The following is a 144,179-nucleotide window of genomic DNA, read 5'->3' as shown; positions in this document are numbered from 1 at the left end:
ATTAAATGAACAAATGCAATAAAATAAATACAGAGTAACAGAATACAGCAGCACAGTTTAAACAAGACATGTGCTCACCTATGTTTATAACCACAGCATTAATAGTAGCAAAGTTCAGTAACCACCAGAAGATGAGGAGAGGGATATTATTCAGCCATATGAGGAAAACAAATCCTACGAATTACAACAACATGGATGTAGATAGCAGAGAATTATGATCAGGGAAATAAGAGATGGAGTGTCAGAAACATGGTAAATGATTTCACTCACTAGCAGAGTAATAACAAATAGAGAAAAAGTGAAATAACCAAACTGAACAAGCCACGCTGAAGAGAAGAATTTACTAGTGGTTACCAAAGGAAAGAGACTGGGCCGGTTGTGCTATAGTGGAGGGATAAGTAGGACAGGGTGTTAAAAACGGTGCAATTGAATGAGAGTACATAGTGTTGGGTTGGGTTACGTGGAGGACTGTACGTCACAGAGAAGACTAGTGATTCTACGTTATTTTACTGGACTGGAGGATAGTGAATTCAATGGGATATCTGGGGATATATTGGTGATGGAAGTTCTAGTAAACAGTGTTACTCATGTAATTGTGAAATTATGAGAAATAAGAAATACTCATAGATGGGTTCAGAGATTTCAGTTGAAGATAGATGAGAGATGATAGAGATAGATAATGACTATGATAGATGTGAGATAGCAAGAAGATAGATTGTCAGATGATAGATACGTAGAGGAAAGCAAAGTTGTACAGATAAGTAGATAGAAGGCAGTAGCCAAATTTTAAAAAAGGTATGTGCACCCCCTACTTTATCGCAGCACAATTCACAGTAGCCGATCCATCTCCATCAGAAGATGAATGGATAAAGAAGAAGTGGTATATATAAACAATTAATTGCATTTCACCCATAAGAAGAAAAAAAATCCTCCCCTTTGCGACAACATGAATAAAAAATGGGGTTTTATTTTCAAAGAGTTAAGACAGGAGGACAAGTATCAAATGATATGACCAATCTGTGCAATTAGAGAAGCAGGAAAGAACTGAAGGAGCAAAATTGTGGCAGACAAACAGAGCCCAAGAATGAACTACCAGTTACCAAACGGAAAACGACTAATGTGGACATGGGAGAATGGAGGGATAACAGTGGGGAGAGAAAGGATGCATTATGATTAGCACATATAATGTTTTTGTGGGTGCACGGTGAGTGCTGAACCAAACAGCGAACACAGGCAGTGAATCGACAGTACATTGCTCTGTTGATGGAAGTGACTGCAGTGGGGCATTGGGAAGAATTTCGAGACAGTTGGAGTCTAGAAAATCTCATGTTATACTTTTACGTATAGATTAATAACAAGTAAATAAAGAATAAATTAATTAAAGAATCCAATAAAACCAATGAATCTGCCCAGCTAATAAAGATATATATATCCCTATGTTAATCAGAGTACTATTCAAAGAAACCGAGCTTAATGGACATCAATAGATTAATGGGTATAGAAGATGTGGTACATATACAGAAAGGAATATTACTCAGCCATCACAAGAAAACAAATCCTAGCATGTGCTGCAACATGGATGGCGCTAGAGCATATTATGCTCAGTGAAATAAGTGAGGAAGAGAAAATAAGTATCAAATGATTTAACACATGCGTGGAGACGAAGCGCCAAGATAAAACAGAAGGAGCAAATCATCAGCAGATTCACAGAATACAAGTTTGGAGGAACAGTTACCAAGGGGAAGATAGTGTCGTAGTTAGATATGAAAGCAAGGAGAAGGTAGGCATAACGATTAGCATTATTAATGTGGATTGGGGGAAATGGTATATACAGTATCTTACTATGCTCATGGACAGTGACTTCAGGGAAGTAACTGGGTTGATCTTGGTTATAGTGTGGGTGTTGTAAAATTAATGTTTCTCATGTAATTTTAGATTAATAATTAATGAATCAATAAAGGCATATATGAATAAACATAAAACAACAAATCTATAAATATATAAGCAGAATGCAGCAGCCCATTTTAAAAACGAGAATTGCACCCCTATGTTTCTCACTGAAGTGTTGACAAAAGCCAAGCTTAACGTCCATCAGTATATGAGATGTAGAATATTATTCAGCCATATGAAGAAAACAAATCTTACCATTTACAGCAACATGCATGGAACTTGTGGGTATTGTTCTGAGTGAAATAAGCCACGAAGAGAAAGTCAAGTGGCAATTGAAGTCACTCAACTGTGGAGAATTTTAAAAAATGAAAAATAGTGAAGGAACAAGACAGTAGCATCTTCCATGAACTGAAGAGAGGACTAACGGTAACCAAAGGGAAAGTGACACAGGGGAATGGCTTGGAAGGGAGGAAAGAGAGGTAAAATGGGGCATTACGTGTAGCACACATGTGTTGGCAGGGTTTGGGCACTTGGAAGGTGGTAGAACAGCAAAGAAGAGCCGTGTTTCTACAGTGCAATACGGGGCTCATGGACAGTGACCCTTATGCTGTATATGGTGTGGATTTCATAACGTGGGTCGTCTAATAGAAATAATGTTGCTTAGGTAACTGGCATTGATGCCAAAATAAAAAGAAACACGCAGTATCATGGAACTCATTTCCATTTCCTCAGATGCTGTCAAGGTGCTCAGCAGAAACCTTACCATAAGTACACCCCGTGTAGGATAGCAGGCACTGAAGTGGGAAACAAATTTTCTGAGCAAACAGAATCTGTCTACATGAAAGAAGCCCACAGTGACATCATGGAATCTCCAGGCAACAGTGCTGTTCCTGCAAACGCCACTAGCAGATGGTGGGCAGAGCTCAGCCTTGCACAGCTGCACCATCATAGCAAACATAACTATTTCTGGCCTACCTGTACAGGTAAAATGACGTCACTCATCATGGGAGTATAAGAACAAAGAAAAAACTGAAGGAGAAAAACAGCAGTGTCACAGAAGACAAGAACAGATTCACAGTTACCAAAGGGAAAGAGACAGAGATGGATGGTTGGGAATGGAGGGGAAAGGAGGTGGGGAAGAAAGTGTGCATTTCCGTTAGCATGTATAAGGTGGGAATGGGTGCACGTGGTGTGCTGACCAGCAGAGAAGACAATTAGCGATTCTACGGTACATTGCTCTGGTGATGGAATTGACTGCAGGGGTGGATTGCGTGGAACGTAGTAAAGGGCGTCTAGTAAATACGTTACACATGTAAATGTAGATTAATGGTAAATCAACAAATCAATAATAAACTCATCAAAAATCCATTTCAGGAGCCGACTTTAAAAAGGCATATACATCCACGGGTTTATCAGCACCATGCATTGTAGCCCAGGTAAGTGTCCATAAGTAGATTAATGTGTAAACATGTTGTGTTACATTTCGACAGTTGCATAATAATCAGTCATAAGAAGAAAAAAAAGTCCTAACATTTGCAACAAGTCGGAAGGATCTGGATTGCATTATACTCATGAAATAAGAGGTGAAGAAAGAGAAGTGTCAAATGATTTGACCCATCTGTAGAGATGTAGAACCAAGAAAAACTGAAGAAGCATAACATCAGCATATTCACAGAACTGAATATTGGACTAGGAGTTTACATAGGGGAAGGGTATGCTCTGGATAGGAGGGAATGGAGGCGGAGGACGGAGTAAACAAAGTGTGCTATATGATTTCCAAGAATAGCGTGGGTGGGCATTACGGGAATTGCTGTAGAAAACAGGGAACACAGGTAGTGATTCTACAGTATCCAACTGTGCTCACGGTGTGTGACTGTAATTGCGAATCCTGGGGTTCTTTGTGATGGGCGTGTTCTAGCACACTTAATTTTATTAATGTAACTGTACATTAATGAGATATTATTAAATGAACAAATGCAATAAAATAAATACAGAGTAACAGAATACAGCAGCACAGTTTAAACAAGACATGTGCTCACCTATGTTTATAACCACAGCATTAATAGTAGCAAAGTTCAGTAACCACCAGAAGATGAGGAGAGGGATATTATTCAGCCATATGAGGAAAACAAATCCTACGAATTACAACAACATGGATGTAGATAGCAGAGAATTATGATCAGGGAAATAAGAGATGGAGTGTCAGAAACATGGTAAATGATTTCACTCACTAGCAGAGTAATAACAAATAGAGAAAAAGTGAAATAACCAAACTGAACAAGCCACGCTGAAGAGAAGAATTTACTAGTGGTTACCAAAGGAAAGAGACTGGGCCGGTTGTGCTATAGTGGAGGGATAAGTAGGACAGGGTGTTAAAAACGGTGCAATTGAATGAGAGTACATAGTGTTGGGTTGGGTTACGTGGAGGACTGTACGTCACAGAGAAGACTAGTGATTCTACGTTATTTTACTGGACTGGAGGATAGTGAATTCAATGGGATATCTGGGGATATATTGGTGATGGAAGTTCTAGTAAACAGTGTTACTCATGTAATTGTGAAATTATGAGAAATAAGAAATACTCATAGATGGGTTCAGAGATTTCAGTTGAAGATAGATGAGAGATGATAGAGATAGATAATGACTATGATAGATGTGAGATAGCAAGAAGATAGATTGTCAGATGATAGATACGTAGAGGAAAGCAAAGTTGTACAGATAAGTAGATAGAAGGCAGTAGCCAAATTTTAAAAAAGGTATGTGCACCCCCTACTTTATCGCAGCACAATTCACAGTAGCCGATCCATCTCCATCAGAAGATGAATGGATAAAGAAGAAGTGGTATATATAAACAATTAATTGCATTTCACCCATAAGAAGAAAAAAAATCCTCCCCTTTGCGACAACATGGATAAAAAATGGGGTTTTATTTTCAAAGAGTTAAGACAGGAGGACAAGTATCAAATGATATGACCAATCTGTGCAATTAGAGAAGCAGGAAAGAACTGAAGGAGCAAAATTGTGGCAGACAAACAGAGCCCAAGAATGAACTACCAGTTACCAAACGGAAAACGACTAATGTGGACATGGGAGAATGGAGGGATAACAGTGGGGAGAGAAAGGATGCATTATGATTAGCACATATAATGTTTTTGTGGGTGCACGGTGAGTGCTGAACCAAACAGCGAACACAGGCAGTGAATCGACAGTACATTGCTCTGTTGATGGAAGTGACTGCAGTGGGGCATTGGGAAGAATTTCGAGACAGTTGGAGTCTAGAAAATCTCATGTTATACTTTTACGTATAGATTAATAACAAGTAAATAAAGAATAAATTAATTAAAGAATCCAATAAAACCAATGAATCTGCCCAGCTAATAAAGATATATATATCCCTATGTTAATCAGAGTACTATTCAAAGAAACCGAGCTTAATGGACATCAATAGATTAATGGGTATAGAAGATGTGGTACATATACAGAAAGGAATATTACTCAGCCATCACAAGAAAACAAATCCTAGCATGTGCTGCAACATGGATGGCGCTAGAGCATATTATGCTCAGTGAAATAAGTGAGGAAGAGAAAATAAGTATCAAATGATTTAACACATGCGTGGAGACGAAGCGCCAAGATAAAACAGAAGGAGCAAATCATCAGCAGATTCACAGAATACAAGTTTGGAGGAACAGTTACCAAGGGGAAGATAGTGTCGTAGTTAGATATGAAAGCAAGGAGAAGGTAGGCATAACGATTAGCATTATTAATGTGGATTGGGGGAAATGGTATATACAGTATCTTACTATGCTCATGGACAGTGACTTCAGGGAAGTAACTGGGTTGATCTTGGTTATAGTGTGGGTCTTGTAAAATTAATGTTTCTCATGTAATTTTAGATTAATAATTAATGAATCAATAAAGGCATATATGAATAAACATAAAAAAACAAATCTATAAATATATAAGCAGAATGCAGCAGCCCTTTTTTAAAACGAGAATTGCACCCCTATGTTTCTCACTGAAGTGTTGACAAAAGCCAAGCTTAACGTCCATCAGTATATGAGATGTAGAATATTATTCAGCCATATGAAGAAAACAAATCTTACCATTTACAGCAACATGCATGGAACTTGTGGGTATTGTTCTGAGTGAAATAAGCCACGAAGAGAAAGTCAAGTGGCAATTGAAGTCACTCAACTGTGGAGAATTAAAAAAAATGAAAAATAGTGAAGGAACAAGACAGTAGCATCTTCCATGAACTGAAGAGAGGACTAACGGTTACCAAAGGGAAAGTGACACAGGAGAATGGCTTGGAAGGGAGGAAAGAGAGGTAAAATGGGGCATTACGTGTAGCACACATGTGTTGGCAGGGTTTGGGCACTTGGAAGGTGGTAGAACAGCAAAGAAGAGCCGTGTTTCTACAGTGCAATACGGGGCTCATGGACAGTGACCCTTTTGCTGTATATGGTGTGGATTTCATAACGTGGGTCGTCTAATAGAAATAATGTTGCTTAGGTAACTGGCATTGATGCCAAAATAAAAAGAAACACGCAGTATCATGGAACTCATTTCCATTTCCTCAGATGCTGTCAAGGTGCTCAGCAGAAACCTTACCATAAGTACACACCGTGTAGGATAGCAGGCACTGAAGTGGGAAACAAATTTTCTGAGCAAACAGAATCTGTCTACATGAAAGAAGCCCACAGTGACATCATGGAATCTCCAGGCAACAGTGCTGTTCCTGCAAACGCCACTAGCAGATGGTGGGCAGAGCTCAGCCTTGCACAGCTGCACCATCATAGCAAACATAACTATTTCTGGCCTACCTGTACAGGTAAAATGACGTCACTCATCATGGGAGTATAAGAACAAAGAAAAAACTGAAGGAGAAAAACAGCAGTGTCACAGAAGACAAGAACAGATTCACAGTTACCAAAGGGAAAGAGACAGAGATGGATGGTTGGGAATGGAGGGGAAAGGAGGTGGGGAAGAAAGTGTGCATTTCCGTTAGCATGTATAAGGTGGGAATGGGTGCACGTGGTGTGCTGACCAGCAGAGAAGACAATTAGCGATTCTACGGTACATTGCTCTGGTGATGGAATTGACTGCAGGGGTGGATTGCGTGGAACGTAGTAAAGGGCGTCTAGTAAATACGTTACACATGTAAATGTAGATTAATGGTAAATCAACAAATCAATAATAAACTCATCAAAAATCCATTTCAGGAGCCGACTTTAAAAAGGCATATACATCCACGGGTTTATCAGCACCATGCATCGTAGCCCAGGTAAGTGTCCATAAGTAGATTAATGTGTAAACATGTTGTGTTACATTTCGACAGTTGCATAATAATCAGTCATAAGAAGGAAAAAAAGTCCTAACATTTGCAACAAGTCGGAAGGATCTGGATTGCATTATACTCATGAAATAAGAGGTGAAGAAAGAGAAGTGTCAAATGATTTGACCCATCTGTAGAGATGTAGAACCAAGAAAAACTGAAGAAGCATAACATCAGCATATTCACAGAACTGAATATTGGACTAGGAGTTTACATAGGGGAAGGGTATGCTCTGGATAGGAGGGAATGGAGGCGGAGGACGGAGTAAACAAAGTGTGCTATATGATTTCCAAGAATAGCGTGGGTGGGCATTACGGGAATTGCTGTAGAAAACAGGGAACACAGGTAGTGATTCTACAGTATCCAACTGTGCTCACGGTGTGTGACTGTAATTGCGAATCCTGGGGTTCTTTGTGATGGGCGTGTTCTAGCACACTTAATTTTATTAATGTAACTGTACATTAATGAGATATTATTAAATGAACAAATGCAATAAAATAAATACAGAGTAACAGAATACAGCAGCACAGTTTAAACAAGACATGTGCTCACCTATGTTTATAACCACAGCATTAATAGTAGCAAAGTTCAGTAACCACCAGAAGATGAGGAGAGGGATATTATTCAGCCATATGAGGAAAACAAATCCTACGAATTACAACAACATGGATGTAGATAGCAGAGAATTATGATCAGGGAAATAAGAGATGGAGTGTCAGAAACATGGTAAATGATTTCACTCACTAGCAGAGTAATAACAAATAGAGAAAAAGTGAAATAACCAAACTGAACAAGCCACGCTGAAGAGAAGAATTTACTAGTGGTTACCAAAGGAAAGAGACTGGGCCGGTTGTGCTATAGTGGAGGGATAAGTAGGACAGGGTGTTAAAAACGGTGCAATTGAATGAGAGTACATAGTGTTGGGTTGGGTTACGTGGAGGACTGTACGTCACAGAGAAGACTAGTGATTCTACGTTATTTTACTGGACTGGAGGATAGTGAATTCAATGGGATATCTGGGGATATATTGGTGATGGAAGTTCTAGTAAACAGTGTTACTCATGTAATTGTGAAATTATGAGAAATAAGAAATACTCATAGATGGGTTCAGAGATTTCAGTTGAAGATAGATGAGAGATGATAGAGATAGATAATGACTATGATAGATGTGAGATAGCAAGAAGATAGATTGTCAGATGATAGATACGTAGAGGAAAGCAAAGTTGTACAGATAAGTAGATAGAAGGCAGTAGCCAAATTTTAAAAAAGGTATGTGCACCCCCTACTTTATCGCAGCACAATTCACAGTAGCCGATCCATCTCCATCAGAAGATGAATGGATAAAGAAGAAGTGGTATATATAAACAATTAATTGCATTTCACCCATAAGAAGAAAAAAAATCCTCCCCTTTGCGACAACATGGATAAAAAATGGGGTTTTATTTTCAAAGAGTTAAGACAGGAGGACAAGTATCAAATGATATGACCAATCTGTGCAATTAGAGAAGCAGGAAAGAACTGAAGGAGCAAAATTGTGGCAGACAAACAGAGCCCAAGAATGAACTACCAGTTACCAAACGGAAAACGACTAATGTGGACATGGGAGAATGGAGGGATAACAGTGGGGAGAGAAAGGATGCATTATGATTAGCACATATAATGTTTTTGTGGGTGCACGGTGAGTGCTGAACCAAACAGCGAACACAGGCAGTGAATCGACAGTACATTGCTCTGTTGATGGAAGTGACTGCAGTGGGGCATTGGGAAGAATTTCGAGACAGTTGGAGTCTAGAAAATCTCATGTTATACTTTTACGTATAGATTAATAACAAGTAAATAAAGAATAAATTAATTAAAGAATCCAATAAAACCAATGAATCTGCCCAGCTAATAAAGATATATATATCCCTATGTTAATCAGAGTACTATTCAAAGAAACCGAGCTTAATGGACATCAATAGATTAATGGGTATAGAAGATGTGGTACATATACAGAAAGGAATATTACTCAGCCATCACAAGAAAACAAATCCTAGCATGTGCTGCAACATGGATGGCGCTAGAGCATATTATGCTCAGTGAAATAAGTGAGGAAGAGAAAATAAGTATCAAATGATTTAACACATGCGTGGAGACGAAGCGCCAAGATAAAACAGAAGGAGCAAATCATCAGCAGATTCACAGAATACAAGTTTGGAGGAACAGTTACCAAGGGGAAGATAGTGTCGTAGTTAGATATGAAAGCAAGGAGAAGGTAGGCATAACGATTAGCATTATTAATGTGGATTGGGGGAAATGGTATATACAGTATCTTACTATGCTCATGGACAGTGACTTCAGGGAAGTAACTGGGTTGATCTTGGTTATAGTGTGGGTCTTGTAAAATTAATGTTTCTCATGTAATTTTAGATTAATAATTAATGAATCAATAAAGGCATATATGAATAAACATAAAAAAACAAATCTATAAATATATAAGCAGAATGCAGCAGCCCTTTTTTAAAACGAGAATTGCACCCCTATGTTTCTCACTGAAGTGTTGACAAAAGCCAAGCTTAACGTCCATCAGTATATGAGATGTAGAATATTATTCAGCCATATGAAGAAAACAAATCTTACCATTTACAGCAACATGCATGGAACTTGTGGGTATTGTTCTGAGTGAAATAAGCCACGAAGAGAAAGTCAAGTGGCAATTGAAGTCACTCAACTGTGGAGAATTAAAAAAAATGAAAAATAGTGAAGGAACAAGACAGTAGCATCTTCCATGAACTGAAGAGAGGACTAACGGTTACCAAAGGGAAAGTGACACAGGAGAATGGCTTGGAAGGGAGGAAAGAGAGGTAAAATGGGGCATTACGTGTAGCACACATGTGTTGGCAGGGTTTGGGCACTTGGAAGGTGGTAGAACAGCAAAGAAGAGCCGTGTTTCTACAGTGCAATACGGGGCTCATGGACAGTGACCCTTTTGCTGTATATGGTGTGGATTTCATAACGTGGGTCGTCTAATAGAAATAATGTTGCTTAGGTAACTGGCATTGATGCCAAAATAAAAAGAAACACGCAGTATCATGGAACTCATTTCCATTTCCTCAGATGCTGTCAAGGTGCTCAGCAGAAACCTTACCATAAGTACACACCGTGTAGGATAGCAGGCACTGAAGTGGGAAACAAATTTTCTGAGCAAACAGAATCTGTCTACATGAAAGAAGCCCACAGTGACATCATGGAATCTCCAGGCAACAGTGCTGTTCCTGCAAACGCCACTAGCAGATGGTGGGCAGAGCTCAGCCTTGCACAGCTGCACCATCATAGCAAACATAACTATTTCTGGCCTACCTGTACAGGTAAAATGACGTCACTCATCATGGGAGTATAAGAACAAAGAAAAAACTGAAGGAGAAAAACAGCAGTGTCACAGAAGACAAGAACAGATTCACAGTTACCAAAGGGAAAGAGACAGAGATGGATGGTTGGGAATGGAGGGGAAAGGAGGTGGGGAAGAAAGTGTGCATTTCCGTTAGCATGTATAAGGTGGGAATGGGTGCACGTGGTGTGCTGACCAGCAGAGAAGACAATTAGCGATTCTACGGTACATTGCTCTGGTGATGGAATTGACTGCAGGGGTGGATTGCGTGGAACGTAGTAAAGGGCGTCTAGTAAATACGTTACACATGTAAATGTAGATTAATGGTAAATCAACAAATCAATAATAAACTCATCAAAAATCCATTTCAGGAGCCGACTTTAAAAAGGCATATACATCCACGGGTTTATCAGCACCATGCATCGTAGCCCAGGTAAGTGTCCATAAGTAGATTAATGTGTAAACATGTTGTGTTACATTTCGACAGTTGCATAATAATCAGTCATAAGAAGGAAAAAAAGTCCTAACATTTGCAACAAGTCGGAAGGATCTGGATTGCATTATACTCATGAAATAAGAGGTGAAGAAAGAGAAGTGTCAAATGATTTGACCCATCTGTAGAGATGTAGAACCAAGAAAAACTGAAGAAGCATAACATCAGCATATTCACAGAACTGAATATTGGACTAGGAGTTTACATAGGGGAAGGGTATGCTCTGGATAGGAGGGAATGGAGGCGGAGGACGGAGTAAACAAAGTGTGCTATATGATTTCCAAGAATAGCGTGGGTGGGCATTACGGGAATTGCTGTAGAAAACAGGGAACACAGGTAGTGATTCTACAGTATCCTACTGTGCTCACGGTGTGTGACTGTAATTGCGAATCCTGGGGTTCTTTGTGATGGGCGTGTTCTAGCACACTTAATTTTATTAATGTAACTGTACATTAATGAGATATTATTAAATGAACAAATGCAATAAAATAAATACAGAGTAACAGAATACAGCAGCACAGTTTAAACAAGACATGTGCTCACCTATGTTTATAACCACAGCATTAATAGTAGCAAAGTTCAGTAACCACCAGAAGATGAGGAGAGGGATATTATTCAGCCATATGAGGAAAACAAATCCTACGAATTACAACAACATGGATGTAGATAGCAGAGAATTATGATCAGGGAAATAAGAGATGGAGTGTCAGAAACATGGTTAATGATTTCACTCACTAGCAGAGTAATAACAAATAGAGAAAAAGTGAAATAACCAAACTGAACAAGCCACGCAGAAGAGAAGAATTTACTAGTGGTTACCAAAGGAAAGAGACTGGGCCGGTTGTGCTATAGTGGAGGGATAAGTAGGACAGGGTGTTAAAAACGGTGCAATTGAATGAGAGTACATAGTGTTGGGTTGGGTTACGTGGAGGACTGTACGTCACAGAGAAGACTAGTGATTCTACGTTATTTTACTGCACTGGAGGATAGTGAATGCAATGGGATATCTGGGGATATATTGGTGATGGAAGTTCTAGTAAACAGTGTTACTCATGTAATTGTGAAATTATGAGAAATAAGAAATACTCATAGATGGGTTCAGAGATTTCAGTTGAAGATAGATGAGAGATGATAGAGATAGATAATGACTATGATAGATGTGAGATAGCAAGAAGATAGATTGTCAGATGATAGATACGTAGAGGAAAGCAAAGTTGTACAGATAAGTAGATAGAAGGCAGTAGCCAAATTTTAAAAAAGGTATGTGCACCCCCTACTTTATCGCAGCACAATTCACAGTAGCCGATCCATCTCCATCAGAAGATGAATGGATAAAGAAGAAGTGGTATATATAAACAATTAATTGCATTTCACCCATAAGAAGAAAAAAAATCCTCCCCTTTGCGACAACATGGATAAAAAATGGGGTTTTATTTTCAAAGAGTTAAGACAGGAGGACAAGTATCAAATGATATGACCAATCTGTGCAATTAGAGAAGCAGGAAAGAACTGAAGGAGCAAAATTGTGGCAGACAAACAGAGCCCAAGAATGAACTACCAGTTACCAAACGGAAAACGACTAATGTGGACATGGGAGAATGGAGGGATAACAGTGGGGAGAGAAAGGATGCATTATGATTAGCACATATAATGTTTTTGTGGGTGCACGGTGAGTGCTGAACCAAACAGTGAACACAGGCAGTGAATCGACAGTACATTGCTCTGTTGATGGAAGTGACTGCAGTGGGGCATTGGGAAGAATTTCGAGACAGTTGGAGTCTAGAAAATCTCATGTTATACTTTTACGTATAGATTAATAATAAGTAAATAAAGAATAAATTAATTAAAGAATCCAATAAAACCAATGAATCTGCCCAGCTAATAAAGATATATATATATCCCTATGTTAATCAGAGTACTATTCAAAGAAACCGAGCTTAATGGACATCAATAGATTAATGGGTATAGAAGATGTGGTACATATACAGAAAGGAATATTACTCAGCCATCACAAGAAAACAAATCCTAGCATGTGCTGCAACATGGATGGCGCTAGAGCATATTATGCTCAGTGAAATAAGTGAGGAAGAGAAAATAAGTATCAAATGATTTAACACATGCGTGGAGACGAAGCGCCAAGATAAAACAGAAGGAGCAAATCATCAGCAGATTCACAGAATACAAGTTTGGAGGAACAGTTACCAAGGGGAAGATAGTGTCGTAGTTAGATATGAAAGCAAGGAGAAGGTAGGCATAACGATTAGCATTATTAATGTGGATTGGGGGAAATGGTATATACAGTATCTTACTATGCTCATGGACAGTGACTTCAGGGAAGTAACTGGGTTGATCTTGGTTATAGTGTGGGTGTTGTAAAATTAATGTTTCTCATGTAATTTTAGATTAATAATTAATGAATCAATAAAGGCATATATGAATAAACATAAAACAACAAATCTATAAATATATAAGCAGAATGCAGCAGCCCATTTTAAAAACGAGAATTGCACCCCTATGTTTCTCACTGAAGTGTTGACAAAAGCCAAGCTTAACGTCCATCAGTATATGAGATGTAGAATATTATTCAGCCATATGAAGAAAACAAATCTTACCATTTACAGCAACATGCATGGAACTTGTGGGTATTGTTCTGAGTGAAATAAGCCACGAAGAGAAAGTCAAGTGGCAATTGAAGTCACTCAACTGTGGAGAATTTTAAAAAATGAAAAATAGTGAAGGAACAAGACAGTAGCATCTTCCATGAACTGAAGAGAGGACTAACGGTAACCAAAGGGAAAGTGACACAGGGGAATGGCTTGGAAGGGAGGAAAGAGAGGTAAAATGGGGCATTACGTGTAGCACACATGTGTTGGCAGGGTTTGGGCACTTGGAAGGTGGTAGAACAGCAAAGAAGAGCCGTGTTTCTACAGTGCAATACGGGGCTCATGGACAGTGACCCTTATGCTGTATATGGTGTGGATTTCATAACGTGGGTCGTCTAATAGAAATAATGTTGCTTAGGTAACTGGCATTGATGCCAAAATAAAAAGAAACACGCAGTATCATGGAACTCATTTCCATTTCCTCAGATGCTGTCAAGGTGCTCAGCAGAAACCTTACCATAAGTACACCCCGTGTAGGATAGCAGGCACTGAAGTGGGAAACAAATTTTCTGAGCAAACAGAATCTGTCTACATGAAAGAAGCCCACAGTGACATCATGGAATCTCCAGGCAACAGTGCTGTTCCTGCAAACGTCACTAGCAGATGGTGGGCAGAGCTCAGCCTTGCACAGCTGCACCATCATAGCAAACATAACTATTTCTGGCCTACCTGTACAGGTAAAATGACGTCACTCATCATGGGAGTATAAGAACAAAGAAAAAACTGAAGGAGAAAAACAGCAGTGTCACAGAAGACAAGAACAGATTCACAGTTACCAAAGGGAAAGAGACAGAGATGGATGGTTGGGAATGGAGGGGAAAGGAGGTGGGGAAGAAAGTGTGCATTTCCGTTAGCATGTATAAGGTGGGAATGGGTGCACGTGGTGTGCTGACCAGCAGAGAAGACAATTAGCGATTCTACGGTACATTGCTCTGGTGATGGAATTGACTGCAGGGGTGGATTGCGTGGAACGTAGTAAAGGGCGTCTAGTAAATACGTTACACATGTAAATGTAGATTAATGGTAAATCAACAAATCAATAATAAACTCATCAAAAATCCATTTCAGGAGCCGACTTTAAAAAGGCATATACATCCACGGGTTTATCAGCACCATGCATCGTAGCCCAGGTAAGTGTCCATAAGTAGATTAATGTGTAAACATGTTGTGTTACATTTCGACAGTTGCATAATAATCAGTCATAAGAAGAAAAAAAAGTCCTAACATTTGCAACAAGTCGGAAGGATCTGGATTGCATTATACTCATGAAATAAGAGGTGAAGAAAGAGAAGTGTCAAATGATTTGACCCATCTGTAGAGATGTAGAACCAAGAAAAACTGAAGAAGCATAACATCAGCATATTCACAGAACTGAATATTGGACTAGGAGTTTACATAGGGGAAGGGTATGCTCTGGATAGGAGGGAATGGAGGCGGAGGACGGAGTAAACAAAGTGTGCTATATGATTTCCAAGAATAGCGTGGGTGGGCATTTCGGGAATTGCTGTAGAAAACAGGGAACACAGGTAGTGATTCTACAGTATCTTACTGTGCTCACGGTGTGTGACTGTAATTGCGAATCCTGGGGTTCTTTGTGATGGGCGTGTTCTAGCACACTTAATTTTATTAATGTAACTGTACATTAATGAGATATTATTAAATGAACAAATGCAATAAAATAAATACAGAGTAACAGAATACAGCAGCACAGTTTAAACAAGACATGTGCTCACCTATGTTTATAACCACAGCATTAATAGTAGCAAAGTTCAGTAACCACCAGAAGATGAGGAGAGGGATATTATTCAGCCATATGAGGAAAACAAATCCTACGAATTACAACAACATGGATGTAGATAGCAGAGAATTATGATCAGGGAAATAAGAGATGGAGTGTCAGAAACATGGTAAATGATTTCACTCACTAGCAGAGTAATAACAAATAGAAAAAAAGTGAAATAACCAAACTGAACAAGCCACGCTGAAGAGAAGAATTTACTAGTGGTTACCAAAGGAAAGAGACTGGGCCGGTTGTGCTATAGTGGAGGGATAAGTAGGACAGGGTGTTAAAAACGGTGCAATTGAATGAGAGTACATAGTGTTGGGTTGGGTTACGTGGAGGACTGTACGTCACAGAGAAGACTAGTGATTCTACGTTATTTTACTGGACTGGAGGATAGTGAATTCAATGGGATATCTGGGGATATATTGGTGATGGAAGTTCTAGTAAACAGTGTTACTCATGTAATTGTGAAATTATGAGAAATAAGAAATACTCATAGGTGGGTTCAGAGATTTCAGTTGAAGATAGATGAGAGATGATAGAGATAGATAATGACTATGATAGATGTGAGATAGCAAGAAGATAGATTGTCAGATGATAGATACGTAGAGGAAAGTAAAGTTGTACAGATAAGTAGATAGAAGGCAGTAGCCAAATTTTAAAAAAGGTATGTGAACCCCCTACTTTATCGCAGCACAATTCACAGTAGCCGATCCATCTCCATCAGAAGATGAATGGATAAAGAAGAAGTGGTATATATAAACAATTAATTGCATTTCACCCATAAGAAGAAAAAAAATCCTCCCCTTTGCGACAACATGGATAAAAAATGGGGTTTTATTTTCAAAGAGTTAAGACAGGAGGACAAGTATCAAATGATATGACCAATCTGTGCAATTAGAGAAGCAGGAAAGAACTGAAGGAGCAAAATTGTGGCAGACAAACAGAGCCCAAGAATGAACTACCAGTTACCAAACGGAAAACGACTAATGTGGACATGGGAGAATGGAGGGATAACAGTGGGGAGAGAAAGGATGCATTATGATTAGCACATATAATGTTTTTGTGGGTGCACGGTGAGTGCTGAACCAAACAGTGAACACAGGCAGTGAATCGACAGTACATTGCTCTGTTGATGGAAGTGACTGCAGTGGGGCATTGGGAAGAATTTCGAGACAGTTGGAGTCTAGAAAATCTCATGTTATACTTTTACGTATAGATTAATAATAAGTAAATAAAGAATAAATTAATTAAAGAATCCAATAAAACCAATGAATCTGCCCAGCTAATAAAGATATATATATCCCTATGTTAATCAGAGTACTATTCAAAGAAACCGAGCTTAATGGACATCAATAGATTAATGGGTATAGAAGATGTGGTACATATACAGAAAGGAATATTACTCAGCCATCACAAGAAAACAAATCCTAGCATGTGCTGCAACATGGATGGCGCTAGAGCATATTATGCTCAGTGAAATAAGTGAGGAAGAGAAAATAAGTATCAAATGATTTAACACATGCGTGGAGACGAAGCGCCAAGATAAAACAGAAGGAGCAAATCATCAGCAGATTCACAGAATACAAGTTTGGAGGAACAGTTACCAAGGGGAAGATAGTGTCGTAGTTTGATATGAAAGCAAGGAGAAGGTAGGCATAACGATTAGCATTATTAATGTGGATTGGGGGAAATGGTATATACAGTATCTTACTATGCTCATGGACAGTGACTTCAGGGAAGTAACTGGGTTGATCTTGGTTATAGTGTGGGTCTTGTAAAATTAATGTTTCTCATGTAATTTTAGATTAATAATTAATGAATCAATAAAGGCATATATGAATAAACATAAAACAACAAATCTATAAATATATAAGCAGAATGCAGCAGCCCATTTTAAAAACGAGAATTGCACCCCTATGTTTCTCACTGAAGTGTTGACAAAAGCCAAGCTTAACGTCCATCAGTATATGAGATGTAGAATATTATTCAGCCATATGAAGAAAACAAATCTTACCATTTACAGCAACATGCATGGAACTTGTGGGTATTGTTCTGAGTGAAATAAGCCACGAAGAGAAAGTCAAGTGGCAATTGAAGTCACTCAACTGTGGAGAATTAAATAAAATGAAAAATAGTGAAGGAACAAGACAGTAGCATCTTCCATGAACTGAAGAGAGGACTAACGGTTACCAAAGGGAAAGTGACACAGGGGAATGGCTTGGAAGGGAGGAAAGAGAGGTAAAATGGGGCATTACGTGTAGCACACATGTGTTGGCAGGGTTTGGGCACTTGGAAGGTGGTAGAACAGCAAAGAAGAGCCGTGTTTCTACAGTGCAATACGGGGCTCATGGACAGTGACCCTTATGCTGTATATGGTGTGGATTTCATAACGTGGGTCGTCTAATAGAAATAATGTTGCTTAGGTAACTGGCATTGATGCCAAAATAAAAAGAAACACGCAGTATCATGGAACTCATTTCCATTTCCTCAGATGCTGTCAAGGTGCTCAGCAGAAACCTTACCATAATTACACACCGTGTAGGATAGCAGGCACTGAAGTGGGAAACAAATTTTCTGAGCAAACAGAATCTGTCTACATGAAAGAAGCCCACAGTGACATCATGGAATCTCCAGGCAACAGTGCTGTTCCTGCAAACGCCACTAGCAGATGGTGGGCAGAGCTCAGCCTTGCACAGCTGCACCATCATAGCAAACATAACTATTTCTGGCCTACCTGTACAGGTAAAATGACGTCACTCATCATGGGAGTATAAGAACAAAGAAAAAACTGAAGGAGAAAAACAGCAGTGTCACAGAAGACAAGAACAGATTCACAGTTACCAAAGGGAAAGAGACAGAGATGGATGGTTGGGAATGGAGGGGAAAGGAGGTGGGGAAGAAAGTGTGCATTTCCGTTAGCATGTATAAGGTGGGAATGGGTGCACGTGGTGTGCTGACCAGCAGAGAAGACAATTAGCGATTCTACGGTACATTGCTCTGGTGATGGAATTGACTGCAGGGGTGGATTGGGTGGAACGTAGTAAAGGGCGTCTAGTAAATACGTTACACATGTAAATGTAGATTAATGGTAAATCAACAAATCAATAATAAACTCATCAAAAATCCATTTCAGGAGCCGACTTTAAAAAGGCATATACATCCACGGGTTTATCAGCACCATGCATCGTAGCCCAGGTAAGTGTCCATAAGTAGATTAATGTGTAAACATGTTGTGTTACATTTCGACAGTTGCATAATAATCAGTCATAAGAAGGAAAAAAATTCCTAACATTTGCAACAAGTCGGAAGGATCTGGATTGCATTATACTCATGAAATAAGAGGTGAAGAAAGAGAAGTGTCAAATGATTTGACCCATCTGTAGAGATGTAGAACCAAGAAAAACTGAAGAAGCATAACATCAGCATATTCACAGAACTGAATATTGGACTAGGAGTTTACATAGGGGAAGGGTATGCTCTGGATAGGAGGGAATGGAGGCGGAGGACGGAGTAAACAAAGTGTGCTATATGATTTCCAAGAATAGCGTGGGTGGGCATTACGGGAATTGCTGTAGAAAACAGGGAACACAGGTAGTGATTCTACAGTATCCTACTGTGCTCACGGTGTGTGACTGTAATTGCGAATCCTGGGGTTCTTTGTGATGGGCGTGTTCTAGCACACTTAATTTTATTAATGTAACTGTACATTAATGAGATATTATTAAATGAACAAATGCAATAAAATAAATACAGAGTAACAGAATACAGCAGCACAGTTTAAACAAGACATGTGCTCACCTATGTTTATAACCACAGCATTAATAGTAGCAAAGTTCAGTAACCACCAGAAGATGAGGAGAGGGATATTATTCAGCCATATGAGGAAAACAAATCCTACGAATTACAACAACATGGATGTAGATAGCAGAGAATTATGATCAGGGAAATAAGAGATGGAGTGTCAGAAACATGGTAAATGATTTCACTCACTAGCAGAGTAATAACAAATAGAGAAAAAGTGAAATAACCAAACTGAACAAGCCACGCTGAAGAGAAGAATTTACTAGTGGTTACCAAAGGAAAGAGACTGGGCCGGTTGTGCTATAGTGGAGGGATAAGTAGGACAGGGTGTTAAAAACGGTGCAATTGAATGAGAGTACATAGTGTTGGGTTGGGTTACGTGGAGGACTGTACGTCACAGAGAAGACTAGTGATTCTACGTTATTTTACTGCACTGGAGGATAGTGAATGCAATGGGATATCTGGGGATATATTGGTGATGGAAGTTCTAGTAAACAGTGTTACTCATGTAATTGTGAAATTATGAGAAATAAGAAATACTCATAGATGGGTTCAGAGATTTCAGTTGAAGATAGATGAGAGATGATAGAGATAGATAATGACTATGATAGATGTGAGATAGCAAGAAGATAGATTGTCAGATGATAGATACGTAGAGGAAAGCAAAGTTGTACAGATAAGTAGATAGAAGGCAGTAGCCAAATTTTAAAAAAGGTATGTGCACCCCCTAGTTTATCGCAGCACAATTCACAGTAGCCGATCCATCTCCATCAGAAGATGAATGGATAAAGAAGAAGTGGTATATATAAACAATTAATTGCATTTCACCCATAAGAAGAAAAAAAATCCTCCCCTTTGCGACAACATGGATAAAAAATGGGGTTTTATTTTCAAAGAGTTAAGACAGGAGGACAAGTATCAAATGATATGACCAATCTGTGCAATTAGAGAAGCAGGAAAGAACTGAAGGAGCAAAATTGTGGCAGACAAACAGAGCCCAAGAATGAACTACCAGTTACCAAACGGAAAACGACTAATGTGGACATGGGAGAATGGAGGGATAACAGTGGGGAGAGAAAGGATGCATTATGATTAGCACATATAATGTTTTTGTGGGTGCACGGTGAGTGCTGAACCAAACAGTGAACACAGGCAGTGAATCGACAGTACATTGCTCTGTTGATGGAAGTGACTGCAGTGGGGCATTGGGAAGAATTTCGAGACAGTTGGAGTCTAGAAAATCTCATGTTATACTTTTACGTATAGATTAATAATAAGTAAATAAAGAATAAATTAATTAAAGAATCCAACAAAACCAATGAATCTGCCCAGCTAATAAAGATATATATATCCCTATGTTAATCAGAGTACTATTCAAAGAAACCGAGCTTAATGGACATCAATAGATTAATGGGTATAGAAGATGTGGTACATATACAGAAAGGAATATTACTCAGCCATCACAAGAAAACAAATCCTAGCATGTGCTGCAACATGGATGGCGCTAGAGCATATTATGCTCAGTGAAATAAGTGAGGAAGAGAAAATAAGTATCAAATGATTTAACACATGCGTGGAGACGAAGCGCCAAGATAAAACAGAAGGAGCAAATCATCAGCAGATTCACAGAATACAAGTTTGGAGGAACAGTTACCAAGGGGAAGATAGTGTCGTAGTTAGATATGAAAGCAAGGAGAAGGTAGGCATAACGATTAGCATTATTAATGTGGATTGGGGGAAATGGTATATACAGTATCTTACTATGCTCATGGACAGTGACTTCAGGGAAGTAACTGGGTTGATCTTGGTTATAGTGTGGGTCTTGTAAAATTAATGTTTCTCATGTAATTTTAGATTAATAATTAATGAATTAATAAAGGCATATATGAATAAACATAAAACAACAAATCTATAAATATATAAGCAGAATGCAGCAGCCCATTTTAAAAACGAGAATTGCACCCCTATGTTTCTCACTGAAGTGTTGACAAAAGCCAAGCTTAACGTCCATCAGTATATGAGATGTAGAATATTATTCAGCCATATGAAGAAAACAAATCTTACCATTTACAGCAACATGCATGGAACTTGTGGGTATTGTTCTGAGTGAAATAAGCCACGAAGAGAAAGTCAAGTGGCAATTGAAGTCACTCAACTGTGGAGAATTTAAAAAAATGAAAAATAGTGAAGGAACAAGACAGTAGCATCTTCCATGAACTGAAGAGAGGACTAACGGTAACCAAAGGGAAAGTGACACAGGGGAATGGCTTGGAAGGGAGGAAAGAGAGGTAAAATAGGGGCATTACGTGTAACACACATGTGTTGGCAGGGTTTGGGCACTTGGAAGGTGGTAGAACAGCAAAGAAGAGCCGTGTTTCTACAGTGCAATATGGGGCTCATGGACAGTGACCCTTATGCTGTATATGGTTTGGATTTCATAACGTGGGTCGTCTAATTAAAATAATGTTGCTTAGGTAACTGGCATTGATGCCAAAATAAAAAGAAACACGCAGTATCATTGAACTCATTTCCATTTCCTCAGATGCTGTCAAGGTGCTCAGCAGAAACCTTACCATAATTACACACCGTGTAGGATAGCAGGCACTGAAGTGGGAAACAAATTTTCTGAGCAAACAGAATCTGTCTACATGAAAGAAGCCCACAGTGACATCATGGAATCTCCAGGCAACAGTGCTGTTCCTGCAAACGCCACTAGCAGATGGTGGGCAGAGCTCAGCCTTGCACAGCTGCACCATCATAGCAAACATAACTATTTCTGGCCTACCTGTACAGGTAAAATGACGTCACTCATCATGGGAGTATAAGAACAAAGAAAAAACTGAAGGAGAAAAACAGCAGTGTCACAGAAGACAAGAACAGATTCACAGTTACCAAAGGGAAAGAGACAGAGATGGATGGTTGGGAATGGAGGGGAAAGGAGGTGGGGAAGAAAGTGTGCATTTCCGTTAGCATGTATAAGGTGGGAATGGGTGCACGTGGTGTGCTGACCAGCAGAGAAGACAATTAGCGATTCTACGGTACATTGCTCTGGTGATGGAATTGACTGCAGGGGTGGATTGGGTGGAACGTAGTAAAGGGCGTCTAGTAAATACGTTACACATGTAAATGTAGATTAATGGTAAATCAACAAATCAATAATAAACTCATCAAAAATCCATTTCAGGAGCCGACTTTAAAAAGGCATATACATCCACGGGTTTATCAGCACCATGCATCGTAGCCCAGGTAAGTGTCCATAAGTAGATTAATGTGTAAACATGTTGTGTTACATTTCGACAGTTGCATAATAATCAGTCATAAGAAGGAAAAAAAGTCCTAACATTTGCAACAAGTCGGAAGGATCTGGATTGCATTATACTCATGAAATAAGAGGTGAAGAAAGAGAAGTGTCAAATGATTTGACCCATCTGTAGAGATGTAGAACCAAGAAAAACTGAAGAAGCATAACATCAGCATATTCACAGAACTGAATATTGGACTAGGAGTTTACATAGGGGAAGGGTATGCTCTGGATAGGAGGGAATGGAGGCGGAGGACGGAGTAAACAAAGTGTGCTATATGATTTCCAAGAATAGCGTGGGTGGGCATTACGGGAATTGCTGTAGAAAACAGGGAACACAGGTAGTGATTCTACAGTATCCTACTGTGCTCACGGTGTGTGACTGTAATTGCGAATCCTGGGGTTCTTTGTGATGGGCGTGTTCTAGCACACTTAATTTTATTAATGTAACTGTACATTAATGAGATATTATTAAATGAACAAATGCAATAAAATAAATACAGAGTAACAGAATACAGCAGCACAGTTTAAACAAGACATGTGCTCACCTATGTTTATAACCACAGCATTAATAGTAGCAAAGTTCAGTAACCACCAGAAGATGAGGAGAGGGATATTATTCAGCCATATGAGGAAAACAAATCCTACGAATTACAACAACATGGATGTAGATAGCAGAGAATTATGATCAGGGAAATAAGAGATGGAGTGTCAGAAACATGGTAAATGATTTCACTCACTAGCAGAGTAATAACAAATAGAGAAAAAGTGAAATAACCAAACTGAACAAGCCACGCTGAAGAGAAGAATTTACTAGTGGTTACCAAAGGAAAGAGACTGGGCCGGTTGTGCTATAGTGGAGGGATAAGTAGGACAGGGTGTTAAAAACGGTGCAATTGAATGAGAGTACATAGTGTTGGGTTGGGTTACGTGGAGGACTGTACGTCACAGAGAAGACTAGTGATTCTACGTTATTTTACTGCACTGGAGGATAGTGAATGCAATGGGATATCTGGGGATATATTGGTGATTTAAGTTCTAGTAAACAGTGTTACTCATGTAATTGTGAAATTATGAGAAATAAGAAATACTCATAGATGGGTTCAGAGATTTCAGTTGAAGATAGATGAGAGATGATAGAGATAGATAATGACTATGATAGATGTGAGATAGCAAGAAGATAGATTGTCAGATGATATATACGTAGAGGAAAGCAAAGTTGTACAGATAAGTAGATAGAAGGCAGTAGCCAAATTTTAAAAAAGGTATGTGCACCCCCTACTTTATCGCAGCACAATTCACAGTAGCCGATCCATCTCCATCAGAAGATGAATGGATAAAGAAGAAGTGGTATATATAAACAATTAATTGCATTTCACCCATAAGAAGAAAAAAAATCCTCCCCTTTGCGACAACATGGATAAAAAATGGGGTTTTATTTTCAAAGAGTTAAGACAGGAGGACAAGTATCAAATGATATGACCAATCTGTGCAATTAGAGAAGCAGGAAAGAACTGAAGGAGCAAAATTGTGGCAGACAAACAGTGCCCAAGAATGAACTACCAGTTACCAAACGGAAAACGACTAATGTGGACATGGGAGAATGGAGGGATAACAGTGGGGAGAGAAAGGATGCATTATGATTAGCACATATAATGTTTTTGTGGGTGCACGGTGAGTGCTGAACCAAACAGTGAACACAGGCAGTGAATCGACAGTACATTGCTCTGTTGATGGAAGTGACTGCAGTGGGGCATTGGGAAGAATTTCGAGACAGTTGGAGTCTAGAAAATCTCATGTTATACTTTTACGTATAGATTAATAATAAGTAAATAAAGAATAAATTAATTAAAGAATCCAATAAAACCAATGAATCTGCCCAGCTAATAAAGATATATATATCCCTATGTTAATCAGAGTACTATTCAAAGAAACCGAGCTTAATGGACATCAATAGATTAATGGGTATTGAAGATGTGGTACATATACAGAAAGGAATATTACTCAGCCATCACAAGAAAACAAATCCTAGCATGTGCTGCAACATGGATGGCGCTAGAGCATATTATGCTCAGTGAAATAAGTGAGGAAGAGAAAATAAGTATCAAATGATTTAACACATGCGTGGAGACGAAGCGCCAAGATAAAACAGAAGGAGCAAATCATCAGCAGATTCACAGAATACAAGTTTGGAGGAACAGTTACCAAGGGGAAGATAGTGTCGTAGTTAGATATGAAAGCAAGGAGAAGGTAGGCATAACGATTAGCATTATTAATGTGGATTGGGGGAAATGGTATATACAGTATCTTACTATGCTCATGGACAGTGACTTCAGGGAAGTAACTGGGTTGATCTTGGTTATAGTGTGGGTCTTGTAAAATTAATGTTTCTCATGTAATTTTAGATTAATAATTAATGAATCAATAAAGGCATATATGAATAAACATAAAACAACAAATCTATAAATATATAAGCAGAATGCAGCAGCCCATTTTAAAAACGAGAATTGCACCCCTATGTTTCTCACTGAAGTGTTGACAAAAGCCAAGCTTAACGTCCATCAGTATATGAGATGTAGAATATTATTCAGCCATATGAAGAAAACAAATCTTACCATTTACAGCAACATGCATGGAACTTGTGGGTATTGTTCTGAGTGAAATAAGCCACGAAGAGAAAGTCAAGTGGCAATTGAAGTCACTCAACTGTGGAGAATTTAAAAAAATGAAAAATAGTGAAGGAACAAGACAGTAGCATCTTCCATGAACTGAAGAGAGGACTAACGGTTACCAAAAGGAAAGTGACACAGGGGAATGGCTTGGAAGGGAGGAAAGAGAGGTAAAATAGGGGCATTACGTGTAACACACATGTGTTGGCAGGGTTTGGGCACTTGGAAGGTGGTAGAACAGCAAAGAAGAGCCGTGTTTCTACAGTGCAATATGGGGCTCATGGACAGTGACCCTTATGCTGTATATGGTTTGGATTTCATAACGTGGGTCGTCTAATAGAAATAATGTTGCTTAGGTAACTGGCATTGATGCCAAAATAAAAAGAAACACGCAGTATCATTGAACTCATTTCCATTTCCTCAGATGCTGTCAAGGTGCTCAGCAGAAACCTTACCATAATTACACACCGTGTAGGATAGCAGGCACTGAAGTGGGAAACAAATTTTCTGAGCAAACAGAATCTGTCTACATGAAAGAAGCCCACAGTGACATCATGGAATCTCCAGGCAACAGTGCTGTTCCTGCAAACGCCACTAGCAGATGGTGGGCAGAGCTCAGCCTTGCACAGCTGCACCATCATAGCAAACATAACTATTTCTGGCCTACCTGTACAGGTAAAATGACGTCACTCATCATGGGAGTATAAGAACAAAGAAAAAACTGAAGGAGAAAAACAGCAGTGTCACAGAAGACAAGAACAGATTCACAGTTACCAAAGGGAAAGAGACAGAGATGGTTGGTTGGGAATGGAGGGGAAAGGAGGTGGGGAAGAAAGTGTGCATTTCCGTTAGCATGTATAAGGTGGGAATGGGTGCACGTGGTGTGCTGACCAGCAGAGAAGACAATTAGCGATTCTACGGTACATTGCTCTGGTGATGGAATTGACTGCAGGGGTGGATTGCGTGGAACGTAGTAAAGGGCGTCTAGTAAATACGTTACACATGTAAATGTAGATTAATGGTAAATCAACAAATCAATAATAAACTCATCAAAAATCCATTTCAGGAGCCGACTTTAAAAAGGCATATACATCCACGGGTTTATCAGCACCATGCATCGTAGCCCAGGTAAGTGTCCATAAGTAGATTAATGTGTAAACATGTTGTGTTACATTTCGACAGTTGCATAATAATCAGTCATAAGAAGGAAAAAAAGTCCTAACATTTGCAACAAGTCGGAAGGATCTGGATTGCATTATACTCATGAAATAAGAGGTGAAGAAAGAGAAGTGTCAAATGATTTGACCCATCTGTAGAGATGTAGAACCAAGAAAAACTGAAGAAGCATAACATCAGCATATTCACAGAACTGAATATTGGACTAGGAGTTTACATAGGGGAAGGGTATGCTCTGGATAGGAGGGAATGGAGGCGGAGGACGGAGTAAACAAAGTGTGCTATATGATTTCCAAGAATAGCGTGGGTGGGCATTACGGGAATTGCTGTAGAAAACAGGGAACACAGGTAGTGATTCTACAGTATCCTACTGTGCTCACGGTGTGTGACTGTAATTGCGAATCCTGGGGTTCTTTGTGATGGGCGTGTTCTAGCACACTTAATTTTATTAATGTAACTGTACATTAATGAGATATTATTAAATGAACAAATGCAATAAAATAAATACAGAGTAACAGAATACAGCAGCACAGTTTAAACAAGACATGTGCTCACCTATGTTTATAACCACAGCATTAATAGTAGCAAAGTTCAGTAACCACCAGAAGATGAGGAGAGGGATATTATTCAGCCATATGAGGAAAACAAATCCTACGAATTACAACAACATGGATGTAGATAGCAGAGAATTATGATCAGTTAAATAAGAGATGGAGTGTCAGAAACATGGTAAATGATTTCACTCACTAGCAGAGTAATAACAAATAGAGAAAAAGTGAAATAACCAAACTGAACAAGCCACGCTGAAGAGAAGAATTTACTAGTGGTTACCAAAGGAAAGAGACTGGGCCGGTTGTGCTATAGTGGAGGGATAAGTAGGACAGGGTGTTAAAAACGGTGCAATTGAATGAGAGTACATAGTGTTGGGTTGGGTTACGTGGAGGACTGTACGTCACAGAGAAGACTAGTGATTCTACGTTATTTTACTGCACTGGAGGATAGTGAATGCAATGGGATATCTGGGGATATATTGGTGATGGAAGTTCTAGTAAACAGTGTTACTCATGTAATTGTGAAATTATGAGAAATAAGAAATACTCATAGATGGGTTCAGAGATTTCAGTTGAAGATAGATGAGAGATGATAGAGATAGATAATGACTATGATAGATGTGAGATAGCAAGAAGATAGATTGTCAGATGATAGATACGTAGAGGAAAGCAAAGTTGTACAGATAAGTAGATAGAAGGCAGTAGCCAAATTTTAAAAAAGGTATGTGCACCCCCTACTTTATCGCAGCACAATTCACAGTAGCCGATCCATCTCCATCAGAAGATGAATGGATAAAGAAGAAGTGGTATATATAAACAATTAATTGCATTTCACCCATAAGAAGAAAAAAAATCCTCCCCTTTGCGACAACATGGATAAAAAATGGGGTTTTATTTTCAAAGAGTTAAGACAGGAGGACAAGTATCAAATGATATGACCAATCTGTGCAATTAGAGAAGCAGGAAAGAACTGAAGGAGCAAAATTGTGGCAGACAAACAGTGCCCAAGAATGAACTACCAGTTACCAAACGGAAAACGACTAATGTGGACATGGGAGAATGGAGGGATAACAGTGGGGAGAGAAAGGATGCATTATGATTAGCACATATAATGTTTTTGTGGGTGCACGGTGAGTGCTGAACCAAACAGTGAACACAGGCAGTGAATCGACAGTACATTGCTCTGTTGATGGAAGTGACTGCAGTGGGGCATTGGGAAGAATTTCGAGACAGTTGGAGTCTAGAAAATCTCATGTTATACTTTTACGTATAGATTAATAATAAGTAAATAAAGAATAAATTAATTAAAGAATCCAATAAAACCAATGAATCTGCCCAGCTAATAAAGATATATATATCCCTATGTTAATCAGAGTACTATTCAAAGAAACCGAGCTTAATGGACATCAATAGATTAATGGGTATTGAAGATGTGGTACATATACAGAAAGGAATATTACTCAGCCATCACAAGAAAACAAATCCTAGCATGTGCTGCAACATGGATGGCGCTAGAGCATATTATGCTCAGTGAAATAAGTGAGGAAGAGAAAATAAGTATCAAATGATTTAACACATGCGTGGAGACGAAGCGCCAAGATAAAACAGAAGGAGCAAATCATCAGCAGATTCACAGAATACAAGTTTGGAGGAACAGTTACCAAGGGGAAGATAGTGTCGTAGTTAGATATGAAAGCAAGGAGAAGGTAGGCATAACGATTAGCATTATTAATGTGGATTGGGGGAAATGGTATATACAGTATCTTACTATGCTCATGGACAGTGACTTCAGGGAAGTAACTGGGTTGATCTTGGTTATAGTGTGGGTCTTGTAAAATTAATGTTTCTCATGTAATTTTAGATTAATAATTAATGAATCAATAAAGTCATATATGAATAAACATAAAACAACAAATCTATAAATATATAAGCAGAATGCAGCAGCCCATTTTAAAAACGAGAATTGCACCCCTATGTTTCTCACTGAAGTGTTGACAAAAGCCAAGCTTAACGTCCATCAGTATATGAGATGTAGAATATTATTCAGCCATATGAAGAAAACAAATCTTACCATTTACAGCAACATGCATGGAACTTGTGGGTATTGTTCTGAGTGAAATAAGCCACGAAGAGAAAGTCAAGTGGCAATTGAAGTCACTCAACTGTGGAGAATTTAAAAAAATGAAAAATAGTGAAGGAACAAGACAGTAGCATCTTCCATGAACTGAAGAGAGGACTAACGGTTACCAAAAGGAAAGTGACACAGGGGAATGGCTTGGAAGGGAGGAAAGAGAGGTAAAATAGGGGCATTACGTGTAACACACATGTGTTGGCAGGGTTTGGGCACTTGGAAGGTGGTAGAACAGCAAAGAAGAGCCGTGTTTCTACAGTGCAATATGGGGCTCATGGACAGTGACCCTTATGCTGTATATGGTTTGGATTTCATAACGTGGGTCGTCTAATTAAAATAATGTTGCTTAGGTAACTGGCATTGATGCCAAAATAAAAAGAAACACGCAGTATCATTGAACTCATTTCCATTTCCTCAGATGCTGTCAAGGTGCTCAGCAGAAACCTTACCATAATTACACACCGTGTAGGATAGCAGGCACTGAAGTGGGAAACAAATTTTCTGAGCAAACAGAATCTGTCTACATGAAAGAAGCCCACAGTGACATCATGGAATCTCCAGGCAACAGTGCTGTTCCTGCAAACGCCACTAGCAGATGGTGGGCAGAGCTCAGCCTTGCACAGCTGCACCATCATAGCAAACATAACTATTTCTGGCCTACCTGTACAGGTAAAATGACGTCACTCATCATGGGAGTATAAGAACAAAGAAAAAACTGAAGGAGAAAAACAGCAGTGTCACAGAAGACAAGAACAGATTCACAGTTACCAAAGGGAAAGAGACAGAGATGGTTGGTTGGGAATGGAGGGGAAAGGAGGTGGGGAAGAAAGTGTGCATTTCCGTTAGCATGTATAAGGTGGGAATGGGTGCACGTGGTGTGCTGACCAGCAGAGAAGACAATTAGCGATTCTACGGTACATTGCTCTGGTGATGGAATTGACTGCAGGGGTGGATTGGGTGGAACGTAGTAAAGGGCGTCTAGTAAATACGTTACACATGTAAATGTAGATTAATGGTAAATCAACAAATCAATAATAAACTCATCAAAAATCCATTTCAGGAGCCGACTTTAAAAAGGCATATACATCCACGGGTTTATCAGCACCATGCATCGTAGCCCAGGTAAGTGTCCATAAGTAGATTAATGTGTAAACATGTTGTGTTACATTTCGACAGTTGCATAATAATCAGTCATAAGAAGAAAAAAAAGTCCTAACATTTGCAACAAGTCGGAAGGATCTGGATTGCATTATACTCATGAAATAAGAGGTGAAGAAAGAGAAGTGTCAAATGATTTGACCCATCTGTAGAGATGTAGAACCAAGAAAAACTGAAGAAGCATAACATCAGCATATTCACAGAACTGAATATTGGACTAGGAGTTTACATAGGGGAAGGGTATGCTCTGGATAGGAGGGAATGGAGGCGGAGGACGGAGTAAACAAAGTGTGCTATATGATTTCCAAGAATAGCGTGGGTGGGCATTACGGGAATTGCTGTAGAAAACAGGGAACACAGGTAGTGATTCTACAGTATCCTACTGTGCTCACGGTGTGTGACTGTAATTGCGAATCCTGGGGTTCTTTGTGATGGGCGTGTTCTAGCACACTTAATTTTATTAATGTAACTGTACATTAATGAGATATTATTAAATGAACAAATGAAATAAAATAAATACAGAGTAACAGAATACAGCAGAACAGTTTAAACAAGACATGTGCTCACCTATGTTTATAACCACAGCATTAATAGTAGCAAAGTTCAGTAACCACCAGAAGATGAGGAGAGGGATATTATTCAGCCATATGAGGAAAACAAATCCTACGAATTACAACAACATGGATGTAGATAGCAGAGAATTATGATCAGGGAAATAAGAGTTGGAGTGTCAGAAACATGGTAAATGATTTCACTCACTAGCAGAGTAATAACAAATAGAAAAAAAGTGAAATAACCAAACTGAACAAGCCACGCTGAAGAGAAGAATTTACTAGTGGTTACCAAAGGAAAGAGACTGGGCCGGTTGTGCTATAGTGGAGGGATAAGTAGGACAGGGTGTTAAAAACGGTGCAATTGAATGAGAGTACATAGTGTTGGGTTGGGTTACGTGGAGGACTGTACGTTACAGAGAAGACTAGTGTATCTACGTTATTTTACTGCACTGGAGGATAGTGAATGCAATGGGATATCTGGGGATATATTGGTGATGGAAGTTCTAGTAAACAGTGTTACTCATGTAATTGTGAAATTATGAGAAATAAGAAATACTCATAGATGGGTTCAGAGATTTCAGTTGAAGATAGATGAGAGATGATAGAGATAGATAATGACTATGATAGATGTGAGATAGCAAGAAGATAGATTGTCAGATGATAGATACATAGAGGAAAACAAAGTTGTACAGATAAGTAGATAGAATGCAGTAGCCAAATTTTAAAAAAGGTATGTGCACCCCCTAGTTTTCGCAGCACAATTCACAGTAGCCGATCCATCTCCATCAGAAGATGAATGGATAAAGAAGAAGTGGTATATATAAACAATTAATTGCATTTCACACATAAGAAGAAAACAAATCCTCCCATTTGCGACAACATGGATAAAAAATGGGGTTTTATTTTCAAAGAGTTAAGACAGGAGGACAAGTATCAAATGATATGACCAATCTGTGCAATTAGAGAAGCAGGAAAGAACTGAAGGAGCAAAATTGTGGCAGACAAACAGAGCCCAAGAATGAACTACCAGTTACCAAACGGAAAACGACTAATGTGGACATGGGAGAATGGAGGGATAACAGTGGGGAGAGAAAGGATGCATTATGATTAGCACATATAATGTTTTTGTGGGTGCATGGTGAGTGCTGAACCAAACAGTGAACACAGGCAGTGAATCGACAGTACATTGCTCTGTTGATGGAAGTGACTGCAGTGGGGCATTGGGAAGAATTTCGAGACAGTTGGAGTCTAGAAAATCTCATGTTATACTTTTACGTATAGATTAATCATAAGTAAATAAAGAATAAATTAATTAAAGAATCCAATAAAACCAATGAATCTGCCCAGCTAATAAAGATATATATATCCCTATGTTAATCAGAGTACTATTCAAAGAAACCGAGCTTAATGGACATCAATAGATTAATGGGTATAGAAGATGTGGTACATATACAGAAAGGAATATTACTCAGCCATCACAAGAAAACAAATCCTAGCATGTGCTGCAACATGGATGGCGCTAGAGCATATTATGCTCAGTGAAATAAGTGAGGAAGAGAAAATAAGTATCAAATGATTTAACACATGCGTGGAGACGAAGCGCCAAGATAAAACAAAAGGAGCAAATCATCAGCAGATTCACAGAATACAAGTTTGGAGGAACAGTTACCAAGGGGAAGATAGTGTCGTAGTTAGATATGAAAGCAAGGAGAAGGTAGGCATAACGATTAGCATTATTAATGTGGATTGGGGGAAATGGTATATACAGTATCTTACTATGCTCATGGACAGTGACTTCAGGGAAGTAACTGGGTTGATCTTGGTTATAGTGTGGGTCTTGTAAAATTAATGTTTCTCATGTAATTTTAGATTAATAATTAATGAATCAATAAAGGCATATATGAATAAACATAAAACAACAAATCTATAAATATATAAGCAGAATGCAGCAGCCCATTTTAAAAACGAGAATTGCACCCCTATGTTTCTCACTGAAGTGTTGACAAAAGCCAAGCTTAACGTCCATCAGTATATGAGATGTAGAATATTATTCAGCCATATGAAGAAAACAAATCTTACCATTTACAGCAACATGCATAGAACTTGTGGGTATTGTTCTGAGTGAAATAAGCCACGAAGAGAAAGTCAAGTGGCAATTGAAGTCACTCAACTGTGGAGAATTAAAAAAAATGAAAAATAGTGAAGGAACAAGACAGTAGCATCTTCCATGAACTGAAGAGAGGACTAACGGTTACCAAAGGGAAAGTGACACAGGGGAATGGCTTGGAAGGGAGGAAGGAGAGGTAAAATGGGGCATTACGTGTAGCACACATGTGTTGGCAGGGTGTGGGCACATGGAAGGTGGTAGAACAGCAAAGAAGAGCCGTGTTTCTACAGTGCAATACGGGGCTCATGGACAGTGACCCTTATGCTGTATATGGTGTGGATTTCATAACGTGGGTCGTCTAATTAAAATAATGTTGCTTAGGTAACTGGCATTGATGCCAAAATAAAAAGAAACACGCAGTATCATGGAACTCATTTCCATTTCCTCAGATGCTGTCAAGGTGCTCAGCAGAAACCTTACCATAATTACACACCGTGTAGGATAGCAGGCACTGAAGTGGGAAACAAATTTTCTGAGCAAACAGAATCTGTCTACATGAAAGAAGCCCACAGTGACATCATGGAATCTCCAGGCAACAGTGCTGTTCCTGCAAACGCCACTAGCAGATGGTGGGCAGAGCTCAGCCTTGCACAGCTGCACCATCATAGCAAACATAACTATTTCTGGCCTACCTGTACAGGTAAAATGACGTCACTCATCATGGGAGTATAAGAACAAAGAAAAAACTGAAGGAGAAAAACAGCAGTGTCACAGAAGACAAGAACAGATTCACAGTTACCAAAGGGAAAGAGACAGAGATGGTTGGTTGGGAATGGAGGGGAAAGGAGGTGGGGAAGAAAGTGTGCATTTCCGTTAGCATGTATAAGGTGGGAATGGGTGCACGTGGTGTGCTGACCAGCAGAGAAGACAATTAGCGATTCTACGGTACATTGCTCTGGTGATGGAATTGACTGCAGGGGTGGATTGGGTGGAACGTAGTAAAGGGCGTCTAGTAAATACGTTACACATGTAAATGTAGATTAATGGTAAATCAACAAATCAATAATAAACTCATCAAAAATCCATTTCAGGAGCCGACTTTAAAAAGGCATATACATCCACGGGTTTATCAGCACCATGCATCGTAGCCCAGGTAAGTGTCCATAAGTAGATTAATGTGTAAACATGTTGTGTTACATTTCGACAGTTGCATAATAATCAGTCATAAGAAGAAAAAAAAGTCCTAACATTTGCAACAAGTCGGAAGGATCTGGATTGCATTATACTCATGAAATAAGAGGTGAAGAAAGAGAAGTGTCAAATGATTTGACCCATCTGTAGAGATGTAGAACCAAGAAAAACTGAAGAAGCATAACATCAGCAATATTCACAGAACTGAATATTGGACTAGGAGTTTACATAGGGGAAGGGTATGCTCTGGATAGGAGGGAATGAGGCGGAGGACGAGTAAACAAAGTGTGCTATATGATTTCCAAGAATAGCGTGGGTGGGCATTACGGGAATTGCTGTAGAAAACAGGGACACAGGTAGTGATTCTACAGTATCCTACTGTGCTCACGGTGTGTGACTGTAATTGCGAATCCTGGGGTTCTTTGTGATGGGCGTGTTCTAGCACACTTAATTTTATTAATGTAACTGTACATTAATGAGATATTATTAAATGAACAAATGAAATAAAATAAATACAGAGTAACAGAATACAGCAGAACAGTTTTAAACAAGACATGTGCTCACCTATGTTTATAACCACAGCATTAATAGTAGCAAAGTTCAGTAACCACCAGAAGATGAGGAGAGGGATATTATCAGCCATATGAGGAAAACAAATCCTACGAATTACAACACCATGGATGTAGATAGCAGAGAATTATGATCAGGGAAATAGAGTTGGAGTGTCAGAAACATGGTAAATGATTTCACTCACTAGCAGAGTAATAACAAATAGAAAAAAAGTGAAATAACCAAACTGAACAAGCCACGCTGAAGAGAAGAATTTACTAGTGGTTACCAAGGAAAGAGACTGGCCGGTTGTGCTATAGTGGAGGGATAAGTAGGACAGGGTGTTAAAAACGGTGCAATTGAATGAGAGTACATAGTGTTGGGTTGGGTTACGTGGAGGACTGTACGTTACAGAGAAGACTAGGTATCTACGGTTATTTTACTGCACTGGAGGATAGTGAATGCAATGGGATATCTGGGGATATATTGGTGATGGAAGTTCTAGTAAACAGTGTTACTCATCGTAATTGTGAAATTATGAGAAATAAGAAATACTCATAGATGGGTTCAGAGATTTCAGTTGAAGATAGATGAGAGATGATAGAGATAGATAATGACTATGATAGATGTGAGATAGCAAGAAGATAGATTGTCAGATGATAGATACATAGAGGAAAACAAAGTTGTACAGATAAGTAGATAGAATGCAGTAGCCAAATTTTAAAAAAGGTATGTGCACCCCTAGTTTTCGCAGCACAATTCACAGTAGCCGATCCATCTCCATCAGAAGATGAATGGATAAAGAAGAAGTGGTATATATAAACAATTAATTGCATTTCACACATAAGAAGAAAACAAATCCTCCCATTTGCGACAACATGGATAAAAAATGGGGTTTTATTTTCAAAGAGTTAAGACAGGAGGACAAGTATCAAATGATATGACCAATCTGTGCAATTAGAGAAGCAGGAAAGAACTGAAGGAGCAAAATTGTGGCAGACAAACAGAGCCAAGAATGAACTACCAGTTACCAAACGGAAAACGACTAATGTGGACATGGGAGAATGGAGGGATAACAGTGGGGAGAGAAAGGATGCATTATGATTAGCACATATAATGTTTTTGTGGGTGCATGGTGAGTGCTGAACCAAACAGTGAACACAGGCAGTGAATCGACAGTACATTGCTCTGTTGATGAAGTGACTGCAGTTGGGCATTGGGAAGAATTTCGAGACAGTTGGAGTCTAGAAAATCTCATGTTATACTTTTACGTATAGATTAATCATAAGTAAATAAAGAATAAATTAATTAAAGAATCCAATAAAACCAATGAATCTGCCCAGCTAATAAAGATATATATATCCCTATGTTAATCAGAGTACTATTCAAAGAAACCGAGCTTAATGGACATCAATAGATTAATGGGTATAGAAGATGTGGTACATATACAGAAAGGAATATTACTCAGCCATCACAAGAAACAAATCCTAGCATGTGCTGCAACATGGATGGCGCTAGAGCATATTATGCTCAGTGAAATAAGTGAGGAAGAGAAAATAAGTATCAAAATGATTTAACACATGCGTGGAGACGAAGCGCCAAGATAAAACAAAAGGAGCAAATCATCAGCAGATTCACAGAATACAAGTTTGGAGGAACAGTTACCAAGGGGAAGATAGTGTCGTAGTTAGATATGAAAGCAAGGAGAAGGTAGGCATACGATTAGCATTATAATGTGGGATTGGGGGAAATGGTATATACAGTATCTTACTATGCTCATGGACAGTGACTTCAGGGAAGTAACTGGGTTGATCTTGGTTATAGTGTGGGTCTTGTAAAATTAATGTTTCTCATGTAATTTTAGATTAATAATTAATGAATCAATAAAGGCATATAAGAATAAACATAAAAACAACAAATCTATAAATATATAAGCAGAATGCAGCAGCCCATTTTAAAACGAGATTGCACCCCTATGTTTCTCACTGAAGTGTTGACAAAAGCCAAGCTTAACGTCCATCAGTATATGAGATGTAGAATATTATTCAGCCATATGAAGAAAACAAATCTTACCATTTACAGCAACATGCATAGAACTTGTGGGTATTGTTCTGAGTGAAATAAGCCACGAAGAGAAAGTCAAGTGGCAATTGAAGTCACTCAACTGTGGAGAATTAAAAAAAATGAAAAATAGTGAAGGAACAAGACAGTAGCATCTTCCATGAACTGAAGAGAGGACTAACGGTTACCAAAGGGGAAAGTGACACAGGGGAATGGCTTGGAAGGGAGGAAGGAGAGGTAAAATGGGGCATTACGTGTAGCACACATGTGTTAGCAGGGTGTGGGCACATGGAAGGTGTAGAACAGCAAAGAAGAGCCGTGTTTCTACAGTGCAATACGGGCTCATGGACAGTGACCCTTATGCTGTATATGGTGTGGATTTTCATAACGTGGGTCGTCTAATAGAAATAATGTTGCTTAGGTAACTGGCATTGATGCAAAATAAAAGAAACACGCAGTATCATGGAACTCATTTCCATTTCCTCAGATGCTGTCAAGGTGCTCAGCAGAAACCTTACCATAATTACACACCGTGTAGGATAGCAGGCACTGAAGTGGGAAACAAATTTTCTGAGCAAACAGAATCTGTCTACATGAAAGAAGCCCACAGTGACATCATGGAATCTCCAGGCAACAGTGCTGTTCCTGCAAACGCCACTAGCAGATGGTGGGCAGAGCTCAGCCTTGCACAGCTGCACCATCATAGCAAACATAACTATTTCTGGCCTACCTGTACAGGTAAAATGACGTCACTCATCATGGGAGTATAAGAACAAAGAAAAAACTGAAGGAGAAAAACAGCAGTGTCACGAAGACAAGAACAGATTCACAGTTACCAAAGGGAAAGAGACAGAGATGGATGGTTGGGAATGGAGGGGAAAGGAGGTGGGGAAGAAAGTGTGCATTTCCGTAGCATGTATAAGGGTGGGAATGGGTGCACGTGGTGTGCTGACCAGCAGAGAAGACAATTAGCGATTCTACGGTACATTGCTCTGGTGATGGGAATTGACTGCAGGGGTGGATTGGGTGGAACGTAGTAAAGGGCGTCTAGTAAATACGTTACACATGTAAATGTAGATTAATGGTAAATCAACAAATCAATAATAAACTCATCAAAAATCCATTTCAGGAGCCAACTTTAAAAGGCATATACATCCACGGGTTTATCAGCACCATGCATCGTAGCCCAGGTAAGTGTCCATAAGTAGATTAATGTGTAAACATGTTGTGTTACATTTCGACAGTTGCATAATAATCAGTCATAAGAAGAAAAAAAAGTCCTAACATTTGCAACAAGTCGGAAGGATCTGGATTGCATTATAGTCATGAAATAAGAGGTGAAGAAAGAGAAGTGTCAAATGATTTGACCCATCTGTAGAGATGTAGAACCAAGAAAAACTGAAGAAGCATAACATCAGCATAATTCACAGAACTGAATATTGGACTAGGAGTTTACATAGGGGAAGGGTATGCTCTGGATAGGAGGGAATGGAGGCGGAGGACGGAGTAAACAAAGTGTGCTATATGATTTCCAAGAATAGCGTGGGTGGGCATTACGTGAATTGCTGTAGAAAACAGGGAACACAGGTAGTGATTCTACAGTATCCTACTGTGCTCACGGTGTGTGACTGTAATTGCGAATCCTGGGGTTCTTTGTGATGGGCGTGTTCTAGCACACTTAATTTTATTAATGTAACTGTACATTAATGAGATATTATTAAATTAACAAATGCAATAAAATAAATACAGAGTAACAGAATACAGCAGAACAGTTTAAACAAGACATGTGCTCACCTATGTTTATAACCACAGCATTAATAGTAGCAAAGTACAGTAACCACCAGAAGATGAGGAGAGGGATATTATTCAGCCATATGAGGAAAACAAATCCTACGAATTACAACAACATGGATGTAGATAGCAGAGTATTATGATCAGGGAAATAAGAGTTGGAGTGTCAGAAACATGGTAAATGATTTCACTCACTAGCAGAGTAATAACAAATAGAAAAAAAGTGAAATAACCAAACTGAACAAGCCACGCTGAAGAGAAGAATTTACTAGTGGTTACCAAAGGAAAGAGACTGGGCCGGTTGTGCTATAGTGGAGGGATAAGTAGGACAGGGTGTTAAAAACGGTGCAATTGAATGAGAGTACATAGTGTTGGGTTGGGTTACGTGGAGGACTGTACGTTACAGAGAAGACTAGTGTATCTACGTTATTTTACTGCACTGGAGGATAGTGAATGCAATGGGATATCTGGGGATATATTGGTGATGGAAGTTCTAGTAAACAGTGTTACTCATGTAATTGTGAAATTATGAGAAATAAGAAATACTCATAGATGGGTTCAGAGATTTCAGTTGAAGATAGATGAGAGATGATAGAGATAGATAATGACTATGATAGATGTGAGATAGCAAGAAGATAGATTGTCAGATGATAGATACATAGAGGAAAACAAAGTTGTACAGATAAGTAGATAGAATGCAGTAGCCAAATTTTAAAAAAGGTATGTGCACCCCCTAGTTTATCGCAGCACAATTCACAGTAGCCGATCCATCTCCATCAGAAGATGAATGGATAAAGAAGAAGTGGTATATATAAACAATTAATTGCATTTCACCCATAAGAAGAAAACAAATCCTCCCATTTGCGACAACATGGATAAAAAATGGGGTTTTATTTTCAAAGAGTTAAGACAGGAGGACAAGTATCAAATGATATGACCAATCTGTGCAATTAGAGAAGCAGGAAAGAACTGAAGGAGCAAAATTGTGGCAGACAAACAGAGCCCAAGAATGAACTACCAGTTACCAAACGGAAAACGACTAATGTGGACATGGGAGAATGGAGGGATAACAGTGGGGAGAGAAAGGATGCATTATGATTAGCACATATAATGTTTTTGTGGGTGCACGGTGAGTGCTGAACCAAACAGTGAACACAGGCAGTGAATCGACAGTACATTGCTCTGTTGATGGAAGTGACTGCAGTGGGGCATTGGGAAGAATTTCGAGACAGTTGGAGTCTAGAAAATCTCATGTTATACTTTTACGTATAGATTAATAATAAGTAAATAAAGAATAAATTAATTAAAGAATCCAATAAAACCAATGAATCTGCCCAGCTAATAAAGATATATATATCCCTATGTTAATCAGAGTACTATTCAAAGAAACCGAGCTTAATGGACATCAATAGATTAATGGGTATAGAAGATGTGGTACATATACAGAAAGGAATATTACTCAGCCATCACAAGAAAACAAATCCTAGCATGTGCTGCAACATGGATGGCGCTAGAGCATATTATGCTCAGTGAAATAAGTGAGGAAGAGAAAATAAGTATCAAATGATTTAACACATGCGTGGAGACGAAGCGCCAAGATAAAACAAAAGGAGCAAATCATCAGCAGATTCACAGAATACAAGTTTGGAGGAACAGTTACCAAGGGGAAGATAGTGTCGTAGTTAGATATGAAAGCAAGGAGAAGGTAGGCATAACGATTAGCATTATTAATGTGGATTGGGGGAAATGGTATATACAGTATCTTACTATGCTCATGGACAGTGACTTCAGGGAAGTAACTGGGTTGATCTTGGTTATAGTGTGGGTCTTGTAAAATTAATGTTTCTCATGTAATTTTAGATTAATAATTAATGAATCAATAAAGGCATATATGAATAAACATAAAACAACAAATCTATAAATATATAAGCAGAATGCAGCAGCCCATTTTAAAAACGAGAATTGCACCCCTATGTTTCTCACTGAAGTGTTGACAAAAGCCAAGCTTAACGTCCATCAGTATATGAGATGTAGAATATTATTCAGCCATATGAAGAAAACAAATCTTACCATTTACAGCAACATGCATGGAACTTGTGGGTATTGTTCTGAGTGAAATAAGCCACGAAGAGAAAGTCAAGTGGCAATTGAAGTCACTCAACTGTGGAGAATTTAAAAAAATGAAAAATAGTGAAGGAACAAGACAGTAGCATCTTCCATGAACTGAAGAGAGGACTAACGGTTACCAAAAGGAAAGTGACACAGGGGAATGGCTTGGAAGGGAGGAAAGAGAGGTAAAATAGGGGCATTACGTGTAACACACATGTGTTGGCAGGGTTTGGGCACTTGGAAGATGGTAGAACAGCAAAGAAGAGCCGTGTTTCTACAGTGCAATATGGGGCTCATGGACAGTGACCCTTATGCTGTATATGGTTTGGATTTCATAACGTGGGTCGTCTAATTAAAATAATGTTGCTTAGGTAACTGGCATTGATGCCAAAATAAAAAGAAACACGCAGTATCATTGAACTCATTTCCATTTCCTCAGATGCTGTCAAGGTGCTCAGCAGAAACCTTACCATAATTACACACCGTGTAGGATAGCAGGCACTGAAGTGGGAAACAAATTTTCTGAGCAAACAGAATCTGTCTACATGAAAGAAGCCCACAGTGACATCATGGAATCTCCAGGCAACAGTGCTGTTCCTGCAAACGCCACTAGCAGATGGTGGGCAGAGCTCAGCCTTGCACAGCTGCACCATCATAGCAAACATAACTATTTCTGGCCTACCTGTACAGGTAAAATGACGTCACTCATCATGGGAGTATAAGAACAAAGAAAAAACTGAAGGAGAAAAACAGCAGTGTCACAGAAGACAAGAACAGATTCACAGTTACCAAAGGGAAAGAGACAGAGATGGATGGTTGGGAATGGAGGGGAAAGGAGGTGGGGAAGAAAGTGTGCATTTCCGTTAGCATGTATAAGGTGGGAATGGGTGCACGTGGTGTGCTGACCAGCAGAGAAGACAATTAGCGATTCTACGGTACATTGCTCTGGTGATGGAATTGACTGCAGGGGTGGATTGGGTGGAACGTAGTAAAGGGCGTCTAGTAAATACGTTACACATGTAAATGTAGATTAATGGTAAATCAACAAATCAATAATAAACTCATCAAAAATCCATTTCAGGAGCCGACTTTAAAAAGGCATATACATCCACGGGTTTATCAGCACCATGCATCGTAGCCCAGGTAAGTGTCCATAAGTAGATTAATGTGTAAACATGTTGTGTTACATTTCGACAGTTGCATAATAATCAGTCATAAGAAGAAAAAAAAGTCCTAACATTTGCAACAAGTCGGAAGGATCTGGATTGCATTATACTCATGAAATAAGAGGTGAAGAAAGAGAAGTGTCAAATGATTTGACCCATCTGTAGAGATGTAGAACCAAGAAAAACTGAAGAAGCATAACATCAGCATATTCACAGAACTGAATATTGGACTAGGAGTTTACATAGGGGAAGGGTATGCTCTGGATAGGAGGGAATGGAGGCGGAGGACGGAGTAAACAAAGTGTGCTATATGATTTCCAAGAATAGCGTGGGTGGGCATTACGGGAATTGCTGTAGAAAACAGGGAACACAGGTAGTGATTCTACAGTATCCTACTGTGCTCACGGTGTGTGACTGTAATTGCGAATCCTGGGGTTCTTTGTGATGGGCGTGTTCTAGCACACTTAATTTTATTAATGTAACTGTACATTAATGAGATATTATTAAATGAACAAATGCAATAAAATAAATACAGAGTAACAGAATACAGCAGAACAGTTTAAACAAGACATGTGCTCACCTATGTTTATAACCACAGCATTAATAGTAGCAAAGTTCAGTAACCACCAGAAGATGAGGAGAGGGATATTATTCAGCCATATGAGGAAAACAAATCCTACGAATTACAACAACATGGATGTAGATAGCAGAGTATTATGATCAGGGAAATAAGAGTTGGAGTGTCAGAAACATGGTAAATGATTTCACTCACTAGCAGAGTAATAACAAATAGAAAAAAAGTGAAATAACCAAACTGAACAAGCCACGCTGAAGAGAAGAATTTACTAGTGGTTACCAAAGGAAAGAGACTGGGCCGGTTGTGCTATAGTGGAGGGATAAGTAGGACAGGGTGTTAAAAACGGTGCAATTGAATGAGAGTACATAGAGTTGGGTTGGGTTACGTGGAGGACTGTACGTTACAGAGAAGACTAGTGTATCTACGTTATTTTACTGCACTGGAGGATAGTGAATGCAATGGGATATCTGGGGATATATTGGTGATGGAAGTTCTAGTAAACAGTGTTACTCATGTAACTGTGAAATTATGAGAAATAAGAAATACTCATAGATGTTTTCAGAGATTTCAGTTGAAGATAGATGAGAGATGATAGAGATAGATAATGACTATGATAGATGTGAGATAGCAAGAAGATAGATTGTCAGATGATAGATACATAGAGGAAAACAAAGTTGTACAGATAAGTAGATAGAATGCAGTAGCCAAATTTTAAAAAAGGTATGTGCACCCCCTAGTTTATCGCAGCACAATTCACAGTAGCCGATCCATCTCCATCAGAAGATGAATGGATAAAGAAGAAGTGGTATATATAAACAATTAATTGCATTTCACCCATAAGAAGAAAACAAATCCTCCCATTTGCGACAACATGGATAAAAAATGGGGTTTTATTTTCAAAGAGTTAAGACAGGAGGACAAGTATCAAATGATATGACCAATCTGTGCAATTAGAGAAGCAGGAAAGAACTGAAGGAGCAAAATTGTGGCAGACAAACAGAGCCCAAGAATGAACTACCAGTTACCAAACGGAAAACGACTAATGTGGACATGGGAGAATGGAGGGATAACAGTGGGGAGAGAAAGGATGCATTATGATTAGCACATATAATGTTTTTGTGGGTGCACGGTGAGTGCTGAACCAAACAGTGAACACAGGCAGTGAATCGACAGTACATTGCTCTGTTGATGGAAGTGACTGCAGTGGGGCATTGGGAAGAATTTCGAGACAGTTGGAGTCTAGAAAATCTCATGTTATACTTTTACGTATAGATTAATAATAAGTAAATAAAGAATAAATTAATTAAAGAATCCAATAAAACCAATGAATCTGCCCAGCTAATAAAGATATATATATCCCTATGTTAATCAGAGTACTATTCAAAGAAACCGAGCTTAATGGACATCAATAGATTAATGGGTATAGAAGATGTGGTACATATACAGAAAGGAATATTACTCAGCCATCACAAGAAAACAAATCCTAGCATGTGCTGCAACATGGATGGCGCTAGAGCATATTATGCTCAGTGAAATAAGTGAGGAAGAGAAAATAAGTATCAAATGATTTAACACATGCGTGGAGACGAAGCGCCAAGATAAAACAAAAGGAGCAAATCATCAGCAGATTCACAGAATACAAGTTTGGAGGAACAGTTACCAAGGGGAAGATAGTGTCGTAGTTAGATATGAAAGCAAGGAGAAGGTAGGCATAACGATTAGCATTATAAATGTAAATTGGGGGAAATGGTATATACAGTATCTTACTATGCTCATGGACAGTGACTTCAGGGAAGTAACTGGGTTGATCTTGGTTATAGTGTGGGTCTTGTAAAATTAATGTTTCTCATGTAATTTTAGATTAATAATTAATGAATCAATAAAGGCATATATGAATAAACATAAAACAACAAATCTATAAATATATAAGCAGAATGCAGCAGCCCATTTTAAAAACGAGAATTGCACTCCTATGTTTCTCACTGAAGTGTTGACAAAAGCCAAGCTTAACGTCCATCAGTATATGAGATGTAGAATATTATTCAGCCATATGAAGAAAACAAATCTTACCATTTACAGCAACATGCATGGGACTTGTGGGTATTGTTCTGAGTGAAATAAGCCACGAAGAGAAAGTCAAGTGGCAATTGAAGTCACTCAACTGTGGAGAATTTAAAAAAATGAAAAATAGTGAAGGAACAAGACAGTAGCAGCTTCCATGAACTGAAGAGAGGACTAACGGTTACCAAAAGGAAAGTGACACAGGGGAATGGCTTGGAAGGGAGGAAAGAGAGGTAAAATAGGGGCATTACGTGTAACACACATGTGTTGGCAGGGTTTGGGCACTTGGAAGGTGGTAGAACAGCAAAGAAGAGCCGTGTTTCTACAGTGCAATATGGGGCTCATGGACAGTGACCCTTATGCTGTATATGGTTTGGATTTCATAACGTGGGTCGTCTAATTAAAATAATGTTGCTTAGGTAACTGGCATTGATGCCAAAATAAAAAGAAACACGCAGTATCATTGAACTCATTTCCATTTCCTCAGATGCTGTCAAGGTGCTCAGCAGAAACCTTACCATAATTACACACCGTGTAGGATAGCAGGCACTGAAGTGGGAAACAAATTTTCTGAGCAAACAGAATCTGTCTACATGAAAGAAGCCCACAGTGACATCATGGAATCTCCAGGCAACAGTGCTGTTCCTGCAAACGCCACTAGCAGATGGTGGGCAGAGCTCAGCCTTGCACAGCTGCACCATCATAGCAAACATAACTATTTCTGGCCTACCTGTACAGGTAAAATGACGTCACTCATCATGGGAGTATAAGAACAAAGAAAAAACTGAAGGAGAAAAACAGCAGTGTCACAGAAGACAAGAACAGATTCACAGTTACCAAAGGGAAAGAGACAGAGATGGATGGTTGGGAATGGAGGGGAAAGGAGGTGGGGAAGAAAGTGTGCATTTCCGTTAGCATGTATAAGGTGGGAATGGGTGCACGTGGTGTGCTGACCAGCAGAGAAGACAATTAGCGATTCTACGGTACATTGCTCTGGTGATGGAATTGACTGCAGGGGTGGATTGGGTGGAACGTAGTAAAGGGCGTCTAGTAAATACGTTACACATGTAAATGTAGATTAATGGTAAATCAACAAATCAATAATAAACTCATCAAAAATCCATTTCAGGAGCCGACTTTAAAAAGGCATATACATCCACGGGTTTATCAGCACCATGCATCGTAGCCCAGGTAAGTGTCCATAAGTAGATTAATGTGTAAACATGTTGTGTTACATTTCGACAGTTGCATAATAATCAGTCATAAGAAGGAAAAAAAGTCCTAACATTTGCAACAAGTCGGAAGGATCTGGATTGCATTATACTCATGAAATAAGAGGTGAAGAAAGAGAAGTGTCAAATGATTTGACCCATCTGTAGAGATGTAGAACCAAGAAAAACTGAAGAAGCATAACATCAGCATATTCACAGAACTGAATATTGGACTAGGAGTTTACATAGGGGAAGGGTATGCTCTGGATAGGAGGGAATGGAGGCGGAGGACGGAGTAAACAAAGTGTGCTATATGATTTCCAAGAATAGCGTGGGTGGGCATTACGGGAATTGCTGTAGAAAACAGGGAACACAGGTAGTGATTCTACAGTATCCTACTGTGCTCACGGTGTGTGACTGTAATTGCGAATCCTGGGGTTCTTTGTGATGGGCGTGTTCTAGCACACTTAATTTTATTAATGTAACTGTACATTAATGAGATATTATTAAATGAACAAATGCAATAAAATAAATACAGAGTAACAGAATACAGCAGAACAGTTTAAACAAGACATGTGCTCACCTATGTTTATAACCACAGCATTAATAGTAGCAAAGTTCAGTAACCACCAGAAGATGAGGAGAGGGATATTATTCAGCCATATGAGGAAAACAAATCCTACGAATTACAACAACATGGATGTAGATAGCAGAGAATTATGATCAGGGAAATAAGAGTTGGAGTGTCAGAAACATGGTAAATGATTTCACTCACTAGCAGAGTAATAACAAATAGAAAAAAAGTGAAATAACCAAACTGAACAAGCCACGCTGAAGAGAAGAATTTACTAGTGGTTACCAAAGGAAAGAGACTGGGCCGGTTGTGCTATAGTGGAGGGATAAGTAGGACAGGGTGTTAAAAACGGTGCAATTGAATGAGAGTACATAGTGTTGGGTTGGGTTACGTGGAGGACTGTACGTTACAGAGAAGACTAGTGTATCTACGTTATTTTACTGCACTGGAGGATAGTGAATGCAATGGGATATCTGGGGATATATTGGTGATGGAAGTTCTAGTAAACAGTGTTACTCATGTAATTGTGAAATTATGAGAAATAAGAAATACTCATAGATGGGTTCAGAGATTTCAGTTGAAGATAGATGAGAGATGATAGAGATAGATAATGACTATGATAGATGTGAGATAGCAAGAAGATAGATTGTCAGATGATAGATACATAGAGGAAAACAAAGTTGTACAGATAAGTAGATAGAATGCAGTAGCCAAATTTTAAAAAAGGTATGTGCACCCCCTAGTTTATCGCAGCACAATTCACAGTAGCCGATCCATCTCCATCAGAAGATGAATGGATAAAGAAGAAGTGGTATATATAAACAATTAATTGCATTTCACCCATAAGAAGAAAACAAATCCTCCCATTTGCGACAACATGGATAAAAAATGGGGTTTTATTTTCAAAGAGTTAAGACAGGAGGACAAGTATCAAATGATATGACCAATCTGTGCAATTAGAGAAGCAGGAAAGAACTGAAGGAGCAAAATTGTGGCAGACAAACAGAGCCCAAGAATGAACTACCAGTTACCAAACGGAAAACGACTAATGTGGACATGGGAGAATGGAGGGATAACAGTGGGGAGAGAAAGGATGCATTATGATTAGCACATATAATGTTTTTGTGGGTGCACGGTGAGTGCTGAACCAAACAGTGAACACAGGCAGTGAATCGACAGTACATTGCTCTGTTGATGGAAGTGACTGCAGTGGGGCATTGGGAAGAATTTCGAGACAGTTGGAGTCTAGAAAATCTCATGTTATACTTTTACGTATAGATTAATCATAAGTAAATAAAGAATAAATTAATTAAAGAATCCAATAAAACCAATGAATCTGCCCAGCTAATAAAGATATATATATCCCTATGTTAATCAGAGTACTATTCAAAGAAACCGAGCTTAATGGACATCAATAGATTAATGGGTATAGAAGATGTGGTACATATACAGAAAGGAATATTACTCAGCCATCACAAGAAAACAAATCCTAGCATGTGCTGCAACATGGATGGCGCTAGAGCATATTATGCTCAGTGAAATAAGTGAGGAAGAGAAAATAAGTATCAAATGATTTAACACATGCGTGGAGACGAAGCGCCAAGATAAAACAAAAGGAGCAAATCATCAGCAGATTCACAGAATACAAGTTTGGAGGAACAGTTACCAAGGGGAAGATAGTGTCGTAGTTAGATATGAAAGCAAGGAGAAGGTAGGCATAACGATTAGCATTATTAATGTGGATTGGGGGAAATGGTATATACAGTATCTTACTATGCTCATGGACAGTGACTTCAGGGAAGTAACTGGGTTGATCTTGGTTATAGTGTGGGTCTTGTAAAATTAATGTTTCTCATGTAATTTTAGATTAATAATTAATGAATCAATAAAGGCATATATGAATAAACATAAAACAACAAATCTATAAATATATAAGCAGAATGCAGCAGCCCATTTTAAAAACGAGAATTGCACCCCTATGTTTCTCACTGAAGTGTTGACAAAAGCCAAGCTTAACGTCCATCAGTATATGAGATGTAGAATATTATTCAGCCATATGAAGAAAACAAATCTTACCATTTATAGCAACATGCATGGAACTTGTGGGTATTGTTCTGAGTGAAATAAGCCACGAAGAGAAAGTCAAGTGGCAATTGAAGTCACTCAACTGTGGAGAATTAAAAAAAATAAAAAATAGTGAAGGAACAAGACAGTAGCATCTTCCATGAACTGAAGAGAGGACTAACGGTTACCAAAGGGAAAGTGACACAGGGGAATGGCTTGGAAGGGAGGAAAGAGAGGTAAAATGGGGCATTACGTGTAGCACACATGTGTTGGCAGGGATTGGGCACTTGGAAGGTGGTAGAACAGCAAAGAAGAGCCGTGTTTCTACAGTGCAATACGGGGCTCATGGACAGTGACCCTTATGCTGTATATGGTGTGGATTTCATAACGTGGGTCGTCTAATAGAAATAATGTTGCTTAGGTAACTGGCATTGATGCCAAAATAAAAAGAAACACGCAGTATCATGGAACTCATTTCCATTTCCTCAGATGCTGTCAAGGTGCTCAGCAGAAACCTTACCATAATTACACACCGTGTAGGATAGCAGGCACTGAAGTGGGAAACAAATTTTCTGAGCAAACAGAATCTGTCTACATGAAAGAAGCCCACAGTGACATCATGGAATCTCCAGGCAACAGTGCTGTTCCTGCAAACGCCACTAGCAGATGGTGGGCAGAGCTCAGCCTTGCACAGCTGCACCATCATAGCAAACATAACTATTTCTGGCCTACCTGTACAGGTAAAATGACGTCACTCATCATGGGAGTATAAGAACAAAGAAAAAACTGAAGGAGAAAAACAGCAGTGTCACAGAAGACAAGAACAGATTCACAGTTACCAAAGGGAAAGAGACAGAGATGGATGGTTGGGAATGGAGGGGAAAGGAGGTGGGGAAGAAAGTGTGCATTTCCGTTAGCATGTATAAGGTGGGAATGGGTGCACGTGGTGTGCTGACCAGCAGAGAAGACAATTAGCGATTCTACGGTACATTGCTCTGGTGATGGAATTGACTGCAGGGGTGGATTGGGTGGAACGTAGTAAAGGGCGTCTAGTAAATACGTTACACATGTAAATGTAGATTAATGGTAAATCAACAAATCAATAATAAACTCATCAAAAATCCATTTCAGGAGCCGACTTTAAAAAGGCATATACATCCACGGGTTTATCAGCACCATGCATCGTAGCCCAGGTAAGTGTCCATAAGTAGATTAATGTGTAAACATGTTGTGTTACATTTCGACAGTTGCATAATAATCAGTCATAAGAAGAAAAAAAAGTCCTAACATTTGCAACAAGTCGGAAAGATCTGGATTGCATTATACTCATGAAATAAGAGGTGAAGAAAGAGAAGTGTCAAATGATTTGACCCATCTGTAGAGATGTAGAACCAAGAAAAACTGAAGAAGCATAACATCAGCATATTCACAGAACTGAATATTGGACTAGGAGTTTACATAGGGGAAGGGTATGCTCTGGATAGGAGGGAATGGAGGCGGAGGACGGAGTAAACAAAGTGTGCTATATGATTTCCAAGAATAGCGTGGGTGGGCATTACGGGAATTGCTGTAGAAAACAGGGAACACAGGTAGTGATTCTACAGTATCCTACTGTGCTCACGGTGTGTGACTGTAATTGCGAATCCTGGGGTTCTTTGTGATGGGCGTGTTCTAGCACACTTAATTTTATTAATGTAACTGTACATTAATGAGATATTATTAAATGAACAAATGCAATAAAATAAATACAGAGTAACAGAATACAGCAGCACAGTTTAAACAAGACATGTGCTCACCTATGTTTATAACCACAGCATTAATTGTAGCAAAGTTCAGTAACCACCAGAAGATGAGGAGAGTTATATTATTCAGCCATATGAGGAAAACACATCCTACGAATTACAACAACATGGATGTAGATAGCAGAGAATTATGATCAGGGAAATAAGAGATGGAGTGTCAGAAACATGGTAAATGATTTCACTCACTAGCAGAGTAATAACAAATAGAAAAAAAGTGAAATAACCAAACTGAACAAGCCACGCTGAAGAGAAGAATTTACTAGTGGTTACCAAAGGAAAGAGACTGGGCCGGTTGTGCTATAGTGGAGGGATAAGTAGGACAGGGTGTTAAAAACGGTGCAATTGAATGAGAGTACATAGTGTTGGGTTGGGTTATGTGGAGGACTGTACGTCACAGAGAAGACTAGTGATTCTACGTTATTTTACTGCACTGGAGGATAGTGAATGCAATGGGATATCTGGGGATATATTGGTGATGGAAGTTCTAGTAAACAGTGTTACTCATGTAATTGTGAAATTATGAGAAATAAGAAATACTCATAGATGGGTTCAGAGATTTTAGTTGAAGATAGATGAGAGATGATAGAGATAGATAATGACTATGATAGATGTGAGATAGCAAGAAGATAGATTGTCAGATGATAGATACATAGAGGAAAACAAAGTTGTACAGATAAGTAGATAGAATGCAGTAGCCAAATTTTAAAAAAGGTATGTGCACCCCCTAGTTTATCGCAGCACAATTCACAGTAGCCGATCCATCTCCATCAGAAGATGAATGGATAAAGAAGAAGTGGTATATATAAACAATTAATTGCATTTCACCCATAAGAAGAAAACAAATCTTCCCCTTTGCGACAAGATGGATAAAAAATGGGGTTTTATTTTCAAAGAGTTAAGACAGGAGGACAAGTATCAAATGATATGACCAATCTGTGCAATTAGAGAAGCAGGAAAGAACTGAAGGAGCAAAATTGTGGCAGACAAACAGAGCCCAAGAATGAACTACCAGTTACCAAACGGAAAACGACTAATGTGGACATGGGAGAATGGAGGGATAACAGTGGGGAGAGAAAGGATGCATTATGTTTAGCACATATAATGATTTTGTGGGTGCACAGTGAGTGCTGAACCAAACAGTGAACACAGGCAGTGAATCGACAGTACATTGCTCTGTTGATGGAAGTGACTGCAGTGGGGCATTGGGAAGAATTTCGAGACAGTTGGAGTCTAGAAAATCTCATTTTATACTTTTACGTATAGATTAATAATAAGTAAATAAAGAATAAATTAATTAAAGAATTCAATAAAACCAATGAATCTGCCCAGCTAATAAAGATATATATATCCCTATGTTAATCAGAGTACTATTCAAAGAAACCGAGCTTAATGGACATCAATAGATTAATGGGTATAGAAGATGTGGTACATATACAGAAAGGAATATTACTCAGCCATCACAAGAAAACAAATCCTAGCATGTGCTGCAACATGGATGGCGCTAGAGCATATTATGCTCAGTGAAATAAGTGAGGAAGAGAAAATAAGTATCAAATGATTTAACACATGCGTGGAGACGAAGCGCCAAGATAAAACAGAAGGAGCAAATCATCAGCAGATTCACAGAATACAAGTTTGGAGGAACAGTTACCAAGGGGAAGATAGTGTCGTAGTTAGATATGAAAGCAAGGAGAAGGTAGGCATAACGATTAGCATTATTAATGTGGATTGGGGGAAATGGTATATACAGTATCTTACTATGCTCATGGACAGTGACTTCAGGGAAGTAACTGGGTTGATCTTGGTTATAGTGTGGGTCTTGTAAAATTAATGTTTCTCATGTAATTTTAGATTAATAATTAATGAATCAATAAAGGCATATATGAATAAACATAAAACAACAAATCTATAAATATATAAGCAGAATGCAGCAGCCCATTTTAAAAACGAGAATTGCACCCCTATGTTTCTCACTGAAGTGTTGACAAAAGCCAAGCTTAACGTCCATCAGTATATGAGATGTAGAATATTATTCAGTCATATGAAGAAAACAAATCTTACCATTTACAGCAACATGCATGGAACTTGTGGGTATTGTTCTGAGTGAAATAAGCCACGAAGAGAAAGTCAAGTGGCAATTGAAGTCACTCAACTGTGGAGAATTAAAAAAAATGAAAAATAGTGAAGGAACAAGACAGTAGCATCTTCCATGAACTGAAGAGAGGACTAACGGTTACCAAAGGGAAAGTGACACAGAGGAATGGCTTGGAAGGGAGGAAAGAGAGGTAAAATGGGGCATTACGTGTAGCACACATGTGTTGGCAGGGTTTGGGCACTTGGAAGGTGGTAGAACAGCAAAGAAGAGCCGTGTTTCTACAGTGCAATACGGGGCTCATGGACAGTGACCCTTATGCTGTATATGGTGTGGATTTCATAACGTGGGTCGTCTAATAGAAATAATGTTGCTTAGGTAACTGGCATTGATGCCAAAATAAATAGGAACACGCAGTATCATGGAACTCATTTCCATTTCCTCAGATGCTGTCAAGGTGCTCAGCAGAAACCTTACCATAATTACACACCGTGTAGGATAGCAGGCACTGAAGTGGGAAACAAATTTTCTGAGCAAACAGAATCTGTCTACATGAAAGAAGCCCACAGTGACATCATGGAATCTCCAGGCAACAGTGCTGTTCCTGCAAACGCCACTAGCAGATGGTGGGCAGAGCTCAGCCTTGCACAGCTGCACCATCATAGCAAACATAACTATTTCTGGCCTACCTGTACAGGTAAAATGACGTCACTCATCATGGGAGTATAAGAACTAAGAAAAAACTGAAGGAGAAAAACAGCAGTGTCACAGAAGACAAGAACAGATTCACAGTTACCAAAGGGAAAGAGACAGAGATGGATGGTTGGGAATGGAGGGGAAAGGAGGTGGGGAAGAAAGTGTGCATTTCCGTTAGCATGTATAAGGTGGGAATGGGTGCACGTGGTGTGCTGACCAGCAGAGAAGACAATTAGCGATTCTACGGTACATTGCTCTGGTGATGGAATTGACTGCAGGGGTGGATTGGGTGGAACGTAGTAAAGGGCGTCTAGTAAATACGTTACACATGTAAATGTAGATTAATGGTAAATCAACAAATCAATAATAAACTCATCAAAAATCCATTTCAGGAGCCGACTTTAAAAAGGCATATACATCCACGGGTTTATCAGCACCATGCATCGTAGCCCAGGTAAGTGTCCATAAGTAGATTAATGTGTAAACATGTTGTGTTACATTTCGACAGTTGCATAATAATCGGTCATAAGAAGAAAAAAATGTCCTAACATTTGCACCAAGTCGGAAGGATCTGGATTGCATTATACTCATGAAATAAGAGGTGAAGAAAGAGAAGTGTCAAATGATTTGACCCATCTGTAGAGATGTAGAACCAAGAAAAACTGAAGAAGCATAACATCAGCATATTCACAGAACTGAATATTGGACTAGGAGTTTACATAGGGGAAGGGTATGCTCTGGATAGGATGGAATGGAGGCGGAGGGCGGAGTAAAAAAAGTGTGCTATATGATTTCCAAGAATAGCGTGGGTGGGCATTACGGGGATTGCTGTAGAAAACAGGGAACACAGGTAGTGATTCTACAGTATCTTACGGTGCTCACGGTGTGTGACTGTAATTGCGAATCCTGGGGTTCTTTGTGATGGGCGTGTTCTAGCACACTTAATTTTATTAATGTAACTGTACATTAATGAGATATTATTAAATGAACAAATGCAATAAAATAAATACAGGGTAACAGAATAGAGCAGCACAGTTTAAACAAGACATGTGCTCACCTATGTTTATAACCACAGCATTAATAGTAGCAAAGTTCAGTAACCACCAGAAGATGAGGAGAGGGATATTATTCAGCCATATGAGGAAAACAAATCCTACGAATTACAACAACATGGTTGTAGACAGCAGAGAATTATGATCAGGGAAATAAGAGATGGAGTGTCAGAAACATGGTAAATGATTTCACTCACTAGCAGAGTAATAACAAATAGAAAAAAAGTGAAATAACCAAACTGAACAAGCCACGCTGAAGAGAAGAATTTACTAGTGGTTACCAAAGGAAAGAGACTGGGCCGGTTGTGCTATAGTGGAGGGATAAGTAGTACAGGGTGTTAAAAACGGTGCAATTGAATGAGAGTACATAGTGTTGGGTTGGGTTACGTGGAGGACTGTACGTCACAGAGAAGACTAGTGATTCTACGTTATTTTACTGCACTGGAGGATAGTGAATGCAATGGGATATCGGGGATATATTGGTGATGGAAGTTCTAGTAAACAGTGTTACTCATGTAATTGTGAAATTATGAGAAATAAGAAATACTCATAGATGGGTTCAGAGATTTCAGTTGAAGATAGATGAGAGATGATAGAGATAGATAATGACTATGATAGATGTGAGATAGCAAGAAGATAGATTGTCAGATGATAGATACATAGAGGAAAACAAAGTTGTACAGATAAGTAGATAGAATGCAGTAGCCAAATTTTAAAAAAGGTATGTGCACCCCCTAGTTTATCGCAGCACAATTCACAGTAGCCGATCCATCTCCATCAGAAGATGAATGGATAAAGAAGAAGTGGTATATATAAACAATTAATTGCATTTCACCCATAAGAAGAAAACAAATCCTCCCATTTGCGACAACATGGATAAAAAATGGGGTTTTATTTTCAAAGAGTTAAGACAGGAGGACAAGTATCAAATGATATGACCAATCTGTGCAATTAGAGAAGCAGGAAAGAACTGAAGGAGCAAAATTGTGGCAGACAAACAGAGCCCAAGAATGAACTACCAGTTACCAAACGGAAAACGACTAATGTGGACATGGGAGAATGGAGGGATAACAGTGGGGAGAGAAAGGATGCATTATGATTAGCACATATAATGTTTTTGTGGGTGCACAGTGAGTGCTGAACCAAACAGTGAACACAGGCAGTGAATCGACAGTACATTGCTCTGTTGATGGAAGTGACTGCAGTGGGGCATTGGGAAGAATTTCGAGGGAGTTGGAGTCTAGAAAATCTCATGTTATACTTTTACGTATAGATTAATAATAAGTAAATAAAGAATAAATTAATTAAAGAATCCAATAAAACCAATGAATCTGCCCAGCTAATAAAGATATATATATCCCTATGTTAATCAGAGTACTATTCAAAGAAACCGAGCTTAATGGACATCAATAGATTAATGGGTATAGAAGATGTGTTACATATACAGAAAGGAATATTACTCAGCCATCACAAGAAAACAAATCCTAGCATGTGCTGCAACATGGATGGCGCTAGAGCATATTATGCTCAGTGAAATAAGTGAGGAAGAGAAAATAAGTATCAAATGATTTAACACATGCGTGGAGACGAAGCGCCAAGATAAAACAGAAGGAGCAAATCATCAGCAGATTCACAGAATACAAGTTTGGAGGAACAGTTACCAAGGGGAAGATAGTATCGTAGTTAGATTTGAAAGCAAGGAGAAGGTAGGCACAACGATTAGCATTATTAATGTGGATTGGGGGAAATGGTATATACAGTATCTTACTATGCTCATGGACAGTGACTTCAGGGAAGTAACTGGGTTGATCTTGGTTATAGTGTGGGTCTTGTAAAATTAATGTTTCTCATGTAATTGTTGATTAATAATTAATGAATCAATAAAGGCATATATGAATAAACATAAAACAACAAATCTATAAATATATAAGCAGAATGCAGCAGCCCATTTTAAAAACGAGAATTGCACCCCTATGTTTCTCACTGAAGTGTTGACAAAAGCCAAGCTTAACGTCCTTCAGTATATGAGATGTAGAATATTATTCAGCCATATGAAGAAAACAAATCTTACCATTTACAGCAACATGCATGGAACTTGTGGGTATTGTTCTGAGTGAAATAAGCCACGAAGAGAAAGTCAAGTGGCAATTGAAGTCACTCAACTGTGGACAATTAAAAAAAATGAAAAATAGTGAAGAACAAGACAGTAGCATCTTCCATGAACTGAAGAGAGGACTAACGGTTACCAAAGGGAAAGTGACACAGGGGAATGGCTTGGAAGGGAGGAAAGAGAGGTAAAATGGGGCATTACGTGTAGCACACATGTGTTGGCAGGGTTTGGGCACTTGGAAGGTGGTAGAACAGCAAAGAAGAGCCGTGTTTCTACAGTGCAATACGGGGCTCATGGACAGTGACCCTTATGCTGTATATGGTGTGGATTTCATAACGTGGGTCGTCTAATAGAAATAATGTTGCTTAGGTAACTGGCATTGATGCCAAAATAAAAAGAAACACGCAGTATCATGGAACTCATTTCCATTTCTTCAGATGCTGTCAAGGTGCTCAGCAGAAACCTTACCATAATTACACACCGTGTAGGATAGCAGGCACTGAAGTGGGAAACAAATTTTCTGAGCAAACAGAATCTGTCTACATGAAAGTAGCCCACAGTGACATCATGGAATCTCCAGGCAACAGTGCTGTTCCTGCAAACGCCACTAGCAGATGGTGGGCAGAGCTCAGCCTTGCACAGCTGCACCATCATAGCAAACATAACTATTTCTGGCCTACCTGTACAGGTAAAATGACGTCACTCATCATGGGAGTATAAGAACAAAGAAAAAACTGAAGGAGAAAAACAGCAGTGTCACAGAAGACAAGAACAGATTCACAGTTACCAAAGGGAAAGAGACAGAGATGGATGGTTGGGAATGGAGGGGAAAGGAGGTGGGGAAGAAAGTGTGCATTTCCGTTAGCATGTATAAGGTGGGAATGGGTGCACGTGGTGTGCTGACCAGCAGAGAAGACAATTAGCGATTCTACGGTACATTGCTCTGGTGATGGAATTGACTGCAGGGGTGGATTGGGTGGAACGTAGTAAAGGGCGTCTAGTAAATACGTTACACATGTAAATGTAGATTAATGGTAAATCAACAAATCAATAATAAACTCATCAAAAATCCATTTCAGGAGCCGACTTTAAAAAGGCATATACATCCACGGGTTTATCAGCACCATGCATCGTAGCCCAGGTAAGTGTCCATAAGTAGATTAATGTGTAAACATGTTGTGTTACATTTCGACAGTTGCATAATAATCGGTCATAAGAAGAAAAAAATGTCCTAACATTTGCACCAAGTCGGAAGGATCTGGATTGCATTATACTCATGAAATAAGAGGTGAAGAAAGAGAAGTGTCAAATGATTTGACCCATCTGTAGAGATGTAGAACCAAGAAAAACTGAAGAAGCATAACATCAGCATATTCACAGAACTGAATATTGGACTAGGAGTTTACATAGGGGAAGGGTATGCTCTGGATAGGATGGAATGGAGGCGGAGGGCGGAGTAAAAAAAGTGTGCTATATGATTTCCAAGAATAGCGTGGGTGGGTATTACGGGGATTGCTGTAGAAAACAGGGAACACAGGTAGTGATTCTACAGTATCTTACGGTGCTCACGGTGTGGGACTGTAATTGCGAATCCTGGGGTTCTTTGTGATGGGCGTGTTCTAGCACACTTAATTTTATTAATGTAACTGTACATTAATGAGATATTATTAAATGAACAAATGCAATAAAATAAATACAGAGTAACAGAATAGAGCAGCACAGTTTAAACAAGACATGTGCTCACCTATGTTTATAACCACAGCATTAATAGTAGCAAAGTTCAGTAACCACCAGAAGATGAGGAGAGGGATATTATTCAGCCATATGAGGAAAACAAATCCTACGAATTACAACAACATGGTTGTAGACAGCAGAGAATTATGATCAGGGAAATAAGAGATGGAGTGTCAGAAACATGGTAAATGATTTCACTCACTAGCAGAGTAATAACAAATAGAAAAAAAGTGAAATAACCAAACTGAACAAGCCACGCTGAAGAGAAGAATTTACTAGTGGTTACCAAAGGAAAGAGACTGGGCCGGTTGTGCTATAGTGGAGGGATAAGTAGTACAGGGTGTTAAAAACGGTGCAATTGAATGAGAGTACATAGTGTTGGGTTGGGTTACGTGGAGGACTGTACGTCACAGAGAAGACTAGTGATTCTACGTTATTTTACTGCACTGGAGGATAGTGAATGCAATGGGATATCGGGGATATATTGGTGATGGAAGTTCTAGTAAACAGTGTTACTCATGTAATTGTGAAATTATGAGAAATAAGAAATACTCATAGATGGGTTCAGAGATTTCAGTTGAAGATAGATGAGAGATGATAGAGATAGATAATGACTATGATAGATGTGAGATAGCAAGAAGATAGATTGTCAGATGATAGATACATAGAGGAAAACAAAGTTGTACAGATAAGTAGATAGAATGCAGTAGCCAAATTTTAAAAAAGGTATGTGCACCCCCTAGTTTATCGCAGCACAATTCACAGTAGCCGATCCATCTCCATCAGAAGATGAATGGATAAAGAAGAAGTGGTATATATAAACAATTAATTGCATTTCACCCATAAGAAGAAAACAAATCCTCCCATTTGCGACAACATGGATAAAAAATGGGGTTTTATTTTCAAAGAGTTAAGACAGGAGGACAAGTATCAAATGATATGACCAATCTGTGCAATTAGAGAAGCAGGAAAGAACTGAAGGAGCAAAATTGTGGCAGACAAACAGAGCCCAAGAATGAACTACCAGTTACCAAACGGAAAACGACTAATGTGGACATGGGAGAATGGAGGGATAACAGTGGGGAGAGAAAGGATGCATTATGATTAGCACATATAATGTTTTTGTGGGTGCACAGTGAGTGCTGAACCAAACAGTGAACACAGGCAGTGAATCGACAGTACATTGCTCTGTTGATGGAAGTGACTGCAGTGGGGCATTGGGAAGAATTTCGAGGGAGTTGGAGTCTAGAAAATCTCATGTTATACTTTTACGTATAGATTAATAATAAGTAAATAAAGAATAAATTAATTAAAGAATCCAATAAAACCAATGAATCTGCCCAGCTAATAAAGATATATATATCCCTATGTTAATCAGAGTACTATTCAAAGAAACCGAGCTTAATGGACATCAATAGATTAATGGGTATAGAAGATGTGTTACATATACAGAAAGGAATATTACTCAGCCATCACAAGAAAACAAATCCTAGCATGTGCTGCAACATGGATGGCGCTAGAGCATATTATGCTCAGTGAAATAAGTGAGGAAGAGAAAATAAGTATCAAATGATTTAACACATGCGTGGAGACGAAGCGCCAAGATAAAACAGAAGGAGCAAATCATCAGCAGATTCACAGAATACAAGTTTGGAGGAACAGTTACCAAGGGGAAGATAGTATCGTAGTTAGATTTGAAAGCAAGGAGAAGGTAGGCACAACGATTAGCATTATTAATGTGGATTGGGGGAAATGGTATATACAGTATCTTACTATGCTCATGGACAGTGACTTCAGGGAAGTAACTGGGTTGATCTTGGTTATAGTGTGGGTCTTGTAAAATTAATGTTTCTCATGTAATTGTTGATTAATAATTAATGAATCAATAAAGGCATATATGAATAAACATAAAACAACAAATCTATAAATATATAAGCAGAATGCAGCAGCCCATTTTAAAAACGAGAATTGCACCCCTATGTTTCTCACTGAAGTGTTGACAAAAGCCAAGCTTAACGTCCTTCAGTATATGAGATGTAGAATATTATTCAGCCATATGAAGAAAACAAATCTTACCATTTACAGCAACATGCATGGAACTTGTGGGTATTGTTCTGAGTGAAATAAGCCACGAAGAGAAAGTCAAGTGGCAATTGAAGTCACTCAACTGTGGACAATTAAAAAAAATGAAAAATAGTGAAGAACAAGACAGTAGCATCTTCCATGAACTGAAGAGAGGACTAACGGTTACCAAAGGGAAAGTGACACAGGGGAATGGCTTGGAAGGGAGGAAAGAGAGGTAAAATGGGGCATTACGTGTAGCACACATGTGTTGGCAGGGTTTGGGCACTTGGAAGGTGGTAGAACAGCAAAGAAGAGCCGTGTTTCTACAGTGCAATACGGGGCTCATGGACAGTGACCCTTATGCTGTATATGGTGTGGATTTCATAACGTGGGTCGTCTAATAGAAATAATGTTGCTTAGGTAACTGGCATTGATGCCAAAATAAAAAGAAACACGCAGTATCATGGAACTCATTTCCATTTCTTCAGATGCTGTCAAGGTGCTCAGCAGAAACCTTACCATAATTACACACCGTGTAGGATAGCAGGCACTGAAGTGGGAAACAAATTTTCTGAGCAAACAGAATCTGTCTACATGAAAGAAGCCCACAGTGACATCATGGAATCTCCAGGCAACAGTGCTGTTCCTGCAAACGCCACTAGCAGATGGTGGGCAGAGCTCAGCCTTGCACAGCTGCACCATCATAGCAAACATAACTATTTCTGGCCTACCTGTACAGGTAAAATGACGTCACTCATCATGGGAGTATAAGAACAAAGAAAAAACTGAAGGAGAAAAACAGCAGTGTCACAGAAGACAAGAACAGATTCACAGTTACCAAAGGGAAAGAGACAGAGATGGATGGTTGGGAATGGAGGGGAAAGGAGGTGGGGAAGAAAGTGTGCATTTCCGTTAGCATGTATAAGGTGGGAATGGGTGCACGTGGTGTGCTGACCAGCAGAGAAGACAATTAGCGATTCTACGGTACATTGCTCTGGTGATGGAATTGACTGCAGTGGTGGATTGGGTGGAACGTAGTAAAGGGCGTCTAGTAAATACGTTACACATGTAAATGTAGATTAATGGTAAATCAACAAATCAATAATAAACTCATCAAAAATCCATTTCAGGAGCCGACTTTAAAAAGGCATATACATCCACGGGTTTATCAGCACCATGCATCGTAGCCCAGGTAAGTGTCCATAAGTAGATTAATGTGTAAACATGTTGTGTTACATTTCGACAGTTGCATAATAATCGGTCATAAGAAGAAAAAAATGTCCTAACATTTGCACCAAGTCGGAAGGATCTGGATTGCATTATACTCATGAAATAAGAGGTGAAGAAAGAGAAGTGTCAAATGATTTGACCCATCTGTAGAGATGTAGAACCAAGAAAAACTGAAGAAGCATAACATCAGCATATTCACAGAACTGAATATTGGACTAGGAGTTTACATAGGGGAAGGGTATGCTCTGGATAGGATGGAATGGAGGCGGAGGGCGGAGTAAAAAAAGTGTGCTATATGATTTCCAAGAATAGCGTGGGTGGGCATTACGGGGATTGCTGTAGAAAACAGGGAACACAGGTAGTGATTCTACAGTATCCTACTGTGCTCACGGTGTGTGACTGTAATTGCGAATCCTGGGGTTCTTTGTGATGGGCGTGTTCTATCACACTTAATTTTATTAATGTAACTGTACATTAATGAGATATTATTAAATGAACAAATGCAATAAAATAAATACAGAGTAACAGAATACAGCAGCACAGTTTAAACAAGACATGTGCTCACCTATGTTTATAACCACAGCATTAATAGTAGCAAAGTTCAGTAAACACCAAAAGATGAGGAGAGGGATATTATTCAGCCATATGAGGAAAACAAATAATACGAATTACAACAACATGGATGTAGATAGCAGAGAATTATGATCAGGGAAATAAGAGATGGAGTGTCAGAAACATGGTAAATGATTTCACTCACTAGCAGAGTAATAACAAATAGAAAAAAAGTGAAATAACCAAACTGAACAAGCCACGCTGAAGAGAAGAATTTACTAGTGGTTACCAAAGGAAAGAGACTGGGCCGGTTGTGCTATAGTGGAGGGATAAGTAGGACAGGGTGTTAAAAACGGTGCAATTGAATGAGAGTACATAGTGTTGGGTTGGGTTACGTGGAGGACTGTACGTCACAGAGAAGACTAGTGATTCTACGTTATTTTACTGCACTGGAGGATAGTGAATGCAATGGGATATCTGGGGATATATTGGTGATGGAAGTTCTAGTAAACAGTGTTACTCATGTAATTGTGAAATTATGAGAAATAAGAAATACTCATAGATGGGTTCAGAGATTTCAGTTGAAGATAGATGAGAGATGATAGAGATAGATAATGACTATGATAGATGTGAGATAGCAAGAAGATAGATTGTCAGATGATAGATACATAGAGGAAAATAAAGTTGTACAGATAAGTAGATAGAATGCAGTAGCCAAATTTTAAAAAAGGTATGTGCACCCCCTAGTTTATCGCAGCACAATTCACAGTAGAAGATCCATCTCCATCAGAAGATGAATGGATAAAGAAGAAGTGGTATATATAAACAATTAATTGCATTTCACCCATAAGAAGAAAACAAATCCTCCCCTTTGCGACAACATGGATAAAAAATGGTGTTTTATTTTCAAAGAGTTAAGACAGGAGGACAAGTATCAAATGATATGACCAATCTGTGCAATTAGAGAAGCAGGAAAGAACTGAAGGAGCAAAATTGTGGCAGACAAACAGAGCCCAAGAATGAACTACCAGTTACCAAACGGAAAACGACTAATGTGGACATGGGAGAATGGAGGGATAACAGTGGGGAGAGAAAGGATGCATTATGATTAGCACATATAATGTTTTTGTGGGTGCACGGTGAGTGCTGAACCAAACAGTGAACACAGGCAGTGAATCGACAGTACATTGCTCTGTTGATGGAAGTGACTGCAGTGGGGCATTGGGAAGAATTTCGAGGGAGTTGGAGTCTAGAAAATCTCATGTTATACTTTTACGTATAGATTAATAATAAGTAAATAAAGAATAAATTAATTAAAGAATCCAATAAAACCAATGAATCTGCCCAGCTAATAAAGATATATATATCCCTATGTTAATCAGAGTACTATTCAAAGAAACCGAGCTTAATGGACATCAATAGATTAATGGGTATAGAAGATGTGGTACATATACAGAAAGGAATATTACTCAGCCATCACAAGAAAACAAATCCTAGCATGTGCTGCAACATGGATGGCGCTAGAGCATATTATGCTCAGTGAAATAAGTGAGGAAGAGAAAATAAGTATCAAATGATTTAACACATGCGTGGAGACGAAGCGCCAAGATAAAACAGAAGGAGCAAATCATCAGCAGATTCACAGAATACAAGTTTGGAGGAACAGTTACCAAGGGGAAGATAGTGTCGTAGTTAGATATGAAAGCAAGGAGAAGGTAGGCATAACGATTAGCATTATTAATGTGGATTGGGGGAGATGGTATATACAGTATCTTACTATGCTCATGGACAGTGACTTCAGGGAAGTAACTGGGTTGATCTTGGTTATAGTGTGGGTCTTGTAAAATTAATGTTTCTCACGTAATTTTAGATTAATAATTAATGAATCAATAAAGGCATATATGAATAAACATAAAACAACAAATCTATAAATATATAAGCAGAATGCAGCAGCCCATTTTAAAAACGAGAATTGCACCCCTATGTTTCTCACTGAAGTGTTGACAAAAGCCAAGCTTAACGTCCATCAGTATATGAGATGTAGAATATTATTCAGCCATATGAAGAAAACAAATCTTACCATTTACAGCAACATGCATGGAACTTGTGGGTATTGTTCTGAGTGAAATAAGCCACGAAGAGAAAGTCAAGTGGCAATTGAAGTCACTCAACTGTGGAGAATTTAAAAAAATGAAAAATAGTGAAGGAACAAGACAGTAGCATCTTCCATGAACTGAAGAGAGGACTAACGGTTACCAAAGGGAAAGTGACACAGGGGAATGGCTTGGAAGGGAGGAAAGAGAGGTAAAATGGGGCATTACGTGTAGCACACATGTGTTGGCAGGGTTTGGGCACTTGGAAGGTGGTAGAACAGCAAAGAAGAGCCGTGTTTCTACAGTGCAATACGGGGCTCATGGACAGTGACCCTTATGCTGTATATGGTGTGGATTTCATAACGTGGGTCGTCTAATAGAAATAATGTTGCTTAGGTAACTGGCATTGATGCCAAAATAAAAAGGAACACTCAGTATCATGGAACTCATTTCCATTTCCTCAGATGCTGTCAAGGTGCTCAGCAGAAACCTTACCATAATTACACACCGTGTAGGATAGCAGGCACTGAAGTGGGAAACAAATTTTCTGAGCAAACAGAATCTGTCTACATGAAAGAAGCCCACAGTGACATCATGGAATCTCCAGGCAACAGTGCTGTTCCTGCAAACGCCACTAGCAGATGGTGGGCAGAGCTCAGCCTTGCACAGCTGCACCATCATAGCAAACACAACTATTTCTGGCCTACCTGTACAGGTAAAATGACGTCACTCATCATGGGAGTATAAGAACAAAGAAAAAACTGAAGGAGAAAAACAGCAGTGTCACAGAAGACAAGAACAGATTCACAGTTACCAAAGGGAAAGAGACAGAGATGGATGGTTGGGAATGGAGGGGAAAGGAGGTGGGGAAGAAAGTGTGCATTTCCGTTAGCATGTATAAGGTGGGAATGGGTGCACGTGGTGTGCTGACCAGCAGAGAAGACAATTAGCGATTCTACGGTACATTGCTCTGGTGATGGAATTGACTGCAGGGGTGGATTGGGTGGAACGTAGTAAAGGGCGTCTAGTAAATACGTTACACATGTAAATGTAGATTAATGGTAAATCAACAAATCAATAATAAACTCATCAAAAATCCATTTCAGGAGACGCCTTTAAAAAGGCATATACATCCACGGGTTTATCAGCACCATGCATCGTAGCCCAGGTAAGTGTCCATAAGTAGATTAATGTGTAAACATGTTTTGTTACATTTCGACAGTTGCATAATAATCGGTCATAAGAAGAAAAAAAAGTCCTAACATTTGCACCAAGTCGGAAGGATCTGGATTGCATTATACTCATGAAATAAGAGGTGAAGAAAGAGAAGTGTCAAATGATTTGACCCATCTGTAGTGATGTAGAACCAAGAAAAACTGAAGAAGCATAACATCAGCATATTCACAGAACTGAATATTGGACTAGGAGTTTACATAGGGGAAGGGTATGCTCTGGATAGGAGGGAATGGAGGCGGAGGGCGGAGTAAAAAAAGTGTGCTATATGATTTCCAAGAATAGCGTGGGTGGGCATTACGGGGATTGCTGTAGAAAACAGGGAACACAGGTAGTGATTCTACAGTATCTTACTGTGCTCACGGTGTGTGACTGTAATTGCGAATCCTGGGGTTCTTTGTGATGGGCGTGTTCTAGCACACTTAATTTTATTAATGTAACTGTACATTAATGAGATATTATTAAATGAACAAATGCAATAAAATAAATACAGAGTAACAGAATACAGCAGCACAGTTTAAACAAGACATGTGCTCACCTATGTTTATAACCACAGCATTAATAGTAGCAAAGTTCAGTAACCACCAGAAGATGAGGAGAGGGATATTATTCAGCCATATGAGGAAAACAAATCCTACGAATTACAACAACATGGATGTAGATAGCAGAGAATTATGATCAGGGAAATAAGAGATGGAGTGTCAGAAACATGGTAAATGATTTCACTCACTAGCAGAGTAATAACAAATAGAAAAAAAGTGAAATAACCAAACTGAACAAGCCACGCTGAAGAGAAGAATTTACTAGTGGTTACCAAAGGAAAGAGACTGGGCCGGTTGTGCTATAGTGGAGGGATAAGTAGGACAGGGTGTTAAAAACGGTGCAATTGAATGAGAGTACATAGTGTTGGGTTGGGTTATGTGGAGGACTGTACGTCACAGAGAAGACTAGTGATTCTACGTTATTTTACTGCACTGGAGGATAGTGAATGCAATGGGATATCTGGGGATATATTGGTGATGGAAGTTCTAGTAAACAGTGTTACTCATGTAATTGTGAAATTATGAGAAATAAGAAATACTCATAGATGGGTTCAGAGATTTCAGTTGAAGATAGATGAGAGATGATAGAGATAGATAATGACTATGATAGATGTGAGATAGCAAGAAGATAGATTGTCAGATGATAGATACATAGAGGAAAACAAAGTTGTACAGATAAGTAGATAGAATGCAGTAGCCAAATTTTAAAAAAGGTATGTGCACCCCCTAGTTTATCGCAGCACAATTCACAGTAGCCGATCCATCTCCATCAGAAGATGAATGGATAAAGAAGAAATGGTATATATAAACAATTAATTGCATTTCACCCATAAGAAGAAAACAAATCCTCCCATTTGCGACAACATGGATAAAAAATGGTGTTTTATTTTCAAAGAGTTAAGACAGGAGGACAAGTATCAAATGATATGACCAATCTGTGCAATTAGAGAAGCAGGAAAGAACTGAAGGAGCAAAATTGTGGCAGACAAACAGAGCCCAAGAATGAACTACCAGTTACCAAACGGAAAACGACTAATGTGGACATGGGAGAATGGAGGGATAACAGTGGGGAGAGAAAGGATGCATTATGATTAGCACATATAATGTTTTTGTGGGTGCACGGTGAGTGCTGAACCAAACAGTGAACACAGGCAGTGAATCGACAGTACATTGCTCTGTTGATGGAAGTGACTGCAGTGGGGCATTGGGAAGAATTTCGAGACAGTTGGAGTCTAGAAAATCTCATGTTATACTTTTACGTATAGATTAATAATAAGTAAATAAAGAATAAATTAATTAAAGAATCCAATAAAACCAATGAATCTGCCCAGCTAATAAAGATATATATATCCCTATGTTAATCAGAGTACTATTCAAAGAAACCGAGCTTAATGGACATCAATAGATTAATGGGTATAGAAGATGTGGTACATATACAGAAAGGAATATTACTCAGCCATCACAAGAAAACAAATCCTAGCATGTGCTGCAACATGGATGGCGCTAGAGCATATTATGCTCAGTGAAATAAGTGAGGAAGAGAAAATAAGTATCAAATGATTTAACACATGCGTGGAGACGAAGCGCCAAGATAAAACAGAAGGAGCAAATCATCAGCAGATTCACAGAATACAAGTTTGGAGGAACAGTTACCAAGGGGAAGATAGTGTCGTAGTTAGATATGAAAGCAAGGAGAAGGTAGGCATAACGATTAGCATTATTAATGTGGATTGGGGGAGATGGTATATACAGTATCTTACTATGCTCATGGACAGTGACTTCAGGGAAGTAACTGGGTTGATCTTGGTTATAGTGTGGGTCTTGTAAAATTAATGTTTCTCACGTAATTTTAGATTAATAATTAATGAATCAATAAAGGCATATATGAATAAACATAAAACAACAAATCTATAAATATATAAGCATAATGCAGCAGCCCATTTTAAAAACGAGAATTGCACCCCTATGTTTCTCACTGAAGTGTTGACAAAAGCCAAGCTTAACGTCCATCAGTATATGAGATGTAGAATATTATTCAGCCATATGAAGAAAACAAATCTTACCATTTACAGCAACATGCATGGAACTTGTGGGTATTGTTCTGAGTGAAATAAGCCACGAAGAGAAAGTCAAGTGGCAATTGAAGTCACTCAACTGTGGAGAATTTAAAAAAATGAAAAATAGTGAAGGAACAAGACAGTAGCATCTTCCATGAACTGAAGAGAGGACTAACGGTTACCAAAGGGAAAGTGACACAGGGGAATGGCTTGGAAGGGAGGAAAGAGAGGTAAAATGGGGCATTACGTGTAGCACACATGTGTTGGCAGGGTTTGGGCACTTGGAAGGTGGTAGAACAGCAAAGAAGAGCCGTGTTTCTACAGTGCAATACGGGGCTCATGGACAGTGACCCTTATGCTGTATATGGTGTGGATTTCATAACGTGGGTCGTCTAATAGAAATAATGTTGCTTAGGTAACTGGCATTGATGCCAAAATAAAAAGGAACACTCAGTATCATGGAACTCATTTCCATTTCCTCAGATGCTGTCAAGGTGCTCAGCAGAAACCTTACCATAATTACACACCGTGTAGGATAGCAGGCACTGAAGTGGGAAACAAATTTTCTGAGCAAACAGAATCTGTCTACATGAAAGAAGCCCACAGTGACATCATGGAATCTCCAGGCAACAGTGCTGTTCCTGCAAACGCCACTAGCAGATGGTGGGCAGAGCTCAGCCTTGCACAGCTGCACCATCATAGCAAACACAACTATTTCTGGCCTACCTGTACAGGTAAAATGACGTCACTCATCATGGGAGTATAAGAACAAAGAAAAAACTGAAGGAGAAAAACAGCAGTGTCACAGAAGACAAGAACAGATTCACAGTTACCAAAGGGAAAGAGACAGAGATGGATGGTTGGGAATGGAGGGGAAAGGAGGTGGGGAAGAAAGTGTGCATTTCCGTTAGCATGTATAAGGTGGGAATGGGTGCACGTGGTGTGCTGACCAGCAGAGAAGACAATTAGCGATTCTACGGTACATTGCTCTGGTGATGGAATTGACTGCAGGGGTGGATTGGGTGGAACGTAGTAAAGGGCGTCTAGTAAATACGTTACACATGTAAATGTAGATTAATGGTAAATCAACAAATCAATAATAAACTCATCAAAAATCCATTTCAGGAGAGGCCTTTAAAAAGGCATATACATCCACGGGTTTATCAGCACCATGCATCGTAGCCCAGGTAAGTGTCCATAAGTAGATTAATGTGTAAACATGTTTTGTTACATTTCGACAGTTGCATAATAATCGGTCATAAGAAGAAAAAAAAGTTCTAACATTTGCACCAAGTCGGAAGGATCTGGATTGCATTATACTCATGAAATAAGAGGTGAAGAAAGAGAAGTGTCAAATGATTTGACTCATCTGTAGTGATGTAGAACCAAGAAAAACTGAAGAAGCATAACATCAGCATATTCACAGAACTGAATATTGGACTAGGAGTTTACATAGGGGAAGGGTATGCTCTGGATAGGAGGGAATGGAGGCGGAGGGCGGAGTAAAAAAAGTGTGCTATATGATTTCCAAGAATAGCGTGGGTGGGCATTACGGGGATTGCTGTAGAAAACAGGGAACACAGGTAGTGATTCTACAGTATCTTACTGTGCTCACGGTGTGTGACTGTAATTGTGAATCCTGGGGTTCTTTGTGATGGGCGTGTTCTAGCACACTTAATTTTATTAATGTAACTGTACATTAATGAGATATTATTAAATGAACAAATGCAATAAAATAAATACAGAGTAACAGAATACAGCAGCACAGTTTAAACAAGACATGTGCTCACCTATGTTTATAACCACAGCATTAATAGTAGCAAAGTTCAGTAACCACCAGAAGATGAGGAGAGGGATATTATTCAGCCATATGAGGAAAACAAATCCTACGAATTACAACAACATGGATGTAGATAGCAGAGAATTATGATCAGGGAAATAAGAGATGGAGTGTCAGAAACATGGTAAATGATTTCACTCACTAGCAGAGTAATAACAAATAGAAAAAAAGTGAAATAACCAAACTGAACAAGCCACGCTGAAGAGAAGAATTTACTAGTGGTTACCAAAGGAAAGAGACTGGGCCGGTTGTGCTATAGTGGAGGGATAAGTAGGACAGGGTGTTAAAAACGGTGCAATTGAATGAGAGTACATAGTGTTGGGCTGGGTTATGTGGAGGACTGTACGTCACAGAGAAGACTAGTGATTCTACGTTATTTTACTGCACTGGAGGATAGTGAATGCAATGGGATATCTGGGGATATATTGGTGATGGAAGTTCTAGTAAACAGTGTTACTCATGTAATTGTGAAATTATGAGAAATAAGAAATACTCATAGATGGGTTCAGAGATTTCAGTTGAAGATAGATGAGAGATGATAGAGATAGATAATGACTATGATAGATGTGAGATAGCAAGAAGATAGATTGTCAGATGATAGATACATAGAGGAAAACAAAGTTGTACAGATAAGTAGATAGAATGCAGTAGCCAAATTTTAAAAAAGGTATGTGCACCCCCTAGTTTATCGCAGCACAATTCACAGTAGCCGATCCATCTCCATCAGAAGATGAATGGATAAAGAAGAAGTGGTATATATAAACAATTAATTGCATTTCACCCATAAGAAGAAAACAAATCCTCCCATTTGCGACAACATGGATAAAAAATGGGGTTTTATTTTCAAAGAGTTAAGACAGGAGGACAAGTATCAAATGATATGACCAATCTGTGCAATTAGAGAAGCAGGAAAGAACTGAAGTAGCAAAATTGTGGCAGACAAACAGAGCCCAAGAATGAACTACCAGTTACCAAACGGAAAACGACTAATGTGGACATGGGAGAATGGAGGGATAACAGTGGGGAGAGAAAGGATGCATTATGATTAGCACATATAATGTTTTTGTGGGTGCACGGTGAGTGCTGAACCAAACAGTGAACACAGGCAGTGAATCGACAGTACATTGCTCTGTTGATGGAAGTGACTGCAGTGGGGCATTGGGAAGAATTTCGAGACAGTTGGAGTCTAGAAAATCTCATGTTATACTTTTACGTATAGATTAATAATAAGTAAATAAAAATAAATTAATTAAAGAATCCAATAAAACCAATGAATCTGCCCAGCTAATAAAGATATATATATCCCTATGTTAATCAGAGTACTATTCAAAGAAACCGAGCTTAATGGACATCAATAGATTAATGGGTATAGAAGATGTGGTACATATACAGAAAGGAATATTACTCAGCCATCACAAGAAAACAAATCCTAGCATGTGCTGCAACATGGATGGCGCTAGAGCATATTATGCTCAGTGAAATAAGTGAGGAAGAGAAAATAAGTATCAAATGATTTAACACATGCGTGGAGACGAAGCGCCAAGATAAAACAGAAGGAGCAAATCATCAGCAGATTCACAGAATACAAGTTTGGAGGAACAGTTACCAAGGGGAAGATAGTGTCGTAGTTAGATATGAAAGCAAGGAGAAGGTAGGCATAACGATTAGCATTATTAATGTGGATTGGGGGAAATGGTATATACAGTATCTTACTATGCTCATGGACAGTGACTTCAGGGAAGTAACTGGGTTGATCTTGGTTATAGTGTGGGTCTTGTAAAATTAATGTTTCTCATGTAATTTTCGATTAATAATTAATGAATCAATAAAGGCACATATGAATAAACATAAAACAACAAATCTATAAATATATAAGCAGAATGCAGCAGCCCATTTTAAAAACGAGAATTGCACCCCTATGTTTCTCACTGAAGTGTTGACAAAAGCCAAGCTTAACGTCCATCAGTATATGAGATGTAGAATATTATTCAGCCATATGAAGAAAACAAATCTTACCATTTACAGCAACATGCATGGAACTTGTGGGTATTGTTCTGAGTGAAATAAGCCACGAAGAGAAAGTCAAGTGGCAGTTGAAGTCACTCAACTGTTTAGAATTAAAAAAAATGAAAAATAGTGAAGGAACAAGACAGTAGCATCTTCCATGAACTGAAGAGAGGACTAACGGTTACCAAAGGGAAAGTGACACAGGGGAATGGCTTGGAAGGGAGGAAAGAGAGGTAAAATGGGGCATTAGGTGTAGCACACATGTGTTGGCAGGGTTTGGGCACTTGGAAAGTGGTAGAACAGCAAAGAAGAGCCGTGTTTCTACAGTGCAATACGGGGCTCATGGACAGTGACCCTTATGCTGTATATGGTGTGGATTTCATAACGTGGGTCGTCTAATTAAAATAATGTTGCTTAGGTAACTGGCATTGAAGCCAAAATAAAAAGAAACACGCAGTATCATGGAACTCATTTCCATTTCCTCAGATGCTGTCAAGGTGCTCAGCAGAAACCTTACCATAATTACACACCGTGTAGGATAGCAGGCACTGAAGTGGGAAACAAATTTTCTGAGCAAACAGAATCTGTCTACATGAAAGAAGCCCACAGTGACATCATGGAATCTCCAGGCAACAGTGCTGTTCCTGCAAACGCCACTAGCAGATGGTGGGCAGAGCTCAGCCTTGCACAGCTGCACCATCATAGCAAACATAACTATTTCTGGCCTACCTGTACAGGTAAAATGACGTCACTCACCATGGGAGTATAAGAACAAAGAAAAAACTGAAGGAGAAAAACAGCAGTGTCACAGAAGACAAGAACAGATTCACAGTTACCAAAGGGAAAGAGACAGAGATGGATGGTTGGGAATGGAGGGGAAAGGAGGTGGGGAAGAAAGTGTGCATTTCCGTTAGCATGTATAAGGTGGGAATGGGTGCACGTGGTGTGCTGACCAGCAGAGAAGACAATTAGCGATTCTACGGTACATTGCTCTGGTGATGGAATTGACTGCAGGGGTGGATTGGGTGGAACGTAGTAAAGGGCGTCTAGTAAATACGTTACACATGTAAATGTAGATTAATGGTAAATCAACAAATCAATAATAAACTCATCAAAAATCCATTTCAGGAGCCGACTTTAAAAAGGCATATACATCCACGGGTTTATCAGCACCATGCATCGTAGCCCAGGTAAGTGTCCATAAGTAGATTAATGTGTAAACATGTTGTGTTACATTACGACAGTTGCATAATAATCAGTCATAAGAAGAAAAAAAAGTCCTAACATTTGCAAAAAGTCGGAAGGATCTGGATTGCATTATACTCATGAAATAAGAGGTGAAGAAAGAGAAGTGTCAAATGATTTCACCCATCTGTAGAGATGTAGAACCAAGAAAAACTGAAGAAGCATAACATCAGCATATTCACAGAACTGAATATTGGACTAGGAGTTTACATAGGGGAAGGGTATGCTCTGGATAGGAGGGAATGGAGGCGGAGGACGGAGTAAACAAAGTGTGCTATATGATTTCCAAGAATAGCGTGGGTGGGCATTACGGGGATTGCTGTAGAAAACAGGGAAAACAGGTAGTGATTCTACAGTATATTACTGTGCTCACGGTGTGTGACTGTAATTGCGAATCCTGGGGTTCATTGTGATGGGCGTGTTCTAGCACACTTAGTTTTATTAATGTAACTGTACATTAATGAGATATTATTAAATGAACAAATGCAATAAAATAAATACAGAGTAACAGAATACAGCAGCACAGTTTCAACAAGACATGTGCTCACCTATGTTTATAACCACAGCATTAATAGTAGCAAAGTTCAGTAACCACCAGAAGATGAGGAGAGGGATATTATTCAGCCATATGAGGAAAACAAATCCTACGAAATACAACAACATGGATGTAGATAGCAGAGAATTCTGATCAGGGAAATAAGAGATGGAGTGTCAGAAACATGGTAAATGATTTCACTCACTAGCAGAGTAATAACAAATAGAAAAAAAGTGAAATAACCAAACTGAACAAGCCACGCTGAAGAGAAGAATTTACTAGTGGTTACCAAAGGAAAGAGACTGGGCCGGTTGTGCTATATTGGAGGGATAAGTAGGACAGGATGTTAAAACGGTGCAATTTAATGAGAGTACATAGTGTTGGTTGGGTTACGTGGAGGACTGTACGTCACAGAGATGACTAGTGATTCTACGTTATTTTACTGCACTGGAGGATAGTGAATGCAATGGGATATCTGGGGATATATTGGTGATGGAAGTTCTAGTAAACAGTGTTACTCATGTAATTGTGAAATTATGAGAAATAAGAAATACTCATAGATGGGTTCAGAGATTTCAGTTGAAGATAGATGAGAGATGATAGAGATAGATAATGACTATGATAGATGTGAGATAGCAAGAAGATAGATTGTCAGATGATAGATACATAGAGGAAAACAAAGTTGTACAGATAAGTAGATAGAATGCAGTAGCCAAATTTTAAAAAAGGTATGTGCACCCCCTAGTTTATCGCAGCACAATTCACAGTAGCCGATCCATCTCCATCAGAAGATGAATGGATAAAGAAGAAGTGGTATATATATACAATTAATTGCATTTCACCCATAAGAAGAAAACAAATCCTCCCCTTTGGGACAACATGGATAAAAAATGGGGTTTTATTTTCAAAGAGTTAAGACAGGAGGACAGGTATCAAATGATATGACCAATCTGTGCAATTAGAGAAGCAGGAAAGAACTGAAGGAGCAAAATTGTGGCAGACAAACAGAGCCCAAGAATGAACTACCAGTTACCAAACGGAAAATGACTAATGTGGACATGGGAGAATGGAGGGATAACAGTGGGAGAGAAAGGATGCATTATGATTAGCACATATAATGTTTTTGTGGGTGCACGGTGAGTGCTGAACCAAACAGTGAACACAGGCAGTGAATCGTCAGTACATTGCTCTGTTGATGGAAGTGACTGCAGTGGGGCATTGGGAAGAATTTCGAGACAGTTGGAGTCTAGAAAATCTCATGTTATACTTTTACGTATAGATTAATAATAAGTAAATAAAGAATAAATTAATTAAAGAATCCAATAAAACCAATGAATCTGCCCAGCTAATAAAGATATATATATCCCTATGTTAATCAGAGTACTATTCAAAGAAACCGAGCTTAATGGACATCAATAGATTAATGGGTATAGAAGATGTGGTACATATACAGAAAGGAATATTACTCAGCCATCACAAGAAAACAAATCCTAGCATGTGCTGCAACATGGATGGCGCTAGAGCATATTATGCTCAGTGAAATAAGTGAGGAAGAGAAAATAAGTATCAAATGATTTAACACATGCGTGGAGACGAAGCGCCAAGATAAAACAGAAGGAGCAAATCATCAGCAGATTCACAGAATACAAGTTTGGAGGAACAGTTACCAAGGGGAAGATAGTGTCGTAGTTAGATATGAAAGCAAGGAGAAGGTAGGCATAACGATTAGCATTATTAATGTGGATTGGGGGAAATGGTATATACAGTATCTTACTATGCTCATGGACAGTGACTTCAGGGAAGTAACTGGGTTGATCTTGGTTATAGTGTGGGTCTTGTAAAATTAATGTTTCTCATGTAATTTTAGATTAATAATTAATGAATCAATAAAGGCATATATGAATAAACATAAAACAACAAATCTATAAATATATAAGCAGAATGCAGCAGCCCATTTTAAAAACGAGAATTGCACCCCTATGTTTCTCACTGAAGTGTTGACAAAAGCCAAGCTTAACGTCCATCAGTATATGAGATGTAGAATATTATTCAGCCATATGAAGAAAACAAATCTTACCATTTACAGCAACATGCATGGAACTTGTGGGTATTGTTCTGAGTGAAATAAGCCACGAAGAGAAAGTCAAGTGGCAATTGAAGTCACTCAACGGTGGAGAATTAAAAAAAATGAAAAATAGTGAAGGAACAAGACAGTAGCATCTTCCATGAACTGAAGAGAGGACTAACGGTTACCAAAGGGAAAGTGACACAGGGGAATGGCTTGGAAGGGAGGAAAGAGAGGTAAAATGGGGCATTACGTGTAGCACACATGTGTTGGCAGGGTTTGGGCACTTGGAAGGTGGTAGAACAGCAAAGAAGAGCCGTGTTTCTACAGTGCAATACGGGGCTCATGGACAGTGACCCTTATGCTGTATATGGTGTGGATTTCATAACGTGGGTCGTCTAATAGAAATAATGTTGCTTAGGTAACTGGCATTGATGCCAAAATAAAAAGGAACACGCAGTATCATGGAACTCATTTCCATTTCCTCAGATGCTGTCAAGGTGCTCAGCAGAAACCTTACCATAATTACACACCGTGTAGGATAGCAGGCACTGAAGTGGGAAACAAATTTTCTGAGCAAACAGAATCTGTCTACATGAAAGAAGCCCACAGTGACATCATGGAATCTCCAGGCAACAGTGCTGTTCCTGCAAACGCCACTAGCAGATGGTGGGCAGAGCTCAGCCTTGCACAGCTGCACCATCATAGCAAACATAACTATTTCTGGCCTACCTGTACAGGTAAAATGACGTCACTCACCATGGGAGTATAAGAACAAAGAAAAAACTGAAGGAGAAAAACAGCAGTGTCACAGAAGACAAGAACAGATTCACAGTTACCAAAGGGAAAGAGACAGAGATGGATGGTTGGGAATGGAGGGGAAAGGAGGTGGGGAAGAAAGTGTGCATTTCCGTTAGCATGTATAAGGTGGGAATGGGTGCACGTGGTGTGCTGACCAGCAGAGAAGACAATTAGCGATTCTACGGTACATTGCTCTGGTGATGGAATTGACTGCAGGGGTGGATTGGGTGGAACGTAGTAAAGGGCGTCTAGTAAATACGTTACACATGTAAATGTAGATTAATGGTAAATCAACAAATCAATAATAAACTCATCAAAAATCCATTTCAGGAGCCGACTTTAAAAAGGCATATACATCCACGGGTTTATCAGCACCATGCATCGTAGCCCAGGTAAGTGTCCATAAGTAGATTAATGTGTAAACATGTTGTGTTACATTTCGACAGTTGCATAATAATCAGTCATAAGAAGAAAAAAAAGTCCTAACATTTGCAAAAAGTCGGAAGGATCTGGATTGCATTATACTCATGAAATAAGAGGTGAAGAAAGAGAAGTGTCAAATGATTTCACCCATCTGTAGAGATGTAGAACCAAGAAAAACTGAAGAAGCATAACATCAGCATATTCACAGAACTGAATATTGGACTAGGAGTTTACATAGGGGAAGGGTATGCTCTGGATAGGAGGGAATGGAGGCGGAGGACGGAGTAAACAAAGTGTGCTATATGATTTCCAAGAATAGCGTGGGTGGGCATTACGGGGATTGCTGTAGAAAACAGGGAAAACAGGTAGTGATTCTACAGTATATTACTGTGCTCACGGTGTGTGACTGTAATTGCGAATCCTGGGGTTCATTGTGATGGGCGTGTTCTAGCACACTTAGTTTTATTAATGTAACTGTACATTAATGAGATATTATTAAATGAACAAATGCAATAAAATAAATACAGAGTAGCAGAATACAGCAGCACAGTTTAAACAAGACATGTGCTCACCTATGTTTATAACCACAGCATTAATAGTAGCAAAGTTCAGTAACCACCAGAAGATGAGGAGAGGGATATTATTCAGCCATATGAGGAAAACAAATCCTACGAAATACAACAACATGGATGTAGATAGCAGAGAATTCTGATCAGGGAAATAAGAGATGGAGTGTCAGAAACATGGTAAATGATTTCACTCACTAGCAGAGTAATAACAAATAGAAAAAAAGTGAAATAACCAAACTGAACAAGCCACGCTGAAGAGAAGAATTTACTAGTGGTTACCAAAGGAAAGAGACTGGGCCGGTTGTGCTATATTGGAGGGATAAGTAGGACAGGATGTTAAAAACGGTGCAATTTAATGAGAGTACATAGTGTTGGTTGGGTTACGTGGAGGACTGTACGTCACAGAGATGACTAGTGATTCTACGTTATTTTACTGCACTGGAGGATAGTGAATGCAATGGGATATCTGGGGATATATTGGTGATGGAAGTTCTAGTAAACAGTGTTACTCATGTAATTGTGAAATTATGAGAAATAAGAAATACTCATAGATGGGTTCAGAGATTTCAGTTGAAGATAGATGAGAGATGATAGAGATAGATAATGACTATGATAGATGTGAGATAGCAAGAAGATAGATTGTCAGATGATAGATACATAGAGGAAAACAAAGTTGTACAGATAAGTAGATAGAATGCAGTAGCCAAATTTTAAAAAAGGTATGTGCACCCCCTAGTTTATCGCAGCACAATTCACAGTAGCCGATCCATCTCCATCAGAAGATGAATGGATAAAGAAGAAGTGGTATATATATACAATTAATTGCATTTCACCCATAAGAAGAAAACAAATCCTCCCCTTTGGGACAACATGGATAAAAAATGGGGTTTTATTTTCAAAGAGTTAAGACAGGAGGACAGGTATCAAATGATATGACCAATCTGTGCAATTAGAGAAGCAGGAAAGAACTGAAGGAGCAAAATTGTGGCAGACAAACAGAGCCCAAGAATGAACTACCAGTTACCAAACGGAAAATGACTAATGTGGACATGGGAGAATGGAGGGATAACAGTGGGAGAGAAAGGATGCATTATGATTAGCACATATAATGTTTTTGTGGGTGCACGGTGAGTGCTGAACCAAACAGTGAACACAGGCAGTGAATCGTCAGTACATTGCTCTGTTGATGGAAGTGACTGCAGTGGGGCATTGGGAAGAATTTCGAGACAGTTGGAGTCTAGAAAATCTCATGTTATACTTTTACGTATAGATTAATAATAAGTAAATAAAGAATAAATTAATTAAAGAATCCAATAAAACCAATGAATCTGCCCAGCTAATAAAGATATATATATCCCTATGTTAATCAGAGTACTATTCAAAGAAACCGAGCTTAATGGACATCAATAGATTAATGGGTATAGAAGATGTGGTACATATACAGAAAGGAATATTACTCAGCCATCACAAGAAAACAAATCCTAGCATGTGCTGCAACATGGATGGCGCTAGAGCATATTATGCTCAGTGAAATAAGTGAGGAAGAGAAAATAAGTATCAAATGATTTAACACATGCGTGGAGACGAAGCGCCAAGATAAAACAGAAGGAGCAAATCATCAGCAGATTCACAGAATACAAGTTTGGAGGAACAGTTACCAAGGGGAAGATAGTGTCGTAGTTAGATATGAAAGCAAGGAGAAGGTAGGCATAACGATTAGCATTATTAATGTGGATTGGGGGAAATGGTATATACAGTATCTTACTATGCTCATGGACAGTGACTTCAGGGAAGTAACTGGGTTGATCTTGGTTATAGTGTGGGTCTTGTAAAATTAATGTTTCTCATGTAATTTTAGATTAATAATTAATGAATCAATAAAGGCATATATGAATAAACATAAAACAACAAATCTATAAATATATAAGCAGAATGCAGCAGCCCATTTTAAAAACGAGAATTGCACCCCTATGTTTCTCACTGAAGTGTTGACAAAAGCCAAGCTTAACGTCCATCAGTATATGAGATGTAGAATATTATTCAGCCATATGAAGAAAACAAATCTTACCATTTACAGCAACATGCATGGAACTTGTGGGTATTGTTCTGAGTGAAATAAGCCACGAAGAGAAAGTCAAGTGGCAGTTGAAGTCACTCAACTGTGGAGAATTAAAAAAAATGAAAAATAGTGAAGGAACAAGACAGTAGCATCTTCCATGAACTGAAGAGAGGACTAACGGTTACCAAAGGGAAAGTGACACAGGGGAATGGCTTGGAAGGGAGGAAAGAGAGGTAAAATGGGGCATTACGTGTAGCACACATGTGTTGGCAGGGTTTGGGCACTTGGAAGGTGGTAGAACAGCAAAGAAGAGCCGTGTTTCTACAGTGCAATACGGGGCTCATGGACAGTGACCCTTATGCTGTATATGGTGTGGATTTCATAACGTGGGTCGTCTAATAGAAATAATGTTGCTTAGGTAACTGGCATTGATGCCAAAATAAAAAGGAACACGCAGTATCATGGAACTCATTTCCATTTCCTCAGATGCTGTCAAGGTGCTCAGCAGAAACCTTACCATAATTACACACCGTGTAGGATAGCAGGCACTGAAGTGGGAAACAAATTTTCTGAGCAAACAGAATCTGTCTACATGAAAGAAGCCCACAGTGACATCATGGAATCTCCAGGCAACAGTGCTGTTCCTGCAAACGCCACTAGCAGATGGTGGGCAGAGCTCAGCCTTGCACAGCTGCACCATCATAGCAAACATAACTATTTCTGGCCTACCTGTACAGGTAAAATGACGTCACTCACCATGGGAGTATAAGAACAAAGAAAAAACTGAAGGAGAAAAACAGCAGTGTCACAGAAGACAAGAACAGATTCACAGTTACCAAAGGGAAAGAGACAGAGATGGATGGTTGGGAATGGAGGGGAAAGGAGGTGGAGAAGAAAGTGTGCATTTCCGTTAGCATGTATAAGGTGGGAATGGGTGCACGTGGTGTGCTGACCAGCAGAGAAGACAATTAGCGATTCTACGGTACATTGCTCTGGTGATGGAATTGACTGCAGGGGTGGATTGGGTGGAACGTAGTAAAGGGCGTCTAGTAATTACGTTACACATGTAAATGTAGATTAATGGTAAATCAACAAATCAATAATAAACTCATCAAAAATCCATTTCAGGAGCCGACATTAAAAAGGCATATACATCCACGGGTTTATCAGCACCATGCATCGAAGCCCAGGTAAGTGTCCATAAGTAGATTAATGTGTAAACATGTTGTGTTACATTTCGACAGTTGCATAATAATCGGTCATAAGAAGAAAAAAAAGTCCTAACATTTGCACCAAGTCGGAAGGATCTGGATTGCATTATACTCATGAAATAAGAGGTGAAGAAAGAGAAGTGTCAAATGATTTGACCCATCTGTAGAGATGTAGAACCAAGAAAAACTGAAGAAGCATAACATCAGCATATTCACAGAACTGAATATTGGACTAGGAGTTTACATAGGTGAAGGGTATGCTCTGGATAGGAGGGAATGGAGGCGGAGGGCGGAGTAAAAAAAGTGTGCAATATGATTTCCAAGAATAGCGTGGGTGGGCATTACGGGGATTGCTGTAGAAAACAGGGAACACAGGTAGTGATTCTACAGTATCCTACTGTGCTCACGGTGTGTGACTGTAATTGCGAATCCTGGGGTTCTTTGTGATGGGCGTGTTCTAGCACACTTAATTTTATTAATGTAACTGTACATTAATGATATATTATTAAATGAACAAATGCAATAAAATAAATACAGAGTAACAGAATACAGCAGCACAGTTTAAACAAGACATGTGCTCACCTATGTTTATAACCACAGCATTAATAGTAGCAAAGTTCAGTAACCACCAGAAGATGAGGAGAGGGATATTATTCAGCCATATGAGGAAAACAAATCCTACGAATTACAACAACATGGATGTAGATAGCAGAGAATTATGATCAGGGAAATAAGAGATGGAGTGTCAGAAACATGGTAAATGATTTCACTCACTAGCAGAGTAATAAAAAATAGAAAAAAAGTGAAATAACCAAACTGAACAAGCCACGCTGAAGAGAAGAATTTACTAGTGGTTACCAAAGGAAAGAGACTGGGCCGGTTGTGCTATAGTGGAGGGATAAGTAGGACAGGGTGTTAAAAACGGTGCAATTGAATGAGAGTACATAGTGTTGGGCTGGGTTACGTGGAGGACTGTACGTCACAGAGAAGACTAGTGATTCTACGTTATTTTACTGCACTGGAGGATAGTGAATGCAATGGGATATCTGGGGATATATTGGTGATGGAAGTTCTAGTAAACAGTGTTACTCATGTAATTGTGAAATTATGAGAAATAAGAAATACTCATAGATGGGTTCAGAGATTTCAGTTGAAGATAGATGAGAGATGATAGAGATAGATAATGACTATGATAGATGTGAGATAGCAAGAAGATAGATTGTCAGATGATAGATACATAGAGGAAAACAAAGTTGTACAGATAAGTAGATAGAATGCAGTAGCCAAATTTTAAAAAAGGTATGTGCACCCCCTAGTTTATCGCAGCACAATTCACAGTAGCCGATCCATCTCTATCAGAAGATGAATGGATAAAGAAGAAGTGGTATATATAAACAATTAATTGCATTTCACCCTTAAGAAGAAAACAAATCCTCCCATTTGGGACAACATGGATAAAAAATGGGGTTTTATTTTCAAAGAGTTAAGACAGGAGGACAAGTATCAAATGATATGACCAATCTGTGCAATTAGAGAAGCAGGAAAGAACTGAAGGAGCAAAATTGTGGCAGACAAACAGAGCCCAAGAATGAACTACCAGTTACCAAACGGAAAACGACTAATGTGGACATGGGAGAATGGAGGGATAAGAGTGGGGAGAGAAAGGATGCATTATGATTAGCACATATAATGTTTTTGTGGGTGCACGGTGAGTGCTGAACCAAACAGTGAACACAGGCAGTGAATCGACAGTACATTGCTCTGTTGATGGAAGTGACTGCAGTGGGGCATTGGGAAGAATTTCGAGACAGTTGGAGTCTAGAAAATCTCATGTTATACTTTTACGTATAGATTAATAATAAGTAAATAAAGAATAAATTAATTAAAGAATCCAATAAAACCAATGAATCTGCCCAGCTAATAAAGATATATATATCCCTATGTTAATCAGAGTACTATTCAAAGAAACCGAGCTTAATGGACATCAATAGATTAATGGGTATAGAAGATGTGGTACATATACAGAAAGGAATATTACTCAGCCATCACAAGAAAACAAATCCTAGCATGTGCTGCAACATGGATGGCACTAGAGCATATTATGCTCAGTGAAATAAGTGAGGAAGAGAAAATAAGTATCAAATGATTTAACACATGCGTGGAGACGAAGCGCCAAGATAAAACAGAAGGAGCAAATCATCAGCAGATTCACAGAATACAAGTTTGGAGGAACAGTTACCAAGGGGAAGATAGTGTCGTAGTTAGATATGAAAGCAAGGAGAAGGTAGGCATAACGATTAGCATTATTAATGTGGATTGGGGGAAATGGTATATACAGTATCTTACTATGCTCATGGACAGTGACTTCAGGGAAGTAACTGGGTTGATCTTGGTTATAGTGTGGTTCTTGTAAAATTAATGTTTCTCATGTAATTTTAGATTAACAAATAATGAATCAATAAAGGCATATAAGAATAAACATAAAACAACAAATCTATAAATATATAAGCAGAATGCAGCAGCCCATTTTAAAAACGAGAATTGCACCCCTATGTTTCTCACTGAAGTGTTGACAAAAGCCAAGCTTAACGTCCATCAGTATATGAGATGTAGAATATTATTCAGCCATATGAAGAAAACAAATCTTACCATTTACAGCAACATGCATGGAACTTGTGGGTATTGTTCTGAGTGAAATAAGCCACGAAGAGAAAGTCAAGTGGCATTTGAAGTCACTCAACTGTGGAGAATTAAAAAAAATGCAAAATAGTGAAGGAACAAGACAGTAGCATCTTCCATGAACTGAAGAGAGGACTAACGGTTACCAAAGGGAAAGTGACACAGGGGAATGGCTTGGAAGGGAGGAAAGAGAGGTAAAATGGGGCATTAGGTGTAGCACACATGTGTTGGCAGGGTTTGGGCACTTGGAAAGTGGTAGAACAGCAAAGAAGAGCCGTGTTTCTACAGTGCAATACGGGGCTCATGGACAGTGACCCTTATGCTGTATATGGTGTGGATTTCATAACGTGGGTCGTCTAATTAAAATAATGTTGCTTAGGTAATTGGCATTGATGCCAAAATAAAAAGAAACACGCAGTATCATGAAACTCATTTCCATTTCCTCAGATGCTGTCAAGGTGCTCAGCAGAAACCTTACCATAATTACACACCGTGTAGGATAGCAGGCACTGAAGTGGGAAACAAATTTTCTGAGCAAATAGAATCTGTCTACATGAAAGAAGCCCACAGTGACATCATGGAATCTCCAGGCAACAGTGCTGTTCCTGCAAACGCCACTAGCAGATGGTGGGCAGAGCTCAGCCTTGCACAGCTGCACCATCATAGCAAACATAACTATTTCTGGCCTACCTGTACAGGTAAAATGACGTCACTCACCATGGGAGTATAAGAACAAAGAAAAAACTGAAGGAGAAAAACAGCAGTGTCACAGAAGACAAGAACAGATTCACAGTTACCAAAGGGAAAGAGACAGAGATGGATGGTTGGGAATGGAGGGGAAAGGAGGTGGGGAAGAAAGTGTGCATTTCCGTTAGCATGTATAAGGTGGGAATGGGTGCACGTGGTGTGCTGACCAGCAGAGAAGACAATTAGCGATTCTACGGTACATTGCTCTGGTGATGGAATTGACTGCAGGGGTGGATTGGGTGGAACGTAGTAAAGGGCGTCTAGTAAATACGTTACACATGTAAATGTAGATTAATGGTAAATCAACAAATCAATAATAAACTCATCAAAAATCCATTTCAGGAGCCGACTTTAAAAAGGCATATACATCCACGGGTTTATCAGCACCATGCATCGTAGCCCAGGTAAGTGTCCATAAGTAGATTAATGTGTAAACATGTTGTGTTACATTTCGACAGTTGCATAATAATCAGTCATAAGAAGAAAAAAAAGTCCTAACATTTGCAAAAAGTCGGAAGGATCTGGATTGCATTATACTCATGAAATAAGAGGTGAAGAAAGAGAAGTGTCAAATGATTTCACCCATCTGTAGAGATGTAGAACCAAGAAAAACTGAAGAAGCATAACATTAGCATATTCACAGAACTGAATATTGGACTAGGAGTTTACATAGGGGAAGGGTATGCTCTGGATAGGAGGGAATGGAGGCGGAGGGCGGAGTAAAAAAAGTGTGCTATATGATTTCCAAGAATAGCGTGGGTGGGCATTACGGGGATTGCTGTAGAAAACAGGGAACACAGGTAGTGATTCTACAGTATCCTACTGTGCTCACGGTGTGTGACTGTAATTGCGAATCCTGGGGTTCTTTGTGATGGGCGTGTTCTAGCACACTTAATTTTATTAATGTAACTGTACATTAATGAGATATTATTAAATGAACAAATGCAATAAAATAAATACAGAGTAACAGAATACAGCAGCACAGTTTAAACAAGACATGTGCTCACCTATGTTTATAACCACAGCATTAATAGTAGCAAAGTTCAGTAACCACCAGAAGATGAGGAGAGGGATATTATTCAGCCATATGAGGAAAACAAATCCTACGAATTACAACAACATGGATGTAGATAGCAGAGAATTATGATCAGGGAAATAAGAGATGGAGTGTCAGAAACATGGTAAATGATTTCACTCACTAGCAGAGTAATAACAAATAGAAAAAAAGTGAAATAACCAAACTGAACAAGCCACGCTGAAGAGAAGAATTTACTAGTGGTTACCAAAGGAAAGAGACTGGGCCGGTTGTGCTATAGTGGAGGGATAAGTAGGACAGGATGTTAAAAACGGTGCAATTGAATGAGAGTACATAGTGTTGGTTGGGTTACGTGGAGGACTGTACGTCACAGAGAAGACTAGTGATTCTACGTTATTTTACTGCACTGGAGGATAGTGAATGCAATGGGATATCTGGGGATATATTGGTGATGGAAGTTCTAGTAAACAGTGTTACTCATGTAATTGTGAAATTATGAGAAATAAGAAATACTCATAGATGGGTTCAGAGATTTCAGTTGAAGATAGATGAGAGATGATAGAGATAGATAATGACTATGATAGATGTGAGATAGCAAGAAGATAGATTGTCAGATGATAGATACATAGAGGAAAACAAATTTGTACAGATAAGTAGATAGAATGCAGTAGCCAAATTTTAAAAAAGGTATGTGCACCCCATAGTTTATCGCAGCACAATACACAGTAGCCGATCCATCTCCATCAGAAGATGAATGGATAAAGAAGAAGTGGTATATATAAACAATTAATTGCATTTCACCCATAAGAAGAAAACAAATCCTCCCCTTTGCGACAACATGGATAAAAAATGGGGTTTTATTTTCAAAGAGTTAAGACAGGAGGACAAGTATCAAATGATATGACCAATCTGTGCAATTAGAGAAGCAGGAAAGAACTGAAGGAGCAAAATTGTGGCAGACAAACAGAGCCCAAGAATGAACTACCAGTTACCAAACGGAAAACGACTAATGTGGACATGGGAGAATGGAGGGATAACAGTGGGGAGAGAAAGGATGCATTATGATTAGCACATATAATGTTTTTGTGGGTGCACGGTGAGTGCTGAACCAAACAGTGAACACAGGCAGTGAATCGACAGTACATTGCTCTGTTGATGGAAGTGACTGCAGTGGGGCATTGGGAAGAATTTCGAGACAGTTGGAGTCTAGAAAATCTCATGTTATACTTTTACGTATAGATTAATAATAAGTAAATAAAGAATAAATTAATTAAAGAATCCAATAAAACCAATGAATCTGCCCAGCTAATAAAGATATATATATCCCTATGTTAATCAGAGTACTATTCAAAGAAACCGAGCTTAATGGACATCAATAGATTAATGGGTATAGAAGATGTGGTACATATACAGAAAGGAATATTACTCAGCCATCACAAGAAAACAAATCCTAGCATGTGCTGCAACATGGATGGCGCTAGAGCATATTATGCTCAGTGAAATAAGTGAGGAAGAGAAAATAAGTATCAAATGATTTAACACATGCGTGGAGACGAAGCGCCAAGATAAAACAGAAGGAGCAAATCATCAGCAGATTCACAGAATACAAGTTTGGAGGAACAGTTACCAAGGGGAAGATAGTGTCGTAGTTAGATATGAAAGCAAGGAGAAGGTAGGCATAACGATTAGCATTATTAATGTGGATTGGGGGAAATGGTATATACAGTATCTTACTATGCTCATGGACAGTGACTTCAGGGAAGTAACTGGGTTGATCTTGGTTATAGTGTGGGTCTTGTAAAATTAATGTTTCTCATGTAATTTTAGATTAATAATTAATGAATCAATAAGGCATATATGAATAAACATAAAACAACAAATCTATAAATATATAAGCAGAATGCAGCAGCCCATTTTAAAAACGAGAATTGCACCCCTATGTTTCTCACTGAAGTGTTGACAAAAGCCAAGCTTAACGTCCATCAGTATATGAGATGTAGAATATTATTCAGCCATATGAAGAAAACAAATCTTACCATTTACAGCAACATGCATGGAACTTGTGGGTATTGTTCTGAGTGAAATAAGCCACGAAGAGAAAGTCAAGTGGCAATTGAAGTCACTCAACTGTGGAGAATTAAAAAAAATGAAAAATAGTGAAGGAACAAGACAGTAGCATCTTCCATGAACTGAAGAGAGGACTAACGGTTACCAAAGGGAAAGTGACACAGGGGAATGGCTTGGAAGGGAGGAAAGAGAGGTAAAATGGGGCATTACGTGTAGCACACATGTGTTGGCAGGGTTTGGGCACTTGGAAGGTGGTAGAACAGCAAAGAAGAGCCGTGTTTCTACAGTGCAATACGGGGCTCATGGACAGTGACCCTTATGCTGTATATGGTGTGGATTTCATAACGTGGGTCGTCTAATAGAAATAATGTTGCTTAGGTAACTGGCATTGGTGCCAAAATAAAAAGGAACACGCAGTATCATGGAACTCATTTCCATTTCCTCAGATGCTGTCAAGGTGCTCAGCAGAAACCTTACCATAATTACACACCGTGTAGGATAGCAGGCACTGAAGTGGGAAACAAATTTTCTGAGCAAACAGAATCTGTCTACATGAAAGAAGCCCACAGTGACATCATGGAATCTCCAGGCAACAGTGCTGTTCCTGCAAACGCCACTAGCAGATGGTGGGCAGAGCTCAGCCTTGCACAGCTGCACCATCATAGCAAACATAACTATTTCTGGCCTACCTGTACAGGTAAAATGACGTCACTCACCATGGGAGTATAAGAACAAAGAAAAAACTGAAGGAGAAAAACAGCAGTGTCACAGAAGACAAGAACAGATTCACAGTTACCAAAGGGAAAGAGACAGAGATGGATGGTTGGGAATGGAGGGGAAAGGAGGTGGGGAAGAAAGTGTGCATTTCCGTTAGCATGTATAAGGTGGGAATGGGTGCACGTGGTGTGCTGACCAGCAGAGAAGACAATTAGCGATTCTACGGTACATTGCTCTGGTGATGGAATTGACTGCAGGGGTGGATTGGGTGGAACGTAGTAAAGGGCGTCTAGTAAATACGTTACACATGTAAATGTAGATTAATGGTAAATCAACAAATCAATAATAAACTCATCAAAAATCCATTTCAGGAGTCGACTTTAAAAAGGCATATACATCCACGGGTTTATCAGCATCATGCATCGTAGCCCAGGTAAGTGTCCATAAGTAGATTAATGTGTAAACATGTTGTGTTACATTTCGACAGTTGCATAATAATCAGTCATAAGAAGAAAAAAAAGTCCTAACATTTGCAACAAGTCGGAAGGATCTGGATTGCATTATACTCATGAAATAAGAGGTGAAGAAAGAGAAGTGTCAAATGATTTGACCCATCTGTAGAGATGTAGAACCAAGAAAAACTGAAGAAGCATAACATCAGCATATTCACAGAACTGAATATTGGACTAGGAGTTTACATAGGGGAAGGGTATGCTCTGGATAGGAGGGAATGGAGGCGGAGGGCGGAGTAAAAAAAGTGTGCTATATGATTTCCAAGAATAGCGTGGGTGGGCATTACGGGGATTGCTGTAGAAAACAGGGAACACAGGTAGTGATTCTACAGTATCTTACTGTGCTCACGGTGTGTGACTGTAATTGCGAATCCTGGGGTTCTTTGTGATGGGCGTGTTCTAGCACACTTAATTTTATTAATGTAACTGTACATTAATGAGATATTATTAAATGAACAAATGCAATAAAATAAATGCAGAGTAACAGAATACAGCAGCACAGTTTAAACAAGACATGTGCTCACCTATGTTTATAACCACAGCATTAATAGTAGCAAAGTTCAGTAACCACCAGAAGATGAGGAGAGGGATATTATTCAGCCATATGAGGAAAAAAAATCCTACGAATTACAACAACATGGATGTAGAAAGCAGAGAATTATGATCAGGGAAATAAGAGATGGAGTGTCAGAAACATGGTAAATGATTTCACTCACTAGCAGAGTAATAACAAATAGAGAAAAAGTGAAATAACCAAACTGAACAAGCCACGCTGAGGAGAAGAATTTACTAGTGGTTACCAAAGGAAAGAGACTGGGCCGGTTGTGCTATAGTGGAGGGATAAGTAGGACAGGGTGTTAAAAACGGTGCAATTGAATGAGAGTACATAGTGTTGGGCTGGGTTACGTGGAGGACTGTACGTCACAGAGAAGACTAGTGATTCTACGTTATTTTACTGCACTGGACGATAGTGAATGCAATGGGATATCTGGGGATATATTGGTGATGGAAGTTCTAGTAAACAGTGTTACTCATGTAATTGTGAAATTATGAGAAATAAGAAATACTCATAGATGGGTTCAGAGATTTCAGTTGAAGGTAGATGAGAGATGATAGAGATAGATAATGACTATGATAGATGTGAGATAGCAAGAAGATAGATTGTCAGATGATAGATACATAGAGGAAAACAAAGTTGTACAGATAAGTAGATAGAATGCAGTAGCCAAATTTTAAAAAAGGTATGTGCACCCCCTAGTTTATCGCAGCACAATTCACAGTAGCCGATCCATCTAAATCAGAAGATGAATGGATAAAGAAGAAGTGGTATATATAAACAATTAATTGCATTTCACCCATAAGAAGAAAACAAATCCTCCCATTTGCGACAACATGGATAAAAAATGGGGTTTCATTTTCAAAGAGTTAAGACAGGAGGACAAGTATCAAATGATATGACCAATCTGTGCAATTAGAGAAGCAGGAAAGAACTGAAGGAGCAAAATTGTGGCAGACAAACAGAGCCCAAGAATGAACTACCAGTTACCAAACGGAAAACGACTAATGTGGACATGGGAGAATGGAGGGATAACAGTGGGGAGAGAAAGGATGCATTATGATTAGCACATATAATGTTTTTGTGGGTGCACGGTGAGTGCTGAACCAAACAGTGAACACAGGCAGTGAATCGACAGTACATTGCTCTGTTGATGGAAGTGACTGCAGTGGGGCATTGGGAAGAATTTCGAGACAGTTGGAGTCTAGAAAATCTCATGTTATACTTTTACGTATAGATTAATAATAAGTAAATAAAGAATAAATTAATTAAAGAATCCAATAAAACCAATGAATCTGCAAAGCTAATAAAGATATATATATCCCTATGTTAATCAGAGTACTATTCAAAGAAACCGAGCTTAATGGACATCAATAGATTAATGGGTATAGAAGATGTGGTACATATACAGAAAGGAATATTACTCAGCCATCACAAGAAAACAAATCCTAGCATGTGCTGCAACATGGATGGCGCTAGAGCATATTATGCTCAGTGAAATAAGTGAGGAAGAGAAAATAAGTATCAAATGATTTAACACATGCGTGGAGACGAAGCGCCAAGATAAAACAGAAGGAGCAAATCATCAGCAGATTCACAGAATACAAGTTTGGAGGAACAGTTACCAAGGGGAAGATAGTGTCGTAGTTAGATATGAAAGCAAGGAGAAGGTAGGCATAACGATTAGCATTATTAATGTGGATTGGGGGAAATGGTATATACAGTATCTTACTATGCTCATGGACAGTGACTTCAGGGAAGTAAATAGGTTGATCTTGGTTATAGTGTGGGTCTTGTAAAATTAATGTTTCTCATGTAATTTTCGATTAATAATTAATGAATCAATAAAGGCACATGTGAATAAACATAAAACAACAAATCTATAAATATATAAGCAGAATGCAGCAGCCCATTTTAAAAACGAAAATTGCACCCCTATGTTTCTCACTGAAGTGTTGACAAAAGCCAAGCTTAACGTCCATCAGTATATGAGATGTAGAATATTATTCAGCCATATGAAGAAAACAAATCTTACCATTTACAGCAACATGCATGGAACTTGTGGGTATTGTTCTGAGTGAAATAAGCCACGAAGAGAAAGTCAAGTGGCAATTGAAGTCACTCAACTGTGGAGAATTAAAAAAAATGAAAAATAGTGAAGGAACAAGACAGTAGCATCTTCCATGAACTGAAGAGAGGACTAACGGTTACCAAAGGGAAAGTGACACAGGGGAATGGCTTGTAAGGGAGGAAAGTGACGTAAAATGGGGCATTACGTGTAGCACACATGTGTTGGCAGGGTTTGGGCACTTGGAAGGTGGTAGAACAGCAAAGAAGAGCCGTGTTTCTACAGTGCAATACGGGGCTCATGGACAGTGACCCTTATGCTGTATATGGTGTGGATTTCATAACGTGGGTCGTCTAATTAAAATAATGTTGCTTAGGTAACTGGCATTGATGCCAAAATAAAAAGAAACACGCAGAATCATGGAACTCATTTCCATTTCCTCAGATGCTGTCAAGGTGCTCAGCAGAAACCTTACCATAATTACACACCGTGTAGGATAGCAGGCACTGAAGTGGGAAACAAATTTTCTGAGCAAACAGAATCTGTCTACATGAAAGAAGCCCACAGTGACATCATGGAATCTCCAGGCAACAGTGCTGTTCCTGCAAACGCCACTAGCAGATGGTGGGCAGAGCTCAGCCTTGCACAACTGCACCATCATAGCAAACATAACTATTTCTGGCCTACCTGTACAGGTAAAATGACGTCACTCATCATGGGAGTATAAGAACAAAGAAAAAACTGAAGGAGAAAAACAGCAGTGTCTCAGAAGACAAGAACAGATTCACAGTTACCAAAGGGAAAGAGACAGAGATGGATGGTTGGGAATGGAGGGGAAAGGAGGTGGGGAAGAAAGTGTGCATTTCCGTTAGCATGTATAAGGCGGGAATGGGTGCATGTGGTGTGCTGACCAGCAGAGAAGACAATTAGCGATTCTACGGTACATTGCTCTGGTGATGGAATTGACTGCAGGGGTGGATTGGGTGGAACGTAGTAAAGGGCGTCTAGTAAATACGTTACACATGGAAATGTAGATTAATGGTAAATCAACAAAGCAATAATAAACTCATCAAAAATCCATTTCAGGAGCCGACTTTAAAAAGGCATATACATCCACGGGTTTATCAGCACCATGCATCGTAGCCCAGGTAAGTGTCCATAAGTAGATTAATGTGTAAACATGTTGTGTTACATTTCGACAGTTGCATAATAATCAGTCATAAGAAGAAAAAAAAGTCCTAACATTTGCAACAAGTCAGAAGGATCTGGATTGCATTATACTCATGAAATAAGAGGTGAAGAAAGAGAAGTGTCAAATGATTTGACCCATCTGTAGAGATGTAGAACCAAGAAAAACTGAAGAAGCATAACATCAGCATATTCACAGAACTGAATATTGGACTAGGAGTTTACATAGGGGAAGGGTATGCTCTGGATAGGAGGGAATGGAGGCGGAGGACGGAGTAAACAAAGTGTGCTATATGATTTCCAAGAATAGCGTGGGTGGGCATTATGGGAATTGCTGTAGAAAACAGGGAACACAGGTAGTGATTCTACAGTATCCTACTGTGCACACGGTGTGTGACTGTAATTGCGAATCCTGGGTTTCTTTGTGATGGGCGTGTTCTAGCACACTTAATTTTATTAATGTAACTGTACATTAATGAGATATTATTAAATGAACAAATGCAATAAAATAAATACAGAGTAACAGAATACAGCAGCACAGTTTAAACAAGACATGTGCTCACCTATGTTTATAACCACAGCATTAAGAGTAGCAAAGTTCAGTAACCACCAGAAGATGAGGAGAGGGATATTATTCAGCCATATGAGGAAAAAAAATCCTACGAATTACAACAACATGGATGTAGATAGCAGAGAATTATGATCAGGGAAATAAGAGATGGAGTGTCAGAAACATGGTAAATGATTTCACTCACTAGCAGAGTAATAACAAATAGAAAAAAAGTGAAATAACCAAACTGAACAAGCCACGCTGAAGAGAAGAATTTACTAGTGGTTACCAAAGGAAAGAGACTGGGCCGGTTGTGCTATAGTGGAGGGATAAGTAGGACAGGGTGTTAAAAACGGTGCAATTGAATGAGAGTACATAGTGTTGGGCTGGGTTACGTGGAGGACTGTACGTCACAGAGAAGACTAGTGATTCTACGTTATTTTACTGCACTGGACGATAGTGAATGCAATGGGATATCTGGGGATATATTGGTGATGGAAGTTCTAGTAAACAGTGTTACTCATGTAATTGTGAAATTATGAGAAATAAGAAATACTCATAGATGGGTTCAGAGATTTCAGTTGAAGGTAGATGAGAGATGATAGAGATAGATAATGACTATGATAGATGTGAGATAGCAAGAAGATAGATTGTCAGATGATAGATACATAGAGGAAAACAAAGTTGTACAGATAAGTAGATAGAATGCAGTAGCCAAATTTTAAAAAAGGTATGTGCACCCCCTAGTTTATCGCAGCACAATTCACAGTAGCCGATCCATCTAAATCAGAAGATGAATGGATAAAGAAGAAGTGGTATATATAAACAATTAATTGCATTTCACCCATAAGAAGAAAACAAATCCTCCCATTTGCGACAACATGGATAAAAAATGGGGTTTCATTTTCAAAGAGTTAAGACAGGAGGACAAGTATCAAATGATATGACCAATCTGTGCAATTAGAGAAGCAGGAAAGAACTGAAGGAGCAAAATTGTGGCAGACAAACAGAGCCCAAGAATGAACTACCAGTTACCAAACGGAAAACGACTAATGTGGACATGGGAGAATGGAGGGATAACAGTGGGGAGAGAAAGGATGCATTATGATTAGCACATATAATGTTTTTGTGGGTGCACGGTGAGTGCTGAACCAAACAGTGAACACAGGCAGTGAATCGACAGTACATTGCTCTGTTGATGGAAGTGACTGCAGTGGGGCATTGGGAAGAATTTCGAGACAGTTGGAGTCTAGAAAATCTCATGTTATACTTTTACGTATAGATTAATAATAAGTAAATAAAGAATAAATTAATTAAAGAATCCAATAAAACCAATGAATCTGCAAAGCTAATAAAGATATATATATCCCTATGTTAATCAGAGTACTATTCAAAGAAACCGAGCTTAATGGACATCAATAGATTAATGGGTATAGAAGATGTGGTACATATACAGAAAGGAATATTACTCAGCCATCACAAGAAAACAAATCCTAGCATGTGCTGCAACATGGATGGCGCTAGAGCATATTATGCTCAGTGAAATAAGTGAGGAAGAGAAAATAAGTATCAAATGATTTAACACATGCGTGGAGACGAAGCGCCAAGATAAAACAGAAGGAGCAAATCATCAGCAGATTCACAGAATACAAGTTTGGAGGAACAGTTACCAAGGGGAAGATAGTGTCGTAGTTAGATATGAAAGCAAGGAGAAGGTAGGCATAACGATTAGCATTATTAATGTGGATTGGGGGAAATGGTATATACAGTATCTTACTATGCTCATGGACAGTGACTTCAGGGAAGTAAATAGGTTGATCTTGGTTATAGTGTGGGTCTTGTAAAATTAATGTTTCTCATGTAATTTTCGATTAATAATTAATGAATCAATAAAGGCACATGTGAATAAACATAAAACAACAAATCTATAAATATATAAGCAGAATGCAGCAGCCCATTTTAAAAACGAAAATTGCACCCCTATGTTTCTCACTGAAGTGTTGACAAAAGCCAAGCTTAACGTCCATCAGTATATGAGATGTAGAATATTATTCAGCCATATGAAGAAAACAAATCTTACCATTTACAGCAACATGCATGGAACTTGTGGGTATTGTTCTGAGTGAAATAAGCCACGAAGAGAAAGTCAAGTGGCAATTGAAGTCACTCAACTGTGGAGAATTAAAAAAAATGAAAAATAGTGAAGGAACAAGACAGTAGCATCTTCCATGAACTGAAGAGAGGACTAACGGTTACCAAAGGGAAAGTGACACAGGGGAATGGCTTGTAAGGGAGGAAAGTGACGTAAAATGGGGCATTACGTGTAGCACACATGTGTTGGCAGGGTTTGGGCACTTGGAAGGTGGTAGAACAGCAAAGAAGAGCCGTGTTTCTACAGTGCAATACGGGGCTCATGGACAGTGACCCTTATGCTGTATATGGTGTGGATTTCATAACGTGGGTCGTCTAATTAAAATAATGTTGCTTAGGTAACTGGCATTGATGCCAAAATAAAAAGAAACACGCAGAATCATGGAACTCATTTCCATTTCCTCAGATGCTGTCAAGGTGCTCAGCAGAAACCTTACCATAATTACACACCGTGTAGGATAGCAGGCACTGAAGTGGGAAACAAATTTTCTGAGCAAACAGAATCTGTCTACATGAAAGAAGCCCACAGTGACATCATGGAATCTCCAGGCAACAGTGCTGTTCCTGCAAACGCCACTAGCAGATGGTGGGCAGAGCTCAGCCTTGCACAACTGCACCATCATAGCAAACATAACTATTTCTGGCCTACCTGTACAGGTAAAATGACGTCACTCATCATGGGAGTATAAGAACAAAGAAAAAACTGAAGGAGAAAAACAGCAGTGTCTCAGAAGACAAGAACAGATTCACAGTTACCAAAGGGAAAGAGACAGAGATGGATGGTTGGGAATGGAGGGGAAAGGAGGTGGGGAAGAAAGTGTGCATTTCCGTTAGCATGTATAAGGCGGGAATGGGTGCATGTGGTGTGCTGACCAGCAGAGAAGACAATTAGCGATTCTACGGTACATTGCTCTGGTGATGGAATTGACTGCAGGGGTGGATTGGGTGGAACGTAGTAAAGGGCGTCTAGTAAATACGTTACACATGGAAATGTAGATTAATGGTAAATCAACAAAGCAATAATAAACTCATCAAAAATCCATTTCAGGAGCCGACTTTAAAAAGGCATATACATCCACGGGTTTATCAGCACCATGCATCGTAGCCCAGGTAAGTGTCCATAAGTAGATTAATGTGTAAACATGTTGTGTTACATTTCGACAGTTGCATAATAATCAGTCATAAGAAGAAAAAAAAGTCCTAACATTTGCAACAAGTCAGAAGGATCTGGATTGCATTATACTCATGAAATAAGAGGTGAAGAAAGAGAAGTGTCAAATGATTTGACCCATCTGTAGAGATGTAGAACCAAGAAAAACTGAAGAAGCATAACATCAGCATATTCACAGAACTGAATATTGGACTAGGAGTTTACATAGGGGAAGGGTATGCTCTGGATAGGAGGGAATGGAGGCGGAGGACGGAGTAAACAAAGTGTGCTATATGATTTCCAAGAATAGCGTGGGTGGGCATTATGGGAATTGCTGTAGAAAACAGGGAACACAGGTAGTGATTCTACAGTATCCTACTGTGCACACGGTGTGTGACTGTAATTGCGAATCCTGGGTTTCTTTGTGATGGGCGTGTTCTAGCACACTTAATTTTATTAATGTAACTGTACATTAATGAGATATTATTAAATGAACAAATGCAATAAAATAAATACAGAGTAACAGAATACAGCAGCACAGTTTAAACAAGACATGTGCTCACCTATGTTTATAACCACAGCATTAAGAGTAGCAAAGTTCAGTAACCACCAGAAGATGAGGAGAGGGATATTATTCAGCCATATGAGGAAAAAAAATCCTACGAATTACAACAACATGGATGTAGATAGCAGAGAATTATGATCAGGGAAATAAGAGATGGAGTGTCAGAAACATGGTAAATGATTTCACTCACTAGCAGAGTAATAACAAATAGAAAAAAAGTGAAATAACCAAACTGAACAAGCCACGCTGAAGAGAAGAATTTACTAGTGGTTACCAAAGGAAAGAGACTGGGCCGGTTGTGCTATAGTGGAGGGATAAGTAGGACAGGGTGTTAAAAACGGTGCAATTGAATGAGAGTACATAGAGTTGGGCTGGGTTACGTGGAGGACTGTACGTCACAGAGAAGACTAGTGATTCTACGTTATTTTACTGCACTGGACGATAGTGAATGCAATGGGATATCTGGGGATATATTGGTGATGGAAGTTCTAGTAAACAGTGTTACTCATGTAATTGTGAAATTATGAGAAATAAGAAATACTCATAGATGGGTTCAGAGATTTCAGTTGAAGGTAGATGAGAGATGATAGAGATAGATAATGACTATGATAGATGTGAGATAGCAAGAAGATAGATTGTCAGATGATAGATACATAGAGGAAAACAAAGTTGTACAGATAAGTAGATAGAATGCAGTAGCCAAATTTTAAAAAAGGTATGTGCACCCCCTAGTTTATCGCAGCACAATTCACAGTAGCCGATCCATCTAAATCAGAAGATGAATGGATAAAGAAGAAGTGGTATATATAAACAATTAATTGCATTTCACCCATAAGAAGAAAACAAATCCTCCCATTTGCGACAACATGGATAAAAAATGGGGTTTCATTTTCAAAGAGTTAAGACAGGAGGACAAGTATCAAATGATATGACCAATCTGTGCAATTAGAGAAGCAGGAAAGAACTGAAGGAGCAAAATTGTGGCAGACAAACAGAGCCCAAGAATGAACTACCAGTTACCAAACGGAAAACGACTAATGTGGACATGGGAGAATGGAGGGATAACAGTGGGGAGAGAAAGGATGCATTATGATTAGCACATATAATGTTTTTGTGGGTGCACGGTGAGTGCTGAACCAAACAGTGAACACAGGCAGTGAATCGACAGTACATTGCTCTGTTGATGGAAGTGACTGCAGTGGGGCATTGGGAAGAATTTCGAGACAGTTGGAGTCTAGAAAATCTCATGTTATACTTTTACGTATAGATTAATAATAAGTAAATAAAGAATAAATTAATTAAAGAATCCAATAAAACCAATGAATCTGCCCAGCTAATAAAGATATATATATCCCTATGTTAATCAGAGTACTATTCAAAGAAACCGAGCTTAATGGACATCAATAGATTAATGGGTATAGAAGATGTGGTACATATACAGAAAGGAATATTACTCAGCCATCACAAGAAAACAAATCCTAGCATGTGCTGCAACATGGATGGCGCTAGAGCATATTATGCTCAGTGAAATAAGTGAGGAAGAGAAAATAAGTATCAAATGATTTAACACATGCGTGGAGACGAAGCGCCAAGATAAAACAGAAGGAGCAAATCATCAGCAGATTCACAGAATACAAGTTTGGAGGAACAGTTACCAAGGGGAAGATAGTGTCGTAGTTAGATATGAAAGCAAGGAGAAGGTAGGCATAACGATTAGCATTATTAATGTGGATTGGGGGAAATGGTATATACAGTATCTTACTATGCTCATGGACAGTGACTTCAGGGAAGTAAATAGGTTGATCTTGGTTATAGTGTGGGTCTTGTAAAATTAATGTTTCTCATGTAATTTTCGATTAATAATTAATGAATCAATAAAGGCACATGTGAATAAACATAAAACAACAAATCTATAAATATATAAGCAGAATGCAGCAGCCCATTTTAAAAACGAAAATTGCACCCCTATGTTTCTCACTGAAGTGTTGACAAAAGCCAAGCTTAACGTCCATCAGTATATGAGATGTAGAATATTATTCAGCCATATGAAGAAAACAAATCTTACCATTTACAGCAACATGCATGGAACTTGTGGGTATTGTTCTGAGTGAAATAAGCCACGAAGAGAAAGTCAAGTGGCAATTGAAGTCACTCAACTGTGGAGAATTAAAAAAAATGAAAAATAGTGAAGGAACAAGACAGTAGCATCTTCCATGAACTGAAGAGAGGACTAACGGTTACCAAAGGGAAAGTGACACAGGGGAATGGCTTGTAAGGGAGGAAAGTGACGTAAAATGGGGCATTACGTGTAGCACACATGTGTTGGCAGGGTTTGGGCACTTGGAAGGTGGTAGAACAGCAAAGAAGAGCCGTGTTTCTACAGTGCAATACGGGGCTCATGGACAGTGACCCTTATGCTGTATATGGTGTGGATTTCATAACGTGGGTCGTCTAATTAAAATAATGTTGCTTAGGTAACTGGCATTGATGCCAAAATAAAAAGAAACACGCAGAATCATGGAACTCATTTCCATTTCCTCAGATGCTGTCAAGGTGCTCAGCAGAAACCTTACCATAATTACACACCGTGTAGGATAGCAGGCACTGAAGTGGGAAACAAATTTTCTGAGCAAACAGAATCTGTCTACATGAAAGAAGCCCACAGTGACATCATGGAATCTCCAGGCAACAGTGCTGTTCCTGCAAACGCCACTAGCAGATGGTGGGCAGAGCTCAGCCTTGCACAACTGCACCATCATAGCAAACATAACTATTTCTGGCCTACCTGTACAGGTAAAATGACGTCACTCATCATGGGAGTATAAGAACAAAGAAAAAACTGAAGGAGAAAAACAGCAGTGTCTCAGAAGACAAGAACAGATTCACAGTTACCAAAGGGAAAGAGACAGAGATGGATGGTTGGGAATGGAGGGGAAAGGAGGTGGGGAAGAAAGTGTGCATTTCCGTTAGCATGTATAAGGCGGGAATGGGTGCATGTGGTGTGCTGACCAGCAGAGAAGACAATTAGCGATTCTACGGTACATTGCTCTGGTGATGGAATTGACTGCAGGGGTGGATTGGGTGGAACGTAGTAAAGGGCGTCTAGTAAATACGTTACACATGGAAATGTAGATTAATGGTAAATCAACAAATCAATAATAAACTCATCAAAAATCCATTTCAGGAGCCGACTTTAAAAAGGCATATACATCCACGGGTTTATCAGCACCATGCATCGTAGCCCAGGTAAGTGTCCATAAGTAGATTAATGTGTAAACATGTTGTGTTACATTTCGACAGTTGCATAATAATCAGTCATAAGAAGAAAAAAAAGTCCTAACATTTGCAACAAGTCAGAAGGATCTGGATTGCATTATACTCATGAAATAAGAGGTGAAGAAAGAGAAGTGTCAAATGATTTGACCCATCTGTAGAGATGTAGAACCAAGAAAAACTGAAGAAGCATAACATCAGCATATTCACAGAACTGAATATTGGACTAGGAGTTTACATAGGGGAAGGGTATGCTCTGGATAGGAGGGAATGGAGGCGGAGGACGGAGTAAACAAAGTGTGCTATATGATTTCCAAGAATAGCGTGGGTGGGCATTATGGGAATTGCTGTAGAAAACAGGGAACACAGGTAGTGATTCTACAGTATCCTACTGTGCACACGGTGTGTGACTGTAATTGCGAATCCTGGGTTTCTTTGTGATGGGCGTGTTCTAGCACACTTAATTTTATTAATGTAACTGTACATTAATGAGATATTATTAAATGAACAAATGCAATAAAATAAATACAGAGTAACAGAATACAGCAGCACAGTTTAAACAAGACATGTGCTCACCTATGTTTATAACCACAGCATTAAGAGTAGCAAAGTTCAGTAACCACCAGAAGATGAGGAGAGGGATATTATTCAGCCATATGAGGAAAAAAAATCCTACGAATTACAACAACATGGATGTAGATAGCAGAGAATTATGATCAGGGAAATAAGAGATGGAGTGTCAGAAACATGGTAAATGATTTCACTCACTAGCAGAGTAATAACAAATAGAAAAAAAGTGAAATAACCAAACTGAACAAGCCACGCTGAAGAGAAGAATTTACTAGTGGTTACCAAAGGAAAGAGACTGGGCCGGTTGTGCTATAGTGGAGGGATAAGTAGGACAGGGTGTTAAAAACGGTGCAATTGAATGAGAGTACATAGAGTTGGGCTGGGTTACGTGGAGGACTGTACGTCACAGAGAAGACTAGTGATTCTACGTTATTTTACTGCACTGGACGATAGTGAATGCAATGGGATATCTGGGGATATATTGGTGATGGAAGTTCTAGTAAACAGTGTTACTCATGTAATTGTGAAATTATGAGAAATAAGAAATACTCATAGATGGGTTCAGAGATTTCAGTTGAAGGTAGATGAGAGATGATAGAGATAGATAATGACTATGATAGATGTGAGATAGCAAGAAGATAGATTGTCAGATGATAGATACATAGAGGAAAACAAAGTTGTACAGATAAGTAGATAGAATGCAGTAGCCAAATTTTAAAAAAGGTATGTGCACCCCCTAGTTTATCGCAGCACAATTCACAGTAGCCGATCCATCTAAATCAGAAGATGAATGGATAAAGAAGAAGTGGTATATATAAACAATTAATTGCATTTCACCCATAAGAAGAAAACAAATCCTCCCATTTGCGACAACATGGATAAAAAATGGGGTTTCATTTTCAAAGAGTTAAGACAGGAGGACAAGTATCAAATGATATGACCAATCTGTGCAATTAGAGAAGCAGGAAAGAACTGAAGGAGCAAAATTGTGGCAGACAAACAGAGCCCAAGAATGAACTACCAGTTACCAAACGGAAAACGACTAATGTGGACATGGGAGAATGGAGGGATAACAGTGGGGAGAGAAAGGATGCATTATGATTAGCACATATAATGTTTTTGTGGGTGCACGGTGAGTGCTGAACCAAACAGTGAACACAGGCAGTGAATCGACAGTACATTGCTCTGTTGATGGAAGTGACTGCAGTGGGGCATTGGGAAGAATTTCGAGACAGTTGGAGTCTAGAAAATCTCATGTTATACTTTTACGTATAGATTAATAATAAGTAAATAAAGAATAAATTAATTAAAGAATCCAATAAAACCAATGAATCTGCCCAGCTAATAAAGATATATATATCCCTATGTTAATCAGAGTACTATTCAAAGAAACCGAGCTTAATGGACATCAATAGATTAATGGGTATAGAAGATGTGGTACATATACAGAAAGGAATATTACTCAGCCATCACAAGAAAACAAATCCTAGCATGTGCTGCAACATGGATGGCGCTAGAGCATATTATGCTCAGTGAAATAAGTGAGGAAGAGAAAATAAGTATCAAATGATTTAACACATGCGTGGAGACGAAGCGCCAAGATAAAACAGAAGGAGCAAATCATCAGCAGATTCACAGAATACAAGTTTGGAGGAACAGTTACCAAGGGGAAGATAGTGTCGTAGTTAGATATGAAAGCAAGGAGAAGGTAGGCATAACGATTAGCATTATTAATGTGGATTGGGGGAAATGGTATATACAGTATCTTACTATGCTCATGGACAGTGACTTCAGGGAAGTAAATAGGTTGATCTTGGTTATAGTGTGGGTCTTGTAAAATTAATGTTTCTCATGTAATTTTCGATTAATAATTAATGAATCAATAAAGGCACATGTGAATAAACATAAAACAACAAATCTATAAATATATAAGCAGAATGCAGCAGCCCATTTTAAAAACGAAAATTGCACCCCTATGTTTCTCACTGAAGTGTTGACAAAAGCCAAGCTTAACGTCCATCAGTATATGAGATGTAGAATATTATTCAGCCATATGAAGAAAACAAATCTTACCATTTACAGCAACATGCATGGAACTTGTGGGTATTGTTCTGAGTGAAATAAGCCACGAAGAGAAAGTCAAGTGGCAATTGAAGTCACTCAACTGTGGAGAATTAAAAAAAATGAAAAATAGTGAAGGAACAAGACAGTAGCATCTTCCATGAACTGAAGAGAGGACTAACGGTTACCAAAGGGAAAGTGACACAGGGGAATGGCTTGTAAGGGAGGAAAGTGACGTAAAATGGGGCATTACGTGTAGCACACATGTGTTGGCAGGGTTTGGGCACTTGGAAGGTGGTAGAACAGCAAAGAAGAGCCGTGTTTCTACAGTGCAATACGGGGCTCATGGACAGTGACCCTTATGCTGTATATGGTGTGGATTTCATAACGTGGGTCGTCTAATTAAAATAATGTTGCTTAGGTAACTGGCATTGATGCCAAAATAAAAAGAAACACGCAGAATCATGGAACTCATTTCCATTTCCTCAGATGCTGTCAAGGTGCTCAGCAGAAACCTTACCATAATTACACACCGTGTAGGATAGCAGGCACTGAAGTGGGAAACAAATTTTCTGAGCAAACAGAATCTGTCTACATGAAAGAAGCCCACAGTGACATCATGGAATCTCCAGGCAACAGTGCTGTTCCTGCAAACGCCACTAGCAGATGGTGGGCAGAGCTCAGCCTTGCACAACTGCACCATCATAGCAAACATAACTATTTCTGGCCTACCTGTACAGGTAAAATGACGTCACTCATCATGGGAGTATAAGAACAAAGAAAAAACTGAAGGAGAAAAACAGCAGTGTCTCAGAAGACAAGAACAGATTCACAGTTACCAAAGGGAAAGAGACAGAGATGGATGGTTGGGAATGGAGGGGAAAGGAGGTGGGGAAGAAAGTGTGCATTTCCGTTAGCATGTATAAGGCGGGAATGGGTGCATGTGGTGTGCTGACCAGCAGAGAAGACAATTAGCGATTCTACGGTACATTGCTCTGGTGATGGAATTGACTGCAGGGGTGGATTGGGTGGAACGTAGTAAAGGGCGTCTAGTAAATACGTTACACATGGAAATGTAGATTAATGGTAAATCAACAAATCAATAATAAACTCATCAAAAATCCATTTCAGGAGCCGACTTTAAAAAGGCATATACATCCACGGGTTTATCAGCACCATGCATCGTAGCCCAGGTAAGTGTCCATAAGTAGATTAATGTGTAAACATGTTGTGTTACATTTCGACAGTTGCATAATAATCAGTCATAAGAAGAAAAAAAAGTCCTAACATTTGCAACAAGTCAGAAGGATCTGGATTGCATTATACTCATGAAATAAGAGGTGAAGAAAGAGAAGTGTCAAATGATTTGACCCATCTGTAGAGATGTAGAACCAAGAAAAACTGAAGAAGCATAACATCAGCATATTCACAGAACTGAATATTGGACTAGGAGTTTACATAGGGGAAGGGTATGCTCTGGATAGGAGGGAATGGAGGCGGAGGACGGAGTAAACAAAGTGTGCTATATGATTTCCAAGAATAGCGTGGGTGGGCATTATGGGAATTGCTGTAGAAAACAGGGAACACAGGTAGTGATTCTACAGTATCCTACTGTGCACACGGTGTGTGACTGTAATTGCGAATCCTGGGTTTCTTTGTGATGGGCGTGTTCTAGCACACTTAATTTTATTAATGTAACTGTACATTAATGAGATATTATTAAATGAACAAATGCAATAAAATAAATACAGAGTAACAGAATACAGCAGCACAGTTTAAACAAGACATGTGCTCACCTATGTTTATAACCACAGCATTAAGAGTAGCAAAGTTCAGTAACCACCAGAAGATGAGGAGAGGGATATTATTCAGCCATATGAGGAAAAAAAATCCTACGAATTACAACAACATGGATGTAGATAGCAGAGAATTATGATCAGGGAAATAAGAGATGGAGTGTCAGAAACATGGTAAATGATTTCACTCACTAGCAGAGTAATAACAAATAGAAAAAAAGTGAAATAACCAAACTGAACAAGCCACGCTGAAGAGAAGAATTTACTAGTGGTTACCAAAGGAAAGAGACTGGGCCGGTTGTGCTATAGTGGAGGGATAAGTAGGACAGGGTGTTAAAAACGGTGCAATTGAATGAGAGTACATAGTGTTGGTTGGGTTACGTGGAGGACTGTACGTCACAGAGAAGACTAGTGATTCTACGTTATTTTACTGCACTGGAGGATAGTGAATGCAATGGGATATCTGGGGATATATTGGTGATGGAAGTTCTAGTAAACAGTGTTACTCATGTAATTGTGAAATTATGAGAAATAAGAAATACTCATAGATGGGTTCAGAGATTTCAGTTGAAGATAGATGAGAGATGATAGAGATAGATAATGACTATGATAGATGTGAGATAGCAAGAAGATAGATTGTCAGATGATAGATACATAGAGGAAAACAAAGTTGTACAGATAAGTAGATAGAATGCAGTAGCCAAATTTTAAAAAAGGTATGTGCACCCCCTAGTTTATCGCAGCACAATTCACAGTAGCCGATCCATCTCCATCAGAAGATGAATGGATAAAGAAGAAGTGGTATATATAAACAATTAATTGCATTTCACCCATAAGAAGAAAACAAATCCTCCCATTTGCGACAACATGGATAAAAAATGGGGTTTTATTTTCAAAGAGTTAAGACAGGAGGACAAGTATCAAATGATATGACCAATCTGTGCAATTAGAGAAGCAGGAAAGAACTGAAGGAGCAAAATTGTGGCAGACAAACAGAGCCCAAGAATGAACTACCAGTTACCAAACGGAAAACGACTAATGTGGACATGGGAGAATGGAGGGATAACAGTGGGGAGAGAAAGGATGCATTATGATTAGCACATATAATGTTTTTGTGGGTGCACGGTGAGTGCTGAACCAAACAGTGAACACAGGCAGTGAATCGACAGTACATTGCTCTGTTGATGGAAGTGACTGCAGTGGGGCATTGGGAAGAATTTCGAGACAGTTGGAGTCTAGAAAATCTCATGTTATACTTTTACGTATAGATTAATAATAAGTAAATAAAGAATAAATTAATTAAAGAATCCAATAAAACCAATGAATCTGCCCAGCTAATAAAGATATATATATCCCTATGTTAATCAGAGTACTATTCAAAGAAACCGAGCTTAATGGACATCAATAGATTAATGGGTATAGAAGATGTGGTACATATACAGAAAGGAATATTACTCAGCCATCACAAGAAAACAAATCCTAGCATGTGCTGCAACATGGATGGCGCTAGAGCATATTATGCTCAGTGAAATAAGTGAGGAAGAGAAAATAAGTATCAAATGATTTAACACATGCGTGGAGACGAAGCGCCAAGATAAAACAGAAGGAGCAAATCATCAGCAGATTCACAGAATACAAGTTTGGAGGAACAGTTACCAAGGGGAAGATAGTGTCGTAGTTAGATATGAAAGCAAGGAGAAGGTAGGCATAACGATTAGCATTATTAATGTGGATTGGGGGAAATGGTATATACAGTATCTTACTATGCTCATGGACAGTGACTTCAGGGAAGTAACTGGGTTGATCTTGGTTATAGTGTGGGTCTTGTAAAATTAATGTTTCTCATGTAATTTTAGATTAATAATTAATGAATCAATAAGGCATATATGAATAAACATAAAACAACAAATCTATAAATATATAAGCAGAATGCAGCAGCCCATTTTAAAAACGAGAATTGCACCCCTATGTTTCTCACTGAAGTGTTGACAAAAGCCAAGCTTAACGTCCATCAGTATATGAGATGTAGAATATTATTCAGCCATATGAAGAAAACAAATCTTACCATTTACAGCAACATGCATGGAACTTGTGGGTATTGTTCTGAGTGAAATAAGCCACGAAGAGAAAGTCAAGTGGCAATTGAAGTCACTCAACTGTGGAGAATTAAAAAAAATGAAAAATAGTGAAGGAACAAGACAGTAGCATCTTCCATGAACTGAAGAGAGGACTAACGGTTACCAAAGGGAAAGTGACACAGGGGAATGGCTTGGAAGGGAGGAAAGAGAGGTAAAATGGGGCATTACGTGTAGCACACATGTGTTGGCAGGGTTTGGGCACTTGGAAGGTGGTAGAACAGCAAAGAAGAGCCGTGTTTCTACAGTGCAATACGGGGCTCATGGACAGTGACCCTTATGCTGTATATGGTGTGGATTTCATAACGTGGGTCGTCTAATAGAAATAATGTTGCTTAGGTAACTGGCATTGGTGCCAAAATAAAAAGGAACACGCAGTATCATGGAACTCATTTCCATTTCCTCAGATGCTGTCAAGGTGCTCAGCAGAAACCTTACCATAATTACACACCGTGTAGGATAGCAGGCACTGAAGTGGGAAACAAATTTTCTGAGCAAACAGAATCTGTCTACATGAAAGAAGCCCACAGTGACATCATGGAATCTCCAGGCAACAGTGCTGTTCCTGCAAACGCCACTAGCAGATGGTGGGCAGAGCTCAGCCTTGCACAGCTGCACCATCATAGCAAACATAACTATTTCTGGCCTACCTGTACAGGTAAAATGACGTCACTCATCATGGGAGTATAAGAACAAAGAAAAAACTGAAGGAGAAAAACAGCAGTGTCACAGAAGACAAGAACAGATTCACAGTTACCAAAGGGAAAGAGACAGAGATGGATGGTTGGGAATGGAGGGGAAAGGAGGTGGGGAAGAAAGTGTGCATTTCCGTTAGCATGTATAAGGTGGGAATGGGTGCACGTGGTGTGCTGACCAGCAGAGAAGACAATTAGCGATTCTACGGTACATTGCTCTGGTGATGGAATTGACTGCAGGGGTGGATTGGGTGGAACGTAGTAAAGGGCGTCTAGTAAATACGTTACACATGTAAATGTAGATTAATGGTAAATCAACAAATCAATAATAAACTCATCAAAAATCCATTTCAGGAGCCGACTTTAAAAAGGCATATACATCCACGGGTTTATCAGCATCATGCATCGTAGCCCAGGTAAGTGTCCATAAGTAGATTAATGTGTAAACATGTTGTGTTACATTTCGACAGTTGCATAATAATCGGTCATAAGAAGAAAAAAAAGTCCTAACATTTGCAACAAGTCGGAAGGATCTGGATTGCATTATACTCATGAAATAAGAGGTGAAGAAAGAGAAGTGTCAAATGATTTGACCCATCTGTAGAGATGTAGAACCAAGAAAAACTGAAGAAGCATAACATCAGCATATTCACAGAACTGAATATTGGACTAGGAGTTTACATAGGGGAAGGGTATGCTCTGGATAGGAGGGAATGGAGGCGGAGGGCGGAGTAAAAAAAGTGTGCTATATGATTTCCAAGAATAGCGTGGGTGGGCATTACGGGGATTGCTGTAGAAAACAGGGAACACAGGTAGTGATTCTACAGTATCTTACTGTGCTCACGGTGTGTGACTGTAATTGCGAATCCTGGGGTTCTTTGTGATGGGCGTGTTCTAGCACACTTAATTTTATTAATGTAACTGTACATTAATGATATATTATTAAATGAACAAATGCAATAAAATAAATGCAGAGTAACAGAATACAGCAGCACAGTTTAAACAAGACATGTGCTCACCTATGTTTATAACCACAGCATTAATAGTAGCAAAGTTCAGTAACCACCAGAAGATGAGGAGAGGGATATTATTCAGCCATATGAGGAAAAAAAATCCTACGAATTACAACAACATGGATGTAGATAGCAGAGAATTATGATCAGGGAAATAAGAGATGGAGTGTCAGAAACATGGTAAATGATTTCACTCACTAGCAGAGTAATAACAAATAGAGAAAAAGTGAAATAACCAAACTGAACAAGCCACGCTGAAGAGAAGAATTTACTAGTGGTTACCAAAGGAAAGAGACTGGGCCGGTTGTGCTATAGTGGAGGGATAAGTAGGACAGGGTGTTAAAAACGGTGCAATTGAATGAGAGTACATAGTGTTGGGCTGGGTTACGTGGAGGACTGTACGTCACAGAGAAGACTAGTGATTCTACGTTATTTTACTGCACTGGACGATAGTGAATGCAATGGGATATCTGGGGATATATTGGTGATGGAAGTTCTAGTAAACAGTGTTACTCATGTAATTGTGAAATTATGAGAAATAAGAAATACTCATAGATGGGTTCAGAGATTTCAGTTGAAGATAGATGAGAGATGATAGAGATAGATAATGACTATGATAGATGTGAGATAGCAAGAAGATAGATTGTCAGATGATAGATACATAGAGGAAAACAAAGTTGTACAGATAAGTAGATAGAATGCAGTAGCCAAATTTTAAAAAAGGTATGTGCACCCCCTAGTTTATCGCAGCACAATTCACAGTAGCCGATCCATCTAAATCAGAAGATGAATGGATAAAGAAGAAGTGGTATATATAAACAATTAATTGCATTTCACCCATAAGAAGAAAACAAATCCTCCCATTTGCGACAACATGGATAAAAAATGGGGTTTCATTTTCAAAGAGTTAAGACAGGAGGACAAGTATCAAATGATATGACCAATCTGTGCAATTAGAGAAGCAGGAAAGAACTGAAGGAGCAAAATTGTGGCAGACAAACAGAGCCCAAGAATGAACTACCAGTTACCAAACGGAAAACGACTAATGTGGACATGGGAGAATGGAGGGATAACAGTGGGGAGAGAAAGGATGCATTATGATTAGCACATATAATGTTTTTGTGGGTGCACGGTGAGTGCTGAACCAAACAGTGAACACAGGCAGTGAATCGACAGTACATTGCTCTGTTGATGGAAGTGACTGCAGTGGGGCATTGGGAAGAATTTCGAGACAGTTGGAGTCTAGAAAATCTCATGTTATACTTTTACGTATAGATTAATAATAAGTAAATAAAGAATAAATTAATTAAAGAATCCAATAAAACCAATGAATCTGCCCAGCTAATAAAGATATATATATCCCTATGTTAATCAGAGTACTATTCAAAGAAACCGAGCTTAATGGACATCAATAGATTAATGGGTATAGAAGATGTGGTACATATACAGAAAGGAATATTACTCAGCCATCACAAGAAAACAAATCCTAGCATGTGCTGCAACATGGATGGCGCTAGAGCATATTATGCTCAGTGAAATAAGTGAGGAAGAGAAAATAAGTATCAAATGATTTAACACATGCGTGGAGACGAAGCGCCAAGATAAAACAGAAGGAGCAAATCATCAGCAGATTCACAGAATACAAGTTTGGAGGAACAGTTACCAAGGGGAAGATAGTGTCGTAGTTAGATATGAAAGCAAGGAGAAGGTAGGCATAACGATTAGCATTATTAATGTGGATTGGGGGAAATGGTATATACAGTATCTTACTATGCTCATGGACAGTGACTTCAGGGAAGTAAATAGGTTGATCTTGGTTATAGTGTGGGTCTTGTAAAATTAATGTTTCTCATGTAATTTTCGATTAATAATTAATGAATCAATAAAGGCACATGTGAATAAACATAAAACAACAAATCTATAAATATATAAGCAGAATGCAGCAGCCCATTTTAAAAACGAAAATTGCACCCCTATGTTTCTCACTGAAGTGTTGACAAAAGCCAAGCTTAACGTCCATCAGTATATGAGATGTAGAATATTATTCAGCCATATGAAGAAAACAAATCTTACCATTTACAGCAACATGCATGGAACTTGTGGGTATTGTTCTGAGTGAAATAAGCCACGAAGAGAAAGTCAAGTGGCAATTGAAGTCACTCAACTGTGGAGAATTAAAAAAAATGAAAAATAGTGAAGGAACAAGACAGTAGCATCTTCCATGAACTGAAGAGAGGACTAACGGTTACCAAAGGGAAAGTGACACAGGGGAATGGCTTGTAAGGGAGGAAAGTGACGTAAAATGGGGCATTACGTGTAGCACACATGTGTTGGCAGGGTTTGGGCACTTGGAAGGTGGTAGAACAGCAAAGAAGAGCCGTGTTTCTACAGTGCAATACGGGGCTCATGGACAGTGACCCTTATGCTGTATATGGTGTGGATTTCATAACGTGGGTCGTCTAATTAAAATAATGTTGCTTAGGTAACTGGCATTGATGCCAAAATAAAAAGAAACACGCAGAATCATGGAACTCATTTCCATTTCCTCAGATGCTGTCAAGGTGCTCAGCAGAAACCTTACCATAATTACACACCGTGTAGGATAGCAGGCACTGAAGTGGGAAACAAATTTTCTGAGCAAACAGAATCTGTCTACATGAAAGAAGCCCACAGTGACATCATGGAATCTCCAGGCAACAGTGCTGTTCCTGCAAACGCCACTAGCAGATGGTGGGCAGAGCTCAGCCTTGCACAACTGCACCATCATAGCAAACATAACTATTTCTGGCCTACCTGTACAGGTAAAATGACGTCACTCATCATGGGAGTATAAGAACAAAGAAAAAACTGAAGGAGAAAAACAGCAGTGTCTCAGAAGACAAGAACAGATTCACAGTTACCAAAGGGAAAGAGACAGAGATGGATGGTTGGGAATGGAGGGGAAAGGAGGTGGGGAAGAAAGTGTGCATTTCCGTTAGCATGTATAAGGCGGGAATGGGTGCATGTGGTGTGCTGACCAGCAGAGAAGACAATTAGCGATTCTACGGTACATTGCTCTGGTGATGGAATTGACTGCAGGGGTGGATTGGGTGGAACGTAGTAAAGGGCGTCTAGTAAATACGTTACACATGGAAATGTAGATTAATGGTAAATCAACAAATCAATAATAAACTCATCAAAAATCCATTTCAGGAGCCGACTTTAAAAAGGCATATACATCCACGGGTTTATCAGCACCATGCATCGTAGCCCAGGTAAGTGTCCATAAGTAGATTAATGTGTAAACATGTTGTGTTACATTTCGACAGTTGCATAATAATCAGTCATAAGAAGAAAAAAAAGTCCTAACATTTGCAACAAGTCAGAAGGATCTGGATTGCATTATACTCATGAAATAAGAGGTGAAGAAAGAGAAGTGTCAAATGATTTGACCCATCTGTAGAGATGTAGAACCAAGAAAAACTGAAGAAGCATAACATCAGCATATTCACAGAACTGAATATTGGACTAGGAGTTTACATAGGGGAAGGGTATGCTCTGGATAGGAGGGAATGGAGGCGGAGGACGGAGTAAACAAAGTGTGCTATATGATTTCCAAGAATAGCGTGGGTGGGCATTATGGGAATTGCTGTAGAAAACAGGGAACACAGGTAGTGATTCTACAGTACCCTACTGTGCACACGGTGTGTGACTGTAATTGCGAATCCTGGGTTTCTTTGTGATGGGCGTGTTCTAGCACACTTAATTTTATTAATGTAACTGTACATTAATGAGATATTATTAAATGAACAAATGCAATAAAATAAATACAGAGTAACAGAATACAGCAGCACAGTTTAAACAAGACATGTGCTCACCTATGTTTATAACCACAGCATTAAGAGTAGCAAAGTTCAGTAACCACCAGAAGATGAGGAGAGGGATATTATTCAGCCATATGAGGAAAAAAAATCCTACGAATTACAACAACATGGATGTAGATAGCAGAGAATTATGATCAGGGAAATAAGAGATGGAGTGTCAGAAACATGGTAAATGATTTCACTCACTAGCAGAGTAATAACAAATAGAAAAAAAGTGAAATAACCAAACTGAACAAGCCACGCTGAAGAGAAGAATTTACTAGTGGTTACCAAAGGAAAGAGACTGGGCCGGTTGTGCTATAGTGGAGGGATAAGTAGGACAGGGTGTTAAAAACGGTGCAATTGAATGAGAGTACATAGTGTTGGTTGGGTTACGTGGAGGACTGTACGTCACAGAGAAGACTAGTGATTCTACGTTATTTTACTGCACTGGAGGATAGTGAATGCAATGGGATATCTGGGCATATATTGGTGATGGAAGTTCTAGTAAACAGTGTTACTCATGTAATTGTGAAATTATGAGAAATAAGAAATACTCATAGATGGGTTCAGAGATTTCAGTTGAAGATAGATGAGAGATGATAGAGATAGATAATGACTATGATAGATGTGAGATAGCAAGAAGATAGATTGTCAGATGATAGATACATAGAGGAAAACAAAGTTGTACAGATAAGTAGATAGAATGCAGTAGCCAAATTTTAAAAAAGGTATGTGCACCCCCTAGTTTATCGCAGCACAATTCACAGTAGCCGATCCATCTCCATCAGAAGATGAATGGATAAAGAAGAAGTGGTATATATAAACAATTAATTGCATTTCACCCATAAGAAGAAAACAAATCCTCCCATTTGCGACAACATGGATAAAAAATGGGGTTTTATTTTCAAAGAGTTAAGACAGGAGGACAAGTATCAAATGATATGACCAATCTGTGCAATTAGAGAAGCAGGAAAGAACTGAAGGAGCAAAATTGTGGCAGACAAACAGAGCCCAAGAATGAACTACCAGTTACCAAACGGAAAACGACTAATGTGGACATGGGAGAATGGAGGGATAACAGTGGGGAGAGAAAGGATGCATTATGATTAGCACATATAATGTTTTTGTGGGTGCACGGTGAGTGCTGAACCAAACAGTGAACACAGGCAGTGAATCGACAGTACATTGCTCTGTTGATGGAAGTGACTGCAGTGGGGCATTGGGAAGAATTTCGAGACAGTTGGAGTCTAGAAAATCTCATGTTATACTTTTACGTATAGATTAATAATAAGTAAATAAAGAATAAATTAATTAAAGAATCCAATAAAACCAATGAATCTGCCCAGCTAATAAAGATATATATATCCCTATGTTAATCAGAGTACTATTCAAAGAAACCGAGCTTAATGGACATCAATAGATTAATGGGTATAGAAGATGTGGTACATATACAGAAAGGAATATTACTCAGCCATCACAAGAAAACAAATCCTAGCATGTGCTGCAACATGGATGGCGCTAGAGCATATTATGCTCAGTGAAATAAGTGAGGAAGAGAAAATAAGTATCAAATGATTTAACACATGCGTGGAGACGAAGCGCCAAGATAAAACAGAAGGAGCAAATCATCAGCAGATTCACAGAATACAAGTTTGGAGGAACAGTTACCAAGGGGAAGATAGTGTCGTAGTTAGATATGAAAGCAAGGAGAAGGTAGGCATAACGATTAGCATTATTAATGTGGATTGGGGGAAATGGTATATACAGTATCTTACTATGCTCATGGACAGTGACTTCAGGGAAGTAAATAGGTTGATCTTGGTTATAGTGTGGGTCTTGTAAAATTAATGTTTCTCATGTAATTTTCGATTAATAATTAATGAATCAATAAAGGCACATGTGAATAAACATAAAACAACAAATCTATAAATATATAAGCAGAATGCAGCAGCCCATTTTAAAAACGAAAATTGCACCCCTATGTTTCTCACTGAAGTGTTGACAAAAGCCAAGCTTAACGTCCATCAGTATATGAGATGTAGAATATTATTCAGCCATATGAAGAAAACAAATCTTACCATTTACAGCAACATGCATGGAACTTGTGGGTATTGTTCTGAGTGAAATAAGCCACGAAGAGAAAGTCAAGTGGCAATTGAAGTCACTCAACTGTGGAGAATTAAAAAAAATGAAAAATAGTGAAGGAACAAGACAGTAGCATCTTCCATGAACTGAAGAGAGGACTAACGGTTACCAAAGGGAAAGTGACACAGGGGAATGGCTTGTAAGGGAGGAAAGTGACGTAAAATGGGGCATTACGTGTAGCACACATGTGTTGGCAGGGTTTGGGCACTTGGAAGGTGGTAGAACAGCAAAGAAGAGCCGTGTTTCTACAGTGCAATACGGGGCTCATGGACAGTGACCCTTATGCTGTATATGGTGTGGATTTCATAACGTGGGTCGTCTAATTAAAATAATGTTGCTTAGGTAACTGGCATTGATGCCAAAATAAAAAGAAACACGCAGAATCATGGAACTCATTTCCATTTCCTCAGATGCTGTCAAGGTGCTCAGCAGAAACCTTACCATAATTACACACCGTGTAGGATAGCAGGCACTGAAGTGGGAAACAAATTTTCTGAGCAAACAGAATCTGTCTACATGAAAGAAGCCCACAGTGACATCATGGAATCTCCAGGCAACAGTGCTGTTCCTGCAAACGCCACTAGCAGATGGTGGGCAGAGCTCAGCCTTGCACAGCTGCACCATCATAGCAAACATAACTATTTCTGGCCTACCTGTACAGGTAAAATGACGTCACTCATCATGGGAGTATAAGAACAAAGAAAAAACTGAAGGAGAAAAACAGCAGTGTCTCAGAAGACAAGAACAGATTCACAGTTACCAAAGGGAAAGAGACAGAGATGGATGGTTGGGAATGGAGGGGAAAGGAGGTGGGGAAGAAAGTGTGCATTTCCGTTAGCATGTATAAGGCGGGAATGGGTGCATGTGGTGTGCTGACCAGCAGAGAAGACAATTAGCGATTCTACGGTACATTGCTCTGGTGATGGAATTGACTGCAGGGGTGGATTGGGTGGAACGTAGTAAAGGGCGTCTAGTAAATACGTTACACATGTAAATGTAGATTAATGGTAAATCAACAAATCAATAATAAACTCATCAAAAATCCATTTCAGGAGCCGACTTTAAAAAGGCATATACATCCACGGGTTTATCAGCACCATGCATCGTAGCCCAGGTAAGTGTCCATAAGTAGATTAATGTGTAAACATGTTGTGTTACATTTCGACAGTTGCATAATAATCAGTCATAAGAAGAAAAAAAAGTCCTAACATTTGCAACAAGTCGGAAGGATCTGGATTGCATTATACTCATGAAATAAGAGGTGAAGAAAGAGAAGTGTCAAATGATTTGACCCATCTGTAGAGATGTAGAACCAAGAAAAACTGAAGAAGCATAACATCAGCATATTCACAGAACTGAATATTGGACTAGGAGTTTACATAGGGGAAGGGTATGCTCTGGATAGGAGGGAATGGAGGCGGAGGACGGAGTAAACAAAGTGTGCTATATGATTTCCAAGAATAGCGTGGGTGGGCATTATGGGAATTGCTGTAGAAAACAGGGAACACAGGTAGTGATTCTACAGTATCCTACTGTGCACACGGTGTGTGACTGTAATTGCGAATCCTGGGTTTCTTTGTGATGGGCGTGTTCTAGCACACTTAATTTTATTAATGTAACTGTACATTAATGAGATATTATTAAATGAACAAATGCAATAAAATAAATACAGAGTAACAGAATACAGCAGCACAGTTTAAACAAGACATGTGCTCACCTATGTTTATAACCACAGCATTAAGAGTAGCAAAGTTCAGTAACCACCAGAAGATGAGGAGAGGGATATTATTCAGCCATATGAGGAAAAAAAATCCTACGAATTACAGCAACATGGATGTAGATAGCAGAGAATTATGATCAGGGAAATAAGAGATGGAGTGTCAGAAACATGGTAAATGATTTCACTCACTAGCAGAGTAATAACAAATAGAAAAAAAGTGAAATAACCAAACTGAACAAGCCACGCTGAAGAGAAGAATTTACTAGTGGTTACCAAAGGAAAGAGACTGGGCCGGTTGTGCTATAGTGGAGGGATAAGTAGGACAGGGTGTTAAAAACGGTGCAATTGAATGAGAGTACATAGTGTTGGTTGGGTTACGTGGAGGACTGTACGTCACAGAGAAGACTAGTGATTCTACGTTATTTTACTGCACTGGAGGATAGTGAATGCAATGGGATATCTGGGGATATATTGGTGATGGAAGTTCTAGTAAACAGTGTTACTCATGTAATTGTGAAATTATGAGAAATAAGAAATACTCATAGATGGGTTCAGAGATTTCAGTTGAAGATAGATGAGAGATGATAGAGATAGATAATGACTATGATAGATGTGAGATAGCAAGAAGATAGATTGTCAGATGATAGATACATAGAGGAAAACAAAGTTGTACAGATAAGTAGATAGAATGCAGTAGCCAAATTTTAAAAAAGGTATGTGCACCCCCTAGTTTATCGCAGCACAATTCACAGTAGCCGATCCATCTCCATCAGAAGATGAATGGATAAAGAAGAAGTGGTATATATAAACAATTAATTGCATTTCACCCATAAGAAGAAAACAAATCCTCCCATTTGCGACAACATGGATAAAAAATGGGGTTTTATTTTCAAAGAGTTAAGACAGGAGGACAAGTATCATATGATATGACCAATCTGTGCAATTAGAGAAGCAGGAAAGAACTGAAGGAGCAAAATTGTGGCAGACAAACAGAGCCCAACAATGAACTACCAGTTACCAAACGGAAAACGACTAATGTGGACATGGGAGAATGGAGGGATAACAGTGGGGAGAGAAAGGATGCATTATGATTAGCACATATAATGTTTTTGTGGGTGCACGGTGAGTGCTGAACCAAACAGTGAACACAGGCAGTGAATCGACAGTACATTGCTCTGTTGATGGAAGTGACTGCAGTGGGGCATTGGGAAGAATTTCGAGACAGTTGGAGTCTAGAAAATCTCATGTTATACTTTTACGTATAGATTAATAATAAGTAAATAAAGAATAAATTAATTAAAGAATCCAATAAAACCAATGAATCTGCCCAGCTAATAAAGATATATATATCCCTATGTTAATCAGAGTACTATTCAAAGAAACCGAGCTTAATGGACATCAATAGATTAATGGGTATAGAAGATGTGGTACATATACAGAAAGGAATATTACTCAGCCATCACAAGAAAACAAATCCTAGCATGTGCTGCAACATGGATGGCGCTAGAGCATATTATGCTCAGTGAAATAAGTGAGGAAGAGAAAATAAGTATCAAATGATTTAACACATGCGTGGAGACGAAGCGCCAAGATAAAACAGAAGGAGAAATCATCAGCAGATTCACAGAATACAAGTTTGGAGGAACAGTTACCAAGGGGAAGATAGTGTCGTAGTTAGATATGAAAGCAAGGAGAAGGTAGGCATAACGATTAGCATTATTAATGTGGATTGGGGGAAATGGTATATACAGTATCTTACTATGCTCATTGACAGTGACTTCAGGGAAGTAACTGGGTTGATCTTGGTTATAGTGTGGGTCTTGTAAAATTAATGTTTCTCATGGAATTTTAGATTAACAATTAATGAATCAATAAATTCATATATGAATAAACATAAAACAACAAATCTATAAATATATAAGCAGAATGCAGCAGCCCATTTTAAAAACGAGAATTGCACCCCTATGTTTCTCACTGAAGTGTTGACAAAAGCCAAGCTTAACGTCCATCAGTATATGAGATGTAGAATATTATTCAGCCATATGAAGAAAACAAATCTTACCATTTACAGCAACATGCATGGAACTTGTGGGTATTGTTCTGAGTGAAATAAGCCACGAAGAGAAAGTCAAGTGGCAATTGAAGTCACTCAACTGTGGAGAATTAAAAAAAATGAAAAATAGTGAAGGAACAAGACAGTAGCATCTTCCATGAACTGAAGAGAGGACTAACGGTTACCAAAGGGAAAGTGACACAGGGGAATGGCTTGGAAGGGAGGAAAGAGAGGTAAAATGGGGCATTACGTGTAGCACACATGTGTTGGCAGGGTGTGGGCACTTGGAAGGTGGTAGAACAGCAAAGAAGAGCCGTGTTTCTACAGTGCAATACGGGGCTCATGGACAGTGACCCTTATGCTGTATATGGTGTGGATTTCATAACGTGGGTCGTCTAATAGAAATAATGTTGCTTAGGTAACTGGCATTGATGCCAAAATAACAAGAAACACGCAGTATCATGGAACTCATTTCCATTTCCTCAGATGCTGTCAAGGTGCTCAGCAGAAACCTTACCATAATTACACACCGTGTAGGATAGCAGGCACTGAAGTGGGAAACAAATTTTCTGAGCAAACAGAATCTGTCTACATGAAAGAAGCCCACAGTGACATCATGGAATCTCCAGGCAACAGTGCTGTTCCTGCAAACGCCACTAGCAGATGGTGGGCAGAGCTCAGCCTTGCACAGCTGCACCATCATAGCAAACATAACTATTTCTGGCCTACCTGTACAGGTAAAATGACGTCACTCATCATGGGAGTATAAGAACAAAGAAAAAACTGAAGGAGAAAAACAGCAGTGTCACAGAAGACAAGAACAGATTCACAGTTACCAAAGGGAAAGAGACAGAGATGGATGGTTGGGAATGGAGGGGAAAGGAGGTGGGGAAGAAAGTGTGCATTTCCGTTAGCATGTATAAGGTGGGAATGGGTGCACGTGGTGTGCTGACCAGCAGAGAAGACAATTAGCGATTCTACGGTACATTGCTCTGGTGATGGAATTGACTGCAGGGGTGGATTGGGTGGAACGTAGTAAAGGGCGTCTAGTAAATACGTTACACATGTAAATGTAGATTAATGGTAAATCAACAAATCAATAATAAACTCATCAAAAATCCATTTCAGGAGCCGACTTTAAAAAGGCATATACATCCACGGGTTTATCAGCACCATGCACCGTAGCCCAGGTAAGTGTCCATAAGTAGATTAATGTGTAAACATGTTGTTACATTTCGACAGTTGCATAATAATCAGTCATAAGAAGGAAAAAAAGTCCTAACATTTGCAACAAGTCGGAAGGATCTGGATTGCATTATACTCATGAAATAAGAGGTGAAGAAAGAGAAGTGTCAAATGATTTGACCCATCTGTAGAGATGTAGAACCAAGAAAAACTGAAGAAGCATAACATCAGCATATTCACAGAACTGAATATTGGACTAGGAGTTTACATAGGGGAAGGGTATGCTCTGGATAGGAGGGAATGGAGGCGGAGGACGGAGTAAACAAAGTGTGCTATATGATTTCCAAGAATAGCGTGGGTGGGCATTACGGGAATTGCTGTAGAAAACAGGGAACACAGGTAGTGATTCTACAGTATCCTACTGTGCTCACGGTGTGTGACTGTAATTGCGAATCCTGGGGTTCTTTGTGATGGGCGTGTTCTAGCACACTTAATTTTATTAATGTAACTGTACATTAATGAGATATTATTAAATGAACAAATGCAATAAAATAAATACAGAGTAACAGAATACAGCAGCACAGTTTAAACAAGACATGTGCTCACCTATGTTTATAACCACAGCATTAATAGTAGCAAAGTTCAGTAACCACCAGAAGATGAGGAGAGGGATATTATTCAGCCATATGAGGAAAACAAATCCTACGAATTACAACAACATGGATGTAGATAGCAGAGAATTATGATCAGGGAAATAAGAGATGGAGTGTCAGAAACATGGTAAATGATTTCACTCACTAGCAGAGTAATAACAAATAGAGAAAAAGTGAAATAACCAAACTGAACAAGCCACGCTGAAGAGAAGAATTTACTAGTGGTTACCAAAGGAAAGAGACTGGGCCGGTTGTGCTATAGTGGAGGGATAAGTAGGACAGGGTGTTAAAAACGGTGCAATTGAATGAGAGTACATAGTGTTGGGTTGGGTTACGTGGAGGACTGTACGTCACAGAGAAGACTAGTGATTCTACGTTATTTTACTGCACTGGAGGATAGTGAATGCAATGGGATATCTGGGGATATATTGGTGATGGAAGTTCTAGTAAACAGTGTTACTCATGTAATTGTGAAATTATGAGAAATAAGAAATACTCATAGATGGGTTCAGAGATTTCAGTTGAAGATAGATGAGAGATGATAGAGATAGATAATGACTATGATAGATGTGAGATAGCAAGAAGATAGATTGTCAGATGATAGATACGTAGAGGAAAGCAAAGTTGTACAGATAAGTAGATAGAAGGAAGTAGCCAAATTTTAAAAAAGGTATGTGCACCCCCTAGTTTATCGCAGCACAATTCACAGTAGCCGATCCATCTCCATCAGAAGATGAATGGATAAAGAAGAAGTGGTATATATAAACAATTAATTGCATTTCACCCATAAGAAGAAAAAAAATCCTCCCCTTTGCGACAACATGGATAAAAAATGGGGTTTTATTTTCAAAGAGTTAAGACAGGAGGACAAGTATCAAATGATATGACCAATCTGTGCAATTAGAGAAGCAGGAAAGAACTGAAGGAGCAAAATTGTGGCAGACAAACAGAGCCCAAGAATGAACTACCAGTTACCAAACGGAAAACGACTAATGTGGACATGGGAGAATGGAGGGATAACAGTGGGGAGAGAAAGGATGCATTATGATTAGCACATATAATGTTTTTGTGGGTGCACGGTGAGTGCTGAACCAAACAGTGAACACAGGCAGTGAATCGACAGTACATTGCTCTGTTGATGGAAGTGACTGCAGTGGGGCATTGGGAAGAATTTCGAGACAGTTGGAGTCTAGAAAATCTCATGTTATACTTTTACGTATAGATTAATAATAAGTAAATAAAGAATAAATTAATTAAAGAATCCAATAAAACCAATGAATCTGCCCAGCTAATAAAGATATATATATCCCTATGTTAATCAGAGTACTATTCAAAGAAACCGAGCTTAATGGACATCAATAGATTAATGGGTATAGAAGATGTGGTACATATACAGAAAGGAATATTACTCAGCCATCACAAGAAAACAAATCCTAGCATGTGCTGCAACATGGATGGCGCTAGAGCATATTATGCTCAGTGAAATAAGTGAGGAAGAGAAAATAAGTATCAAATGATTTAACACATGCATGGAGACGAAGCGCCAAGATAAAACAGAAGGAGCAAATCATCAGCAGATTCACAGAATACAAGTTTGGAGGAACAGTTACCAAGGGGAATATAGTGTCGTAGTTAGATATGAAAGCAAGGAGAAGGTAGGCATAACGATTAGCATTATTAATGTGGATTGGGGGAAATGGTATATACAGTATCTTACTATGCTCATGGACAGTGACTTCAGGGAAGTAACTGGGTTGATCTTGGTTATAGTGTGGGTCTTGTAAAATTAATGTTTCTCATGTAATTTTAGATTAACAATTAATGAATCAATAAATTCATATATGAATAAACATAAAACAACAAATCTATAAATATATAAGCAGAATGCAGCAGCCCATTTTAAAAACGAGAATTGCACCCCTATGTTTCTCACTGAAGGGTTGACAAAAGCCAAGCTTAACGTCCATCAGTATATGAGATGTAGAATATTATTCAGCCATATGAAGAAAACAAATCTTACCATTTACAGCAACATGCATGGAACTTGTGGGTATTGTTCTGAGTGAAATAAGCCACGAAGAGAAAGTCAAGTGGCAGTTGAAGTCACTCAACTGTGGAGAATTAAAAAAAATGCAAAATAGTGAAGGAACAAGACAGTAGCATCTTCCATGAACTGAAGAGAGGACTAACGGTTACCAAAGGGAAAGTGACACAGGGGAATGGCTTGTAAGGGAGGAAAGTGACGTAAAATGGGGCATTACGTGTAGCACACATGTGTTGGCAGGGTTTGGGCACTTGGAAAGTGGTAGAACAGCAAAGAAGAGCCGTGTTTCTACAGTGCAATACGGGGCTCATGGACAGTGACCCTTATGCTGTATATGGTGTGGATTTCATAACGTGGGTCGTCTAATTAAAATAATGTTGCTTAGGTAACTGGCATTGATGCCAAAATAAAAAGAAACACGCAGTATCATGGAACTCATTTCCATTTCCTCAGATGCTGTCAAGGTGCTCAGCAGAATCCTTACCATAATTACACACCGTGTAGGATAGCAGGCACTGAAGTGGGAAACAAATTTTCTGAGCAAACAGAATCTGTCTACATGAAAGAAGCCCACAGTGACATCATGGAATCTCCAGGCAACAGTGCTGTTCCTGCAAACGCCACTAGCAGATGGTGGGCAGAGCTCAGCCTTGCACAGCTGCACCATCATAGCAAACATAACTATTTCTGGCCTACCTGTACAGGTAAAATGACGTCACTCATCATGGGAGTATAAGAACAAAGAAAAAACTGAAGGAGAAAAACAGCAGTGTCACAGAAGACAAGAACAGATTCACAGTTACCAAAGGGAAAGAGACAGAGATGGATGGTTGGGAATGGAGGGGAAAGGAGGTGGGGAAGAAAGTGTGCATTTCCGTTAGCATGTATAAGGTGGGAATGGGTGCACGTGGTGTGCTGACCAGCAGAGAAGACAATTAGCGATTCTACGGTACATTGCTCTGGTGATGGAATTGACTGCAGGGGTGGATTGGGTGGAACGTAGTAAAGGGCGTCTAGTAAATACGTTACACATGTAAATGTAGATTAATGGTAAATCAACAAATCAATAATAAACTCATCAAAAATCCATTTCAGGAGCCGACTTTAAAAAGGCATATACATCCACGGGTTTATCAGCACCATGCATCGTAGCCCAGGTAAGTGTCCATAAGTAGATTAATGTGTAAACATGTTGTGTTACATTTCGACAGTTGCATAATAATCAGTCATAAGAAGAAAAAAAAATCCTAACATTTGCAACAAGTCGGAAGGATCTGGATTGCATTATACTCATGAAATAAGAGGTGAAGAAAGAGAAGTGTCAAATGATTTGACCCATCTGTAGAGATGTAGAACCAAGAAAAACTGAGGAAGCATAACATCAGCATATTCACAGCACTGAATATTGGACTAGGAGTTTACATAGGGGAAGGGTATGCTCTGGATAGGAGGGAATGGAGGCGGAGGGCGGAGTAAACAAAGTGTGCTATATGATTTCCAAGAATAGCGTGGGTGGGCATTACGGGGATTGCTGTAGAAAACAGGGAACACAGGTAGTGATTCTACAGTATCTTACTGTGCTCACCGTGTGTGACTGTAATTGCGAATCCTGGGGTTCTTTGTGATGGGCGTGTTCTAGCACACTTAATTTTATTAATGTAACTGTACATTAATGAGATATTATTAAATGAACAAATGCAATAAAATAAATACAGAGTAACAGAATACAGCAGCACAGTTTAAACAAGACATGTGCTCACCTATGTTTATAACCACAGCATTAATAGTAGCAAAGTTCAGTAACCACCAGAAGATGAGGAGAGGGATATTATTCAGCCATATGAGGAAAACAAATCCTACGAATTACAACAACATGGATGTAGATAGCAGAGAATTATGATCAGGGAAATAAGAGATGGAGTGTCAGAAACATGGTAAATGATTTCACTCACTAGCAGATTAATAAAAAATAGAAAAAAAGTGAAATAACGAAACTGAACAAGCCACGCTGAAGAGAAGAATTTACTAGTGGTTACCAAAGGAAAGAGACTGGGCCGGTTGTGCTATAGTGGAGGGATAAGTAGGACAGGGTGTTAAAAACGGTGCAATTGAATGAGAGTACATAGTGTTGGGTTGGGTTACGTGGAGGTCTGTACGTCACAGAGAAGACTAGTGATTCTACGTTATTTTACTGCACTGGAGGATAGTGAATGCAATGGGATATCTGGGGATATATTGGTGATGGAAGTTCTAGTAAACAGTGTTACTCATGTAATTGTGAAATTATGAGAAATAAGAAATACTCATAGATGGGTTCAGAGATTTCAGTTGAAGATAGATGAGAGATGATAGAGATAGATAATGACTATGATAGATGTGAGATAGCAAGAAGATAGATTCTCAGATGATAGATACATAGAGGAAAACAAAGTTGTACAGATAAGTAGATAGAATGCAGTAGCCAAATTTTAAAAAAGATATGTGCACCCCCTAGTTTATCACAGCACAATTCACAGTAGCCGATCCATCTCCATCAGAAGATGAATGGATAAAGAAGAAGTGGTATATATAAACAATTAATTGCATTTCACCCATAAGAAGAAAACAAATCCTCCCATTTGCGACAACATGGATAAAAAATGGGGTTTTATTTTCAAAGAGTTAAGACAGGAGAAGTATCAAATGATATGACCAATCTGTGCAATTAGAGAAGCAGGAAAGAACTGAAGGAGCAAAATTGTGGCAGACAAACAGAGCCCAAGAATGAACTACCAGTTACCAAACGGAAAACGACTAATGTGGACATGGGTGAATGGAGGGATAACAGTGGGGAGAGAAAGGATGCATTATGATTAGCACATATAATGTTTTTGTGGGTGCACGGTGAGTGCTGAACCAAACAGTGAACACAGGCAGTGAATCGACAGTACATTGCTCTGTTGATGGAAGTGACTGCAGTGGGGCATTGGGAAGAATTTCGAGACAGTTGTAGTCTAGAAAATCTCATGTTATACTTTTACGTATAGATTAATAATAAGTAAATAAAGAATAAATTAATTAAAGAATCCCATAAAACCAATGAATCTGCCCAGCTAATAAAGATATATATATCCCTATGTTAATCAGAGTACTATTCAAAGAAACCGAGCTTAATGGACATCAATAGATTAATGGGTATAGAAGATGTGGTACATATACAGAAAGGAATATTACTCAGCCATCACAAGAAAACAAATCCTAGCATGTGCTGCAACATGGATGGCGCTAGAGCATATTATGCTCAGTGAAATAAGTGAGGAAGAGAAAATAAGTATCAAATGATTTAACACATGCGTGGAGACGAAGCGCCAAGATAAAACAGAAGGAGCAAATCATCAGCAGATTCACAGAATACAAGTTTGGAGGAACAGTTACCAAGGGGAAGATAGTATCGTAGTTAGATATGAAAGCAAGGAGAAGGTAGGCATAACGATTAGCATTATTAATGTGGATTGGGGGAAATGGTATATACAGTATCTTACTATGCTCATTGACAGTGACTTCAGGGAAGTAACTGGGTTGATCTTGGTTATAGTGTGGGTCTTGTAAAATTAATGTTTCTCATGGAATTTTAGATTAACAATTAATGAATCAATAAATTCATATATGAATAAACATAAAACAACAAATCTATAAATATATAAGCAGAATGCAGCAGCCCATTTTAAAAACGAGAATTGCACCCCTATGTTTCTCACTGAAGTGTTGACAAAAGCCAAGCTTAACGTCCATCAGTATATGAGATGTAGAATATTATTCAGCCATATGAAGAAAACAATTCTTACCATTTACAGCAACATGCATGGAACTTGTGGGTATTGTTCTGAGTGAAATAAGCCACGAAGAGAAAGTCAAGTGGCAATTGAAGTCACTCAACTGTGGAGAATTAAAAAAAATGAAAAATAGTGAAGGAACAAGACAGTAGCATCTTCCATGAACTGAAGAGAGGACTAACGGTTACCAAAGGGAAAGTGACACAGGGGAATGGCTTGGAAGGGAGGAAAGAGAGGTAAAATGGGGCATTACGTGTAGCACACATGTGTTGGCAGGGTGTGGGCACTTGGAAGGTGGTAGAACAGCAAAGAAGAGCCGTGTTTCTACAGTGCAATACGGGGCTCATGGACAGTGACCCTTATGCTGTATATGGTGTGGATTTCATAACGTGGGTCGTCTAATAGAACTAATGTTGCTTAGGTAACTTGCATTGATGCCAAAATAAAAAGGAACACGCAGTATCATGGAACTCATTTCCATTTCCTCAGATGCTGTCAAGGTGCTCAGCAGAATCCTTACCATAATTACACACCGTGTAGGATAGCAGGCACTGAAGTGGGAAACAAATTTTCTGAGCAAACAGAATCTGTCTACATGAAAGAAGCCCACAGTGACATCATGGAATCTCCAGGCAACAGTGCTGTTCCTGCAAACGCCACTAGCAGATGGTGGGCAGAGCTCAGCCTTGCACAGCTGCACCATCATAGCAAACATAACTATTTCTGGCCTACCTGTACAGGTAAAATGACGTCACTCATCATGGGAGTATAAGAACAAAGAAAAAACTGAAGGAGAAAAACAGCAGTGTCACAGAAGACAAGAACAGATTCACAGTTACCAAAGGGAAAGAGACAGAGATGGATGGTTGGGAATGGAGGGGAAAGGAGGTGGGGAAGAAAGTGTGCATTTCCGTTAGCATGTATAAGGTGGGAATGGGTGCACGTGGTGTGCTGACCAGCAGAGAAGACAATTAGCGATTCTACGGTACATTGCTCTGGTGATGGAATTGACTGCAGGGGTGGATTGGGTGGAACGTAGTAAAGGGCGTCTAGTAAATACGTTACACATGTAAATGTAGATTAATGGTAAATCAACAAATCAATAATAAACTTATCAAAAATCCATTTCAGGAGCCGACTTTAAAAAGGCATATACATCCACGGGTTTATCAGCACCATGCATCGTAGCCCAGGTAAGTGTCCATAAGTAGATTAATGTGTAAACATGTTGTGTTACATTTCGACAGTTGCATAATAATCAGTCATAAGAAGAAAAAAATGTCCTAACATTTGCAACAAGTCGGAAGGATCTGGATTGCATTATACTCATGAAATAAGAGGTCAAGAAAGAGAAGTGTGAAATGACTTGACCCATCTGTAGAGATGTAGAAAAAAGAAAAACTGAAGAAGCATAACATCAGCATATTCACAGAACTGAATATTGGACTAGGAGTTTACATAGGGGAAGGGTATGCTCTGGATAGGAGGGAATGGAGGCGGAGGACGGAGTAAACAAAGTGTGCTATATGATTTCCAAGAATAGCGTGGGTGGGCATTACGGGGATTGCTGTAGAAAACAGGGAACACAGGTAGTGATTCTACAGTGTCTTACTGTGCTCACGGTGTGTGACTGTAATTGCGAATCCTGGGGTTCTTTGTGATGGGCGTGTTCTAGCACACTTAATTTTATTAATGTAACTGTACATTAATGAGATATTATTAAATGAACAAATGCAATAAAATAAATACAGAGTAACAGAATACAGCAGCACAGTTTAAACAAGACATGTGCTCACCTATGTTTATAACCACAGCATTAATAGCAGCAAAGTTCAGTAACCACCAGAAGATGAGGAGAGGGATATTATTCAGCCATATGAGGAAAACAAATCCTACGAATTACAACAACATGGATGTAGATAGCAGAGAATTATGATCAGGGAAATAAGAGATGGAGTGTCAGAAACATGGTAAATGATTTCACTCACTAGCAGAGTAATAACAAATAGAAAAAAAGTGAAATAACCAAACTGAACAAGCCACGCTGAAGAGAAGAATTTACTAGTGGTTACCAAAGGAAAGAGACTGGGCCGGTTGTGCTATAGTGGAGGGATAAGTAGGACAGGGTGTTAAAAACGGTGCAATTGAATGAGAGTACATAGTGTTGGGTTGGGTTACGTGGAGGTCTGTACGTCACAGAGAAGACTAGTGATTCTACGTTATTTTACTGCACTGGAGGATAGTGAATGCAATGGGATATCTGGGGATATATTGGTGATGGAAGTTCTAGTAAACAGTGTTACTCATGTAATTGTGAAATTATGAGAAATAAGAAATACTCATAGATGGGTTCAGAGATTTCAGTTGAAGATAGATGAGAGATGATAGAGATAGATAATGACTATGATAGATGTGAGATAGCAAGAAGATAGATTGTCAGATGATAGATACATAGAGGAAAACAAAGTTGTACAGATAAGTAGATAGAATGCAGTAGCCAAATTTTAAAAAAGGTATGTGCACCCCCTAGTTTATCGCAGCACAATTCACAGTAGCCGATCCATCTCCATCAGAAGATGAATGGATAAAGAAGAAGTGGTATATATAAACAATTAATTGCATTTCACCCATAAGAAGAAAACAAATCCTCCCATTTGCGACAACATGGATAAAAATGGGGTTTTATTTACAAAGAGTTAAGACAGGAGAAGTATCAAATGATATGACCAATCTGTGCAATTAGAGAAGCAGGAAAGAACTGAAGGAGCAAAATTGTGGCAGACAAACAGAGCCCAAGAATGAACTACCAGTTACCAAACGGAAAACGACTAATGTGGACATGGGAGAATGGAGGGATAACAGTGGGGAGAGAAAGGATGCATTATGATTAGCACATATAATGTTTTTGTGGGTGCACGGTGAGTGCTGAACCAAACAGTGAACACAGGCAGTGAATCGACAGTACATTGCTCTGTTGATGGAAGTGACTGCAGTGGGGCATTGGGAAGAATTTCGAGACAGTTGGAGTCTAGAAAATCTCATGTTATACTTTTACGTATAGATTAATAATAAGTAAATAAAGAATAAATTAATTAAAGAATCCAATAAAAATAATGAATCTGCCCAGCTAATAAAGATATATATATCCCTATGTTAATCAGAGTACTATTCAAAGAAACCGAGCTTAATGGACATCAATAGATTAATGGGTATAGAAGATGTGGTACATATACAGAAAGGAATATTACTCAGCCATCACAAGAAAACAAATCCTAGCATGTGCTGCAACATGGATGGCGCTAGAGCATATTATGCTCAGTGAAATAAGTGAGGAAGAGAAAATAAGTATCAAATGATTTAACACATGCGTGGAGACGAAGCGCCAAGATAAAACAGAAGGAGCAAATCATCAGCAGATTCACAGAATACAAGTTTGGAGGAACAGTTACCAAGGGGAAGATAGTGTCGTAGTTAGATATGAAAGCAAGGAGAAGGTAGGCATAACGATTAGCATTATTAATGTGGATTGGGGGAAATGGTATATACAGTATCTTACTATGCTCATGGACAGTGACTTCAGGGAAGTAACTGGGTTGATCTTGGTTATAGTGTGGGTCTTGTTAAATTAATGTTTCTCATGTAATTTTAGATTAATAATTAATGAATCAATAAAGGCATATATGAATAAACATAAAACAACAAATCTATAAATATATAAACAGAATGCAGCAGCCCATTTTAAAAACGAGAATTGCACCCCTATGTTTCTCACTGAAGTGTTGACAAAAGCCAAGCTTAACGTCCATCAGTATATGAGATGTAGAATATTATTCAGCCATATGAAGAAAACAAATCTTACCATTTACAGCAACATGCATGGAACTTGTGGGTAGTGTTCTGAGTGAAATAAGCCACGAAGAAAGGTCAAGTGGCAATTGAAGTCACTCAACTGTGGTGAATTAAAGAAAAAGAAAAATAGTGAAGGAACAAGACAGTAGCAGCTTCCATGAACTGAAGAGAGGACTAACGGTTACCAAAGGGAAAGTGACACAGGGGAATGGCTTGGAAGGGAGGAAAGTGAGGTAAAATGGGGCATTACGTGTAGCACACATGTGTTGGCAGGGTGTGGGCACTAGGAAGGTGGTAGAACAGCAAAGAAGAGCCGTGCTTCTACAGTGCAATACGGGGCTCATGGACAGTGACCCCTATGCTGTATATGGTGTGGATTTCATAACGTGGGTCGTCTAATAGAAATAATGTTGCTTAGGTAACTGGCATTGATGCCAAAATAAAAAGAAACACGCAGTATCATGGAACTCATTTCCATTTCCTCAGATGCTGTCAAGGTGCTCAGCAGAAACCTTACCATAATTACACACCGTGTAGGATAGCAGGCACTGAAGTGGGAAACAAATTTTCTGAGCAAACAGAATCTGTCTACATGAAAGAAGCCCACAGTGACATCATGGAATCTCCAGGCAACAGTGCTGTTCCTGAAAACGCCACTAGCAGATGGTGGGCAGAGCTCAGCCTTGCACAGCTGCACCATCATAGCAAACATAACTATTTCTGGCCTACCTGTACAGGTAAAATGACGTCACTCATCATGGGAGTATAAGAACAAAGAAAAAACTGAAGGAGAAAAACAGCAGTGTCACAGAAGACAAGAACAGATTCACAGTTACCAAAGGGAAAGAGACAGAGATGGATGGTTGGGAATGGAGGGGAAAGGAGGTGGGGAAGAAAGTGTGCATTTCCGTTAGCATGTATAAGGTGGGAATGGGTGCACGTGGTGTGCTGACCAGCAGAGAAGACAATTAGCGATTCTACGGTACATTGCTCTGGTGATGGAATTGACTGCAGGGGTGGATTGGGTGGAACGTAGTAAAGGGCGTCTAGTAAATACGTTACACATGTAAATGTAGATTAATGGTAAATCAACAAATCAATAATAAACTCATCAAAAATCCATTTCAGGAGCCGACTTTAAAAAGGCATATACATCCACGGGTTTATCAGCACCATGCATCGTAGCCCAGGTAAGTGTCCATAAGTAGATTAATGTGTAAACATGTTGTGTTACATTTCGACAGTTGCATAATAATCAGTCATAAGAAGAAAAAAAAGCCCTAACATTTGCAACAAGTAGGAAGGATCTGGATTGCATTATACTCATGAAATAAGAGGTGAAGAAAGAGAAGTGTCAAATGATTTGACCCATCTGTAGAGATGTAGAACCAAGAAAAACTGAAGAAGCATAACATCAGCATATTCACAGAACTGAATATTGGACTAGGAGTTTACACAGGGGAAGGGTATGCTCTGGAAAGGAGGGAATGTAGGCGCAGGACGGAGTAAACAAAGTGTGCTATATGATTTCCAAGAATAGCGTGGGTGGGCATTACGGGGATTGCTGTAGAAAACAGGGAACACAGGTAGTGATTCTACAGTATCTTACTGTGCTCACCGTGTGTGACTGTAATTGCGAATCCTGGGGTTCTTTGTGATGGGCGTGTTCTAGCACACTTAATTTTATTAATGTAACTGTACATTAATGAGATATTATTAAATGAACAAATGCAATAAAATAAATACAGAGTAACAGAATACAGCAGCACAGTTTAAACAAGACATGTGCTCACCTATGTTTATAACCACAGCATTAAGAGTAGCAAAGTTCAGTAACCACCAGAAGATGAGGAGAGGGATATTATTCAGCCATATGAGGAAAAAAAATCCTACGAATTACAAAAACATGGATGTAGATAGCAGAGAATTATGATCAGGGAAATAAGAGATGGAGTGTCAGAAACATGGTAAATGATTTCACTCACTAGCAGAGTAATAACAAATAGAAAAAAAGTGAAATAACCAAACTGAACAAGCCACGCTGAAGAGAAGAATTTACTAGTGGTTACCAAAGGAAAGAGACTGGGCCGGTTGTGCTATAGTGGAGGGATAAGTAGGACAGGGTGTTAAAAACGGTGCAATTGAATGAGAGTACATAGTGTTGGTTGGGTTACGTGGAGGACTGTACGTCACAGAGAAGACTAGTGATTCTACGTTATTTTACTGCACTGGAGGATAGTGAATGCAATGGGATATCTGGGGATATATTGGTGATGGAAGTTCTAGTAAACAGTGTTACTCATGTAATTGTGAAATTATGAGAAATAAGAAATACTCATAGATGGGTTCAGAGATTTCAGTTGAAGATAGATGAGAGATGATAGAGATAGATAATGACTATGATAGATGTGAGATAGCAAGAAGATAGATTGTCAGATGATAGATACATAGAGGAAAACAAATTTGTACAGATAAGTAGATAGAATGCAGTAGCCAAATTTTAAAAAAGGTATGTGCACCCCATAGTTTATCGCAGCACAATACACAGTAGCCGATCCATCTCCATCAGAAGATGAATGGATAAAGAAGAAGTGGTATATATAAACAATTAATTGCATTTCACCCATAAGAAGAAAACAAATCCTCCCCTTTGCGACAACATGGATAAAAAATGGGGTTTTATTTTCAAAGAGTTAAGACAGGAGGACAAGTATCAAATGATATGACCAATCTATGCAATTAGAGAAGCAGGAAAGAACTGAAGGAGCAAAATTGTGGCAGACAAACAGAGCCCAAGAATGAACTACCAGTTACCAAACGGAAAACGACTAATGTGGACATGGGAGAATGGAGGGATAACAGTGGGGAGAGAAAGGATGCATTATGATTAGCACATATAATGTTTTTGTGGGTGCACGGTGAGTGCTGAACCAAACAGTGAACACAGGCAGTGAATCGAGAGTACATTGCTCTGTTGATGGAAGTGACTGCAGTGGGGCATTGGGAAGAATTTTGAGACAGTTGGAGTCTAGAAAATCTCATGTTATACTTTTACGTATAGATTAATAATAAGTAAATAAAGAATAAATTAATTAAAGAATCCAATAAAAATAATGAATCTGCCCAGCTAATAAAGATATATATATCCCTATGTTAATCAGAGTACTATTCAAAGAAACCGAGCTTAATGGACATCAATAGATTAATGGGTATAGAAGATGTGGTACATATACAGAAAGGAATATTACTCAGCCATCACAAGAAAACAAATCCTAGCATGTGCTGCAACATGGATGGCGCTAGAGCATATTATGCTCAGTGAAATAAGTGAGGAAGAGAAAATAAGTATCAAATGATTTAACACATGCGTGGAGACGAAGCGCCAAGATAAAACAGAAGGAGCAAATCATCAGCAGATTCACAGAATACAAGTTTGGAGGAACAGTTACCAAGGGGAAGATAGTGTCGTAGTTAGATATGAAAGCAAGGAGAAGGTAGGCATAACGATTAGCATTATTAATGTGGATTGGGGGAAATGGTATATACAGTATCTTACTATGCTCATGGACAGTGACTTCAGGGAAGTAACTGGGTTGATCTTGGTTATAGTGTGGGTCTTGTTAAATTAATGTTTCTCATGTAATTTTAGATTAATAATTAATGAATCAATAAAGGCATATATGAATAAACATAAAACAACAAATCTATAAATATATAAACAGAATGCAGCAGCCCATTTTAAAAACGAGAATTGCACCCCTATGTTTCTCACTGAAGTGTTGACAAAAGCCAAGCTTAACGTCCATCAGTATATGAGATGTAGAATATTATTCAGCCATATGAAGAAAACAAATCTTACCATTTACAGCAACATGCATGGAACTTGTGGGTAGTGTTCTGAGTGAAATAAGCCACGAAGAAAGGTCAAGTGGCAATTGAAGTCACTCAACTGTGGTGAATTAAAGAAAAAGAAAAATAGTGAAGGAACAAGACAGTAGCAGCTTCCATGAACTGAAGAGAGGACTAACGGTTACCAAAGGGAAAGTGACACAGGGGAATGGCTTGGAAGGGAGGAAAGTGAGGTAAAATGGGGCATTACGTGTAGCACACATGTGTTGGCAGGGTGTGGGCACTAGGAAGGTGGTAGAACAGCAAAGAAGAGCCGTGCTTCTACAGTGCAATACGGGGCTCATGGACAGTGACCCCTATGCTGTATATGGTGTGGATTTCATAACGTGGGTCGTCTAATAGAAATAATGTTGCTTAGGTAACTGGCATTGATGCCAAAATAAAAAGAAACACGCAGTATCATGGAACTCATTTCCATTTCCTCAGATGCTGTCAAGGTGCTCAGCAGAAACCTTACCATAATTACACACCGTGTAGGATAGCAGGCACTGAAGTGGGAAACAAATTTTCTGAGCAAACAGAATCTGTCTACATGAAAGAAGCCCACAGTGACATCATGGAATCTCCAGGCAACAGTGCTGTTCCTGAAAACGCCACTAGCAGATGGTGGGCAGAGCTCAGCCTTGCACAGCTGCACCATCATAGCAAACATAACTATTTCTGGCCTACCTGTACAGGTAAAATGACGTCACTCATCATGGGAGTATAAGAACAAAGAAAAAACTGAAGGAGAAAAACAGCAGTGTCACAGAAGACAAGAACAGATTCACAGTTACCAAAGGGAAAGAGACAGAGATGGATGGTTGGGAATGGAGGGGAAAGGAGGTGGGGAAGAAAGTGTGCATTTCCGTTAGCATGTATAAGGTGGGAATGGGTGCACGTGGTGTGCTGACCAGCAGAGAAGACAATTAGCGATTCTACGGTACATTGCTCTGGTGATGGAATTGACTGCAGGGGTGGATTGGGTGGAACGTAGTAAAGGGCGTCTAGTAAATACGTTACACATGTAAATGTAGATTAATGGTAAATCAACAAATCAATAATAAACTCATCAAAAATCCATTTCAGGAGCCGACTTTAAAAAGGCATATACATCCACGGGTTTATCAGCACCATGCATCGTAGCCCAGGTAAGTGTCCATAAGTAGATTAATGTGTAAACATGTTGTGTTACATTTCGACAGTTGCATAATAATCAGTCATAAGAAGAAAAAAAAGCCCTAACATTTGCAACAAGTAGGAAGGATCTGGATTGCATTATACTCATGAAATAAGAGGTGAAGAAAGAGAAGTGTCAAATGATTTGACCCATCTGTAGAGATGTAGAACCAAGAAAAACTGAAGAAGCATAACATCAGCATATTCACAGAACTGAATATTGGACTAGGAGTTTACACAGGGGAAGGGTATGCTCTGGAAAGGAGGGAATGTAGGCGCAGGACGGAGTAAACAAAGTGTGCTATATGATTTCCAAGAATAGCGTGGGTGGGCATTACGGGGATTGCTGTAGAAAACAGGGAACACAGGTAGTGATTCTACAGTATCTTACTGTGCTCACCGTGTGTGACTGTAATTGCGAATCCTGGGGTTCTTTGTGATGGGCGTGTTCTAGCACACTTAATTTTATTAATGTAACTGTACATTAATGAGATATTATTAAATGAACAAATGCAATAAAATAAATACAGAGTAACAGAATACAGCAGCACAGTTTAAACAAGACATGTGCTCACCTATGTTTATAACCACAGCATTAAGAGTAGCAAAGTTCAGTAACCACCAGAAGATGAGGAGAGGGATATTATTCAGCCATATGAGGAAAAAAAATCCTACGAATTACAACAACATGGATGTAGATAGCAGAGAATTATGATCAGGGAAATAAGAGATGGAGTGTCAGAAACATGGTAAATGATTTCACTCACTAGCAGAGTAATAACAAATAGAAAAAAAGTGAAATAACCAAACTGAACAAGCCACGCTGAAGAGAAGAATTTACTAGTGGTTACCAAAGGAAAGAGACTGGGCCGGTTGTGCTATAGTGGAGGGATAAGTAGGACAGGGTGTTAAAAACGGTGCAATTGAATGAGAGTACATAGTGTTGGTTGGGTTACGTGGAGGACTGTACGTCACAGAGAAGACTAGTGATTCTACGTTATTTTACTGCACTGGAGGATAGTGAATGCAATGGGATATCTGGGGATATATTGGTGATGGAAGTTCTAGTAAACAGTGTTACTCATGTAATTGTGAAATTATGAGAAATAAGAAATACTCATAGATGGGTTCAGAGATTTCAGTTGAAGATAGATGAGAGATGATAGAGATAGATAATGACTATGATAGATGTGAGATAGCAAGAAGATAGATTGTCAGATGATAGATACATAGAGGAAAACAAAGTTGTACAGATAAGTAGATAGAATGCAGTAGCCAAATTTTAAAAAAGGTATGTGCACCCCCTAGTTTATCGCAGCACAATTCACAGTAGCCGATCCATCTCCATCAGAAGATGAATGGATAAAGAAGAAGTGGTATATATAAACAATTAATTGCATTTCACCCATAAGAAGAAAACAAATCCTCCCATTTGCGACAACATGGATAAAAAATGGGGTTTTATTTTCAAAGAGTTAAGACAGGAGGACAAGTATCAAATGATATGACCAATCTGTGCAATTAGAGAAGCAGGAAAGAACTGAAGGAGCAAAATTGTGGCAGACAAACAGAGCCCAAGAATGAACTACCAGTTACCAAACGGAAAACGACTAATGTGGACATGGGAGAATGGAGGGATAACAGTGGGAGAGAAAGGATGCATTATGATTAGCACATATAATGTTTTTGTGGGTGCACGGTGAGTGCTGAACCAAACAGTGAACACAGGCAGTGAATCGACAGTACATTGCTCTGTTGATGGAAGTGACTGCAGTGGGGCATTGGGAAGAATTTCGAGACAGTTGGAGTCTAGAAAATCTCATGTTATACTTTTACGTATAGATTAATAATAAGTAAATAAAGAATAAATTAATTAAAGAATCCAATAAAACCAATGAATCTGCCCAGCTAATAAAGATATATATATCCCTATGTTAATCAGAGTACTATTCAAAGAAACCGAGCTTAATGGACATCAATAGATTAATGGGTATAGAAGATGTGGTACATATACAGAAAGGAATATTACTCAGCCATCACAAGAAAACAAATCCTAGCATGTGCTGCAACATGGATGGCGCTAGAGCATATTATGCTCAGTGAAATAAGTGAGGAAGAGAAAATAAGTATCAAATGATTTAACACATGCGTGGAGACGAAGCGCCAAGATAAAACAGAAGGAGCAAATCATCAGCAGATTCACAGAATACAAGTTTGGAGGAACAGTTACCAAGGGGAAGATAGTGTCGTAGTTAGATATGAAAGCAAGGAGAAGGTAGGCATAACGATTAGCATTATTAATGTGGATTGGGGGAAATGGTATATACAGTATCTTACTATGCTCATGGACAGTGACTTCAGGGAAGTAAATAGGTTGATCTTGGTTATAGTGTGGGTCTTGTAAAATTAATGTTTCTCATGTAATTTTCGATTAATAATTAATGAATCAATAAAGGCACATGTGAATAAACATAAAACAACAAATCTATAAATATATAAGCAGAATGCAGCAGCCCATTTTAAAAACGAAAATTGCACCCCTATGTTTCTCACTGAAGTGTTGACAAAAGCCAAGCTTAACGTCCATCAGTATATGAGATGTAGAATATTATTCAGCCATATGAAGAAAACAAATCTTACCATTTACAGCAACATGAATGGAACTTGTGGGTATTGTTCTGAGTGAAATAAGCCACGAAGAGAAAGTCAAGTGGCAATTGAAGTCACTCAACTGTGGAGAATTAAAAAAAATGAAAAATAGTGAAGGAACAAGACAGTAGCATCTTCCATGAACTGAAGAGAGGACTAACGGTTACCAAAGGGAAAGTGACACAGGGGAATGGCTTGTAAGGGAGGAAAGTGACGTAAAATGGGGCATTACGTGTAGCACACATGTGTTGGCAGGGTTTGGGCACTTGGAAGGTGGTAGAACAGCAAAGAAGAGCCGTGTTTCTACAGTGCAATACGGGGCTCATGTACAGTGACCCTTATGCTGTATATGGTGTGGATTTCATAACGTGGGTCGTCTAATTAAAATAATGTTGCTTAGGTAACTGGCATTGATGCCAAAATAAAAAGAAACACGCAGAATCATGGAACTCATTTCCATTTCCTCAGATGCTGTCAAGGTGCTCAGCAGAAACCTTACCATAATTACACACCGTGTAGGATAGCAGGCACTGAAGTGGGAAACAAATTTTCTGAGCAAACAGAATCTGTCTACATGAAAGAAGCCCACAGTGACATCATGGAATCTCCAGGCAACAGTGCTGTTCCTGCAAACGCCACTAGCAGATGGTGGGCAGAGCTCAGCCTTGCACAGCTGCACCATCATAGCAAACATAACTATTTCTGGCCTACCTGTACAGGTAAAATGACGTCACTCATCATGGGAGTATAAGAACAAAGAAAAAACTGAAGGAGAAAAACAGCAGTGTCTCAGAAGACAAGAACAGATTCACAGTTACCAAAGGGAAAGAGACAGAGATGGATGGTTGGGAATGGAGGGGAAAGGAGGTGGGGAAGAAAGTGTGCATTTCCGTTAGCATGTATAAGGCGGGAATGGGTGCATGTGGTGTGCTGACCAGCAGAGAAGACAATTAGCGATTCTACGGTACATTGCTCTGGTGATGGAATTGACTGCAGGGGTGGATTGGGTGGAACGTAGTAAAGGGCGTCTAGTAAATACGTTACACATGTAAATGTAGATTAATGGTAAATCAACAAATCAATAATAAACTCATCAAAAATCCATTTCAGGAGCCGACTTTAAAAAGGCATATACATCCACGGGTTTATCAGCACCATGCATCGTAGCCCAGGTAAGTGTCCATAAGTAGATTAATGTGTAAACATGTTGTGTTACATTTCGACAGTTGCATAATAATCAGTCATAAGAAGAAAAAAAAGTCCTAACATTTGCAACAAGTCAGAAGGATCTGGATTGCATTATACTCATGAAATAAGAGGTGAAGAAAGAGAAGTGTCAAATGATTTGACCCATCTGTAGAGATGTAGAACCAAGAAAAACTGAAGAAGCATAACATCAGCATATTCACAGAACTGAATATTGGACTAGGAGTTTACATAGGGGAAGGGTATGCTCTGGATAGGAGGGAATGGAGGCGGAGGACGGAGTAAACAAAGTGTGCTATATGATTTCCAAGAATAGCGTGGGTGGGCATTATGGGAATTGCTGTAGAAAACAGGGAACACAGGTAGTGATTCTACAGTATCCTACTGTGCACACGGTGTGTGACTGTAATTGCGAATCCTGGGGTTCTTTGTGATGGGCGTGTTCTAGCACACTTAATTTTATTAATGTAACTGTACATTAATGAGATATTATTAAATGAACAAATGCAATAAAATAAATACAGAGTAACAGAATACAGCAGCACAGTTTAAACAAGACATGTGCTCACCTATGTTTATAACCACAGCATTAAGAGTAGCAAAGTTCAGTAACCACCAGAAGATGAGGAGAGGGATATTATTCAGCCATATGAGGAAAACAAATCCTACGAATTACAACAACATGGATGTAGATAGCAGAGAATTATGATCAGGGAAATAAGAGATGGAGTGTCAGAAACATGGTAAATGATTTCACTCACTAGCAGAGTAATAACAAATAGAAAAAAAGTGAAATAACCAAACTGAACAAGCCACGCTGAAGAGAAGAATTTACTAGTGGTTACCAAAGGAAAGAGACTGGGCCGGTTGTGCTATAGTGGAGGGATAAGTAGGACAGGGTGTTAAAAACGGTGCAATTGAATGAGAGTACATAGTGTTGGTTGGGTTACGTGGAGGACTGTACGTCACAGAGAAGACTAGTGATTCTACGTTATTTTACTGCACTGGAGGATAGTGAATGCAATGGGATATCTGGGGATATATTGGTGATGGAAGTTCTAGTAAACAGTGTTACTCATGTAATTGTGAAATTATGAGAAATAAGAAATACTCATAGATGGGTTCAGAGATTTCAGTTGAAGATAGATGAGAGATGATAGAGATAGATAATGACTATGATAGATGTGAGATAGCAAGAAGATAGATTGTCAGATGATAGATACATAGAGGAAAACAAAGTTGTACAGATAAGTAGATAGAATGCAGTAGCCAAATTTTAAAAAAGGTATGTGCACCCCCTAGTTTATCGCAGCACAATTCACAGTAGCCGATCCATCTCCATCAGAAGATGAATGGATAAAGAAGAAGTGGTATATATAAACAATTAATTGCATTTCACCCATAAGAAGAAAACAAATCCTCCCATTTGCGACAACATGGATAAAAAATGGGGTTTTATTTTCAAAGAGTTAAGACAGGAGGACAAGTATCAAATGATATGACCAATCTGTGCAATTAGAGAAGCAGGAAAGAACTGAAGGAGCAAAATTGTGGCAGACAAACAGAGCCCAAGAATGAACTACCAGTTACCAAACGGAAAACGACTAATGTGGACATGGGAGAATGGAGGGATAACAGTGGGAGAGAAAGGATGCATTATGATTAGCACATATAATGTTTTTGTGGGTGCACGGTGAGTGCTGAACCAAACAGTGAACACAGGCAGTGAATCGACAGTACATTGCTCTGTTGATGGAAGTGACTGCAGTGGGGCATTGGGAAGAATTTCGAGACAGTTGGAGTCTAGAAAATCTCATGTTATACTTTTACGTATAGATTAATAATAAGTAAATAAAGAATAAATTAATTAAAGAATCCAATAAAACCAATGAATCTGCCCAGCTAATAAAGATATATATATCCCTAAGTTAATCAGAGTACTATTCAAAGAAACCGAGCTTAATGGACATCAATAGATTAATGGGTATAGAAGATGTGGTACATATACAGAAAGGAATATTACTCAGCCATCACAAGAAAACAAATCCTAGCATGTGCTGCAACATGGATGGCGCTAGAGCATATTATGCTCAGTGAAATAAGTGAGGAAGAGAAAATAAGTATCAAATGATTTAACACATGCGTGGAGACGAAGCGCCAAGATAAAACAGAAGGAGCAAATCATCAGCAGATTCACAGAATACAAGTTTGGAGGAACAGTTACCAAGGGGAAGATAGTGTCGTAGTTAGATATGAAAGCAAGGAGAAGGTAGGCATAACGATTAGCATTATTAATGTGGATTGGGGGAAATGGTATATACAGTATCTTACTATGCTCATGGACAGTGACTTCAGGGAAGTAACTGGGTTGATCTTGGTTATAGTGTGGGTCTTGTTAAATTAATGTTTCTCATGTAATTTTAGATTAATAATTAATGAATCAATAAAGGCATATATGAATAAACATAAAACAACAAATCTATAAATATATAAACAGAATGCAGCAGCCCATTTTAAAAACGAGAATTGCACCCCTATGTTTCTCACTGAAGTGTTGACAAAAGCCAAGCTTAACGTCCATCAGTATATGAGATGTAGAATATTATTCAGCCATATGAAGAAAACAAATCTTACCATTTACAGCAACATGCATGGAACTTGTGGGTAGTGTTCTGAGTGAAATAAGCCACGAAGAAAGGTCAAGTGGCAATTGAAGTCACTCAACTGTGGTGAATTAAAGAAAAAGAAAAATAGTGAAGGAACAAGACAGTAGCAGCTTCCATGAACTGAAGAGAGGACTAACGGTTACCAAAGGGAAAGTGACACAGGGGAATGGCTTGGAAGGGAGGAAAGTGAGGTAAAATGGGGCATTACGTGTAGCACACATGTGTTGGCAGGGTGTGGGCACTAGGAAGGTGGTAGAACAGCAAAGAAGAGCCGTGCTTCTACAGTGCAATACGGGGCTCATGGACAGTGACCCCTATGCTGTATATGGTGTGGATTTCATAACGTGGGTCGTCTAATAGAAATAATGTTGCTTAGGTAACTGGCATTGATGCCAAAATAAAAAGAAACACGCAGTATCATGGAACTCATTTCCATTTCCTCAGATGCTGTCAAGGTGCTCAGCAGAAACCTTACCATAATTACACACCGTGTAGGATAGCAGGCACTGAAGTGGGAAACAAATTTTCTGAGCAAACAGAATCTGTCTACATGAAAGAAGCCCACAGTGACATCATGGAATCTCCAGGCAACAGTGCTGTTCCTGAAAACGCCACTAGCAGATGGTGGGCAGAGCTCAGCCTTGCACAGCTGCACCATCATAGCAAACATAACTATTTCTGGCCTACCTGTACAGGTAAAATGACGTCACTCATCATGGGAGTATAAGAACAAAGAAAAAACTGAAGGAGAAAAACAGCAGTGTCACAGAAGACAAGAACAGATTCACAGTTACCAAAGGGAAAGAGACAGAGATGGATGGTTGGGAATGGAGGGGAAAGGAGGTGGGGAAGAAAGTGTGCATTTCCGTTAGCATGTATAAGGTGGGAATGGGTGCACGTGGTGTGCTGACCAGCAGAGAAGACAATTAGCGATTCTACGGTACATTGCTCTGGTGATGGAATTGACTGCAGGGGTGGATTGGGTGGAACGTAGTAAAGGGCGTCTAGTAAATACGTTACACATGTAAATGTAGATTAATGGTAAATCAACAAATCAATAATAAACTCATCAAAAATCCATTTCAGGAGCCGACTTTAAAAAGGCATATACATCCACGGGTTTATCAGCACCATGCATCGTAGCCCAGGTAAGTGTCCATAAGTAGATTAATGTGTAAACATGTTGTGTTACATTTCGACAGTTGCATAATAATCAGTCATAAGAAGAAAAAAAAGCCCTAACATTTGCAACAAGTAGGAAGGATCTGGATTGCATTATACTCATGAAATAAGAGGTGAAGAAAGAGAAGTGTCAAATGATTTGACCCATCTGTAGAGATGTAGAACCAAGAAAAACTGAAGAAGCATAACATCAGCATATTCACAGAACTGAATATTGGACTAGGAGTTTACACAGGGGAAGGGTATGCTCTGGAAAGGAGGGAATGTAGGCGCAGGACGGAGTAAACAAAGTGTGCTATATGATTTCCAAGAATAGCGTGGGTGGGCATTACGGGGATTGCTGTAGAAAACAGGGAACACAGGTAGTGATTCTACAGTATCTTACTGTGCTCACCGTGTGTGACTGTAATTGCGAATCCTGGGGTTCTTTGTGATGGGCGTGTTCTAGCACACTTAATTTTATTAATGTAACTGTACATTAATGAGATATTATTAAATGAACAAATGCAATAAAATAAATACAGAGTAACAGAATACAGCAGCACAGTTTAAACAAGACATGTGCTCACCTATGTTTATAACCACAGCATTAAGAGTAGCAAAGTTCAGTAACCACCAGAAGATGAGGAGAGGGATATTATTCAGCCATATGAGGAAAAAAAATCCTATGAATTACAACAACATGGATGTAGATAGCAGAGAATTATGATCAGGGAAATAAGAGATGGAGTGTCAGAAACATGGTAAATGATTTCACTCACTAGCAGAGTAATAACAAATAGAAAAAAAGTGAAATAACCAAACTGAACAAGCCACGCTGAAGAGAAGAATTTACTAGTGGTTACCAAAGGAAAGAGACTGGGCCGGTTGTGCTATAGTGGAGGGATAAGTAGGACAGGGTGTTAAAAACGGTGCAATTGAATGAGAGTACATAGTGTTGGTTGGGTTACGTGGAGGACTGTACGTCACAGAGAAGACTAGTGATTCTACGTTATTTTACTGCACTGGAGGATAGTGAATGCAATGGGATATCTGGGGATATATTGGTGATGGAAGTTCTAGTAAACAGTGTTACTCATGTAATTGTGAAATTATGAGAAATAAGAAATACTCATAGATGGGTTCAGAGATTTCAGTTGAAGATAGATGAGAGATGATAGAGATAGATAATGACTATGATAGATGTGAGATAGCAAGAAGATAGATTGTCAGATGATAGATACATAGAGGAAAACAAATTTGTACAGATAAGTAGATAGAATGCAGTAGCCAAATTTTAAAAAAGGTATGTGCACCCCATAGTTTATCGCAGCACAATACACAGTAGCCGATCCATCTCCATCAGAAGATGAATGGATAAAGAAGAAGTGGTATATATAAACAATTAATTGCATTTCACCCATAAGAAGAAAACAAATCCTCCCCTTTGCGACAACATGGATAAAAAATGGGGTTTTATTTTCAAAGAGTTAAGACAGGAGGACAAGTATCAAATGATATGACCAATCTGTGCAATTAGAGAAGCAGGAAAGAACTGAAGGAGCAAAATTGTGGCAGACAAACAGAGCCCAAGAATGAACTACCAGTTACCAAACGGAAAACGACTAATGTGGACATGGGAGAATGGAGGGATAACAGTGGGGAGAGAAAGGATGCATTATGATTAGCACATATAATGTTTTTGTGGGTGCACGGTGAGTGCTGAACCAAACAGTGAACACAGGCAGTGAATCGACAGTACATTGCTCTGTTGATGGAAGTGACTGCAGTGGGGCATTGGGAAGAATTTTGAGACAGTTGGAGTCTAGAAAATCTCATGTTATACTTTTACGTATAGATTAATAATAAGTAAATAAAGAATAAATTAATTAAAGAATCCAATAAAAATAATGAATCTGCCCAGCTAATAAAGATATATATATCCCTATGTTAATCAGAGTACTATTCAAAGAAACCGAGCTTAATGGACATCAATAGATTAATGGGTATAGAAGATGTGGTACATATACAGAAAGGAATATTACTCAGCCATCACAAGAAAACAAATCCTAGCATGTGCTGCAACATGGATGGCGCTAGAGCATATTATGCTCAGTGAAATAAGTGAGGAAGAGAAAATAAGTATCAAATGATTTAACACATGCGTGGAGACGAAGCGCCAAGATAAAACAGAAGGAGCAAATCATCAGCAGATTCACAGAATACAAGTTTGGAGGAACAGTT

This window comes from Manis pentadactyla, chromosome Y (genome assembly GCF_030020395.1).
Source record: "Manis pentadactyla isolate mManPen7 chromosome Y, mManPen7.hap1, whole genome shotgun sequence".
Lineage (NCBI taxonomy): Eukaryota > Metazoa > Chordata > Mammalia > Pholidota > Manidae > Manis > Manis pentadactyla.
Note: the sequence above shows the minus strand (reverse complement) of the source record.